Source organism: Heloderma suspectum, chromosome 1, assembly GCF_057233095.1.
Source record: "Heloderma suspectum isolate Gila_16-S chromosome 1, 16-S_ref, whole genome shotgun sequence".
Lineage (NCBI taxonomy): Eukaryota > Metazoa > Chordata > Lepidosauria > Squamata > Helodermatidae > Heloderma > Heloderma suspectum.
The window spans coordinates 287,963,043-288,083,633 of NC_139458.1; the positions used below are offsets into that span (position 1 = coordinate 287,963,043).

The following is a 120,591-nucleotide window of genomic DNA, read 5'->3' on the forward strand; positions in this document are numbered from 1 at the left end:
AGTATTGTGCTACTATAATAGACAAGGAACAAAATATTTATACAAAGTAGTTTTTTCTTTTAACAGTGTAAGTGGTAGCTTTTAGTTATGAAATTACAACATATTTTATACCTAAGTATTTTAAAATATGCATACAATGAAGGTTTGATGATATGCCAATTTAATTAACTTAAATTAGCATATCATCGAAACCTCTTTATAGGATTGTGTTGTTAGTTGAGTAACCACTTGCTTTTTAATTAAAAAGGCAAGTGGTTAATCAACTAACAATACAATTCTATTCATGTTTACTCAGAAGTAAGTCCTATTGAGTTCAGTGGGGCTTATTCTGAAGTAAATGGGTACAGTCCTAGTAAATACCCAATAGGTGTAATGTATCTTTAAATGAAAAATAAAGTTTTCAGTGTAAGAAACACCATTTTTCAGTTGCAATTATCTTAGCAGGATGGTTTACCCCAAGCTGAATTGTGGATGATTCAATATGATCAAGCTCAGCACATCTGGAAAAATCCTACAAGGTTTTAAGATAAAGATCCTGAATCAAGATGGGGTACATGTTCAATTATTCACAACTAAGTACTTGACATCCATAAATCAAGTGGAACTATCAACTCATCAAAGGATAAAGAATTGTTGCTTCATGGGTTTGATTTCTAGACTTCTTTAACTGAGGGCCAACTGATCACTGTGGCTTAAACAAGTGGCTTGTTTAAGCTCTGGCTCATGCTGGGTGCCATTTGCCTAATCACCTGCCCAAGCGCAGCTTGTCATGTTGTCCGAACCCAGGCAGCATGGCTTGTTGGAGGGCAAGACAACCCTCAAATAACCCAACAACAGCCCATGGGTGATTCGAGGGTTGTTTCCCCCTCAAACAAGCCATGCCACCCAGGTTCGGAAAACACGACAAGCTGCACGGGCAGGTGATTAGGCAAATGGTGCCTGGCACACACCAAGTTTAAGCCATGCTGATTGTGTGAACTGTCTCTTTATGTGATAATGGATATGCATGAATGCATCTCCATCCTCTCGAATAGAAGCTGGGTGGGGGGATCCAGATTGGGGCCATAGCACGTGGGGAAGGATTTTTTAATGCTCACCCCTCCCATGACATTTTCACCATGAAGCTCCCCAACTTGCTAATTGCCCTGATCAGAAAAACATCTCTCTCTCTCTCTCTCTCTCTCTCTCTCACACACACACACACACACACACAGCTACTGTTTGTAAATGTTTAGAGGTGTCAATGTGTGTATTCATGTATCTCCATTATCATGCCTAATATGGCCCCTAAAGACTTGGTTGAAGTACTAATGCTTAATATTATACTCATAGAAGTATTCAGAAAGTCAGGGTTGACTCTGAGACCAAAAGCAATTCTAAGTATCATGGGGGTGGTCAGCAGGGCTTTACTGTTCCTTAGTGTTTTTGAAAGTCTGTCCAGAATGGCAACTGAACCTTGTACCAGAGTGTTTGCTTAGGATTTAATTCAGCCACTCCACTTCAATGTCCTTTCCATGGGAGGGATTTTATGATTCTTCATGGAACTGGTTTTTATTATCCCTTGTATCAAGAAATGCTGATGAAGAAAAGGAATGGCCTTTGCTCAGGCAAGCCAATTAGTGCTAGTGCAACTAGGTAGCTTTGAGAGTGTTAATGAATCCTTATTTGATGAGCTGATACTTGGTGCTAAGGAACCTTCACACATGCTGATGTTTTGCAATCTGTTCTTCTTCCTAGTAGTCCTGTACCTGCTTTCAGGATCCATGGATATTGAATGCATGTCGGGAGGATGGACAAGCATCAGCCCTGACCTACACATGTTCATTTGAACATTTGTATAGGGCAAGGGTTGGGGGCTGACCTTGCTCCCACTGTAGATTCAATACTCATGAATACTGAACGCTGGAAAAGGGCTAGTGTATTTGGGCAGAGGTAGGGAATGTTTGGCCTTCCAGATGTTGTTGGACTGCAACTCCCATCACCCTTAGCCATCATAGCCAATGGTGATGAATGATGGGAGTTGTAGTCCAGCAACATCTGGAGGGCCACATGTTCTCCATCCATCTTAGGGCCAAACTAGACATGATACAGGAAATCCACAAGCAGGATACTCCTTGTTTCTGTTTTTTAGATAAATGCAGCCAGAGGTCTTGAAGGCCCCTTCCATCCATATGATTCTATGATATATGGGAGGGGTTGGATCAAGAACCTGGCACTGGGAGAGGGGGTATTTAACATTCCCCATCCCCTGCACACATCCCCAAATGTTTACTTAATATTTTTCACATAGAGAAATAGGTAGCAGTATGCCGTGTACAATTCTAGCTGTAGGCCGGTCACTCTTTTGCTCTTCACATCCCAAGCAGCAAAACAAAACAAAGGCACAGACATCCAAATCTGCACCACAGCTGTCATATGAGACTCTGCTAGTTAAGGAATGGCAGTGTACCATTCCATTCTCCAAAACTCTGCACCTTATAGCCATTCTCCCATGCTCAATGATGAGGGAAAAATACTCTTGACATGCTCAAATATGTTTTAATCATATGGGCATAATCTGATTTTATTGGCACAAACTGAATCTAAATATTTTAACTATGTATTTTTATTCTTTTTTCTTTCTTTTACTGTCTACCACTTGGGAATCTTTGTAGATATAGAGCAGTATATAAACCAGCCTTCCCCCTCATCCACTTCAGGCAGCCTCCTATTGCTGCTGACACCTCAAAATGGAGGACTGAGGATTCTAAAAGGCAGAATGGGAGGCAGAACAAAAGGAAAGATTGCATGCCAGAAATAAACATTGGCTAAGTGGCAATGCTGAAGCACATTAGTGGCACGGCCAAGAGATCTGTACCATCAGACTCCAGCCGTCTTTTTTCAAACAGGCAAATTGCAAAGGAACACTCATTAGAACACTCATTAGTGATTGTCTCTTGCTCACCCAATTCTGTATCCTCTTATATATCACCTGCAGTGGCTTTTTTAAAAAGAGAAAGAAATAAGCATACTTGTTACTTTGTAAACTCAAGTGCCGCAGCACATTTTCCTCTCCCTTGGCTTTTTTTTTCAGCTGAGGAGAAAGCAATACAGTACATACAATGACTTGCACATCACCACCACCACAAACGAAACGCCTCAGGTCAGATTATCATAGTTGTTCGTGTCAAAATCATGGTAAATAATTACTATCCCTCATGTACGCTCCTTTCTATCTAGATATCCGTCCCTTTTCTGCCACTGGGCTCCAGCTCTGGCTTTAGCTGTCTTCCTCCTTTCTCTCTGTCTCTGCTTCTCCACATTCTCTTTTCATCACTTCCTCTCACTACAGCCTGAACACTTCATTTTCTCCCACACCAGCTTTGGTTTCCACCTCCATTCTCAGTTCTCCTCTGCTCCTTCCCCTATCACCTCTTTCTGGTTCTTTCTTTCCTCTTTTCATTCTCTCACTCCACTGCTTCCTACTTCTCTCCACTCAGCCTCGGCACACTTGCCCCCATGGTTCCCCTGTGCCACCGCAGCCATGGCCCCATCTTTACCAGCCTGCTCTTTCCAGGTGTCTTACCAGCTTCTGGGTCATCCTATAGTCAATCATCTTCTGCTAATGTTGTCAAATGTGGGTGGCAGTGACCACAGTCATCATTCCACATGAGCTCCACTTTGTCCAAGAGGAGGGAGAGATGCACCACAAATCCAACACCTTGCTACACCCTCGAATGTCTGGAAGATCCAAAATCTCCTGGTTCTTGTGTGTAGCTCCTCAAACACTGCTGCTGTGGCTGTGGTTGTTGCTGTCAACAGCTATCACCACCTCGAGAACAAAGAAACGTTTGCGTGATCACTGCCCAGAAATGTCAAACAGCTTGTGTGCATGTCGACCTGAGTTTATAAACCAAGTAATCTATTCATTTTTAAATGAAATGGCAGAGGAATACCCATTACAGAAAAGATAAGACAGAAAGGGACTACATTCAAGAGCACCTAATGGCAGAGAACTGGGCAGAGAATAGAGAAAAGTGCTGTTACAGACTGCAATCAAATGGCAGCAATCAAATAATAAGCCACATTTTCAAAGCAGGCAAGAAAATAGTCCTACTTCACTTGGCACCTGAAAAGCTTATGCTACAAACCAGCAACTGAGGGGGGAAACAGGGATGCAATGGTTTGAGAGAAACGTCTTTTAAATTCTCAGGAACACATGAATGAGTGAACAATGTCAGTGCTAGAGGAAAATATACCCATGGAAACATCATTCCATAATTGGCCCCCCAATTATGGAATGATAGCCGTGACAAGGCCCACCTGGCACCAACATTGTTATCTTTTCAGCGCCAGGTTAAAACCGCCCTCTTCGCTCGGGCATTTGGCAGCATATAATGAGTTTTTAAGGTCCTGGTCTTTGGCTGATGGTTTAAAATGTTTTTAGATATATATTGTGTGTGCTATCTGTCTCTATGCCTTTCAGTAAATGGTTTTCGTAGTTTGTATAATGTATTTTAATGGTTTTAGATTTTTGTGAACCACCTAGAGAGCTTCGGCTATGGAGTGGTGTAGAAATACAATAAATGAAATGAATCTTGTTTCTCTCGGGTTGTAGAAGTAAACATTTCCCACAAAATAGAGCAGAATTTTGAAGACCATTAAGTGGAATGTTCAAGAAATGAGTCAGTGGACAAGCTATTAAATTTAACCATGCTAAAAAAATATTCTTTCATGAAGACAAGATTGGAATCCAGGCCGATGTTAAGAAAAATGTACGTAATTGTAAATGCTAACGTTTGGCCAATGTAGTGGAATCTTTTAGGGCACAATCCTATGGGGACAGTCAGCAGTCTGTGAACTCAGAGGTGACCCACTATCCAATGCGGGCCGACAGAGCGCAGAGGGGATCTTCTCCTCCACGCTCCAGCTGCCCTGCATTTGTGGCTAGACAGCTGATTTCAGCCATCTAGCCAGGATACCTCAGAGCCGGGACAGGGGGAGGCCGGATGGCACATAGGAAGCATTGTAACGGCACTTCTGCCATCCCCTCCCTGCCCTCAGGAATGCCCCTTTTTTGGCCACTCCATGCTGCTCTTATGAGTGCAGAGCTGAGGACAAACCACGCCACCTATGAGGCGGTGGGGGAGGGGAGTCGTGTTTCTGGGAACCAGCCTCAGAGCACTGGCTCTGAGCTTGGTTCCAGAAAATGAAAAATCCTATGGCCGTCTAGACGCTGCCTATCGGCCATAGGATTGCACCCTTAATTCTACTTTATAATGATAAAGTGTAGTGCAGAAAGCACTGAATTTCCAAGAAAACCAATTTTAAAAATAATTTTCTACATAAAACAACACCTAGCTACACTGCTGAATCTTTGTGTAAAGAACACAATATATACCAGTTGGTGATACAATTTTTATAGGAAAACATACTTTTTAGGAAAAAAATTTTTTAGAGAAAAGTTATTGCCTGCCACAATGCCAGAAAAGACCAACATTAAACAGAAAATACATACAAGGAAAGAAATATCCAGCAGCCCTGTCTTATGGTATCCTAGAAACAGTTCATGAGGTCTGGTGTAATGGGAGTAGCAATTTGGTTTTTTGATTCACTTCCAGCACAGACAAAAGAAGTTATCATACCAGTACTTCAGCTCCACTTAATCCTACAAAAGGCTTGGCTCTGACATTCCCTTTCACAAACAATAGTCCACTAGAAGAGGGCTGTCTCCCTATTGACAGATGTATCATTTTGCTTCTAAGTTACAGTAGCCAGCTGTTTACCCTGACAATGTTAACCTGAAAATGGGGCAATATTGTACCACCCTGGGCATTTCTGCACCAGCCTAAAATCTTGCATTTAAAACAAGGATTTCTGCTTCTGTTTTAAATGCAGGATCACAACTGGCTCCCTTTACATGCGCTTCCTCCCCCTCCCCCCCACTTCTCATATCTGAGTCCTCCATTCTCTTTCACTGATCTCACTCCTCTTCTTGCAGCTTTAACTCTTTTCATGGAGGAAACTCAAGCGGAACACAATGGGGTAATCTGATAGCTCATTATCTGTGATCTATTTAAAAATGGAACAAAGGGCATTTACTGCAAGAGACGCCTTGGAGGATCACAGTGTCATGTAAAGAGCCCGCAAACTTCCGTGAAGGAGCAATCTCAATCGCAGGATAAAAGCTCCATGTGAAGGAGCCCTCTGCCTTAGAAGCCTAATCTGAAAAGCTGCAGCTGGTATGATGGCCCAGGTCTTCTCCTGTCACCGCTGCCATAAAAGCATCAGCAAAGAATTGGGTTTACAATGGGCAACAATTTACTATGCATTTTAAAATCTCATTGTTTTCAAAGGGAGAGTTTTAAACATATTGTTACTTTGCCCTGTTGAATCAGCAAGATTCCTAGGGTGGCCACTTACACATCACCCAAAAAAGAGGACAAAAGATGGCACAAATTTGCATAACATTTGCATGTGCTAATTTATATGTATAGATACAAAATTAGAAGTAATTGCTATAATTTTAAAAAAAGAAATATAATAAAATACATATACAATAAATAAACATTAGGATGCTGCTCTGCTTTATTGTTTCTTTCTTTCTGTTTGTTTGTTTGTTTGTTTGTTCATTGTAAATTGTAATTGTTTATCGTTACATTGGCTGGGCTCACACAACATGCTAACCCATGTTATTCGGTGTTTGAATGTGGGTTGTTGTTGAACCATAGGATGTTTGTTGAATCGTGGGTTGTTTGTTGAACCATGGGTTAGCATCTTGTCCGAAATGAGGACATTTTCCACAGGGTGGGTTCTTAACCATGCAGTGTGGCTTGCTAACCAGCCTGAACAACCCCCAAACAAACCATGGAGAAAAATAAGCCACACTGCATGGTTAACTAGCCACCCTGTAGAAAATGTCCTGGGTTCGGACAACACACTAACACACGGTTAACAACCCACACTCAACCACAGAGTGTGGGTTAGAATGTTGTGTGAACAGTGGAGGCTGGTGGCTCCAGCTTCGGAGGGTCAGTGATTCCATTCTGGGTTTTAGTTAGATCCAGCTAGAGCTCTACAGGTGCTATCCGAGGTGCTGAAACCTACCCCCAAATGGGTCCAGCTCCTTGGATTCCACCTTTAGAGCTCTGGCTGGTTCTAACTAAAACCCAGAATTAAATTACCATCCCTCAGAAACTGGAGCACCCAGCCTCCACTGGAGTGAATCTAGCCATTATATTATATATGCATTTTAACATAGGGTGAGGTGTTTGGGGTATTTTTAATGTAAACCACTTAGAGACTTCATTCTATTAAATTGTTTATAAATATTATGCATAAATTAAAAAGCTCACCATAGTGGTGAAGACTGGGACCGGGGCAGCTGCCTGCCTGCTTAGTCTGCTGTCCACGTTGATGGGCAACTTCAAGGCCCCTGGACTTCCCTTCTTACGGTTCTTTATCTTTAAACCAGGCTTGGACTGGACAGCCCATCAAAAGCAGGACACCTTCAAATAGAGGTCTGTCTCTAATAGAGCACTGTCCTCTGTAAACTAGGATACCTGGCCTCCCTAATAGATTCCCTTGTCTCAATTTGGAAAGTGCTCTCCTAAAATGAACTAACTGGGACTTGGTTTGGGCCAGATCTAGATCTTAAAAGCCCCCCTGCCCTACCATGCTACAGTACCAATCCAAACTGGGCCCCCTGTTTCTACTCTAAAGTAAAAATGAACAAAAGTCAAAGCTGCTAGACACAGATTTACAGTGATATCAGGTTTGGCCCTCAGCTCTGCTCTTTTTCCTCATCAGCCTATGTGTGCTAGGAGGGAAGAGTGCCAAGATGCTTCCCAGATCCATAGGGATCTGCTTGCCTCTGTGCCTGGGTTGCTAGAGTCAGAACATGAAAGGGCTCCTGTTTATGTAAGAGCTGCATCACCGGAGGCACAATCTCTTCAGGTATGGCTTTTATCATTATAGTGATACAACCTATATGAATAGTCCTGTTCATGCAACACCCAGTGGTCTAGGCCTATCATAGAATAGAATAGTAGGGTTGGAAGGGGCCTACAAGGCTATCAAGTCCAACCCCCTGCTCAGTGCAGGAATCCAAGTCAGAGCATCCCTGACAGATGGCTGTCCAGCCTTGTCTTGAATGCCTCCAGTGTGGGAGAGCCCACCACCTCCCTAGGTAATTGGTTCCATTGTCGTATTGCTCTAAAAGTCAGGAGGTTTTTCCTGATGTTCAGCTGGAATCTGGCTTCCTGTAACTTGAGCCCATTATTCCGTGTCCTGCACTCTGGGATGATCAAGAAGAGATCCTGGCCTTCTTCTCTGTGACAACATTTCTAGTACAAGAGATCCTGGCAATGCTACCTGTGCTGCTGCTGGCAACTCTCAGAGAGCGTGAAGCAGTAACTGGTACCTTGAAAGGAGCTGCCACCTATTAACTTTTGGCTGGACCACACTATTCTGTTTTACACTGCTGGGCTCTTTGGGCAGTACCCAAGGGCATGCTTATGCCCCCACTGATTCCTTTGTGCCCTGCTGAATCCATCTTCATGTGGCACCCACTGTTTGCATAACGAAGATTTAGCACTTCCAAGGGCAACCCAAAATGAGCAGAAACTGGAACAGTTTCTGGAACAGGGCAGGTCAGCTGAGCTTGCCCAAGGGGGTTCTGCCAACCTGTCCTGATCCAGAAACGAGTATTTCCACTCATTCTGGGGCTTCCTCTAGGAAGTGCTAAATCTCCGTTATGTAAGCGGTAGGTCACGCTTCTGCAACGGAATTGGCGGGACCCATCACTTCCTTTATTGGCTGGTAAAGGGTTGATAATCTTTCCCTTCCATACCTGTATGTCTTGCTCTACAGGTGTCAGGGGGCCCTAGCCGGCCTCTTTCAGTCTACTCCAGTAGCCAACTCCAGACACAGACAAAGGATTCTTTTCAAGGTTTTATTCCTTTTATAACTTAATAACTCTATCACCAGCGACTAAGCTATGAACAGCAGATTAACCTATGCCCCAGGTTGGAAACAGTTGGTCCCCGTTTGAACGAGAATCACTTGCAGACCCTGAACTTATGGGCTAGGGAGAGTCCCTCCCCTTTTCCCTTGGGTCCTCTGGACACGACCATTGCTTGCATGCCAAACGGGTGCTACACCTCCTTTCCGTGCCCTCCATAGCTCGTCGCTCTTTGCGTCTGCGTCGAGCATCCAGCCAGCCCTCCTCCCACGCTCTTTCACTCCCAGGACCACTATCTATGTCTGGAATGCCGGCAGGAGGAATCTCTGCCAGCTGCAGGGCCTGGGAGGGATGAGCGCGCTCCTCTCCCACAGACGGCTGTTCCTCCTCAGAATCAGAACTGCTCTGAGGTTCTATGGGCTCAGTGTCTCCCTGACAACAGGGCAAATAGCAGCTGGAAAAAAGCAGCTAGGTGGGATTTGGACCAGGAAACGGTTTAAAAATCTTCCCACATTAAGAACATTGGAGCACCTCTTCTGGACCAGACCAAAGGCCTATCTAGTCCAGCATTCTCTTCTCTCAGTGACCGACCAGATGCCACTGGCAGGACATACAAACAATTCCAACAAGAAGAAAAAGTGGAAGACAACAGAGGAAGCCAAGGTGGCTTCACAAAAAGCTTAGAGATGAACTGAAAACACAAAAAGACACATATAGGAAGTGGAAAGAAGGCCAAGCAACAAAGGAAGAGTACAGGCAGGTAGCACAGAATTGCAGGGATGGCGTCAGGAAGGCTAAAGCTGAGAACAAGCTGAGGTTAGCGAGGGTTGCGAAAAACAACAAGAAGGCTTTCTTCAGCTTCATGCATAGTAAAAGGCAGTGGAAAGAAATGGTGGTTCAGCTATTAAATAAGGATGGCAAAACAATAACAGATGACAAAGAAAAGGCAGAGGTGCTCAATTCCTACTTTGGCTCAGTCTTCTCCCAAAAGAGGGTCTATGACCCCCCCGGCAAAGGCGAAGTACAGGCTGAAGGAAGGGGCAGGATTGCAGCTTGAGATCGATAGGCATATAGTCAAGGAACACCTAATTAATTTGAATGAGTTCAAATCTCCAGGGCCAGATGAACTGCATTTAGAGTAATAAAGGAACTGGCAGAAGAACTCTCAGAACCGCTGTCTATTCCCTTTGAGAAATTATGAAGGACGGGGGAAGTGCCAGATGACTGGAGGAGGGCTAATGTTGTCCCTATCTTCAAAAAGGGTAAAAAGGAGGAACCTGGGAACTACAGACCAGTCAGTCTGACATCAATCCCTGGGAAAATTCTGGAGCAGATGATAAAGCAATCCATCTGTAAGCACCTTGAAAACAATGCAGTGATTACTCGATGCCAACATGGATTTGTCAAGAACAAGTCCTGCCAGACGAATTTGATCTCATTTTTTGATCAAGTCACCTCCCTTGTGGACCATGGGAATGCTGTAGACATAATATACCTTGACTTCAGCAAAGCTTTCGACAAAGTGCCCCATGATATCCTGATGAGCAAACTAGCTCAAAGTGAGCTAGATGAAACAATGATCCGGTGGATCCACAGTTGGCTACAGAATCAGATTCAAAGAGTGCTTATCAATGGGACCTTCTCAAACTGGGGAGAGGTAACGAGTGGGGTACCGCAGGGCTCAGTCCTGGGCCCAGTGCTCTTCAACATTTTTATTAATGACTTGGAGGAGGAGGTGCAGGGAATGCTGATCACATTTGCAGATGACACAACATTGGGTGGGATAGCTAATACTTTGGAAGACAGAAACAAAATTCAAAGTGATCTGGATAGACTGGAGCGCTGGGCAGAAAACAACAGAATGAAATTTAATAGGGATAAATGCCAAGTTCTGCACCTAGGAAAAAGAAACCAAATGCACAGTTACAAGAAGGGGGATACTTGGCTCAACAACACTACAAGCGAGAAGAATCTTGGAATTGCTGTCGATCACAAGCTGAATATGAGCCAACAATGTGATGTAGCTGCAAAAAAAAGGCAAATGCTATTTTGGGCTGCATTAATAGAAGTATAGCTTCCAAATCCTGGGAAGTACTGGTTCCCCTCTACTCAGCACTGGTTAGGCCTCATCTGGAGTACTGTGTCCAGTTCTGGGCACCACACTTTAAGAAGGATGCAGACAAACTGGAGAGGGTTCAGAGGAGGGCAACAGAGATGATCAGGAGACTGGAAACAAAGCCCTATGAGGAGAGAGTGAAAGAACTGGGCATGTTTAGCCTTGAGAAGAGAAGACTGAGGGGAGATATGATAGCGCTCTTCAGGTACTTGAAAGGTTGTCCCAGAGAAGAAGGCCAGGATCTCTTCTCGATCATTCCAGAGTGCAGGACACGGAATAATGGGCTCAAGTGACAGGAAGCCAGATTCCGGCTGAACATCAGGAAACACTTCCTGACTGTTAGAGCAATACAACAATGGAACCATTTACCTAGGGAGGTAGTGGGCTCTTCCACACTAGTGGCGTTCAAGATGAGGTTGGACAGCCATCTGTCAGGGATGTTGTGACTTGGATTCCTGCATTGAGCAGGGGGTTGGACTCGATGGCCTTGTAGGCCCCTTCCAACCCTACTATTCTATGATTTGTTCAAGAGCACCACTCATGTTCCCCACCAAACGTATATAGAGGCATACTGCCTCTGATACTGGAGGTAATATATAACCATCATGACTAATAGACATTGATAGCCATGGCCCCGATCTGAACTGCCATGGTAGTGCTTGTGGTGGCTGCATTTGCCCATTAAAAAAGAAGCAAGAAATCTGATCACAGATTTCCTGCCATCTTGCCTAGTTTCATCATTACTGTTGCTGTCACTACTGCTTGAGAATTTTCATTTAGGTATTGCAAGAGCAGAAATTCCAGGTCTCAGTGAAGAAAGCTGGGCTGATTGATTGAATCACTGAATCAGGAAGAGACAGAACATTTAATTGCCTATCAAGAATACGTTTGTGTTGTGAGGTGGAAAATCCACCTCCGTTATCGCGTTCCTTGCTGAACTGCAGGTTTATGAATTCAGAAAATGCTAATTTGATGGCATTTAGCTAGAGACATTCTGCAAGGACATTCTTCCTTGAACCCGGAAGTCACTGGCTTGAATCTAGCATCTGTCATGACTCATCAGAGGGCCTTAGAAAACTGCTCTTTCTTTTTCTCATCCTTAGTCCTCCCCACCCCTCTGCATTATGGAATACAATAATACTGATTTGACTTGCAAGGTTGTTGTCAGGATTACAATTAGATAATGCACGTGAAGCACTTTGAACACCAGAGCGCTAAGCAAATATGAAGTGTTCTTTGCAGTGGAGAATCTCAGGGAAGGTGCTTAAATACCCGCGCCACTTGCTGATTTTGCCCCGGCTGCTTTCAGCCCATCTCTTTCCATTGACAGAGCAATCTCATGGCCCCCAGACAACATCTTGGGGGGCTATGGGATGAAGTGGCTCTCCTCCTCCAAGGTTGGAGACAGAGCTCTGATCTTGAATCATGGATTGGATTGAGGGGGAACTCACCCCGCCTTCCCCAGCCTCTCCAAGCCACTGAGGAAGCTCCAAGACAGCTCCTCTCCCAAGGTCCTGGGAAGAGGATGGAGAGGGAGGGAAGGGGGCATAGCCAGTGGGTGGGATGGGGAGGGGAGGGGAGGATCCAAGTCCTCTCAGGCCCTGCCCCTGCCCTGGCAGCATGACCTAGCTAATGGGCTCAAAGATCCATCTAGTAAAGAAAGGCTTTTTGAAGGGCAAAGAGGCAAAAATCACTTCCAACAGTCCCTCCACTTTGCCAGATCAGCCCAGCAGGGCAGAGGGTTCTCAGAAGCCTCTGATCTTGGAGCCTTCCATTTCTGGTCATCTGGGCAATGGGCTGTGAGTGACCTTAACCTCCCAAAGCAGAAATAACGCCAGCTGAAGGAACAACAGCCTGGGGAAGAGCATTTTGCTCCTCAGGAGGATCAGTAAGCACAGAAAGGATGAACACTCTTTCTCCCTCTCATGGATTTTTGCCCCAGCCCTGTATTTACATTACCTCATCAAATGCATGTGTGGGAGTACATTTATAGCTCTTCCCTAAAGTATACATTGATATGACATCAGTAGGGTGGCCACTCACTAAGAAAGAGGAAATGCATCACCAAAAAAAGACAAAATTTGCATATGCAGATGCAAATTTGCATATGTATAGATGTAAATATGGAAAGAATTACTATAGTTTATATAGAAATGCAAGTCATCTCACCACAGTAGTGAAGATTGTGACCTGTGTGCCTTGTGCAAGTGGCTTTCTAGGTGCTAAGTGTTGATGGGCAACTTCAAGGCTCCTGCACTCCCTATCCTTGGAAAGCCCATCAAACAGAGAGATATACTCTAAAAAGTAGACACATGGCCATCCTAGGTCTAAATATGACTCTGTAAGAAAAATACATTATGATCTCTACAAAAACAAAAGCAACGTCAAACCCAAATTGCTTTAAAAAAAGAAAGAAGCAAAATATAGCTTGCAGTGGGCAGAAATCTGAAAGATACCTGTAAATTTCACAAACAAATGGATGGATTTTCTGCATCATAGAACTTTATCCCAAAGTTTTACTGCCTTTGCTCTTGCATCATTTCCATTCCTTTGAACTGCTTTCCACTTCATACAGAAGTATCCAGGATGTTCCATGACATTTTCTAACCTATTGAATCAAGAAAGTAAATCTCAATTCCGTTCACTTACATCATGTTAGGAATTTTATTCATAACTCTGCCATGAGTCAGACTGAAGAGCTCAGCATGAGAAATAAAGGTGACAGCGGTTAAACAGCATGTAAATCTGCCACCAGTCATAAACCTCCGGTACAGCTCTGCACAATGGAGGGGGAGGCTGCTACTGCTCAAGCTGATTGATTCTTCAAACCCTTTGGGAAAGACCTTTCTAGGACATTCAGCTTCCAGTGGCCCGATCTCCAAGCCCAGTTCACAGGACTGCTACAAAATGGCCAACGTCCTTTTCCCTCCTCCCTCAGATACGCCATGCTAATGGAGAACTAGTTGTCTAAAGCAGGGGTACAGAACCTCTTTCATCCAGAGGGCCTAATTCCATTTCAGAGAAGCTCTCTGGGGCTGGATTCCAGTGGTGGGTGGAGCTGCCAGTAACTAAGCTGTAGGAGAGGCATTTCAGCCCTTTAGAATGGGGAAAGAACTGCACAAAAGCTGGCAAATCACCCGATGATCAAGGGTGGTGGGGAAAGCAGGAACCACCTAGTAATGTGAGGAGAGGGCATGGCCTTCTGTGGAACCCCAGAGGGCCAGACTGGGATCTCAGGAAGGCCATATTTGACCCCTGGCCCTGAGGTTCAACATCCCTGCTGTAAGGTATGCCACCCCATGGCATTAGGGTTTCATTCAACTGAAGTATGCTTGATTCTGAATGTGTAATGGCCTCAATTCAGCTAACCTTTCTCATGGTTAAGGTTGCAATCCTACACACATTTATCTGGGAGTAAGCCCCATTGAACAAAGCGGGACTTAATTCTGAATTCACATACATAGGAACATGCATGTTACATTCTACAGGACTTGAGTGAGTCTTGACTAATTTGATCCATTGATTTCAATGGGACTCAGTCACTCCTAGCTGCAGCTGGATTACGGCCATTCTGCTTAAGAGATTCTTCAGGAAACATGGCAGCAATTACTCCTTAATGAATTCCTGTGAAAACTGTAAAGATTGTATTTCATAACATAAAGAGAGAAAGAGATCTCTCTTTGTTGTGCCAAAAATGCTTGTTAGTATAAAAAACAAAGTAGAGTTCCTGTTGACAGACAAGGCCTCCTAGACAAGACAAGGGACTGGCACATCCCTTTATGGAAACAATTGAAATCAGTGCCTCATATTACAGTGTTTGAGTGAATTATACCATTTTATATTGGGAGTTTTGCTGGCAAATTAGTTCATTAAGGTAGTATTTATAGCATCTAATTAATAGAAAGAAACTGAGAGTTATTGGAGTTCAATATAGTGAATAATTCAGCTTCATAGTAATTCATACTGGCTTTACTGCTGCCAGAGAATATCAATACACTGGATGAGTTCACTGATGTACATCGCATGCAGTGCAATCCTATGCATATTTACTCTGAACTAAAACCACTGCATCCAATGAGCATTACTCCCAAGTGTGAGGATCACAGCCATATACACTTACCTGGGAGTAAGAACCACTGAATTCAATTGGACTTACTCCTGAGTAGACATACATACATAGGATTGCACTTAGTTACAACAGGGGTGGGCAGAAGTTAGATGTTTGGACTTCAGCTCCCAGAAGACCCTGCCATCATGGCCCATGGTCCAGAATGCTGGGAGTTGAAACCTCAGACATCTGGAGACCTACTTTCTGCCCAGCTCTGAGCAGATGGCTGATGGATGGCAGTATGTACTGACTACATTAAAAAGCACTGAGTGTGCAGTGATAGAACTTCTGTATCTCAGTCGTTGTTTGAGCTGCTGCCCTCCCTTCCTGTCTCAGCTGGAGTGTACACCATTTGTCAGTGCTGTCAGTGTCAGTGGCCCTCTCCATGTGTGAGGCATGAGGCAACTGCCCCTATTCCCCACTCCAAAAAAGGCCTATCCCAAGAATAAGATTATACGAGGAATCATCCCAGTCCTCTCAATCCCTACTTCAGTTTTGTAGATGAAAAGGGGGAAGCTTGGTCATCCCTGCAGTTGAGATATTCCAGAAGAAGGTAGTTCCACAACTGACATATGGGGCAGTGGTATGGGGATACATGAATGCCTCTATTTTTGAGGTGGGTCAGAATTCTTTCATGAGATCTCCCTTAACTGTCCCCCGGGATACACCCGTGGCATTTCTAAGGGCAGAAGTAGGATTGATTTCAGTTAAAACATCTATTCATGTTGCTCTTGCTTTATATTGGTTCACGCTGACTTATATGACTGACTCCCACCTTCCAAAAATGCTTTCAAGAGCAACTTCAGACCTCATCCTAAAAGTCCTGGGCAAATCTAACCAGACCTATACTACATGCTTATGGGACTGATGCTGAGTCCTGTCCTTCTTTCACTTCTGATAGAGTCAAGCAGATGCTCAAATTAAAAAAAATAAATAAATCTATCTTTATTCTAAGTGGATGGATTTGGTTACAATCTCACAGATGCCTTATTCCTGCTGGTATCCATGATATAAGATGGCATTTGGTCTGGAGTGGAGAGTTATTTTATAACTCTGACCATGCCCCACCTAGGAAAATAATTTACAGCATTGCGTCTACAATGTATGCCTTCTGCCTTTCTGGAGGGAAGATTTGAAAACACCCCAGTCCATCAGAGACTTTGTATCTGAGGGTCTGAGGAGGCTGAGGATGATTCATTACTTATGAAGATGTCCCCTCTATGACCATCCTAGGCCTAAATTTCTTGCCATCATTCTCCAGTGCCTATAATCAAACAGACCCCCCCCCCCTTAGAACAGTTATGTGTTCTTTCTGGCATGGATGTTTTTACCATTGCCCAGGTAGCAACATTTGCCTTGGCCGCAAGGAAAATATGTGCCAAGGCCCAAACAGCCTAGTCGGGACAATTTTGGTGGATTTCTGAATTTATGTATATACAAATATGTGATTGTACTCTACTGGTTTTCTTTCTTTTTTGATGTATATTGTGATGGCCTATGGCTTTATGCAATAAAGATCTGTCTATCTATCTATCTATCTATCTATCTATCTATCTATATCTATCATCTATCTATCTATCTACTTATACAAGAACTTGCTCCTGCACTGCATAATCAGAAGTTTAAAAGGAAACATGTATGAAAGGAATTGTTCGTTTACACTTATGAAAGGAAAGAAGAGCTTAAAATGAGGAAACAACCCCCCTGATTCCTTGCATCTATTCAATGTTTTCCCCAATTTCTTCTTTCTCACATAAAAACGCAACAACAGATCACTGTTTTCAACTGTTCTTGATAAGTGTCCATTGTGAATTATATATCAGTATGGAACAGTGTGTATGATCCCTACTGCTTGGCTAGTGGAGAGTGCTAAACACCACAGTAAAAGCATGTGGGGACTGGGGAGCAATTCTAAGGACATGTTGCTTTCCAAAGCGTACAGAAACAAACTTCACAAAACAGTTTTATTCTATGCATTTTCTTTCTGTTCTGTCTGCATAATGCGGTACCTTCCTTCTCTCCTGGAAACTGCTCCAGGGGATCATCTAAATTGAGCACAAATGATTGCAGCCTAATTGTAAGGAACCAAACTCAGCTTGTGCAATTAGTACAGGCATTGAAAGCACCCAGGCCTCAGACCTCAGCTCCGAACAATTCAAGAGAATCATCAAGCGCTGCAGATAAATAAAGGCTGAAATCCTGTGCACACATACTCCACTGAACACAGTTGGACTTCCTTCTGAGTAAACAAATATAGAATTGTGCTGTAAAAGCAAAACTTAGCTTGCATCTGCCTTTGAGATGTGTTCAACAGATGTAAGCTTGCCATTGATAAATATGCATTCTAACTGTGTTGACCCTTTTGTGGGTTAAAGCTGGAGGGAGGAGTTCATATGCCACTTAGCACAGTGGTAGGCAGAAGTGGAATTTAAAACCACTGGAGTTTTTAAAAATACCCAAATGTGATCTAAGTTAGGGATGAGCAGAAAATAGATCCCCAGATGTTTTGGATTTTAACTCCTAGCATTCCTGACCATTGACCATGCTGGCAGGGGCTTTGGGGAGTTGAAGTTGCAAACATCTGGAGATACACTTTCTGCCCACCCTGACTTAGATCACAGTTGGCTATTTAAAACAACAACACACCTCCAGCAGTGTATTTATATGAGCTAGGTGCTTCACAGACTGCAGTCCGAGTATGTCCCATTTCTGCCAGACTGGTCATGTGCCTTACCAGAAGTACTCCTGGGGTGTCAAGGGTAAGGAAGCTCAGGTTAGCAGAGGATGGAGTCCAGTATGGAGCACAGCACAAGAGATAATGACCTGGCTCAGACAACGTGTCAAACCCACGATGAGCCACAGTGCCCGGGGGCACTATGTTGCATATACAACTCCCGCTCAGAGGCATGACATGCGGACCTTGTGAGCGAGGGTTAAATAACCTTTGCTTAATCAAAATGGCAGCCGCAAGCACCACAGCCTCACTATGGGTTAAATATCCCATGGTGGGCTGTCATGTCATGCCAACAGCCCTATTGTTTCAGCAATGGCTAGGCTCCCCCTGGACAGCTTTATAGGTGACACTGCTGGCCCACCCATCCTGGCTTGTCATTAGGGCCTGGATCCAGAGCAGGCTTCCTCCTTATAAGTAGGGCTCAGGGATATTTGATGTGCTGCCAGATGGCACTGCGCCTTCTGCTCTGAGCCTCCATCCAGACATGCTGCCACCTCTGTTTCTGGGGCTGATCCTTGTAACTCTGGAGCAAGGGGGCAGGGACCAGTCAGGGCACTTCACTTCTTCCCGTATCACAGCATCCCCCCTAGGTAGTGGCCTTGGGAAGGTGATGGGCCAGCACATGTTTTGATCTGAAATGTCCATCTCAGAGTTTCCGTGATTGTGAAATTTGCCTCTGAGAGGTTCTGGCTCACACCTAGGCATTTCCCATAAAGATAAGAAGAGCCCAGCTGGATCACACCAAATCTTGTCCAACATCCTGCTTCCCATTGGGACCAATCAAATGCCTCTAAAAAGCCCACAAGCAGGACCTGAAGGGAATAGTCCTCTCCTGTTGTAGTTGCTTAGCAACAGGTTCTCAGTAGCACACTACTGCCTTCATTCATTCATTCATTCATTCATTCTATAACCCACCTGCTTACAAAATACTCTTGGTGGCATACAGACTTAAAAACAATTTTACAAAAAACCCCAGCCTGCCCTAGAATAAAATCAATATAGCCTAGAAAAAATATATAACAATCAGCAAAAGAATAATAAAAAGGGAAGGCCTGCCAGAATAATAGAGTCTTTAATTCCTGCTTAAAAACATTCAAAGCAGGCCACATTTCAACTGGCAAGTCATTCCACAGCTGAGGGGTGGCAAAGAAAAAGGTCCTCTCGCATGTGGCTGTCAACCTCACATTAGGCAGCCGCAGCAGATAACCTTCAGAGGACCTTACATGGTGGATTGGGACATAAGGGAGGAGGTGCTCCCTGAGGTATCTTGGACTTAGACCATGTATGGCCTTAAAGGTAAGAACCAACACTTTATATTTTGCTCAGAAACAAATTGGCAGTCAGTGTAATATTTTAAAACTGGTGGAATATTGTCTCCACAGGATGCCCCCCGAGACCAACCTGGCTGACATATTTTGTACCAGTCAGAGTTTCTGAACTAGATATACAGGCAGCCCCAAGTACAGCGCATTACAGAAATCAAGCCTAGAGGTTACTAGTGCATGCCCCACTGTTACTAGGTCCACATGTTCCAGGAATGGGCATAGCTGGCGCATCATCCGAAGCTGATAACAGGCGCTTCTCACCGTCGCCTCCACCTCGGGTGACAGGAGTAGGTTCGGGTCAAGAAGCACCCCAAGCTATGAACTTGCACCTTCCTTTGAGCATGGAGGCTGCTGTCATGTCACCACCCTACTGCCAGGACTACCCTGGAACCTGAGGAGACCTTGGAAGAAGAGGAACTTATTGCTGGTCCTAGTGGTTCTGAGAGTCAGGGAAATCAAAGGATGCCAATAGCTTTTCCGAGACAACCACCAGAAGCCATGCCCACTTGAGGAGGCTGTGGCACTGAAGGAACCTAGGCACCTGGGCTGGTCCCATTCCCCTGCTTCAGGCTCACCAGGTCACCCCCAGGACCCCAGGAACAAAGGCAGCAGCGGGTCCGTACAAAACCTCAGAGCTGGGGACGCGTTGTTCATCTGTCAGCATATCAGCTATCTTTGAGGAGGAGGAAGCATGGTTTGGATTGGGGCTCTCCTAACAAGCCCAGAAGAGGTGGGGCATCAGCATTCCCTATAAAGCTGCTCAGTTGGCGCCTACTCCTTGCTGAAGCAACACCTTCCCCACTCTCCTCTCTGCTAGACAGCCCCCCTGCTAGACTGATTTTTTTGGTCCTTGAATTTACAGAGCTGTTCTTGGTAAGGTTGGAAGCTGACATTCCTAGCAGGGATGGCAGGAACAGGATAGCTGCATCATGATTAGTAGCCACTGATAGAATTCTCTTCCATGACTTTGTCTAATCCCTTTTTAAAACCATCTAAGTTACTAAGTTATCAGATGTCTTGACCGCTCTAGTAAGTTTTAAATGTATATATAAATGGGTTCTCAGAATTTTGAATTCAGTCGATAATGGGAAAGCAGCAATGGTATTTTGGAACAACTTATTTATTTAGAGGAATTCTAATCTAGATACATGCAAGTAAACTCAGAAAGTACGAGGCTAATTCCTACCAATTTAAGAAATATCAGCTAAATATAATTTTATTAACTTTTGGTAACAGGGATGCTCTGTGAATTGTATCTTATATAAACAACTTCACATCAAAATCCAATTTTCAGTAGCAAGTATAGTAATATTGGATGACACATAGTCAGGAAATGTTTTGGAACAAATGTGATGATTTCAGTTTTGCACTGACAGTCAAATGATCCTAAACAAACAAGCAATTGTACCACTTGCTGAGTTGCTGTTTGAAATTAATCCTGCTGCTGATAGTAAACCTCTAGCTAGGTGAGGAAATATTGTGACAGAGAACTAGAGGGGAAAAACAGAAAAAACTGCTTCTACAAGAATAAGAATAAAAACTGCAAAAATAACAAAAAACTATGACAAGAAATAATAACCCACAAATGCATGCAAGAATAAATATGAAGCACTAACAGAGAAATAGTTTGAGGTAGGTATGAATTATCTTCTCATACACTGACTATATGTAATGAAATTAAAATATGCGTTTCTCTGAGCCTCTGTACTCTCTCAGATCTAATCTATGGCATTATACTGTGCTGAGCCAGTGTGGGCATGTGGGAAGAATGTCTCATTCCCTTCTGCCATGTGCTCTCTGGCATTACAGTAGATTGTACCCTGCAGTAGGATATCCTCAAGGTTTTCCCACTAGTATTATTTTTATTCCATCAGTTGGATTGCCTTTAATGTCTTTGAGTGGATGTTTACATCTTGGCATCATTTCATTTATGCTGAAGATATATCTAGGTGTCCTTCATTATTTTGGTAGTACCACTTAATTATGATTTTGTTACTAGTGATGCCACCGAAACTCAAAATTAGGCAGTTTGTTGGCACTATAATGCCTGTATGTGTACCAAGCCTTAGTGGCTATCTAATTAATTTTCATATTTTCTTTCTTCATTAAATTTTTATAATGCCCAACAGGAAAATGCCCTCAAGTAATTTACAATCATACCCCCCCAAACAACAACAACAACAGTAGAATAAATGAAAAATGCAACTATAAGAATTTCCAAAAAATACAATATTAAACATGAAAACATTAAACATTACAACATATTAAAAATTAAATGCCTGCTGGAAGAGGGAAGTCTTAACCTGGCATCTAAATGTATACAGTGAAGGTGCCAAGCAGGTCTTCCTGGGGAAGGGCATTCCGCAGACGGCGGGTTCAAACTGAGCTGCATTACAAGTTGATAGCTGTGTTCTGTGCCTGAACAATCTGGAAGCTGAAGTATCTAAACTAGTGCTGTGCTGAGAATTTCTCCCACATTTTTTTTGACCATTCTCATTTGATTTGATAGAAAAGAAATTGCTTTCAAAAAGAAATTCAAAGGAGGAGACATTTTGGAGACATTTTCATGGGTTAGGTTTGGGTTTCTTGTGATTACCTTACTTATGAGGTGGCTGAGGGGTGTGCATGAGTGTCCTGTCTGTCATCGTACAATAATCTCTGTGGCAGCCTGTAGCCTCCTTGGCTTTCTGCACTTCAGTTAAAGCTATCATGAGGAAGACACCATGAAGCAATTCCTCCCAGGGGGCTTTTCCAGTTCAGGAAATACAAGGTGGCCTGGGAGCCTGCAGAGCAATGGAAAGATATGTGACAGAGAGAGAAAACACACACAACACTCTTGGCCACCTCGCAACAATTAGGTAAGCTCAAAAATACCACCCAAAGAAATTAAAAATTCTGTCTCAAAAAAGTGGAAGCCTCAAAACAGTTGATGCTGTTGCCACCTACAGAAGCAGTGCAATAAACCAAAAACCCTGAGGAAAAAAATAACCTGTGCTACAACCCCTGCCAATAGTGAGCCCTATCTGTGGGAAACTGTTGGAGAATTTCCCCTCCTATAGGAGAAATTCTGTGAAATCCCCTCCCCCCCATTTCTCTGCCCATGAATAGGCTGGAGAATTTTGAGAGCCCGTTTGTGCGCAGTTCTAATCTAAATTCCCTCATTTCTGTGCTGGTCCTGATGTTGGTTGGTTTAATCCTTTACTTTCTGAAGGAAATGTAACTATCTCATTTGCAGTGTTCTTGCTCATGGAATGATGTCCCTTGAACCCTTTACAGAGCAATCCTATGATCTCACCCTGATGGCGTCAGGAAGGTTAAAGCTTAGAACAAGCTGAGGTTAGTGAGGGATGCTAAAAGCAACAAAAAGGCTTTCTTCAGATATGTGCATGGTAAAAGACAGAGGAACGAAATGGTGGTTCAGCTATTAAATAAGGATGGCAAAATGATAACAGATGACAAGGGAAAGGCAGAAGTGCTCAATTCCTACTTTGGCTCAGTCTTCTCTGAAAAGAGGGTCTATGAGTCCCCTGGCAAAGGCAAAGTACAGCCTGAAGGGGCAGGATTGCAGCTTGAGATCGACAGGCATATGGTCAAGGAACACCTAATTACTTTGAATGAGTTCAAATCTCCAAGGCCAGGTGAACTGCATCCTAAAGTAATAAAGAAACTGGCAGAAGAATTCTCAGAACCGCTCTCTATCATCTTTGAAAACTCATGGAGGACGGGTGAAGTGCCAGATGAGTGGAGGAGGGCTAATGTTATCCCTATCTTCAAAAAGGGTAAAAAGGAGGAACCTGGGAACTACAGACCAGTCAGTCTGACATCAATCCCTGGGAAAATTCTGGAGCAGATGATAAAGCAATCCATCTGTAAGCACCTTGAAAACAATGCAGTGATTATTCAAAGCCAACATGGATTTGTTCGACAAAGTGCCCCATGATATTCTGATAAGCAAATTAGCTCAAAGTGGGCTAAATGAAACAGCTATCAGATGGATCCACAGTTGGCTACAGAATCGGACTCAAAGAGTGCTTATCAATGGGATTGTCTCAAACTGGGGAGAGGTAACGAGTGGGGCACCACAGGGCTCAGTGCTCTTCAGCATTTTTATTAATGTGTTGGATGAGGAGGAGCAGGGAATGCTGATCAAATTTGCAGATGACACAAAATTGGGCAGGATAGCTAAGACCCTGGAAGACAGAAACAGAATTCAAAGTGATCTTGATAGGCTTGAGTGCTGGGCAGAAAGCAACAGAAGGAAATTTCATAGGGATAAATGCCAAGTTCTGCACCTAGGAAAAAGAAACCCAATGCACAGTTACAAGATGGGGGATACATGGCTCAACAACACTATGAGCGAGAAGGATCTTGGAATTGTTGCCGATCACAAGCTGAATATGAGCCAACAATGTGAAGTGGCTGCAAAAAAGGCAAATGCTATTTTGGGCTGCATTAATAGAAGCATTCTCTGGAAAAGACCCTGATGCTGGGAAAGACTGAAGGCAAAAGGAGAAGGGGATGGCAGAGGATGAGATGGCTTGATAGCATCACTGATGCAATGAATATGGACTTGAGCACGCTCTGGGAGAGAGCGCAGGACAGGAAGGCCTGGCGTGCTATGGTCCATGGGGTCATTAAGAGTCGGACATGACTGAACGACTGAACAACAACAACAGTAGAAGCATAGCTTCCAAATCCCGGGACATACTAGTTCCCCTCTACTCAGCACTGGCTAGGCCTCATCTGGAATACTGTGTCCAGTTCTGGGAGCCAGCCACACTTTAAGAAGGATGCAGATAAACTGGAGAGGGTTCAGAGAAGGGCAACAAAGATGATCAGGGGTCTGGAAACAAAGCCCTATGAGGAGAGAGTGAAAGAACTGGGCATGTTTAGCCTTGAGAAGAGAAGACTGAGGGGAGATACGACAGCGCTCTTCAAGTACGTGAAAGGTTGTCACAGAGAGGAAGGCCAGGTTCTCTTCTCGATCATCCCAGAGTGCAGGACACGGAATAGTGGGCTCAAGTTACAGGAAGCCAGATTCCGGCTGAACATCAGGAAAAACTTTCTGACTATTAGAGCAAAACAACAATGGAAACCATTACCTAGGGAGGTAGTGGGGTCTCCCACACTGGAGGCATTCAAGATGAGGCTGGACAGCCATCTGTCAGGGATTCTCTGACTTGGATTCCTGCATTGAGCAGGGGGTTGGACTCGATGTTCTTATAGGCCCCTTCCAAGCCTAGTATTCTATGATTCCTCCTCCATGGCTGTAGTCAGAGCTACGACCACTCCAGAGTGATCTAATCATGGATCTTCCCTCTTCCTCCCAGCTGCCATGGAAAGATTCTCTGATTAGGTGAGTGGGGATGATGGGAGTTGTGGTAGTATCCCAGCATATCTGGATGGCACCAGGTTGGGGAAGGCTGTCTTAGTGAGATAGTTCCATCAGTGGTTGTCTCCTGAGATGTTTCATTGCTAGCCTACATACTTGGGGAGTTTTCTTCTGTTCATGTCTGGTCTTTCAAGTATAAGAATCTGTAAGAGCAAAAAAAATAATAAAAGCCCTACTCAGACAGTAATCAAGTGTACACTAAATACTTGGGCTGGGTGGGGTAGAGTGTGCTCGCTCTACCCAGCCCTTGCCTGCCACGTTTTCAGCCAAAGGCCTGAACAGAGCCTACGTGTGTACACATGTCTATGTGTGGGCTGAGCCCCACATCATGTACTGCTGCAGAAAGGCTTTTCTGATTCTGTTTTAGTGGGGCAATCCTGCACGACTGATTCCCACCGATTTCAAGGTAACTGGCAGTGGAATGTCACTCGTGCAGTCTGATATTGCACTTGGCAGTGGCGCATTGGATTTGATTCAAGGCACCCGGCTTGTCTCCCAATTGCGCCTCTATCACTGCTGTCTTAGGAGCTGCTGGGGCATTTGGGGGCATGCCCATCATGCCTCTGTGTGGCTCAAGCGTGCCTTACCAAGCACTTTTCCATGAAGCTGAAGTCAAAATAAGGGGTTAGACAGCACTGGTATAATCTCTTGCATGGGAACCAAAGAGACTTGAGTGGGGTCCTGGGTCTGGACACAGCACCGCTCTCATAAGAGGAGCATTTGTAAGCCTTTGTAGTAGCAAATGAGTAGGGTTCCTCGCTTCCTGCTGAAATGTGCTACTTAGCTCTCAGGAGCGGGGGGGGGGTGTGTGTGTGTGTGCAGAATGAATTGTATGAATCTCAAAATTATACTCATGTAGTCGCTCCAGTTTCTTGTTCTGTATTTCCTTGCAAAAGTCTGTGTGAAGTGAGGCAGTGTCAAATTGCTTTGACACAGAGCACCTGTCAGGAAGTGTCTCATAATCAGTCAATGATCTCCTAAGCAAGCAGTCTCCTTGCTCTTTTCATTAGATTGTGCATTTCTCACTCCACAAATCCCGACTCCTGCCGTGTTCAGTTGCAGCCACAATTGGAGGCAACTATAGATGTCAGATTTGATCTTGTTACCCTTCACTAGTGGATAAATGTAGCACAGAGACAGCTTTTGGTTTTGAGTGCTGCATATGCGAACCACTGATTGACAGAACATCACTTGATTATGCCGTTTGTGAGTGATAGATTCTTGACATGTGCAGAAGCTTGAATAAATGAAATGTTTCCTTTCTTGGTGAAGTGCTTCTTTTCTACATTCATCAAGCAACTCCCAACCATCTCCAGAATGTCATTGGTATCCATCTTGTCAGTCTTTTAGCTAAGCTCCTTTTGATGTTTGAAATGTAGTTTTCATAGCCTGATAGGCATCTGAACTGCTTTCTGCAGGCAGCTTTCATCAGATTTATCCCACTAGTACAAGGGTTAAGCAATTTCTACTGCTTAAACAAGCCTAATTGCAGGGCCAACTACACATAACCATATTTACACTTTTTTTAAAAAAGGCTGAAAATTATGACAGCTATGATCAGGAGTAATTGTGTGCTGAATGCTGTGTGTACACTAAAGGTACTCCACTAAATCTGGTACAGCGAATAGACAATGATCGTCAGATTGCTGCTTCTACTGATTCTGCACATGTTCGATGCAGTGGGTTGGATCTAAGCTTAGTCATACTTGGATTAGACCCATTGAAATCAATAGGACTTAAGTTAGGCATGGTTAAGCCTGGATCCAATCCAGGAATGTATGGATAAATGGAGGAAAAAGGAGATATTTCCATGAACATCAAGAAAACCTAGGAGTCCTTAAAAAATGTTGCCATTAATCAGCGGATTTCCTTGAAGAGACATCAAGTCAGAGTATTGGGAATTATACTGAAGAACATAAAAATGCAAAGTGCAGAAAAGGGCAACTAAAATGATCAAGGGGCTGGAGCATCTCCCCTATGAGAGAAGATTACAGTAGCTGGGATTGTTTACCTTGGGGGGGAAAAGGAGGATAAGGGGAGATATGATAGAGGTGTACAAAATTGTGCATGGTGTGGAGAATGTAGATGAGACATTTTTCTCCCCCTCTCCCAAGACTAGATCCCAGGGTCATCCCATGAAGCTGATTTGTAGAAGATTCAGGACAGATAAAAGGGAGTACTTCTTCACACAGCACATAGTTAAACTATGGAATTTGCTACCACAAGATTTATATCCCGCCTATTTTCCTCCTTAAGGAACCCAAGGCGGTACACATAATTCTCCTCCTCTCCATTTTATCCTCACAACAACAACCCTGTGAGGTAGGTTGGGCTGAGAATCTGTGACTGGTCCAAAATCATCCAGTGAGTTTCATGGCTGAGTGGGGACTAGAACCCGGGTCTCCTGACTCCCAATCCAACACTCTAGCCACTACATCACACTGGCTCTCATCTTGATGGCTGTGTGCTACCTCTGGTACACTGCCAGTACCAGAGGCAGTGAGCCTATGTACACCAGTTGCTGGGGAACATGGGTGAGAGGGAGCTGCTGTTGCACTCATGTCCTGCTTGTGGGTTTCCCCATGGGCAGCTGGTTGGCCACTGTGTGAACAGAGTGCTGGACTACATGGACCCTTGGTCTGATCCAGTAGGGCTCTTCTCACGTTCTTAATGTATATCTACATCTTGTATTCTGGTGAGCCCACTATGTATAGGTTGGCCCCAATAGATTCCACTACTCCGTAGAATCCCCTTCAGCTAATTTTATAACTGTGCTTGCAGTTTTTAGAAGGAAACATATGTCACTACTTCACTGACTTGACTTTGAATTTGGAGGCAATGGATTAAATCCAACGTTGTGCTAGTGGAAGTCTGCTAGCACAGTGGGAGATTTCCACCCCCTTCTGCAGCCCTCTGTGCCACCTGAAAATCTGCTCCAGTGCGTTTCCTATCCTTCCAGAGCAGATTTTGAGGGCACCTGGGAGTCTGCATGGGGGAAGGGGAATCACCCCCTCCCTGTTTCATCATCAGAATGACACTGGCTGGGTTCACACAACATGCTAACCCACACTCAGTGGTTGAGTATGTGTTGTTGTTGAATTGTGGGCTGTTGTTATACTGTAGGTTATCGTGTTGCCTGAACGCAGCGTGTTTTCTGCAAGGTCGCTTGTTAACCATGCAATGTGTGTGTGTGGGGGGGGGGGTTGTCAAACAAGCCACCTTGAGAACCCATGGTTTATTGCTGGGTTGTTCAGGGTGGCTAACAAGCCACACTGTATGGTCAACAAGCCACCCTGTGGAAAATGCACTGCGTTCAGACAACACAATAATGCATGGTTCAGCAATAACCCATATTCAACCACTAAGTTACTGTGTTGTGTGAACCCAGCCACCATTTGATACAACCCAGTATTTCTTGTTGTGTTGTAGTTTCTTCTTCAACGGACTCAATGATGCTTCAGTGCTGCTTATACTGGAAACATCTTTAATTGCTCATCTTGTCATCGACAGTGATGCAAGGCTTTCAAGGATTAGTGCTGTTTTGTTTGTTTTTTAAAAAGAGTTCATAAAACAGCTGGTTTTCTGTGAGCTTTTATGTGTGAAAACTACTTCAAGTAAGGGGAAAACTCTGGGGAACTGATTTGAGAAGGCTACTGCAGCTGTGCATGTTCTTGCTGTGTTTGTGATGAATTGCATTTGATGTACTGGTCTTTAAGGGGCCAAGGCCATTACAAGCTTGGTTGTTTTTCTTAGCCCAAGGAGGCTAAGTAGGAGGCGTGAAAAGAATAAAGTTGTCAGGCACAGCATGTAGAAACAGAAAGCAAGCTAGCTTGTTGTCAAGCAGGAGAAATATGGGAGGTTGGAGCCCTGAATGTACCAGAGTCACCGCCATACCTCTCTTGTTAACTGACCTTCAAGTATAGTTATAATTTCTACACAGAGAAAAGATCTGTCCAGGTTATAGGAAGTTCTCTTTTTGTCACAGAACAAATCAGCCACAGACCTATTCCTACAGAGACATCTTTTACGGCATGATGACCAATCTCTTGTTAGCATTTATATTTTACAGACTCACACACACACACACACACACACACTCTTAGGTACTGTATTTGAACATCTTGTTTTTTGTGTATGTGGTACATACATATTTAAAACCCTGCACTTGTATTAGGCAAAAGCAGAAACCCAGGTAGGACTGGACCCTGCCTTCCAACTATTTCACCAAGAAAAACAATTTAAATGGGATTTACACAACTGCTTGAGCCAAGTGTATTTTGAAGGCCACAGTGGGTGAAGGTACATGATGCTGCCAAGTTGCTGAAGCTGATCAGATCTAGGTCTAGTCAGTGCCTGAATAGGTGATAGCTTGGGAAACACAGGGGAGCCTCCTTGAACTCCACGATGGAGCAAAGGCAGGATCTAAAAGTGGGAAATAAAACAATCTTATACCTGGCATCTGCACATGATTACAGATAGTAAGAAGTGGCCCCTTGAAAGCAGAAATCACAGGGATCCACATGAAGTGGTTTGTTCTCCAGCGGGCTGATCCTGGAAGAATGTTGTCTCCTTGGAACACAGTGACTAGAACTTCTGTGCCAATGGAACAACACAACATGACAGAGAGTGTCAACCTAAGGTGTCAAACAGTTACAATGCCAAATTGGTTGCAGATTGCACCAAATATATCAGACAGTTGGAAACCCAATATTGATGGAAAAACAAAAAGAATCCTAAGCTGCCCTGTGCATATCCTCATATGGGCTTCCTCATCAGCCACGCCAAATATGAGCGCTCCTTCTCCTGAGGCAAGACAAGGACAAAGGCAGTGGGCGTGGCGTGGCCCTTCCCAACTATATACCCTGGCTGTGCCAGTTGCTAGTGCTCCTCCCTCCCCTTTGGAATGGAAGCCAGAGATTACACTTTTCCATACAGGCCCAGCAGAAATCACACTGCTCCCTCCTACAGAGCTAAGCATTTTATGATCTTGAAGTCAGAGGCAGCCGGAGCCATTCATGTGAGATAAGCCAGAACCATCCTCCCTTCAAATGCCTACGTGACAGCTCTCCCTTCTGGGCCTCACATTCGCCTAGTCAGCTCCAAGACACTGCTACAAAAAAATGGAGACCTATTCAAGAAAATGGCGTCACCCTGGTTCTTTACAAGCGTAGCCAATGGAGAGGGATTATGAGAGTTCTACACTAAAATGCCTGGACAGCCACAAGTTGTTCACCCCTGCTTGAGGGAACTATTTCCAATATGGCCATTCTAAAGACCGCTACTGCTCTATTGTGATATACCATTGAACCTTTGCCATTCATAGAAACCTTTCATGTGCATTAACAAAATGCATCTATTACTTTTCATCTTCAAGCACATTTACACTTCATCTTCAAGCACATTTGTCATTCTAGTGACAACAATATGTAATTTGGCTAATAGTTTCCAGAGAAATGTGATGAAATATATTGGTAATAAACTTCCCTAACATGTACTAATGTCCCATTGTATATAAGTGGTGGAATTTTAAGCATGTCCCATGATGTTCAGTGAGACTCCTTAGTAAATGTGCTAAGGAATGCAGCCTTACAGGTGATGGCTGTTGATTTCTCACTGGGGTTATTGATATTATTAAACCCACTAACCCAGCAAAATCACAATTTCTTTCTTTGCTAAACAGAAGTTCATGGAGAGTGACCACTGGATTAGAAACAGTAATAAGACCTGTTATTTCTCTTTCTAAAATAGTCAAAATGTACTAATGTAAGGGGGAAAAAACATTTTGTGCATCTGTTATGGAATACTTCCCTCTCATGCTGAATGAGTTGAATTAATTCACAGACTGCACAATTCTGTTTTTTATGTAAACAGTAGGGAATGCGACTGATCTAAGAACAAACTGCACATTAATGATTCACTTCCATGAATGATTTCATGTATACAAAACCCAGTCAGATCCCTCTGCCAACACACTCCCACACAAAACAGTTTTGCTGTCTGCCACATTCATGTCAGCTATTTTTCCGTTGTTGTACTGTTTAAAGAACTCAGATACCATTAACCTCATACCATTCCCTCTGTCTGCTTTGAATTTGCCTACAGGTAATGAATATAAACATGCATCAACTGTGCACATCTTTGAAATGTACACATTCTTCTCCCATTGATTAAACCGTGTTTGTAGGCATTTGTCAAAAGTGCATTTTTTCATGGGCATTTTTTCAAATGTATGCATACTGTTGAATGCAATGGGGGTGGGGTGCAAATCACACTGCAAGCCTGAAAATGTGTGGACTTCAACTGCCGATTGTGTTCCAGTCTGTGTTTGGAACTGGGTAAATGTTGATCAAAATTTTTTTTTCTCATGCATCCCTATTGGTGTAGTGTCCTGCCAGCATCATTGACAGCAAATGGCATTGAGCATTTGATGAAGCCCAGAGACTGCTCCTAGGGTGAACCTCACTGCTAGTATGAACCTGTGGCCGGTGATCTCCCCTTCAACTAGCAGTAGGCGCCTTTGGTGTGTTCCACAGGCGTGGATTTTATTGATATAAGAGGCAAGACATGCTGCCCAATATGGAAGTTTCAGCCTTTGCCCTGGAAGCCCTTTTCCCTGCTCTTGGATGTTTCAAAACTGGCTGTATATACCAGAGTGTTTATTATAACTCCATACACTGCTTTTTTTTCTCTTTGTTTTTTATTTAAGTATTTATGTTATTGTATTACTCGTTTATTTGTTTACTTGTTTGTCTTTTGTTGTTGCTGTATAAAATTTTTTTGGGGGGGAATTAAAAAATGTTAATTAAAAAAAGGAGCTGGCTATAGATATTCCTTGGGAAGGGCATGCATTTTGTACCTTCTCAACGGTGCTGTTTTCTTTTTCACATAAAGCAGCCAAATGGGGACTAGGAGAGCACCTTGCCTGACACCTCTCAAAAAGGTGCTGCCAACACAGGCAGCCTGCCCCTCTCCCTGTTCATTCTCTCTCGCCACTGTTGTGTTAAATATTATGCATTGCCCTGCAAGCTTCTTACTGATTCTTGTCATTTTTATTATCTATGGAATGCCTTGCAGAGGTGAGGTAGGGTGTGATGTAAGTGGTAAGTCATTTTTCAATTTGAGATTTCATCCAGATGATGGAATATTTCCTACCCTGTCCATTCCATCCTGCTTAATTTCTTCAAATAAGCAATCCCTCCAGAAAGTAACTGTGTTCTTTACATTTGTAACACTCCTAAGCATGTTTACTTGGACATCTGTCTTACTGAGTGCAGGGGAACTTAGTACACACGCTTAGGAGGAGTGCTGTTGCATTCCACTCAGTGCTGTTGCTGTAGGCCAGCCTTCCTCAAAATGGCGCCCTCCAGATGTGAGGGACTACAACTTCCATCATCCCCAGTACAACACATCTGGAGGAGACCAGGTTGGGGACAGCTGCACAATCACTTGTAAGGCCAATAGCTTCCTTCTTTTACCTTACTAGTACACAGGACTCTTGAAAAATAAAATACAGTTTTAAAAAAATGATAAAGGGAGCCTCCTCCAACTTGGCCATGCTGGATGGGGATGATAGGAGTTGTAGTCCAACACATCTGGAGGGCACCCAGTTGGGGAAGGCTGTACTAAGGCATCTTGATGCCATATACCCCATATCATGGCAGTGTGATTTTATCATGGGCCCATGTTGTAAAGTGTGCTTGCTGGGTCACGTGGGTTTGGGTGTGTGTATAGTGCAATCTGTTGTAAGTCTGCAAGCCTAGAGGACCATTCAGTCAAATGATGGGAAATAAGTAAGTGCTGGAAGCGCTGTTCCCAGTTCTATGGCAAGTCTGGGGAATGACAGCTTTTTATATTGCAATTAATAGGAATGATGATGTACGTATGCTCTTTGCCTCCAGTTATTATCATTACTGTTACCAGACTTGCCACATAATGCATCCTAGTATAGTCCTAAACATCTACTGGCACTCCAGGTGGAAAGCAACCTAAGATACCCGATACCTACTGAGCAAGGAGCAGCAGGACTACCAAAAGAAAAAAGACAATTCATGATGGCACTTTTTATAGCTTCTCCCTTCACCAAACTGGCACTCGGGAAACTTCACGATAAAGAATCAAAGGTGATCAAACCACACCGCCAATTATATGGTACCATTAAGATGCCTTACAGTAGCCTTTCCCAACATGGTGCCTTCCAGATGTTTTGGACTTCAACTCCCATCAGCCCCAGCCAGCATGAGCAATGATCAGGAATGCTGGGAGGTGTAGTCCAAAAGATCTGGAGGGCACCAGGCTGGGGAAGGCTACCTTACAGTAAACTTCCTGCATATGTCTATTCAGAAGTAAGTACCTATTGAATTCAATGGGACTTGCTTCCAGGTAATGGAGGTTATCAGGATTGCAGCCTTAGTATATGATCCCCCCCTTTCTTGTCCATAAGAACCACACATTGATACAGCCCACATAAAAGCTGTTGACCTGCTGGTTAACCAGAGCTGGGTCAGATGGGGTGAATTTCAAAGAGCCTTACTTAAAAGGTAGGGTAAGAATAGGAGCATTCATAAGGGAAGAAGTGAGCCAATGCCCAAGCCTCACAAAGTCTCTTCACGTACGAAAAGCTGCATCAGGCATAAGCCCTGGTGCAAATGGTCATCTGTATCCTTCCTGCCTTTTCCTTTCAGGCATATGTTGAGACTCCTTGAATATGTTTCCCAGAAAGTACATGTGAAGTGAGCGGGACCTGCTTTTTCATTATTTGGCCTGACATCACCCAAGGCTGTATCCTACAAGGTAACAGGAAGTCTTGTCCTGGGTACCTGATAAGCCTGTGCCATCACCTTAGAATGCTTTAGCACTTTGGACATCACCAGAGCTGCTTCCATGCTAGGACGTTTTAATGCTGCTGAGAAGTTGCTCTTCTGCTGGTGGCAGAATTAAAAGAGGGCTCCACGTGGTGCTGAATAGAGCCCCAGGCTCCCCACTGAATGCACAATGCTGGCCACACAGCAAAAGCAGGGAAATGTTTGCTTTTAAGTAGTGGGAGACACTTCCTGAGAACTTTTTTTTTTAAAGAATTAATTCTTATTAGGGGTGCAATCTTTGACTCTGACACACCAACAACAAAATTTGAAAATATAATCTAGCAATGAATTGGGAAAAGTGACAGCAGGAACTGCTTCAGTCCCCTGGAACAGGCAGAGATGACAAGCTCCCTCTTTTCTTCTTCTGCTGCTGCTGATGCTGTGTGTGTGTGTGTGTGTGACAGAGAGAGAGAGAGAGAGAGAGAGAGAGAGAGAGAGAGAGAGATGTCCCTAAGTACTAGTTGGCGTTCTTTGTTCTCCTGTTCACTGTCTATGGCTTGCCTTCTTTCCCCTCCCCCACCCCTGCTCCTCAAAACCTTTCAAATTATTTATTATTTCTTTATTTTATTTATACTCCACTTTTCTACCAAAAACTGGCACTCAAGGTTGCTTACAAAAACAATTTAAAATGGATTAAAACAATAAGTCACATTAAAATTCAATAAAAAACATAACAATTACAGAATAAAAACTGCACCCAACCCACAACCTCCCTTACAGGCCAAAGGCCTTCTTGAATAAAGCAGTCTTTGCCTGCTGTCAGAAGGATAGCAGAGAGGGAGTGATTCTTGGGAGGGAGTGCCACAGCCTGCGAGCGGCCACCGAAAAGGCCCTCTCTTGCATCGCCACCAAACGTGAGGCTCGCTGAGGAGCATAACAAAGACCCAGAGCAAGACAAATATATTCCCCCATGCTTTCCTAGAATGGCTGTGTCCTATTTCACAGAGGACTGCCCAGTCCAAGCCTGGTTTAAAGTACCGCAAGAAGGGCATGCAGAAGAGGGGCCCTGAAGTTTGCCCACCAACAGTGAGCACCTGGACAACAGACTGAGCAGGTACACAGGAAGTCACCTGGTCACTACGCTGAGATGGACTGTGCCTCTATTTAAATTATAGTAATTATTTCTAAATTTGCATGAATACATGAAAATTAGCATATGCACATTTTATGTAAATCTGTGTACTCTTTATTGGTGATGCGTAAATGGGCAAGAGACTTTTCCTTTTCTGTTTTGCACAGCCACGTTCACTCACTCACTCACTCACTTCTGAATGATCATGCACAGCATCCTGCACAAACAGGAACACAAGCCTCTTAAACCACATTTAAATGACTGGATGGAATCAGCCACTGTTTTTAATGAGCAGAAACTCTGGAGCCAGGGGAAGGTGGCCTGCAGGCTTTTTCTGGGAAACAGGGTGGAAAGTAATTGCCAAAGGAGAATTTTAAAACACACACAGAGAAACAGACAGACAGACCCTTCTTCCATGACTTTTCCATGAGGTTTGGTCAGCTCAGAAGTGCTGCTGAGGGAAGGAGCAATTGAGAACCCTTTCAGCAGCTTTCTCTCTCTCTCTCTCTCTATGTGTGTGTCTGAGAAAGCTGAGAGAGAGAGAGAGAAGAAAGCTGATGAAAGGGTTCTCAGTTGCTCCTTCCCTCAGCAGCACTTCTGAGCTGACCAAACCTCATGGAAAAGTCATGGAAGAAGGGTCCTTGCAGCATGCAAACAAGAAATGGCCAGTCACACCATCACAATAGATGGTGTGACTCTTTTTGAAATGTGCAGAAAAGTTTCAGAAACCCATCATGTCATGGCAAAAAGAAAAGCGCTGTTACCAGTGCAAGGGTGGGTGAAGAAAAATGGTAATTAGCTCACATGAACATAGTTCATGTTGCTAGGCTCATTAAACATCTATCACACTGCTAACAATTACTGGCCAAGCTGGGGTAGGGGAGATTGTGGGGGATTCTTGACTCTGGCTGTGATGCAGTGCTGGCTGTGAAGATGATATATTTCCATGTGATTGTCTCTTCTGGGCCTTTTTTGTTTGTTTACAAATAGCAGCTACAGGGCACCCTGAACCAGATCAGGACTGTGGTGCATGGGATGGGAGGGCTGAACCTTAGCCATGTGCCATTTGCCCATGGAAAATATTGCCCCCTCCAGATGCTACTTGATCCTGCAGATGCCATTTGCTGCAATCATGGTGGAAGTTGAAAGGAAAAAAGTGTGTGTGGGGGGGGAGTCAGAACCCCCCTTCCTGTGCCCTACCATCTTGATCTATGTAGGGATGTCAGAGAATTCTACGACGGATCTTGGTAAGGCCGAATGCAAGTGCATTCGGCCCCCGAAATCCATCGTGGAACGAAGCCCCTGCCTCCCCTAACCCACGAAAGTCAGGCGGCACGAAGCCCCCACCCCATGAAAATAGCGCGAAACGGAGCACTTACCTGCTCCCATCGGCGCCGACTTGCGAATGGCAGCTGCCCTGCGGCCACCATTCGCTTCCTCTTTCATGCCGTGATAGGCTACGTAAATACATACGTAGCCTATCACGGCTAACGCAGGGATGCCTTTTGCATCCCTGCGGAGGCCGTGATAGGCTACGTAAGTATTTACGTAGCCTATCACACAGCAGGCTAAAAAAAAAAAAAAATGGGTACGCAAATGGCGGCGGCTATGGCCGCCGCCATTTGCGTTCCTTATTTTTGGCCATCTTAGTCTATGTAAATATTTACGTAGACTATTACGGCCAAAATAAATTGGAATGCAAATAGCGTAGTGGGCGCTATTTGCGTTCCCCTTTATTTTCGCTGTAATAGTCTACGTAAATATTTACGTAGACTAAGACAGCCAAAAATAAGGAACACGAATGGTGGCGGCTGTAGCTGCCGCCATTTGCATATGCAGTTTTTGTTTTTGTTTTTTTACCCAGAGCCCTCCGCGGCTGGAAATCCGGCTGCGGATGGCTCTGGCCTGGGCCTGGCCGGCTGCTCTGTGGAGCTGCCGCAGAGCACAGCCGGCCGGTCGAGGATTCCGGGGGGGAGGAACGGAGCGCCTCCCCGCCGTTGAGGATTCTGGGGGGAGGGATGGAGTGCCTCCCCCCCACCGCGAAGCAGATCCACAAAATGGTAAGTGACTTTCGTACATCCCTAGATCTACGTGGGTCCCATCCCAGGACTGCTATTTCATTATTTAAAGAAATTCTAGCCCAGGATAGATTATCATCTCAAAAATGTATAATCTATTCCAAGTCCAATTGTGTCTTCAAAGGATGGTGGGATTATTAAGTTTTGCTGGCCTGTACTCCATATTTATATGCTTTTTATGGCAAGGAGCACAATCCTTGCACCATGTTTCCTCTTCCAGTGGCAGCAATTAAACAATCATGTTTGGAAGAAAGTCTTGCCTTCCTAGGTTTACAAATCGGAAACGTCCAGAAGAGTGTCTTTTTATTTTGTCAGCACAACCTCATCTAATCCATTTAATTGGAGGCTGTCTGTTGTGCCTTATTGCTCACAGACAGCATCTTCTTGTTTCTGGCAATTAGTTGCAGCAGCTGGTAAAATATGTCCACGTTCTGGGGGCAAGGGAGATGGTTTCTTTCACAAAACGACTCTTCTTATAAGAAGACGGAAATAAGAAGGCTGTCATCTTTCCTGGTGGGCAGACTGATTACATCAGCCTTCCCCAACCTGATGCTCTCCAGATGTTTTGGACTTCAACTCCCATCAGCCTCAGCCATCATTGACAATGGTCAGGAATGCTGAGAGTTATAGTCCATAACATCTGGACTGTGTACCTACGCAGTTCTCCAGAGCTCAGCCAACAAGTGTACAGTGGCAATAGAGAAACTGCACACTCTGCCTTAATTCCGTCTTTAGTTCCATGTACTTGGGACTATTTCACAGGTTACATTTTTAATACATCAAAGATGTTTTAAAGTGGGGTGGGGAACCTTTTCAGCCTGAGGGCTGGATTGCGCCCTAGGAAACCTCCTGGGGACTTTGGAGGCTAGTGGTGCTCTTGGCCAGAGCCAACAGGAGTGTGGCCACCTGACTCTCTCACAAGCCCATCCATACACACAGAGAGAGTTCAGCTGGGGAGGGAGGTTTAAACCCCCCACCCAGTGTGCTACAATGGGGATAAAAATTGGCTCCCTCTGCTCTTCTGCTGACCAGCGTGGATCAGCTGAGGAGCAGAGGGATCCATGTCTTTATCACCATTACGGCACGTTGGGCAGGGAGATTTAAACTGCTAATCAAAGATAAGAGCTTTTCCTTGCCTGGGGAGAGCTGGAGGGTCCTAGGGAAGAAACTGGCAGGCCAGATAGGGAACCTCCTCAGGCCATATCCAGCATACAGGCCAGAGGTTCACCATAGAATCATAGAATAGTAGGGTTAGAAGGGGCCTACAAGGCCATCGAGTCCAACCCCCTGCTCAATGCAGGAATCCAAGTCAGAGCATCCCTGACAAATGGCTGTCCAGCCTCGTCTTGAAGGCATCCAGTGTGGGAGAGCCCACCACCTCCCCAGGTAATTGGTTCCATTGTCGTATTGTCGACACTGTCGTATTGTCAACATACGACATTCCATTGTCGTATTGCTCTTACAGTCAGGAAGTTTTTCCTGATGTTCAGCCGGAATCTGGCTTCCTGTAACTTGAGCCCATTATTCTGTGTCCTGCACTCTGGGATGATCAAGAAGAGATCCTGGCCTTCTTCTCTGTGACAACCTTTCAAGTACTTGAAGAGTGCTATCATATCTCCCCTCAGTCTTCTCTTCTCAAGGCTAAACAGGCCCAGTTCTTTCAGTCTCTCTTCATAGGGCTTTGTTTCCAGTCCCCTGATCATCTTTGTTGCCCTCCTCTGAACCCTCTCCAGTTTGTCTGCATCCTTCTTAAAGTGTGGTGCCCAGAACTGGACACAGTACTCCAGATGAGGCCTAACCAGTGCTGAGTAGAGGGGAACTAGTACTTCCCGGGATTTGGAAGCTATGCTTCTGTGAATGCAGCCCAAAATAGCATTTGCCTTTTTTGCAGCCACATCACATTGTTGGCTCATATTCAGCTTGTGATCAACAACAATTCCAAGATCCTTCTCGCTTGTAGTGTGGTTGAGCCACATATCCCCCATCTTGTAACTGTGCATTTGGGTTTTTTTTCCTAGGTGCAGAACTTAATACTATGCTTGTATTAAGTGTTCACTTCAACATGACCTGTGTTAATGCAAATCCCATTCACTTGCAAACACTTGTATTCTACAGGTGCACTATCAAGGAGCTATAATTGGCTGCAGTTCTCTAGACTGACATCTGTGAAACGAAGGGACTGAATGAGTGTTGCAGCATGGGTGCTTTCAAATGTGAGTGATGCATTTTAAAGCATCACTGGCCCACCACCAAGGGTGGTTAGACTCATGAGTTGAGAAGAGAAGACCTTCTCAGTGGTGGCCCCGCATCTTGGGAATTAGCTTCTGCTGGGGCTTTGTCAGGGCCCTTCTGTCAGGGTAGAAACTGAGCCCATAGAGCCCCAGAGAAGTTCTGATTTTGAGGAACAACAGCAATCTGTGGGAGATAAGCTTGCTCATCTATCACAAGCACGGCAGCTGGCAGAGATTCCTCCTGCCAGCATTCCTGGGATAGATAGTGACCCTGGCAGTGAGAGAGCGCTGGAGGGGGGCTTGCTGGATGCTCGGCACAGACGCAGGGAGCGGCGACAGATGGAGGAAGCTGAAAGGAGGTGTTCCGCTCATTTGGCGCTCAAACAACGGTCGCGTCCAAAGGACCCAAGGGAAAGAGAGAGAATCTCTCCCTAGCCCATACGTTCAGGGTCTTCCCATGGTTCTCCTTCAAATGGGGACCAACTGCCTTACCTGGAGCTTAGGCTACTCTGCTATCTTTCCCCAGTGCTGTTCCTTGCTTAGTCGCTAGTGATTAGTATCTGAAAGAGTCATAAAGTAATAAAAGAATAAAGCCTTGGAAAGAATCCTCATCATCTGTGTCCTGAGTTGGCTATTGGAGGGGACTGCAAGAGGCAGCTAGGGCGCTCCTGATACCTTCTTTAAAAGTTTTCAGGAAAGTTCTAAAGAATCATCTGTTTTCACTGACTTTTCCCTAGGGTCTTGGGCTGCTGATTTTTATTGGCAATATCTATTTTACTGTTTTTCTTTAAAAAAATGGTGATCACTGTTCTGTTTTATTGACTACATACTTATTACATTTTTATTGTATCTGATCTGTATGTTTTTCATCTTGCACACTGCTTTGAGAGGTTCCACCCTTAAAGGCGGCCTAGAAATAATTTGAAATTAAAGAAATACTAAAAATGGAAATGGAAATAGCTCTCCTTCTTTCAGTGATTTCACTTTGGTATTTCAGATCATTTGTAATCCCTGATTGGCTAGGATTGCCTGTAAAACCTGGACAGGAAGCATTGCTCTAAATGGGTTTCATTTTTCTTTAGGGCGCAGTCTTATGGGTTGTGCCTTGGATACTCATAAGCCCTGAAACTCGGAAGCTTACAAATATCCTAGGCAGAGAGGGAGGCACCTCCCACCTCCTGTGCTGCATTTTAGCTATGCAGGCGATTTCTCCTGTCTAGCAGAGGCTTCGGGGAGAGGGAGGGAAGGAGGCGGGGACAGCAATAGGAAGTGGCATTGACCAGCTGCCTCTTCCTCTCCCTGGCCCCCCAGGAACTCCTCCTTTCCCCAGTCCCTGCACTCCATTTACCAAGTGTGGAGAGGCAGCCAGCGCAGTTCTCTCCATGCCAGCTACGAGGGGTAGGGGAAGGGTTTCCTGGAGCACCGTTTCCTGGCTCCAAGCCCTGTCTTCCAGGGCAGAGTCAGGAATCTGAAAAATCCTACGTCCCCCAGACTCTGACCGGGGGAGACAGGTTTGCTCCCTCCATTATATCAGCAAATAGCTAAACTTCAGAAGATACCATTGTGATGTCACCATCTATGATCCCTATTCACTAGGATCACTTGATAAGGAATGGAACAGAGAAGAAAAAACTGGCTGGCCCAATCGGCATCAACTGGCCAAATCGGCATGAGGTGGAGGAAGGGGCTCTGCAATGACAAGAAAGGGCACTGTGCAAAGATTGGGGGGAGGGGTCCGAAAAGTAACTCTGGAGAACCTTCAGCTCATTGCCAGTTACCAGACTATGACATGAGCAGCCTTCACAATATTGTTCGCAGCATTCAGGCAGCTTAAGGAAAAAATATTCCAATGGCACAACAAAGTAATGCATCATAAGTACACTGCGATTATAGCAAGCTAATTTGCCCTTAGAAGGCTGTGTGCTGACAGACAGTACTGTCAATTTTATGTTGATTCTGCACAAACTCACTTGGGTTATATACAACCCCTTTCACTATCTCGGTCATGCTGCTCTGTTCCTTTCCATAAAAAGAAAAAAAAATGCCTCTAGCTAGCAGGATAAGGTTAAATGCCTCTTGTATCATCACCAGCTGCAGAAGCTTGAAAGTACAAACAAATAATTCCCTCAATATAAAATGTGTTTACATATGCAAACAACACAGATTAATGTTGGAACAAACAGAATGGGAAGAAGAATTTGGGGAAAACAAGGGAAGATTTGATCAAATCAATGCCCCTGAAAGGGCTGTTTCTGTGCCTTTCTTTACATTACACAGAAGGGTTTAACCGTTTCCCATACACCACCATTATGATGGAAGCCCTCCACCTCTGCTACTATCCGCCCTGAGAGGGAAGCAGCAATTGGCACTATTTCTTTATATCCTGAATGACTCCTGGGCCCTCGTTATGCTTTTCTGGAGCACACTTTAATTAAAGAGCCCCCTCCAGTTGCTCCTTGGAACCATTAACAGCCATCAAAGCTGTGATGTCTCCCAGAGGCATAGCCGCGTAGACTTTTCAATTTCTCTGGGCATGGGGAGGCATGAGGCTAAACCTGGGAAAGTGGGCTAGGCTTATTTGTTTACATTGATTTATATATTTCTATGTATATTTCTGGAAACCATCCTTCATCAGCAATGGATCCTAGAGTGTTTAAAGCAAAATATTAAAATAACCAGTACTCAACAAAAATATTACATTTTAATTATAAATGTTATGATAGTTTACACACTCCCCCACCATCCATAGTCCTATACAATATACCATCCAGGTTGACGCCCAAGATAAAAATCAACAAACTCTTTTTATGAAGTAAAACAAATTTATTATAGCTAACCAGAGGGAGCATTGAAGGGGAGATAACTAAACGAAGCACCAAGGAGAAGAAATGCATTCAGGATATGCACTGCAAAGATTCTGCCACACTGAATGTATTTCTTCTGATTGGTGTTGCCTGGATGAGCTCATTAGCCGTAATGTTAAGATCCATCTCCAAATGGATCTCTTTATGTCCATGTAGAACAACCACATGATTGAGCCTGGCTTACCCCATGCTTGACTGCAGAAAGGTCTTTCTTCTACAAAGGCATGAGAATTACCTTTCTGATGAACTTGATGAAATAGGTATTGTAAGGCTGATTTTTATCAGCTTTGTCAATTCTGGTACTAGGTGCCACAGATGTTTGCCTTGTGTCCCACTCAGAAGATCAACCACATCCTCAAGAGCTGAATCTTTAACTTTCCTCTCCCTTGAAATATTCAACATCATGTCAGGATGAAGTTGTAATCAAGAAGAATCCATGTCAGTTGTGTAAAAGCCTGCAATGGATGTGCGATGACAAACTTTTCAGTTTTGCTCATATGTTTGCACACATCTGAGGAAAAGTGATTGTGTAAACTCCTGCTGACATTATCAATCACATCATACAAGATTTTCCTGTAGAATTCCTCAAGAGACTCAAATTGCTGAGGCTCACACCCAGCATCAGTGTGTGGTGGAGGCTTTCTGCACCTAGGGAGCTTTCTAAATCTCAGTCTTTTGCTGTCATAGTGGTCTTTGTCCAGAACTATTCAAAGTTGTTCCTCAGTTGCTTTGTACTCTCTGCAGCAGACAGCAAAAGAGGTTCTGCTTGATGAAACTGTAGGTTACTTTTTCGAAGTGCTGCATTTAGTGTGTCCAAATGGCCAAACACAAGCGTCAAGAGCTGCAGCATAAAGAAAGAAGCAAACCTCTGCAAGCTTTGCACATATCCATCTACTTTTGCCCAGCATCTCCCCTTTCCTCAGATGCCACAGCCTCAAAGAAATCAATGAGCTCTCTATAATTAAGAGCAACTGACTGTAAGGAAGGAAGCTGCTCTAACAGTCCATCTTGTGGGGCAACATTGTTTCAGATGTATGTTCACATCTCCCCCTTGAAAGTTTTTAAACCAGGCAAGATGTTTGGGTAAACTTCTGACGAAAGTGATATGGTCAGCTACTTCAGTCAAAACATTTCTACACATGGCAACATTTCCTGATACATCCTGCACCACTAGGTTCACAGCATGGCCCCCACAGTGCGCTTGGAATGCTCTTGGTTCCTCTTCCTTCACAAGAGCCTGTAGTCCACGAATGCGTCCAGCTACATTTGATGCTCCATCATAGCACTGGACATGGCTAATGGCCTCCTCAATATCAAGGAGGAAGATTAAAGATTAAAGATTTGATGCTCCATCATAGCACTGGACACGGCTAATGGCCTCCTCAATATCAAGAGGAAGATTAAAGATTAAAGATTTGATGCTCCATCATAGCACTGGACACGGCTAATGGCCTCCTCAATATCAAGGAGGAAGATTAAAGATTAAAGATTTGATGCTCCATCATAGCACTGGACACAGCTAATGGCCTCCTCAATATCAAGAGGAAGATTAAAGTGGCAGAGTGCATCTTTCAAGCAAAAGCAAAAAGAGTTTTAGAAGTTACAGAATCAGTCTCATAAAAACCAAAAAATAATCCCTCCACAGATATTTCCTCTGAAAGGAAAATGGAACGTGCTCCTTTGTGGTGATATCTGTCATCTCATCCACAGTTATACTGCAGTAAACAGCTGCTTCAATCCCTCTCACTAATGTACATAGAACATTGTGAGCCATGACCTTAAGAAACACATTCACAATAGCTGGTGAAATCCATTTGTAATTTGTACGATCCAGCCATGATCTGATCATCAGCATGAAGCAGCAAGAGTTGATCCTTCCTCAATGTGGCCACGAACCGCAAGGCCTTGGTTGACAGGCAAGATATCCTACAGAGGATAAAATTTCCAGCAGTGCCTTTCTAGCTTCTTGCATTTGCTTCTGTTTTCCTTCTGAGCAAGTGACATGAACATTTACCTCACCTTCAGCAGCAGCCTTAACTTGAACAGCTGCATGGTGAAAATGTGAGTTTTTATGGCTAATTGGCTATGGAATCTTTCTGGAGCTTTCTTCCAGTCTGAGAAGCCTGTCTTAACAGAAGCTTCATATGCATCCCTGTCTCTTGAGCTTTGGGGGAGAGGAGCACTCACTTCACTTGCTGTGTGACAGATGTTGCAATATGCTTTGTCCATTTCATAACAGAGCCAATCAAAGGTTCTCTTCCAATGGTCCTTGTACTGGTGTCCTGCTGGATTTCTTTTCACATCAGGAACACTAATATCTGAGGGCATGTCTCAGAAGTTAATGCTTCCTCAACCTGGTCCTGGAACATACCTTCTGCTCTGAGTTCAGAGGAGCTGCCAGTGGGACTTTCACCAGTGATTGTCACAGTGCCAACCTCGGCACATTTTTTTTCTTCTTCACAAGAAATTTCTCCATAGTGGTGATTGTGATCTGTGGTTCAATCAAGGAAACAGGAATTTGCAGGAGGATAGAAAATATGTTATATATTCATTCACTGAGACAATTCAATCATCAAAAAACCTCCCAGTTTAAAAGACCAGATGATAACATTATCTCACGTTGGTCCAAATGCCACAAAGCCCAGTAACTGGAAGCTGAGGCTGATGCCTTATCTGACATGCCCCGTGATCAGTCATGATGTTGTGCGATGTCACAAATTGTGCTTGCTTACAACTTACCCTCCATACACCCACACTTTTCCTGGGTCTTTCAGTCCAAAATCCAAATTGGGAGGGTGGAGTGCCTGGGAGCAGCAACGATGCTCCACATTGTCTTGGTCCTGTATTGCCTTATGAAGCATCTGAGCCTTACTGCATTGCTACAGGAATCCTCTGTCCTGGTTGGTATGATTCTAAAGTTAGCATATCTCTCTCCATGTGCTGGTAAATAGCTAAATAGACAAATGGGAGAGTCCTCATGCTCTATGTAAATTGGTGGGTGGTGACACCAGATTAGTTGGGGAAATATTAGGAGACATCTGCACTCAGTGGACAGGCTGAGTGACTTACCAAATGACCTCCAGGGGCTAAAGCCCTCTAGGGAACCCCTAGAATGTCACAAAGGGGGAAAAGATGTTGGGAGAAGGGAAATTTGGGATGCACCTACCTTTAGAAGATTGCACTGCACGGCTGCATTGTGTGTATGTTTACTTGAGAGTAAGGCTAAGTAACTTTGGTTGGCTGACTCTATGCATGGGCAATGCATAGAGTCAAGGTTCAGGAAGTAAGGGAGAGGTGAGGAGGAGTGGTAATGGTATATCCTTTTCAGTGTGGATTCAAGAGAAAAGGCTGGGATTTTAGAAAAGCATTGAAACCTGTGCTTGTTGTATTTTTAAGTGCTTGATCATTTGCCACCATCTCCATATGATATGTGCTTATTTAAAACTGAAGCAGTTTGATAATGTAGCTAGGACGTCTGAGTCATGAAATTGGCTGCTCCAATTGTATTGTGACCTCTGAGCTCAGCTAGATTAAACTGAACCATAGTGCTCTTTAACTGGTGCTTAAGCAGGGTCAAAATACGGATGAATCTGATCAAGCTGCCCAGAAACCAAATGGACAAGGAGCTGAGTAATCTGCGTGGGTCTCTGGGTGTTTTTCATCTGTGGTAAATGAAAATGCTTGTGACCAAAATACAAAATAAAAGATTTCAAAATTATTAATGAAATCTCAGTCTTAAAATTTATTCTAGGAGGGGAGAAATGGGGGCAATTGGGGCTTAGGCTGCAATCCTATACATACTCACCTGTAAGTAAGTCCTATCGAGCTTAATGTGGCTTATGTCTAAGAAGGTATGTGTAAGATTGCATTGTTAGGCTGCAATCATATGCCTATTTACCTAGTGTAAGTCCCATTGAATTTAATGGGATTTACTTTTGAGTAGACATATATAGATTTGCAATGTTAGAATCTCTATGAACAGTCAAAGGCTACTAGTCATAATGGAGATGTCAATAGATAGATAGATAGATAGATAGATAGATAGCGACAGAGACAGAGACAGAGACAGAGACAGAGATATATCTCCACTTGCTGGGAAAGTAGAGTGCCATTGCATTAGTGTCCTGCTATGGTCTTCCCCCCCTTCATGGATCACTGCCTTGTTGTGGCGAAGGGGCTTGCGTAACTCAATGAATCCATAAGCTATGCCGTGAAGGGCCACCCAAGACGGACAGGTCATGGCAGAGAGTTCTGACAAAATGTGGTCCACTGGAGAAGGAAATGGCAACCCACTCCAGGATTCTTGCCAAGAAAACCCCATGGAATGTATCACAAGTCTAAACGAGATGATGCCGGAAGATGAGCCCCTCAGGTCGGAAGGTGTCCAATATGCCACTGGGGAAGAGCAGAGGGTATTTCCAAGTAGCGCCAGAAAGAGTGAAGCGGCTGGGCCAAAGCCGAAAGGACACTCAGCTGTGGATGTGTCTGGTGGTGAAAAGAAAATCCGATGCTGTAAAGAACAATATTGTTTAGGAACCTGGAATGTCAGATCAATGAATCAAGGTAAGCTGGAGGTGGTCAAACATGAGATGGCAAGATTGAACATCGACATCTTGGGAATCAGCGAACTAAAATGGACAGGCATGGGCGAATTTAATTCAGGTGACTATCATATCTACGATTGTGGGCAAGAATCCCTTAGAAGAAATGGAGTAGCACTCATAGTCAACAAAAGGGTGGGAAAAGCAGTACTGGGGTACAATCTTAAAAAATGATAGAATGATCTCAGTACGAATCCAAGGCAAACCATTCAACATCACAGTAATTCAAGTCTATGCCCCAACCACTGAGGCCGAAGAAGCTGAGGTTGATCGGTTCTATGAAGACCTACAACACCTTCTAGAACTAACACCAAAAATTATGTCCTTTGCAGCCAAAGATGGAGAAGCTCCATACAGTCAGTAAAAACAAGACCTGGAGCTGACTGTGGCTCAGATCATGAGCTGCTTCTTGCAAAATTTCGGCTTAAATTGAAGAACGTCGGGAAAACCACTAAACCGTTCAGGTATGACCTAAATCATATCCCTGATGAATATACAGTGGAGGTGAGGAATAGATTTCAGGGATTCGACCTGATAGACAGAGTGCCTGAGGAACTATGGACGGAGGTCCGTAACATTGTTCAGGAGGCAGCAACGAAATCCATCCCAAAGAAAAAGAAATGCAAGAAAGCCAAGTGGCTGTCTGATGAGGCTTTACAAGTAGCTGAGGAAAGAAGGGAAGCGAAAAGCAAGGGAGAAAGGGGAAGATATACCCAACTGAATGCAGAGTTCCAGAGAATAGCAAGGAGAGACAAGAAGGCCTTCTTAAATGAACAATGCAAAGAAATCGAGGAAAACAACAGAATGGGAAAGACTAGAGATCTCTTCAAGAAAATTGGAGATCTCAAGGGAATGTTTTGTGCAAAGACGGGCATGATCAAGGACAAAGAAGGCAGGGACCTAACAGAAGCAGATGAGATTAGGAAGAGGTGGAAAGAATACACAGAAGAACTATACAGGAAAGATCTGAATGTCCCTGATAGCCATGATAGTGCGGTCACTGAACTTGAGCCGGACATCCTAGAGAGTGAAGTCAAGTGGGCCTTAGGAAGCATTAGTAACAACAAAGCTAGCGGAGGTGACAGTATTCCAGCTGAGCTATTTAAAATCCTAAAAGATGATGCTGTTAAAGTGCTGCATTCAATATGCCAACAAATCTGGAACACTCAACAGTGGCCACAAGACTGGAAAAGGTCAGTTTACATTCCAGTTCCAAAGAAGGGCAACGCCAAAGAGTGTTCAAACTACCGCACAATTGCGCTCATTTCACATGCCAGCAAGGTGATGCTCAAAATCCTACAAGCTAGGCTTCAGCAGTATGCGAACCGAGAACTACCGGAAGTACAAGCTGGGTTTAGAAGAGGCAGAGGAACTAGAGATCAAATCGCCAACATTTGCTGCATCATGGAGAAAGCAAGAGAATTCCAGAAAAACGTCTATTTCTGCTTCATTGACTACGCTCAAGCCTTTGATTGTGTGGATCACCACAAACTGTGGCAAATTCTTAAAGTGATGGGAGTACCAGACCACCTTACCTGTCTCCTGAGAAACCTGTACGAGGGTCAAGAAGCAACAGTAAGAACCAGACATGGAACAACCGATTGGTTCAAAATTGGGAAAGGAGTACGACAAGGCTGCATATTGTCACCCTGCTTATTTAACTTATATGCAGAGTACATCATGAGAAATGCCGGGTTGGATGAATCAGAGGTCGGAATTAAGATTGCTGGGAGAATTATCAACAACCTCCGATATGCAGACGATACCACCCTAATGGCAGAAAGCGAAGAGGATCTAAGGAGCCTCTTGTTGAGGGTGAAAGAGGAGAGTGCAAAAGCTGGTTTGAAACTCAACATTAAAAAAACGAAGATCATGGCATCTGGCCCCATCACTTCCTGGCATATAGAAGGGGAAGAAATGGAAGCAGTGACAGATTTTACTTTCTTGGGTTCCAAGATCACCGCAGACGGTGACTGTAGCCATGAAATTAAAAGACGCTTGCTCCTTGGGAGGAAAGCTATGGCCAACCTAGACAGCATAGTAAGAAGCAGAGACATCACTTTGCCGACAAAGGTCCGTCTAATCAAAGCTATGGTTTTCCCAGTAGTAATGTATGGCTGTGAGAGCTGGACTATAAGGAAGGCTGAGCGCCGAAGAATTGATGCTTTCGAACTGTGGTGCTGGAGAAGACTCTTACGAGTGCCCTGGACTGCAAGAGGTCAAATCAGTCCATCCTGAAGGAAATCAACCCTGAGTGCTCATTGGAAGGACAGATAATGAAGCTGAAGCTCCAATATTTTGGCCACCTAATGCGAAGAGAAAACTCCCTGGAAAAGACCCTGATGCTGGGAAAGACTGAAGGCAAAAGGAGAAGGGGACGGCAGAGGATGAGATGGCTAGATAGCATCACGGATGCAATGAATATGAACTTGAGCACGCTCCGGGAGAGAGCGCAGGACAGGAAGGCCTGGCGTGCTATGGTCCATGGGGTCACGAAGAGTCGGACACGACTGAACGACTGAACGAATGGTCTTCCCATAGGTGGTTGGTCGGCCACTGTGAAAACAAAATACTGAACTAGACAGGCCTTTGGTCTGATCTATCACATGACTTCTTATGTTCTTATGTCATATTAATATCCTGTCACAGATGCAGAAGTATACATTGAAAAGTTAATTGGAATTATGCTCCTACAACCTGCATAGAGTAATTCTGTGTGGCTTTGTGTATTAGCAGAAATTAAATTAAAATCAATGGAGGTGGCTAATTTTAATATGTATCTGTGGCTTATGAAAATACTGAAGCTTGTATTAGACATGGATAAATCTTTTTAGAGGGAAGACAAGGGCCCACATTCACACTTTAAATTGCACCATTATTGATGAGACACAGAAATAAATACTCCTTAGACACAGACTGTTCTATAATTATCTCTCTCCTACAGCAGATGCATTTGGAATTAGCCATTCTCTGAGAGATCAGCCAAAACTGAAGTTTTCTATTTTAGTAAGGCAACATCTCTGTTGAAAGAGGGTTGGTTCATATATTGCCTTTTTCTGCAGATGTGCAGGCTATTTCGTGGTTTTCATCTGCAGAAACATACAAAAATGGAACATGTGAATCAACCCTATAGCAACAGAGGTACTTGCTTTACTAAAATACATTCTTGAATATAATGTGATGGGTGAAACAGTGATAGATACATAGACAGGTCTGTGACAGCTGAGGTTTTGTGCGTTTTATGGATCTGTCCATGACTGACATCAGTCTTCTGCCTCATCACATATTACATTTTACTGATAAAGACAAAGAGTGTCACCTTATATCATTCATTGCTGCATGAATGTTTATAGTTAAGAGCCTGCTTTGTTGGAGATAGCATGTCTGTAGGAACTTGTCGATGCAAATTCATATTTCAACAGAGTAGATTAATTTCTAAGGAGTCACAGATTCTGTGGGGGTTTGTTTTTTTCTGCTTTAGACTAATGCCGTTACTCCTCTGGAATACTTGCTGTGGCCAGCCATAGTTGTCTATTCTCCCTGTGGCCACTCTTGCAGACGCAATGAGGCAGCAACACCAGCAAGACGGCTTGGGAGAGGATTATAGACATCACCATCCCTCCAGCACCTCCAACAGCCCCCATGTCAAGTTCTGAGAGATGAGAGCTGTCCATAACAACTAACTAAAACTGCAGCAGAGAACTGATGAGAGGGAACTGAAGAACATCTGTCCCCCATTCCCTGTCTTTCCAGAAGCCACTATTAAAGAGGATCAAAGCCAGAAGCAGTATGCCATCCCAAGTTCATCTGACACTGTCAAGAGCGCTTGGCCTTCCAAAGAGAGATCACTGAAAGAAGAAGCTCTTCATCTTCTCTTTCAGCAGGGGTTCTGTCTGGCTGAGAGGTTAACAGTATTCAGAAAGAATCTTCTCCCATGCTTGGATACACTTTGCAGGCTCTGTCACTGGAGGGGCAGTTTCAGCCACCTGCAAATCAGACGGTTATTATTGTGAACCACTCTGAGAACCATTCTAGTTGAAAAGTGGCATGCAGTTTAGGGCTGTGCAATGGATTCAACGAAATCCAGAACTTAATCAGGCTGATTTGGACAGATTCGAGAGATGCCCCGATCAAGGCGGGGCTCCTCTGAAGTGGACCAAACCTGAATCTGAACACTCTTGAAGATTAAGGATTCAGAGGAACACAGAGACACAGGCTGTGTGTCTCCAAAAATTAATACATTTTGCCTCAATTTCTCCACATAAGGAAAACACTAGGGTGGGTGGGGGGAGGGGAGAGGAGGAGATATAGATTTGTCACTGGCAGCTCCAGCTTCTAATCACAGTGAATGGTTTCACAAGGGTTCTCCCAGTGCTTTGGGGAAGGGATGTTAAAATAATATATTGCAGGACTGATCCAGTGTTCGGTGTGCTTTGCTATTTCTCTTTCCCAAGGGCAGGAATGTTAAAAGAAAATTGATGGAATCTGTGGGACCTGCAAGGGTGCTTTCATAGAAAATACTAGATATTCAGCCTTGTCTTCCCCAGCCACGGTATGCTCCTCTTCCTTCATCCGCACCTGTCCTATTGCATGTTCTGTGACTTTGGTGCCAATTGATCAGAAAACAAACAAAAAGGTCTCAAACTGTTTTTCATGTATCGTAACTCCTTAGCCCCTGCTATCCTTATGAAATTTTGTTGGTTTCTTGCCCAGGGACACCTCTATGACATATGCCATTTTCATACAAATTACCAAAACAACAACAACAACCCACCCATGGTGGGAGGTAAGGTGAAGCAAGTCACTTATCTCCCCCCACACACACAAATTTGAACACTTCTCGTCCACAAAAAAATTAAGCACTTCTCCTTCTGAGAGGACGCAGGTTTCTTAATTAGGGCCACCTTTGTACAGTACATCATTTTCATAACCATTTGTCAGGCTTCCTGATCCCCTCAGCACACACGCAAGCAATCTGACACCAGACACCCAAATCAGTGAGATTTATTTATTGCAGGGAATCCCACAGCAAAAGCTTAATGGTTACACTCTTCAGAAATCATATAGCTGATGGTCAGTAGCTATAGGCTGTATATAATTCCAGAACAGTTCAAAGCTAAACACTACTACTGTGACTGAAATCCTCTACATGGTTTCTCCATCGCCATCTCCACAGTTCTGAACTAGGGGTGTACGAAACACTTACCTGGTTCCACTGGGGCCATCCACGTTGGGGGGGGAGGTGCTCCGTCCCCCCCCCCCCCAGAATCCTCCCTGGCTGGCTCCGCTCCGCAGCGACTCTGTGGCCACCGTTTGCGTCCCTGCGGTAGCCGTGATACGCTACGTATATATTTACATAGCCTATCATGGCAAAAGGCAGGGACACAAATGGCGGCCACTACGCCATTTGCATCCCTGCCTTTCGCCGTGATGGGCTACAAAAATATATACATAGCCTATCACGGCTACTGCAGGGATGCAAATGGTGGCCGGCGTAGCGGCCGCCATTTGTGGCTGCAGCCCGGCAGTGGCCAGAAGACCACCCGGAGCTGCCACCGGAGCCGCCGCCGGAGCCACCAGGTAGGCTCCATTCTGGGGTGATTCTGCAGGGTGGCAGGGGGGATTGCCCCGTCCCGCCACAGACTCCGGGGGGGCGGATTCTAAAGAATCCAGCCTCACTGGAGTCTGTGGCGGAATTCTCCAACATCCCTATTCTAAACACAAGGGAAGGGACTCCAGATTCCTGACCCAGGCAATCCTTACATGGGGTTCCAACCCCGGACATGGAAAGGGAATGATTCCTGGAATGAATCCATAAGGGATAACTTCTTGAAAAGGCCAAACAAAACCACACCCATAGAAAGTCAGACCAACTTGAAATCTATGATTGATAACACCAGGCTGCATGGTCGAGGCCCATCAGGATCAAGGGAAGGGCATACCTATACATGCAAGGAGTTCTGAGCCACTGCTGTCGCATTGGCAACTCCATGCTGCACAAGTTCTGGTGGAGGGAAGTCCAAAAGTTGTAGATCAAACCCAGCCTGCCGTACACTGAGCTGACTATAAACACAGACACACAATCCACAACAAACTAGAGTTCAAGTCTATGAAAAGCATCACAGTACTTTTCATGGTAAGTCCTTAGCAATCCAAAGTTCCAGTCCATGTGCAGAGTGTCTCCAAAACCCAGACAATAATGGATCCAAACCGAGAAGGCTTCAGGCAATGAAGGCAAGATGTTCCTAGCAAAGGGTCTTTGCCTTTGCATCAGCTTAAAAGGGAAGGTGTGTCTGTAAGACACCCTCTCAGGATCCCTTGACAGACAAGGGCCCCTGTCTAAACAGGGCGTCACTGCTTAGCCCTCCAACAGTGATGCTTCAACCTGGATAATATCTCTCATATTACAGTAGAACAATAACTAGATTGTTCTAGTTCATTTCTTTAGGATTTACTGGAATACTGGGAGAGCATCTCTCAGGTCTCTGAAATGGTAATGTCATGTTCTTGTGCTGGCTCATCATGGGAATTTTTACTCTGGAATTCTCAATTTAAATGTTTAGTGCATTTGTATATTGGAACAAAATTTCCAGATTCTTCATTTCTTTTGCTAAGTGACACAGGACAGAAAGGGGTGGGGGGATCTGTGTTTCCATGGGACCTCAACAGCCACAGGGTGCATATTCTGACTTTTTCTGGGACCTCACCAGCCACAGGGTGCATATTCTGATTTTAGAACAACCCCAAAAGGAAGGTGTGATTTGTTCATACAGTTCAAAGTATCTCTACACTAGTAAAGGCCATGGATAGTATAACTGCCTGAATGGAAAGGAGGCATCAAGAGAAGGAAGGGTACAATTTTACCCCTTGTGCACTCGCTCACTGGAAACCTTCCAAGGTCTTGCTGGGTACTCAAAGAGCAGAGGTGTGTGTCACACCTCAGTTCTGCTGACTTTTCACTCAAGAGTACCCAGCTGGCATGAACAATGTAACATATGCATTGGGAGCTCAAGAAGTGCAGCCGTAGCAACCTCCCTGTGGGACCATTGTGGGAGGCATTAGGAAACTGTGGGGGTGAAGTGTAAAAGGAGAAGGATGTGGTAGGGGCTAATAAAATAAATGCAAAAGCACATATAATTAGTTCTCTTGTTTTACATCTGTTATTGTATTTTAAATCTCTGCTTTGCTGCTAGGTTTTATTCTGGTTTTCACTTATACTGTAGATTTAAACTTTTAATCTATACATTATTGTTATAATGTATCTTATGCTGTATTTTGTGGTTTTAATTGTTGTGAACTTCCCAGAGAGCTTTGGCTATTGGTATAACAATGAAATAAATAAATAAATAAATAAATGCTAAGCGTCCACACCAATTTTTAGATGTAAAACAAAAATTCAGTGCAATGCAAATATGCAGAATGTGCCATATACTCCTTTGTCTTTCACACAATCACATGCCCTTTCCCTCCACCCCACCCCTCTGTATGAATCCTCATTTCATGTTCTCTAGAGACTCTACTAACACAGTACTTGTTCATTCTGCCTGCCATTCTAAGAATGTGACTTATACACACATACCGTGGCTGAATTAATAAACTGTAGTGCATTCGGTGCCTGCTCCTGTGTCACTGCAGCCGCTGAGTGTTTCTTCTCTCTCCTGGAACTGCATATCTCTTGCCACCGGGAAATCTTTGATGTTAACGCTAGTGGAAGAAGTTGCAGTTGACACTGAACTGTTTCCCTGCCTTTCCCCAGCCTCTTTCTCCTCTCTGCACACCCTTTTGTATTCCAGAGTATAACTCTAGATGGATGAGCTTGAGCTGAAAGCCTGAACTACTGAGAGGCTGAATTCAAACCTGGAGCATAACAAATTATGCCTGCAACCCAAGTGGAGGACTGCTCCCCATCTTGTAGAAACTGGTCATCTAATACAGAGCTGAATGGAACTCAAGAGCCTCTAGGGAACCCCTCTGCAGACTATGATGATGAGGAATTTCTGCAATACCTTTGGAGAGAATATTTGCATCCCAAAGAATATGAATGGGTCCTGATTGCTGGATATATTATTGTGTTTCTTGTGGCTCTCATAGGGAACATTCTGGGTGAGTACTATTTAGTAAACTTGATTCCTTATATGTGCTTTGATACCATTGAAATCAACACAGGTTTTCTATTGATAAAAAGTGAAACACCAGCAGTACAACATGGGGTTTTAGAAGGATTATTTCTCCTTTATGAATGTAGAAGAGGGTTAGATTATAGCAAAACGTCAAGATGAATGTGATCCCACTTCTGTCTGTTTATTCTGAGGGTTCTGACTTGTGAAGTATTTGCCTGTTCTTTCCTGTTGGAAATATCAGTCCATTATATTAAAGGCACCCAATGCTGTTGAAAAAGACAATTCCAAGAAATTAATTTTGCATTCATAACCACATTTATTTGCAGGATTTTGGTGTGAATTTTGAGTTGAGGCTGCAATCCTAGAGCTACTTGCCTGAGACTAAGCTCCACTGAACTTAACGGGACTTACTTTTGAGTCAACATGTCTGAGGTTGTGTTGTAGGTGTCCATTGGCATGGAGCATTAGAAAGCCTGTTCAGACATCCAGACCTTGTAGTGAATCAAGATCAGGTGAGAGACACTCTGATCTTAAGCCCGTTGCCTTCAATGACTGTCTTCAGGTCATATATTTAGCTATTTTATTCATTTATCAAAGAGAAGTATTGTCTCCTCTGATTTGACATTACTGTCCATTAAGCAGGGGTGCTGAAATAGTCAAGCTTCATTAATAACATTAGAAGAAGGCTGATTGGCAGCTGACTCTTGTAGCTTCATTCATATCCAGAGAATTGTGAATGACTATTTCTACTTGCAGCCTCATTCATGATTGTCACCAGAATTCTGAATGAAATTCTGAATGGCAATTTACCCTTCTAGAACTAACAGCTGTTCTTCACTGTTCTCAGTATCAGTGCCCCTTGTATCCCCTGATATAAATGTAGTTATTTTAGATCCTCTCTGCCAAGTTGGCAGAGCTGAAATGTAACATTTAAATGGAATGAGATACACCATCAGGTGTGTCAATGAAGTCACTCACAGCAATATAAAATAAATCAGCTGTGGCTCCAGTACCTCCAATATGTCATATGTTGCACACACATAGTTATTGGGTTGTATGATAATTGGGGAAAGTAAGTTATCCCTATGCCTTGCACAGCATACAATGCCAAGTAAGAAGGGGGCACTACAATTTAATCACTAAAATTACACAAAGAGAGACACACACCAGCTCATGTCTCTTTAGAATGAGCATACTTTAGGCTTGCAGGATCTACATCATCATCATCATCATCATCAATAATAATAATAATAATAATAATAATAGAACCCTGAGATCCACCAACCAGAGCCTTTGCATTACAGAATTCTGAGCCCATGGATATGTTTTGAGTACCAGAACTGAGTGGAGCTCAGTCTTTCTACACAAAAATACACTCCTAATTACTTCAAGCTTTCTTCATTTTACAGTCAAGCGTGTGGAAGAGGAAAGTCTTTTCTTTTTCTTTTTTGCTGCTACTGTTAAAGAATTGGGAGTCAGCAGTCCTTGCAATAGCATACCAGCCAATGATCTGCCAGTAGATCCAGATCTATCTTCTGCCCACCCCTGAAACAGGGGTTATCTGGAAGAAACGTAAAACACCATTGCAAGTGCTTCTCAGATAGGGGTGCACGAAACCCACTTACCTGGTCTCGCAGCTTTTCGTGGTGGGGGGAGGCGCTTCGCTGCTCTCCCCCCGAAGTTCAGGCCGGGGGGGGAGGCTTCCCGCCTCGCCTGGCCGAAATTCAGGCCGGGGAGGAGGCGCCTCGCCTCGCCCGGCCGCGAAATTAAAAGTAAAAAAAAAAACAAAACGCCCCCATGATAGGCTACGTGACGATTAACGTAGCCTATCATGGCTAGATGCAAAGTCAGCCATGATAGGCTATGTAAATCGTCACGTAGCCTATCACGGGTGACTTAAAAAAAAAAAAAGCGCGTACGCAAATGGCGGCCCCCATAGGGAGCCGCCATTCACGGTCCTTATTTGGTTGCTTTAGTCTACGTACATGTTTACGTAGACTACGGCGAAAATAAGGGCAACGCAAATAGCGTTGCCCTTATTTTCGCCGTAGTCTACGTAATCTTTACGTAGACTACAGCGACCAAATAAGGAACGGGAATGGCGGCTCCCTATGGGGGCCGCCATTATCCGTACGCGCTTTTTTTTTTTTTTTTTAAAGTCACCCGTGATAGGCTACGTGACGATTTACGTAGCCTATCATGGCTGACTTTGCAAATCTAGCCGTGATAGGCTACGTTAATCGTCACGTAGCCTATCACGGGGGCGTTTTTTTTTTGTTTAGTTTTATTGGAATGGTGGCGGCGGCAGCCGGTCGAAAGATCGGCTGCCGCCCTCGCCCCTGACGAAGACCCGACGAACTGCCGCTGGGACCCGCTGCCGGGAGGGACATTCGGGAAAGATATGTCCCGTCCCGGGGGGGGGGCGGGGGGCGGAGAATTTCTCCCCGAAACTTGTTCAGGGGGCCGAACACCTTGGCGCTTGGCCCCCCGAAGTTTCGGGGAGAAATCCTCCGCCAAACCTATTCTCAGATCCTCCTCAGAACTCAGAAATGAAAGGTGGGAGATCTAAGGGCTTCGTCACACAGAGCTTTTATCCTGCTATTGAAATTGGTTAATCATGGAAGTTTGCAGGTCCTTTAAATGACATTGTCAACCTCCAGGGCGTCTCCCACACTAAATGACCTTTATTCAAAAGATCAGAAATAATGAGCTATCAAATTACAGTGCTGGAGTACTGCTTGAGTTCCCCAGTGAAAAGAGGAAACTGCACAGAGGAGCTAGACCACAGCGCCATCTAGTAGCTGTAGAATGAAACATAAGGAAGACTCAGATAAGGGGGGAAAGGAGGGGGGAAGGGGGGAAGGAAGTGTGTGTCAAGGGAGTCCATGTGATCCTGCATTTAAAATGGAAGCCAAAAATCCTGTTTTAAATGCAGGATTTTAGGCTGGTGTAGAGATGCTCTAAGAGAGGTGCTGTGGGTGGGTTAAGAAGATATAGAAATAGACATAGGGATTGGTGGGAGCAGTGGGTAAGAGAAGCAATACAAATCAACAGATAACTATGAATCATTGATTTGGACATTATGGAAAACTAAGGAGAGTTATGCTGCAAACAAAAGGGAGATGTGGACATGAGTAAAAGCTGAGAACATAATCCTTGATTTATAGCTTAGGAAAGAGAAAATGCTTTCAGAGGAAGGAATATTAGGAAAATTATATGAGATGATTTGGCAGAATAATTGATCTACACATGAAGCTTTGTGTGTGGTAGTTAGGGAAGTGTATCTGAGGAGCTGTGTGAAACAGAGGATGAAGTTTTGGAATGAACTGGTGAATTAGGGATGCTGTGAGCATTCCAAAAGAGGTGCTCAAAAATGCAAGCACCCATTTGTATTTGTGAGGCAAGCAGGGGCCAGTTCGTAGTCTGCTGTGAACCATCAAAAATGCAAATCCAAAACACTCACCACTGCGCCTGCCCCTCCCTTCTCCTGCCCCACAAACCGTATTTGGGCAGGGGCAGGTGGTCGGATGGCACTCCAGGGCCCCAGCAGACTGTCCCTTTCTGCCGAGGTAAAGACTGGGACTACACATCCCAGCATCCCTGGTGGGAAAAAATGCACTATTTGCACCCATTTCTGCTGGGAAAAGGCCCTCCAGCAGACAGTGTTCCCAGGGCTAAATCCCCCCATTTAGTATCATAAGAACATATGACCCCCATGGGATCAGATCAAGGGTCCATCTAGTCCAGCATGCCTGCCTCCAACAATGGTTCAAGGACGTTTACAAAGAAGACATGAAGGCAACACCCCTGCTGTGTTGCTCCCCATTCCTAAAGCTGCTGGTATTAAAAGGTGAACTGTTTCACAACATGGAGGTTCTACTTTTAACTTATTTTTTTTTAAAAATCTGCATGACATTTTATTTTATTTTTAAATTAAGTTAAAATATAAAGGCAACAAAAAGAGCAAATGCAATAATATAACAAGATCATTAAAGAAATAAAGAAATCCATTAATTATAATTCCTAGCCTATCACTGATATGCTTATGGAACAGCTAATTTGTTCAGTCGTTAAGTCGTGTCCAACTCTTCGTGACCCCATGGACCATAGCACGCCAGGCCTTCCTGTCCTCCGCTCTCTCCCGGAGTGTGCTCAAGTTCGTATTCATTGCATCGGTGATGCTATCTAGCCATCTCATCCTCTGCCGTCTCCTTTTGCCTTCAATCTTTTCCAGCATCAGTGACTTTTCCAGTGACTTTTCTCTTCGCATTCGGTGGCCAAAATATTGGAGCTTCATCTTCAGTATCTGTCCTTCCAATGAGCAGTCAGGGCTGATTTCCTTTAGGATGGACTGATTTGACCTCCGTGTAGTCCAGGGGACTCGTAAGAGTCTTCTCCAGCACCACAGTTCGAAAGCATCAATTCTTCAGTGCTCAGCCTTCCTTATAGTCCAGCTCTCACAGCCATACGTTACTACTGGGAAAACCATAGCTTTGATTATACAGACCTTTGTTGGCAAGGTGATGTCTCTGCTTCTTACTATGCTGCCTAGGTTTGCCATACCTTTCCTCCCAAGGTGCAAGCGTCTTTTAATTTCATGGCTACAGTCACTGTCTGCGGTGATCTTGGAGCCCAAGAAAATAAAATCTGTCACTGCTTCCATTTCTTCCCCTTCTATATGCCGGGAAGTGATGGGGCCAGATGCCATGATCTTAGTTTTTTTAATGTTGAGTTTCAAACCAGCTTTTTCACTCTCCACTTTCACCCTCAACAAAAGGCTCTTTAGATCCTCTTTGCTTTCTGCCATTAGGGTGGTATCGTCTGCGTATCTGAGGTTGTTGATAATTCTCCTGGCAATCTTAATTCCAACCTGTGATTCATCCAACCCAGCGTTTCTCATGATGTACTCCGCATATAAGTTAAATAAGCAGGGCGACAATATGCAGCCTTGTCGTACTCCTTTCCCAATTTTGAACCAATCGGTTGTTCCATGTCTGGTTCTTACTGTTGCTTCTTGACCCTCGTACAGGTTTCTCAGGAGACAGGTAAGGTGGTCTGGTACTCCCATCTCTTTAAGAATTTGCCAGTTTGTTGTGATCCACACAATCAAAGGCTTTAGCATAGAACCAGAAATAGACGTTTTTCTGGAATTCTCTTGCTTTCTCCATGATGCAGCGAATGTTGATGATTTGATCTCTAGTTCCTCTGCCTCTTCGGAACCCAGCTTGTACTTCCGGTAGTTCTCGGTTCACATACTGCTGAAACCTAGCTTGTGGGATTTTGAGCATAACCTTTCTGGCATGTGAAATGAGCACAATTGTACGGTAGTTTGAACACTCTTTGGCATTGCCCTTCTTTGGAACTGGAATGTAAACTGACCTTTTCCAGTCTTGTGGCCACTGTTGAGTGTTCCAAATTTGTTGGCATATTGAGTGCAGCACTTCAACAGCATCATCTTTTAGGATTTTAAATAGCTCAGCTGGAATACTGTCATCTCCGCTAGCTTTGTTGTTAGTAATGCTTCCTAAGGCCCACTTGACTTCACTCTCTAGGATGTCCGGCTCAAGTTCAGTGACTGCACTATCATGGCTATCAGGAACATTCAGATCTTTCCTGTATAGTTCTTCTGTGTATTCTTTCCACCTCTTCTTAATCTCATCTGCTTCTGTTAGGTCCCTGCCTTCTTTGTCCTTTATCATGCCCATCTTTGCACAAAAAGTTCCCTTGAGATCCAATTTTCTTGAAAAGATCTCTAGTCTTTCCCATTCTATTGTTTTCCTCGATTTCTTTGCATTGTTCATTTAAGAAGGCCTTCTTGTCTCTCCTTGCTATTCTCTGGAACTCTGCATTCAGTTGGATATATCTTCCCCTTTCTCCCTTGCTTTTCGCTTCCCTTCTTTCCTCAGCTATTTGTAAAGCCTCATCAGACAGCCACTTGGCTTTCTTGCATTTCTTTTTCTTTGGGATGGATTTAGTTGCTGCCTCCTGAACAATGTTACAGACCTCCGTCCATAGTTCCTCAGGCTAATAAATAGCTCAGTATCTAAATGAAAGTATCTAATAAAACAGCTCAGTATCTAAAAAAGAATGAAAATGCAAGTTATACAGCACATATAATGACTGTAAATTGTTCTGTGTGTGTGTGTGTGTGTGTATATATATATATGTATTAGAAAAAATATAGGTAACTGTACTTGGAATTTGATCAAAGGTTTGAAGGGCTTCAACATAAGAAATAAATGGAAATCAAGGTGCCAAAATATTCTTGTTAGAATTAGACTCCCTTATTTGCTGCACTTGCTGAGTAAGTTTATCCATAGTCACAGTCTCCCAAATTTTAAGACAGAGCAACCTCTTTAGTTGGTTGCTCTGGAGACTTACACTTACATGCTGTACATGGCTATGCCGCTGTATACAATTGCTTAAGAAGGTCTTTAGGCAGGAATTGAGGATCATTAGGTTCAAATAGATGAAGCCGCATAGCTTTAGGAGCTAGCAGTGGTCTAAGGGGGGGAAATTCTTGACAGTCATCAGCACCCATGTTCCAAAGCTCCTGCACTGTTGCATCTTTGGAAGGAATGTTGAAGTATGAACGAATGTGACCTCATCCATTCCAATAATATGGGCTATAGTTCAGATACCATACCATAGTTCAGACCTTATCACAGTGTGCAGGAGGAACTTAATCCTTTCCCTCCACTATGGACCTGATCTGGCTTGGGCCCCCTGCACCTACCCTAGGGGAAAAGTGTGTGTGTGTGTGTGTGTGCGCATGTGCAGGGGGGGTGGAGACATAGCTACTATATATGGATTTAAAGTAGTGTTGTGCTGAATCCTGCGTCCTGCCCCCTATTTTGGGGTGAGTGTGTTTTCTCCCTGAGAAAGAGGCTTTCTGCATTGGATTCCTGCATTGAGCAGGGGGCTGGACTTGATGGCCTTGTAGGCCCCTTCCAACCCTACTATTCTGTGATTCTATGATTCTAGGGAGGGGGAGAATTTCAAATAATTTTCTCTATGAGGAGGGGGGCAGGGTTTCCATATACCTCTTTAAGTTTGGGAGGTGGCTGAAGGATCTTCTTCTTTTCTTTTCTTAGCTTTTCTAGCCTGGCAGCACTTCTTGAACTTCCATGAGACCGGGTGACCATGCCCTCTCCTATAGGCATTCAGGAAGAACTCCCAGATTGCAGAAGCTTCTTTGCAAAGAGTCTCAGGCTGCTGCAAACAAGAACAAATGGGATTTTTGGAACTTTAGAAAAACTTTTATCTTGCTTGCTCTGCATTGCTGCAAGGAAGAAGAGGATTTTTCGAAAGCTTTAAAGCCCCGTTGGTTCTTGCTTTGTAGAGCTTCTACAGGCCAGGAGTTCATGTGGTCTCATGGGAGTTCAGAAAGAGCTGTCGAGCTCTCAAGAATCCTGGGCTGCTTAAAGCGCAGGATGTGTTTTTGAAGTTAAAAAAGAAAAAGAAAAATAGAAAGAAGACTCCTCAGCCACCGTCTACCCTTAAAAAGGTAAGCAGAAATCTTGTCTTCCTCCCCAAAGATAAAATTATTTGAAATTCTCACTTCCCCAGCTTCTTTCACCAGAATTTTCATTTCACTCCCCCCACACACACACACATAATGCCAAAATGGGAAGAATCAAAATATTTGGCGTAGCACTAATTTAAAGTAATGTCTGTTTTGACCTTCAGTCTATCAGTTCCATTGCTCCATGTCCACTCTTCCTCTCTTTCCTGATGTCCCCTGTATAGCATGTGTGACCTGTCTTTTTAAAAGACGTATGGGTTGTAATAGCAGCTCCCCTTCCTCTTTGAGTGGGTGTGGTTTTCTTCATGATCCAGTTAGAACAGGATAGTGCAGGGGCCCTCAACGTGCCAGTGCACCTGTGGGGACCTCCAAGGTGCCCATAAACCTTTCTACTCCATGACCCCTAGACAAAAATATTTTTAATTTAAAAAAATCTTGGGAAGTGTTAGGGCACCAGGTTCTCTTTCCTGCTTCTGAACCTGCCAGTGATCAATGGTTTGGCAGGCAGGAAGAGAAGGAAAGAGTTGCTTCCTGGCCCTGCCCAAACTTCTTCCACCTACACTGACCTTTACCCATTGTTCTCTCTCTCCACTACCAGCCTCTCACCTTACAGTTTCTCTCCCCTCTACCCCTTTGCCTTGCTTTTTCTCCTTCATGCCCAGTCTCTAGTCGCTGTTTCTGTCTCTCTCTCTCTCCACCTCTTTGCCATACTGTTTCTCCCTGTTCTAGCTTTGCTCTTTCTCTCACTAGTTCCCCTGCCCTCCCAGCCCCTAGGCTTGCTCTTTTTCTCTCCTTTCCTAGCCCCCCCCACACACACACAAACACACAGCACCTCCCCTGGTGGGGGCTCTGATGGTAGAAGAGGAAGTAGGAGATTCAGGTCTGGAATTGTGTGGTGAGCCTGGGGTCAAGGTAGGGAAAATGTTTTCTTTCTATTGGGGGCTGGGGGCATTTTCCTTTCCTTTGGAGTGTGTGTGTGTGGATAGGATGAGAAGAGCAATCTTGTGTAGGTCTGCTCAGAAGTAATTCTCATTGAGTTCCATGCAAGCATGTGTAGGATTGCAACCTTAAATGGGTATTTTGTTGTGCTTCTATGGGGTCAAATATGTGAATTGGCTTTGGAGTTCCTCTGCTTGTACTCAGTTACATGGGTGAAATACTTGTCCTTTGGCTAGTCAGGCCCCCATGGCAGCCATTATGTGTCAAGCCACATGCTCTGTGGGAGCCATTTTGTGGTGGTGCCCACAGCAGTTTCTCAAACTCCCAAATGTGCTCATGGGTCTACAAAGTTGGGGGACCCCTGCTTTAGGTACTTGAAAAGTGCTATCATATCCCCCCCTCAGTCTTCTCTTCACAAGGCGAAACATACCCAGTTCCTTCAATCTTTCCTCACAGAACTTAATTTCTAGTCCCCTGATCATCCTTGTTGCCCTTCTCTGAACTTGTTCCAGTTCATCTGAATCCTTCTTAAAGTGTGGTGTCCAGAATTGGACACAGCATTTGAGGTGCAGTCTACCTAAAGCAGCTCCTGGGATACTGCTTGAGCCAACACGTCTGGCCAGCACACATCCCCTTCTAGTCCTCACACCAGGGAGTCACCAACCCCAACCACCTTTCTCTTCCTCTTGATGAAGGGAGCAGTTCCATCCCCTCTGTTCTGTCGGGCTCCAGCATCTTCCTTTGTGTCCTGCAAAGTCTGCTGTAGATCTTCTCCTGAAGGCGCAGAGCCACTTTCTTCCTCAAGAGCCTCAAAGAAGTTTCTTACTCCCAGTGGTACAGGGAGCCTCCTGAATGTCTTCTGCCACAGTGTTGCTGTTGTGCATGCAGGTTGCTCCTCCTCTCGCCCATCCTGCTCCTCTTTCTGAGGGGCCTCCTGAAGTTGCTCTTTTAGTGCCTCTTGTGTTCTGTCCAAGGCCTCTTCATCCACTCTTATATCTTGGAGTTGGCCATTCACTGTTCCAGACCTCTGACCTTTTCTTCTAGTAATGCAACCAGCTTCCACTTGCTGCAAATGTACACCATGTCATCTTCAGGCAGGAAAATAAACATATCACATACTTTGCAGGTCACCACTATTGAACGGTATCTGTCCATTTTCTCTTCCTTACAGGTCCTCCCTCCTCACTATGAGTGCAGCGGCTGTTCTCCTCTTCCTTCCTTAGCAGCTCAGCTGAGGGGCCCTTCTAAGCACACACTGCCCATTTAACATATACGGAGTTCCGTGACAGACCTCCTTCTTCACCGAACTCCACTGCCAAATTCCTGTTAGCTCTCCACATCCACTCACTCCGTGAGCTCACTCCCTGGGAACTGGCCGGCTAAGATATCTTTTGGATGTAGCTAGGGAAGTTGGAGAAATCCAAAATGGATTCAAATGAGTTCAGGTTTCTATGAATCCAACCCGTGGATTCCTCAGCGGGCCATCTTTTTCCAAGTTGCACGGATTCTGCAGAACTTGTGGACCAGGTTGGTGTTTTGTTTTGTTTTTACTGTGGGGGGGATTTGTGCAAATGTGCATTAGCACTAATGAACCTTTGCAAAGAGGAATGAAATTATCATACATCAAATCTGATTCCATCAATGAGCGGATGACAGAATGAAAAATGTCTGATAATCCATGAAACACAGATGGAATGGATTTCACAAAACTGTACAGTCCGTACAATTGTACAACCATATGATTTGGCTCATCAGGAAGCAGCCCTCCAATCACATACAATGTGCAATTAGGCAGCTATTTCAGAACACCCTCTCCCCCTGTGCAGCCAAAGAGGACACCCCCCTTTTCAACCCACACAGCTTTTTCAACATGGCTAATCAGAGCACATGGCTTCTTTGGTTTGCTCTGCCCCTTGTGTCTAGGGATGTACGAAACTCACTTACCTTTTCATGGAATTTTTTGCAGTGGGGGGGGAGGCGCTCCGTCCCTTCCCCCCGGAATCCTCGACGGGGGGGAGGCAATCCGGTCCTTCCCCCCTGGAATCCTGCCCAACTGGCTCCGCTCCGCAGCAGCTCTGCGGAGCAGCTGGCCAGGATCGTCCACAACCGGATTTCCGGTCGCAGACAGGCTGCTGCGGACACAAATGGCGGCCGCTGTAGCGGCCGCCATTTGCGTCCAGCCAGGCTGCCATGATAGGCTACATAAGTATTTACATAGCCTATCACAGCAACCCCCAAAAAACCAAAAACCAGCGTACGCAAATGGCGGCAGCTATGGCGGCCACCATTTGCGTTCCCTATTTTTCGCCGTTCTAGCCTACGTAAATATTTACGTAGGCTATTACAGCGAAAAAAAAGGGGAACGCAAATAGTGTTGTGGGAACGTAGTGGGAACAAAAAAAAAGGAACGCAAATAGCGCCCACTACGCGTTCCTCGCTTTTTCGCTGCAACAGCCTACGTAAATATTTAAGTAGGCTAGAACGGCAAAAAATAGGGAACGCAAATGGCAGCTGCCGTAGCTGCCGCCATTTGCGTATGTTGGGTTTTTTTGGGGGGGTTAGCCGTGATATGCTACGTAAATACTTATGTAGCCTATCACAGCTGCAAGGACGCCAATGGCGGCCACAGCAGCCTGGCTGTGGCCGGCCAGGAGACCAGCCGCCGTCGCTGGAACCACCGCATCCGCCCCAGGTAAGTTCTGTCCTGGGGGGTTCCGTGGGGGGGGGCAGGAGGCCGTTCTGCCACGGATTCCGGGGGGCCGGATTCTAAAGAATCTGACCTCACTGGAATCCATGGCGGAATCCTCTGCCATCCCTACTTGTGTCTACACTTGGAAAACTCCTTGTCTTCACAAGAACGAGCTTCTTGTAGAACTCCCTGTCACTCTCCACTGGCAAACTCCTGTTAGCTTTTCCTGTTCACTTGCTCAGTGAGGTCTCTTCAGGTTGTTTCCTTTGTTGTACTTCCTCTAATTGAAAGTTTAATATCTCCAGTTTAATATCCTCTGCAAATGGAACTTGCAGCTTCTAAACCTTTCTCCCAATTAGTCGGGAGTGATGTTGATTCATAAAGCTTTTTCACAGGCATTTAAAAATGAAAATCCTATCAAGTGACCTTGTGCCATTGCTGGCATTTCTAGAAATCTCTTCAGTTCTCCCAGTACCTTTCAATGACTATATCAAGGACAGAAGAAAGCTATTTGTGATGTCTGGAACATCTACTCTGAATCACATCAAAATATCCACAGTAAAAGTAAATACTAGTAAGAAACCCTCTACGGCATGGGCTGGGAACCGCTGGCCCTCCAGATGTTGTTGGACTACAACTCCCATCTTCACAGCCCATTGACCATGCTGGCTGGGGCTGATGGGGACTGGGATCCAACCACATCTGGAGGCCACAGGTTCCCCACTTCTGCTCTAGGGCATTAGTGGAAATCTAGGCTTAGGAAATCTAGTTTCTGTAGTTCAGGACATTTATATCCTGTTCTTCTTCCAATGTATCATACATGGTTTCTCCCACCCCACCCCACCCCAACTCTGCCACCATTTTATCCTCTAAGGCAGCCTCCCCCAATCCAATGGATGTGTTAGCCTCAAGTTCCCATCATCCCCACCTACCAGTCATGCTGGCTGGGGATTGTGCACATTGCAGTCCAACCCATCTGGAGGACACTGGGTTGGGGAAGCATGCTCTAGGATATTCAACATTAGTTCATTCAAAATACATACCACATTCTGTACCCAAACGGGCACCTGAAGAGTCTGTCCAAGAGTCTGCAAAGTCTGTCCAAGCAGTGAGCAAGTTCTCATTGGTTCCCATTGAGGAAGCAATTGGGGAGCTGCACTGGCCATTTTCCGCTTAAGAAGCTGCCTCCCCAATGAAAAGCAGGCCACTTTCTGCCTGGTGGTGCAGAGAAGGAAGGGAGCGGGCGGAGAAGGAGAAAGTGGTGGTGAGAGGACTGTGCACCACCTCATTATGAAGCCCGAATAGCCAGGCAAAGCGGGCTGATTTGAAGGAGCCTCCTCATGATACGAAGAGGATCAGAGCGGCACCGAGGCACACTGAGGCGAAGTGCCTCCTCCACGAAGCACCTCCTCTGCCTCGTATATTTGGAGCTCTTGTTATGCCTGAGCAGTCCAGGCATGCTGTCTCCAAAATGTATCAACTTCTGAAAGCTCATGTGGAGGGCCAGGAGGAGGAAGGAGGAGGAAGGTGAGCAGACGCAGGAGGCAGAGGGAAGCAGAAGGCGAGTGGAGGAGGAGGAGGAGGGAGTGTGGTTTGGTGAATGGGAACTCTCCAGCTGTAGCTATGCCAGCAGGCTCCAATCAGAGAGAGTGGTGGAGGAGGAGCTGTTTCTTTGGGAGAGGGCTGGTGTATGGTTAGATCTGGTGTGTGTGCATGCAGTCATTGCAGTTCCTTCTTAGAATCGTTCATTCTCCATTGCTGTCAGGCTTTCCTAGATTTTTAAAAGCAAAAACCTAGCTTGTCATGGGATCATTCCTTCACTCCTCGAACGAGCAGTCCCTTTGGGACTGTTTGTTTTTTTGGCTACCCGTTGCAACTTTCTTCCTCTGAGTGGTTTGTTCTGTGTATTCGTTTCACTCTGTCTCTTCAAGATTTTTTCAAACAAATATAGCTTTTCTTCGCTCATTGCTATGCTCCCTCCCCCTCCACACACACACCTTTCCATTGTTCATTGGTCATAGAGTTGGTCACTTGGACAGTCCAGAAAAGACTGTGTTTGATTTTTAAGTTCAACCCTCACTGCTGCTTGCTCCTCGCCATTTTTTCGTTCAACTCCATCTTTTCTAGATGTTTAAAAACCCACTCTTAGTTTGATTTTTAAAAATAAACATTGACTTCTGGGCATGTTCCTCCATCCCCCTCCTTTTAATTAATATTCAACCATTTAGCTGTTTCTTTCTTTCTAAACTCTTCAATAAAGGCACATTATAGCAGCCTACGCAGTTAGTGTTTGGCTCCCCCCCATTCTGAAATGAACCATCTGTTTCTTTTCTGTCTTGATCCTCCCAAAACAGAAATTAAAGAAGGGGTTTTTTTCTGTTCTTTGCTTGCTCTTGGCTCTTATCACCTCTGCCATCCTCCTGTATTTCTTGAACTTTACCTGCCTTCCCTAAAAGAAAATGAAATATAAAACAATATTTTTTTTAAAAAAAAAACTTTATTTGCTTAGGTAGTTCTGCTTTTCTTTTGCTCTTCTGTGTGTGTGTGTGCGTGCGCACGTGCGTGTGCATGCTGCCCGCTTGACGGGCCTGACTTGGTTTGTATCTGCCTTTCTGGCCATAGGCCCCTCTTCCCTAGAGAGTATAATGCCCTGGTATTGTCTGGTTTGCAGCCCCAGGCCGCTCTTCCCTACACAATATGCCCTAGTGGGCAAGGCATTGCACTTTGGTCCATTCATTCCTCTTCCTTCCTTCCTTCCTTTCTTTCTTTCTTTCTTTCTTTCTTTCTTTCTTTCTTTCTTTCATAGATCCTTCATTTAGAAAACCAATGTAACTATTCCCAAAGTCCATGGCTGCTCTCCAGGCAGCTCTTTCCTCTAGAAGCGCTCATTGGCATGTAGTAGCTGTAGAGCTACCACAGGTCCTGCCTGGCGGAGTTGCTGTGTCTTCCTGCCTCTGTCAGAAAACCACTGAGAGCCTGAGGTCACCAACTGCATAAACGGGATAATTATGTGCACTTGCTACACTCTCAGTTCCTTCAGTTCCCTAGAATCAGGTTTTTAATTAAAACCTGTTTGAAATTTGGCGGGAGTGGTGTGGCCAACCCCGCCGCCCCAACATTAAAATATAACACACATACAAAATACTTATTTAGCGTGTGCTAGAAATAAACAAAAGCAGCTTAAAAAAAACCTCTTCCAGCCTGCCTGCCAGGTAATGTGTGTATTCAGCCATAGAGAGACTGAACGGGTGATTCATCTGAATAAGGGTTGTTTTGCATTTCAAAGAAACCTGCAGCAGAGATTAGATATAGTGACCTCCACTTCAGCACACTATCCCTTCTGAATTTGGTCTGAGTTTCTGGGAACATCAGATTTCACCTGCACCTAGCACAAAAGCCAGTGGGCCAAACTGCCTGGACTTTGGTGGGTGTGATGCCCTTGAGGGGGCTGGGTGGGGCCAAGGTTTCACGCATGTCTGTGGAAACAGGGAGAAGTTATAGCTCTTTGCTTTGGGAGTTTTTGTGGGAAAAGTCAAATTTCACCTAGCACAAAAGTCAGTGGGTGAACTGCCTGAGATTTGGCAGAGAGGTTCCCAAATTTCATGTCTGTATCATGAAAACTGAAAAAGTTATGACCGTTTGTGTTTTCCATGCAAATCAATGGCAAAACGCCAAAAATGTGTGATCTGGATATCCAAATCTCGCTTTGGTTTCGGATCCAAGTCAAAGCAGAGGGGGTCCGAATAGGTCCAAGGCGGATAGGGGTTACTACGGAGGATTCGAAGCGTCATCCAAAGCGGAGTGGGGGGTCCATGCACACCCCTAGTGGTGAGGTTGGAAGCAGCACAGGGACCACCAGTTGACTACATCAGTCTATTGTTTCACAATATTCTAATACTGTGGATCCCCCCTACCGTGCATTCCTCCACAGTTAATTTTGGTAAATACCATAAAGGTATCCCTCCCCGTTTGCCTCTCTCATTTTATTTCTCACATCTGTATCCTACCCTTTCTCCATGGAGTTCAGGGCACTATGCATGGTCTTACACGTTATTCTCACAACAACCCTATGACAAAGGTTAGACTGAACAAGCTTGACTGGTGTGAGACCACCCAATGGGCTTTATGGTGAAGAGGGATTTGAACTCCACTCCAAGTCCCAAACTGCTAATGTGTGTGTGTGTGTGTGTGTGTGTGTGTGTGTGTGAGAGAGAGAGAGACGGTTTACATATACATATATATATATATATATATATATATATATATATATATAATAAATTAATACACTTTTAGACTTCCTGACATTTCTGTGTGAAATTTGTATGTGCCATCTTAAGTAGAAGAAATTTGTATGTGCCATCTTAAATAGAAGGTCACAATAAATTATCCAGCGGCCTTTTAAATCTGTGAATTCATTTCAGTGGTGAACTCTTTGGAGCTCTTTGCACTAACTTGAAACCAGTAACAAGTTATTTAAGAACGTACTTTCCATAGAGTTAAGAAATAGAATGCCAACTCCTCAGCCAAAGGTGACTCCTGTGCTTTTAATGGCATCCATTGAGTCTGAATTGTCCACATGTTATATCATATGACTTGCATCTTGCAGCAATATTAGCTGGTGTCCTAATTTTTGTGTGTGATTCAACTCAACCATGCTTTTAATTCTATCCTGTTCCATTCTTTACTATTCAGCCTTCTTATACAGATGGTGCAAACCTCATGCAACACTGATGAAGCAAAAGACATAGTCCAGTGAAACCTACAGCAGCTTTCCTCGATTCAGATGTTTTGGACTTCAACTCCCATCAGCCCAAGCCACCATGGCCAAGGGCTAGGAATGCTGGGAGTTGTAGGCCAAAACGTTTGGAGGGGACCTGGTTGAGGAAGGCTGATTTATACCTCACTGCTTCCCTATAGTAGCACACTGCAAGTGTGCTACTATGGTCTTTGGTTTGGTTAGAGTGGGCCCAGAAGAAGTCAACATTTTGGGAAGCAAGTTGTCACTCTTCCCTTGGAGGTAAACCTGTTATGTTTGGGCTCTCAATTAACTTCTAGTAGCTGTACTTGGAATATTTCACTCTTTTCAATCAGCAAATTGAATAATGGTTCACGCCCTGTCTCACTAGGAAATAGTTTCTTTCTCTGGCAACAGAGATGTTTTGTTTGAGTGCACAGGTCTTTATAACTCGGCAGGCTCTTAGCAGGATGTTCTCTGTGAATGGCCTTTGCTGCTTCAGTAGTCAAATGCTCAAAGCTTTGGGTTATATTATATTACAGTTTGCAGGGAGAGATACGGTAATCATGCCTGTGCTTTTCATTTCAACTAGGTAATGAAATGCATGCTGGTGTCTCCGAATTTGATCATCAGTGATTGCATAGCGATATTGCCAAGTGGAACTGACCATTCAGTCATGGGTTCTGCCAACCCAGCTGGGCATGTTGGCATCCATCCCACGTGGGGTGGCTATGTGTCCCCTTTTACATAGGACAATCCTCTATTTGAAGAGCTGCCAGAGGACTGTCCAGACTTTTGAAGGTGTCCTCTATTTGAAGGGCTGTCCAGTCCAAGTCTGGTTTTAAAGTCAAAGAACCATAAGGAGGGAATGAAGGGAGCTTGAAGATGCCCATCCAGAGCACCTGGATAGCAGACTGAGCAAGGCACACAGGTCCCCTGGTCACAGCCTTCCACACTACAGTGAGATGGACTGTAGTTCTGTTTCAATTATAATAATTATTTCTACATTTTCATCTATACATACATCACCATATGCAATTTTTCTGCAAATAGGTCTCCTCCTTTTTGGTGATGCATGTCGTCTTTTTTGGCAATTCACAAGTGGCCACCCTAATCCCAGGGCATGGTCTGAAGGCACGTGATGGAGTCAGGCAGTTGCACTCCTGGTCACTGCTCAGATGGGAGACCACCTGGGAGGTAGGAACACTGTGTAGGTGACCTCGAGCTCCATGATGAAAGAAAGGCAAGATAGAAAAGTAGCAAATGAATACAAATACCTACTTTCATCCCAAAAATGGGATGTAATGTCTTCATCAGGGGTGTTGAACCTCTCACAGCCCAAGGTCCAAATTCAATTTTGGAGAAGCTCTTGGGGGCCACATTCCAGTGGGGGGTGATGCCAAAGGCAAAGTGGGCAGGGCCAAAAATACTGGCTTATTTTGGCTTAAAGCTCTTACTGGCAGTAACTAAGCCTTAGGAGAAGCATTTCTACCTTGTAGAATGGGGATAACAAAATGGGTAAACCACTGAATGATCAGCAGTCAGGAGAAAGAGGTGGACCTAGGGAAAGGGGCTTGGCCATCTGGGGAACCATGGAGTGCTGGATTGGGACCCCAGGTGGGACAGTCCACCTGAAGAGAAACAAAAAACAGAAAATAGTGCATGCAGGTCATTAAACTCCTGTTTGTACCCGTTTCCTCCTTATGTGAATATTTTTCTTTTTGAGAGTAGATGTTGTATCAAATGTAGGGTACTGTTAAGCCAGGGGTGGGTGAACATGTGACCATCCAGATGTTGTTAGACTGCAACTTCCATCATCCCTAGCCATCAGAGCAAATGGTGGGGATTATGGGAGTTGTAGTCCAATAACCTCGGGAGGGCCACACATTCCCCAACCCTGTGTTATACTGGAGTCACTTTCTATGTGAATGTGCCCATAGTACTTCCATTCACAGGCTCTGAAGGAGAGAAACCAGTATGGATTGGGTTATCACTGAATGGGCCAAGGATGCAGACATTAATTTCCCTTCATTGCTATCACTGCTTTGTAGAGTTGCTGTTATTATTGTTAAAGCACAGCCATCGGCAAGGCAATTCAGCCCTCATATTGCTCTTTTAATTTATATCAACAAATGTTGGAAGCGAAAACTACTGACAGTAAAAGATTGGAAACATGTGCCATTTTTATAAAATCTACAGTTCACACATGGCCAAACCAATCCAGAAAATGCATATGTTGCAGAGTGAAATACGTCTGGAGCCATCTGCAGTGCTGAAGGAACAGTTAAGGAGTCCAAGGGCTTTTCTACGTGAGGCGTTTATTGTGCACTTGTCCTTTCCTACTCACAGTTGTTTATGGGCTCTTTAGACAACGTTGTGACCCTCCAGTTCTGTTTCTGTCTAACCAGCACTTTCGGCAAATCTTTTTAGAGAACGGAAAATGTGGCATTTAATTGTGAAAGGAAGTGCTATTTCCTCTTGTGTGTTTGTGCTAGTCCACTATACCACTGGGCCACCTAGAAGTTATGTAGCAGAAAAGCAGGAAAGGAAACACTCCTCGTGTAGTGCATGGATCTCAATTCTGTGATGAAACCAAAAGTTGATACAGCAGATTAACAACCTTTCATAGAAAAGCTCTAAAGCAGGCAAGTGGTCTCAGCAAAAGCTGAGCTGACTAGGGTGAAAAGGAGACCAAGGCCCCCTCTCCTGGGCATGCTTTGGTATGACTAAAGCATAAACCAGAATGGCAGCCATGGTTTGCATCAGCTGGAATCGTTCCATACTCTTCCCAGGCGGCTATTCAGGAAATAACAAAACACTGGAATCCTTAATGGAATTTATTTGTTTTTACATCTATATGTGTTTATGGGATTTGTATTCATTTTATCCCATAGGTTTAAAAATTGCACAGTGATGTCACACATGCAGCATGCTGCTACAGCTCTCTTCTGGCAGGAGTTTCAGGCATTTGCTTCAGACTTCATCATACATTTCTTATGCCCAGTGATTGCTGGCATTTTATTGCCCTTCGGTAACTTAACAACAAATGGATGCTTGAGGCAGCGATAAAAGTGGAGACGCGCTCCCTTTGAGAGCTTTGCTCTGGCTCAGCTATTGACGGTGGCAAAGGTGTTCCCCTGCCCAGTGTGCCAGTCAGCTGCTCACTCCCTGACACCATCCCCCCTCTCTCCCCATTGCAACAGGAGAACAACAACTTACCAGCCTGCCCCCCGCAGCTCCCCGACCCATAATTTACAGATAATTTACTGTGTAATGCTGGTGGCACTCTGCATCCACACATGCCACAAACTTGGGACACCCCTTTCTGTCAAACATGTCGGCACCAGTGCTTAAAGTTCCACCTTCGAATTTGTCTCAGGGTGCCTGTATTTGCAGCAACAAACGGGAGTAAAAAGATATATATTAGTCTTTCTTGCCCATCATTCATATGATGCTTCTCTGTGAAAACCAATCATGGACCTGCTCCTGGAAGATAGATTTCCCTACTGGAAAAGTTTACCAGAGATGAAACCTTATCATCCTTCTGTCTTGGGGATGAAAACAGGCAGCATGGGGGGATTTATTTCTGTTTCCAAGCATTCGCTGACACATTGTGGCAAAATGAACGAACTGCAGCCACGCCAAACATTCTGCAAGTAGAAAGGTGATGATGACACGACTTCATGATGGCTTTGTTTCTTTTCTTCTGCTTCCAGTTGTCCAACACAGAAGAGATGGGATTTATTTATTTATTTATTTTATTAATCGCCCATCTGGCTGGTCACCCAGCCACTCTGGGCGATGTACAAGCATATAATAAAACAGTTTAAAACAATACAATTCTACAATAAAAACATTTTCTAAAATATCCTAACCCACCCCAAATGCCTGCCTGAACAACCACTTTTTTTAATGCATGGTGGAAACTCATTAAAGAGGGGGCATGGCGGAGTTCCCTAGGGAGGAAGTTCCACAGAGTGGGGGCCACCACAGAAAAGGCCCTCTCCCTCGTCCCCACCAGTCTAGCTGTCCTGGCTGATGGGACAGAGAGAAGGCCATCTGAGGCTGATCTTGTTAAGCAGCCTGTCTGGTGTTGCTGGAGGAGCTCCTTAAGATAGGCTGGGCTGGAACCATATAGGGTTTTAAAGGTCAAAACCAACACCTTGAATTTGGCCTGGAAAACAACAGGTAACCAGTGCAACTCTTTCACCACTGGAGTGATGTGATCTCGCCGGCGGCTGCCTTTAATCAGGTGAGCCGCCGCGTTCTGTACCAGCTGCAGCTTCCGAACTGTCTTCAAGGGTAACCCCACATAGAGCGCATTACAGTAGTATAAACAAGAGGGGACCAGGGCATGTACTACCGATGGGAGCAGATGGTCGGGAAGGAAGGGGTGCAGCCGCTGTATCAGATGGAATTGATACAGCACTGTCCGGCTCACAGCTCACACCTGAGCCTCCATGGACAGCTGGAAGTCCAACATGACCCCCAGGCTGCAGACCTGGTCTTTCAAGGGTAGCCGTACCCCATTCAACACCAGGTCAACATCCCCCAGCCTCCTCTTGTCTCCCACCAAAAGTACCTCGGTCTTGTCAGGGTTCAGTTTCAGCTTATTCCTCCCCATCCAGCCACTCACCGTCTCCAGACATTTGGACAGGGATTCTACGGCCAACAGCCAACGGGATGGCAGGGGATCTGTGGGAAATTCTGTTCCAGTTGCCTCTGTTAGCCAAATGTTAATGGAGATTAGAAAAACTGATGTAGTAAAATGCTCTGAGATATTTTGAAGGGATGTGGTTTCTCATACAAGAAACTAGGTGGTGGTGGTGAAACACAACAATTGATCGTAGCTGAGCACAATGCAAATAAGGAACACACTGGAGCAGCGTGCCTCAGAACAGTGGAAGCCGGCGGCTCTGATGTCAGTGAGGCGGTGAGTCCACTCTGGGTTTCATTCAGAACCAGCTAGAACTCTAAAGGAGCCACCCAAGGTGCTGAACCATAGGTTCAGCATCTTGGGCAGCTCCCTTAGAGTTCTGACAGGTTCCGACTGAAACCCAGAGTGGATTCACCGCCCCACTGACAGAGCCGCTGGCCTCCACCGCGCTGGGATGCCAGGCGCTGGTGGGGTGCTGCCTTGGAGCCCTGCTTGTGAGCGTCCCAGAAGCATTTAGCTGGGTGCCTTGGGGTTCCCGCTGGCATCTGGTTGGCGGCTGTGGGAAACAGGATGCTGCACGAAACCGACCTTTGGCCTGACTGAGCAGGGCTCCTCTTTTGTTCTCATGAGCACATGTTGAGCAGCATAGCAGTGGCACGTGAACAGTGCAGTCCTGTACACATCTACCCAGAAGTACAACCCATTGAGTTCAATGGAACTCACTCTCAGGTAAGTGCGCATAGCATTACAGCCTAAATGGCTAAGAGATGTCCAAGAAGTCTTTTTCTCGCGTTCATTTTGAAGCCCCTGACAGCAGTGATTATGCCTGAGGCAGCCAAGGGAGATGAGAAGGCTCTTGGTTTTATCCCCTGGAATGCTGGGGATTCCATGGGTTGTATCCAATGTTAGTCCTACTTAAAGTAGACCCATTGAAATGAATGGGACTTAAATTAGACCACAGCTGGATACAACTCCACCAGTCTTCCAAGCTGTAAATCTGCCTTTATTTATTTTTCACATTTATATACCACCATTCTTCTGAGGAGCCCAAGGTGGTATACATGATCTTCCTCCTCTCCATTGTATCCTCCCAACAACCCTGTGAGGTAGCTTATGCCTTTGTGTGTCTCCTCCAAAAATGTGGGTGATTTCTTTCTCTCTCAGACATTCATGTAGCTTTGACCCCTCAGATAGTTACCTCCTTTGATTCCATAATTGGTCTATCAGTGGCTACTAGTCCTGATGGCTATATGCTACCTCCATTATCAAAGGCAGTGAGCCTATGTACACCAGTGGCTGGGGAACACTAGGAGGAAGATGCTATTGCACTCATGCTGTGCTTATGGGCTTCTTTCAGGCAGCCGGTTGGCCACTGTGTGAACAGAATGGTGGACTAGGTGGACCCTTGGTCTGATCCACCATGGCTCTTCTGATGTTCTCATATTCTTACAACTGGTCCAGAGTACCACAGAAAGCATAGAAAATTGCCAGGCATACTCAGCAAAGTGAATGTGTTGGGGGAAGGCAGGAAAAATTGGTAATTGTTAGAAGGGGCAATCTTAGAGAAGTATTGTTATATGAGGATGGTGACAACCCTTGCTCAAAATGCATTCTATTGCATTCTCCAGTCACTTCTCTGGCATCCATCTAGTCCACCATTCTGTTCACACAGTGGCCAACTGGCTGCCTGAAAGAAGCCCATAAGCACAGCATGAGTGCAATAGCATCTTCCTCCTAGTGTTCCCCAGATTATCGCTTTTATCTGATTGGCTATTCCCAGATGTCTTTTTCACTGTACTGACCTTTCTTCGCACATTCAGTTTGTGTTGCAGTATGGAAAAATCACCACATGCGAACAGTTACCAATTACTTCATCGTCAACCTCTCGCTGGCAGATGTCTTTGTCACCATCACATGTCTTCCAGCAACTTTAGTGGTGGATATCACAGAGACATGGTTCCTTGGTGACAGCCTCTGCAAGGTGATCCCTTATTTGCAGGTATTGTTTGCCAGGTTTGGGGTGTACATTTAAAACATAAAGTAAAGAGGGTAACGCAATGGAATCTATAACAGATAGGTTCTTTCATGATTAAATTATTGTATCATGTAAGAAGAAGGGACATTTAAAAAAATCAGACTAGTATAATATTTTTTAAAAAACTTGTTATGTCATGTCCAAAATCAAACCAAATATATTTGTAAACATTCATCATGAAATGTAAAGTACAAATCACATCCTTCTCCTCATTTTAATTTGCATGCCGCTTTCCCACAAAATCTGCCCCAGGTGGCCCACGACACAACAGCAATACAAAAACAAAGGCGCATCCCAAAACATCGACAGCAATAGGACATTATTACAATAATAAACAGCACAAACCATTCAATTCACTAACATTACAACATTTTAAATTCATTACAAAATAGGCAATATCAACCATTACCGCATATCAATACACCAGGCCTTTCCAGTGCAGCATAGAAGTACATAAAATAAACAAACCAAACAGCAATAAAATTCAGTCCAAATCATCCTAGTCGAGATAACTGAAAGGAAGCTAAACGTACTAAGGATTCAAATAGATGCCACAATAATGACATTTCAGCTGGGAGGGAGGACTGATACACATCTGGATTCTAGGTACCAAGGGTAGGATGAGAAGGACAAGGTAGAAGTGTCTGGGACTCCATTATCCATCCGAGAGCCCTCTTCAGATAATGTGCTCCTGAATTCAGTAAGCACATGAGTGGAGAGTGGGGCCACACCAGCTAACCACACACCCCAATGTTGGTGTGCCCCTCTGGACATGTCCCTGATGTCTGTGAGTCCAACTTGTTGAGTGAACAGGTTCCCTGGGTGTGTATTGCTATATTAGGTCCTCCACACCATCAGGAACCTTGCATGACTGGGGTTCCCCAGACGTATAGAAGCCTCTATGCATACATGGCTGTATTTATTTTATTTTATTTACAATATTTATATACAGCTTCATATCAAAGATTTTGGAGTGGTGAACAACAAGATAAAAGAATAAAACCCCATAGTTAAACAATTGAAACATTTTTGATGACTTAACAATGCTAGCAACATTTGAAGGGTGGTATATAGGCGTAATTTCCAACTGGACTTACATGTGGATATCTGGTCTGCTTTTACTGAAGTTTATGTGTAACCTATTTTTTCCCCCTTTTTTTTCCCTAGAATATTGTAATATTTGAAACTGAGGATTTTAGAATAGGTTGTTATTTTTATTTTTTATTTTGGGGGTTTGTTATGTTTTCTGCTTGGTTTGGTTTGTTAAAATTCACAATAAAAATGATTTTAAAAAACATTTTTAAAAAACAGATTTTGAATTTAATAAACCACAGCTGGTCACTCAGGGAACAATGTCTTCAGGAGGCATGGAAAGCAACACAACGTTGGCGCCTGCCTGACCTCCAAAGGCAGGGAGTTCCACAGGAAGGGGCCACCACGCTGAAGGCTGCACACACATAGAGGCCGCTTTTGTTTGTTTAACGGAACATACAGACATGGGGGCGGGGGGTCAGAGGAGCGTGCTGATATTGGAGGCATGGCTGCCTGACACAGCCCCACTCACACATGCACTGAATGTGTGAGCGCTTTGCCTAAAGAAGCCTTAATGCTCCATTATTTTTATAAAATAATGGATGAGTCTGATTTGTAATGTAAACCACCAACAAGCTCTCATTAGTAATACTTTGTGGTGCAAGTTCCCGTATTGATTTAATCCATACCAAAAAAAATGTCACAACGTCAATGGGCCACAACAATCTGGGAAAGTGAATCTTATCTAAGGCCTAGTTCTCCCAAAGAGTAGGCGAGAAAACAAACCTGTTTATGTGCCATAGCACTTCGAACTGTAAGCAGAAGCGCCTGTGATGGCCTGCTGCTCATCTGCTGTTGCTTCCTATGACAAAAAAAATACCCTTCACATAGAAAACTAGGAATCAGGGAGGAGGGTCCTAGCCTTCTCCATGACATGCCAGTTTTCTGTATGCAGGGATTTATGTTTCGTCCTGAGAAACACTAACCCGTCTTGGGATGTCCTACCTCAGGGATAAGGAACCTCAGGTTCAGGGGCCAAATCCAACCTTTCTGGGACCCCATTCTGGCCTGTCAGAGGGTCAGAGGCCCTTTCCCTGGCCCCATCCCCTTTTCCCCAACCTTGAGCTCTTGATTTTGGAGCAGTTTCCCCCCATCCCAAAAGGTGCACATGTCTCTCCTAAGCCTTAGTTACTGGCAATAAGAGCTTAAGATACAACATGCTGGTATTTTGGCGGGGGGGGGGGCTTGTTTTATGGTAGTTTCAGCCCCACCCCTTTTGCCTTTGGCCACACCTCTTTTGCCTTTGGCCCCGCTCACCCCTGGCAAGCAGCCCCCAAGTGCTTCTCTGAAATAGAATTTGGCCCTTGGGCTGAAAGCGGTTCCCCACCCCTGCCCCACCTGCGGCCTGAAGTCATTTGAGCCAGACACAGCGTTATCATTCCACTGGCTCTTGGTGAGATCTAGGCCTCTGCCCCCTTCCCTTGCTTTCCATAGGACTGAACTGCAGCTAATGGTTGCTGCATCCTGCCTGTGGTGTGAGAGATCCATTTGATCCTGAAAGAATCCTTGGAAGTTCCCAGCCAAAGGCTTTGTTCCCTAATTCTGATTGTTCTTTAACGCCACACTTTTATTATCAACAGTTCTACATTGCTGCCTTGTGTTCTTTCCCCTTCCTAGACTGTGTCGGTCTCTGTTTCTGTGCTAACCCTCAGCTGCATCGCGCTGGATCGATGGTATGCCATTTGTCACCCTTTGATGTTTAAAAGCACAGCCAAGCGGGCAAGGAACAGCATTATCATTATCTGGATTGTGTCCTGCATTATAATGATCCCGCAGGCGATTGTCATGGAATGCAGCAGTGTGTTCCCTGGATTAGCCAACAAAACCATCTTATTCACTGTTTGTGATGAGCATTGGGGAGGTGAGTGTTGTTCACCCTTTGCCTAGAAGGTATCGCTGCCATGATGGAAGGGAAAATGTATGTTTAACAAGCCTGCTGTTGATCCTTCTCCTAATTATAAGGTATTGGTGGAAAAACCATTACTGTGCATAATCTTCTCTTACGCTGATTCCCTTTCTGTCTTTAATCGCTAATGTGTAAACTAAGTTGGCCATGTGACTAGTTTTCTTACGAGTGTCTTCATATTGCTCATTTAAGATGAACGCTGTTTACAGCCCAGCATTAAACTCTTTGTTTATATGGCTTAAATACCTCAAAGGCTGCCTTCTTCCACATGAGCTTGCCATCCCCCAGGCATTAAGATCAGCCTCAGACGCTCTTCTCTGGGCCCTACAGCCATCAGAATTGAGGTGGGTGGTGACTGAAGATAGGGCCCTTTCAGTGGTATCACCCTGGCTTTGGAATCCCCCCACCCCCCCGAGATGTATTTGGAGCCAAACCTGATCTGTTTCAGTTCCAGCATTTTCATTTGCCAAGACCGTTTAGATCTGTTGTTTTTCATTCTGGTTTTTGCTGGTGATGTTGCTTGCTATGCTTTTAATTTGGTGTTTGTTTTCTTGCTCATGTTGTGATTTTAATTTACATCTGGCTGTCTGTGGGGGATTGAACATTTAAATCAGGGGTGGGCAACTTTGTGGCCCTCCAGATGGTTTGGCCTGCAACTCCCATCAGCCATAGTCATCATACCAGTGGTGAGGGATGATGGGAGTTGTAGGCCAAACCCACCTCGAGAGGGTTTTATCCTTAAAAGAAGCCTAAACATAATTTAATTAAATAAATAAAAATAAAACCATCTGGAGGGCCAGATGTTGCCCACCCCTGGTTAAATGCTCCTGCTGCACATATATAAAAGCACCTTAAGTATAAATAAATAGTGTCTGAGGCAGGTGGGTAGTCCAAATCCTTGCCCCATTTACTTGGAAGTCAGTCCCATTGACTCTACAGCTGTGTCGGCATCACCATTTTCCCTTGCTTGCTCCACATTTTCAGGTCAATACATGTGAGGGAGGACCCTTCGGCATACCTGCCAAGTCAAACATAACTTTTCTCTCCCTGGCAGAGTATTGCACAGAACTTGCTTTACACACTGATAAGATCTATCATGTTTTAAAGCTTCTTTATGTTTCCAGGCTTCCAAAAAGGAATGCTAGGAGGGGTAAGTTCTGTGAGGAAGCTGAACATTCTCCACTAGAGGTCTTAAGCCATTCCTAGCACCACCATTTCCAGATTCCTGGGGAAGAAGCTGTCATGACAAAACGAGTTTAAGTCTTTATGGTTAGACCAATTTTAGAGGCCTGGCAACCCCCACACAATTGCCTGCAGGAATAAATCTGGGACCAGCCACAGGATCGCTGCCAGCAGGGATCACATTAATACACTCGGGGGGCCGCTTCTGAATTGTGAAAAGGGGGAAATGCATCCCCCCCAAAATGGACAGCAATTTGCATAGAATGTACATATGCTAATTTATTTATTTATTAATTATTTTATTTATTTCATTTCTATACCGCCCAATAGCCGAAGCTCTCTGGGCGGTTCACAAAAACTAATTTATATGTATAGATGCACGGTCACATTAGGCAGAGTGATGCTGCAGGGTGAGGAGCAGAGGTGAGACAAGGAAGGACAGAGTTGTGTATGGAGCACAGCCTGCCCTGCACCCCCTAAGTTAGCCTGCTGCCTTGCGGTGCAGTGGAGGATGCTGTTCTGTTGGATACTTCCACTGAAGTAAGATTCAACAGCCAGTTTAGTCAGCTTTTGTATACAGAATGGAGAGGAGGTTGGCACCATCTTGTCCCTTGTCCCAGGCAGCAAAACATCTTGGGTCCAGCCAGGATGAGGTGGTGCTTCCGCCGGGGGCCTAGACGTGTGGCTGCCATAATTTGCGCACAGCCAGCATCTCAAAAACGAGAACCGCTACAGTCATGCAGATCACAGGATCAGCACCTCCATGTGAGGCTTACTTCACCAGCAGCCTCTCACACTGGCCACAGGCAATCCTGTAAGGATCAGGGGCTTAATCAAGGCATTTAAGAGTCACCCCATGCTCTGAGGTTTTAACTCAGCACCCCATATCTACGGATGTGTTGTCCTTGGTCAGGAGACCTCCAGGTCTCCCTCACTCTTTCCCATCCTGTCAGTCAGATCTAATTATTACTACGTCGGTGGAGTCTTTAGCTTTACTTAGAGAGCAAAGATCCTTAAGCAGCTGTTATGCAAAGTATGCGCTCTGGGTTTTCTTTGAAGTTCCAGCTCCGAATGCTTCCCCACCCCCTTTGAGGCCACTTCAAAGGAAAACGCTGTTCTTTGTCCACCCTGCTCTATCATCAACTTCTGCATAGGCTTGGCGGCTTCTACATTTTTTTCTTCCTTTTTTTAAAAAAGGCTTCCAGTCTTAAATTAGAAGCCACAAACCCCTGAAGGCTGTTGAAGTAAATACTGCAATTATACTTGCACTATGCCACCAGAAGGTCACCATGCAGACAGGTTGTGTCTCTTTATGACATTTCTTAGTTCTGCCACTGGCCAGCCAAGAGCTCCAATCCTTCATGTAAATGGTACTTTCCCATGCAGTAAAGTTTCAATTACAGTTCTGGCTCCCAAACACAGCAATGTTATGAAGCTTCGGTCCTTTTCTGACTTAGACAGTTACAGGATCCCCTAACGTATCGGGTATATTGTGTTGTTGTTGTTGTTCAAGCGTTCAGTCGTGTCCGACTCTTCGTGACCCCATGGACCATAGCACACCAGGCCTTCCTGTCCTGCGCTCTCTCCCGGAGTGTGCTCAAGTACTATGAGTCAAATCGCTCTTTCTTGTCTGGTTCATAAGGAGGATACAGATCAGCCCAGACAAAGTCCACAGTTGCAGATGCTGCAATCTGGCAATTAATGCATACTGACAGAAAGCTTGGGAAGCCCTGTTGGACTGCCAAGTAGCCAGTATTTCCTTAGTTTGACCATTCACAACAGATAATATGGGGTTTGTGGGCAGGGGGTTTGGTGTTTTTAGCTCAGATTATTATTATTGGGTTGGATCCAGATTTACCCTAGATCAACTGCAGTGTCAGAAGTGGACTTCCCTGCCCCCTCTTTCCAGTAGAGGCTGGTGGCTCCAGTGTCAGTGGGGTTGTAAATCCACTCTGAGGTTCAGTCAGAACTCTAAAGGAGTGATCCAAGGTGCTGAACTCATTTGGGGGATAGGATTCAGAACCTTGGGTAGCTCCTTTGAGTTCTGACTGGTTCTGACTGAAACCCAGAGTGGATTCACAGCCCCACTGACATCGGAGCCACCGGCCTCCACTGGCTCTTCCCCATGGCAGCCTCTCTGGCCCCCTGAAAATGCTACACAGAGAATCAAGAGGCCCTGCTGAATGGGTGAGCTGTGGTGTGGGTGGGAAGGGAGAGCCCCCCAACTGGCTCAAGGGACTTTCTGTGAGCAAAGCCCTTCTTCCTGTGGAAGGCAGATCCTGGATCCAACCCATTGTGTTTCAATTGTTATAATGTGGAAGTGGTTTATTGGTATTATTTTATTAATATTGTAAGCTGCTCTGTGCAGTGGAAGGGTGGCATGTATGAATTTTAAGTAGCTTCCAGTGCCAGCCCCAGGTGCTGCAGGGCCCTTGGCGAGCTGTTGCTAGTCAGTGCCGATGATACTTGAGCTAAATCAGCTTTCCCCAGCCTGGTGCCCTTCAGAAATTTTGGGCCATATCTTCCAGCATTTCTGACCATTGCCCATGTTGGCTGGGGCAGACGAGAGCTGAAGTTCAAAACATCTGGAGTGCACCAGGTTGGGAAGGCTGATCTAGGTGGACCAGTGGTCTAAGGCAGCTTCCCTGGTTCTTAACAAAAACTTTCAAACCATTCCACCTGTCACTGTGCTTCTCTATTAATGTAGTATTACAAGGCAACTGAACTGGGAAACTATAATAAACAGCTCTGGAACAAGCCAAGATATTAAATCACAGTTTGAAGATGGTTTAATATCCTGGCTTGTTATGAAGCTGCTAACCATAGTTTCCTGATTCAGACGAAACAGGAAACTATAGTTAATTGAAGGCTTCCTGTTTTGTTTGTTCACACCATGAAGCGAAGAGCAAAAGGGGGCTGCATGCACATGCAAATGTTTAGTTCATATCTCAGCATATTAAGCCAAAATACAATTTACTGAACTGGCTCAATAAGTTTGTACTGTGCATTAACAAAATGTAACAACTAGCAACTTTGAATGAGCAAGTGGGTGAGTGGAGGGATGAATACAGATATTATTCATGTGCCTTTTGATTTTCTTTGCAGCTGAAGTCTACCCCAAAATGTATCACACATGTTTTTTTTTTATAACATATATGGCCCCCCTGTGTCTTATGGTGTTGGCCTATTTACAGATATTTCAAAAGCTATGGTGTCGACAGGTAAGTTCCTTTGCTATGAGTTCCTTTTTTGCAACCCATGTCACGTAACCTCTTAAATGCCACAATGTTTGTGTATTTCAGTGAGAGATTTAAAAAAGATATTTTTCAGTCAAATAATAATGAATAATTCCCAGAGAATCAGAGATGAAATATTTCATTCAAAGTGAATACCATTCAGTTCAGGAGCATCAAACATGTAAATTCATACAGCAGAGATAAGTAAGTGCGCACAACTAATCCACACACCTGTCTTTTACATATCTGATGCTTAGTCTAAAGAGCTGAAATGTAATACTTCCTGCTAAGGTGGGATAGTTTTCTTCAGGATTTCGTAAATTATCTCTGAGCAAAGGGATGATAAAGGAAACTAGAATACAAAAGGAAAAGTGTTGTGAACGTTCCAGAAACATTTGCATTGCACTTAATTTTATGTCATTTGCTTGTTTCCTCTTTTTACTGAAAGAGTAAGATAAATACATTAGCGGGAGGTGCTACTACTTCCACTCATGGGAAATAACACAGCTCTGTTTTTCCAAGTATAGTTGCCAAAGTGAAAAAGGCATTGCGCTAAGAGGAATTAGCCCAGCAAACTCACTTAACACATATTATCTACTGGAATTTGACTCTTTTATCATGTCAGTGACATTGAGTTGAGCAGACATACCCTAGTTGGTTGCTAGAGTCACTGAAAATTTATTTATTTTATTTTATTTACAATATTTATATACCGCTCCTCATCAGAAGATTTCGGAGCAGTGAACAACATGATAAAAGAATAAAGCAATGGTTAAAAGAGCTTAAAAAAAATTAAAAAAAGACAAATCCCAACAAAGTGGAGAATCATAGTGCAGCATTGTTTTCTAGTGCTGTTAGAGCTCATTAAGGAAGACAGTTGTTCATTGGTTAACCCTTACAGTTATCTGTATATTTTTGTGTGCATAAAAATATATAAGGGTTTCCATGTCTTGGAGAGATAATCTCCCAGAACAGATTTGTGAAGCTTTGACTGTTTCAAAGCTAGCTTCTTTCAGAGATCATAGGCCTCCAATTATTGCATCATTTTGTTTGTCTTATGGTGTCCCCCCACCCCTCAATATGGTAAGTCCAATATTTCAGAGATGTGATGCAACACTGTGGCACATTGCAACTTCATAGCAAGTGGCATTGGTCTGATGTGGCCACCCGACCTGGATGGTGCAGCAGCATGAGTTGAGGCTACCATGGCAGTAACAGTGGCTGTTATCAGATGCAATGTCACACAAGGCATCAAAGTGGGTGTATGTTGTATCTCAGTTTTCATGATCCTCAACAACTTTCTATCGTCAGAGCTCTCTTGATTCTAAAATTGAGAGCTTGAAGTTCAAAATGGAGATGAAAATGAATTTGTATGGACATGTTTCATTTTACCCATGGAAAAGGGACTGCATTGAAATCAATGGGCTGGATCCACATTTTGTCATACCTAGAGTAGACCCATGGAGATCAATAGGACTTGAGTTAGTTATGATTAACTTGTCTCATTGATTTCAGTTGGTCTAGTGTGTATGACTAAATGTGGATCCAACTGCATGTGAGTTTTAAATGTATCTCTCTTTTAACTGCAGCTAGTCAATCAGTGCAGCAAGCTTTCAGTCTGGGCCAATGACAATAATTAAAATTCCAATTACTATGCTCTGTTAGATTCCAGGAACTTTGTCTGTGGTTCAGAGAAAGTGGAAGCCTCTGCAATCTACAGCACAGACCCGAGGGCTGAGGCCAGCAGCAAATTTGAGGATTAGCGCTGTGGCAGCTGAAATCAAACAGATCCAAACCAGGAGGAAAACAGCACGTATGCTCATGGTGGTTCTCCTGGTTTTTGCCCTCTGTTATCTCCCAGTTAGCATCCTCAACGTGTTAAAAAGGTAGCCTTCCTCCATAAAGAGTAATAACCAGTTTGTGGGGTTTTCTTGTCTACAAGTGATGGGCTGCTGTGTTTTTAGGGATGATTTTGCAACAGATGGCATCTTAAAGGACCAGGAAACTAAAATTCCACTTACAGCTGTAAATCAGTGAAATAACCCTATAATGATGGTAGTTGCAGTAGTATAATAATGGTTCAGAAGGTTCTGCTGGTGCAGAATATGGCCTCTTGGTTATGTGTGGAGGCCGGGTGGAGGCAGGGCAGTTGGCTCATGTGACTCCACTGCGGCACCAGCTGCACTGGTTACCAGTGCATTTCCGACCCCAGTTTAAAGTGCTGGTTTTAACCTTTAAAGCCTTAAATGGTTTGGGCCCAAGCTACTTGAAGGACTGCCTTCTCCCGTACCATGCTGCCTGCACTCTGACAACAGCGGCCCTTCTCATCTGCTCGCCACCAAGGGTGGTTAGGCTAGTGAGTACAGGGGAGAGGGCCTTCTCAGTGGTGGCCTCTCAGCTCTGGAATCAACTTCATCTGGGGTTGTTAGGCCTCTACTTTGCAGATGTTCAGGAAAGCACGGAAGACTCATCTGTTTTCACTGGCCTTCCCTTAAGTCTGGGCCATTGGTTTTTACAGGCAAGTTTTGTTTTTATTGATTTGAATTGGCAATCTCATTTTTTATGGATTTTATTATAACATGTTCTTATGGATTTTTAAAAATTGTAAGCATTTTGCATAGTTTTTTATTGTACACAGCTTTGAGAGGGTTGCATCATTAAAGGCAGCCTAGAAACAAAGTTAACCGATAGATAGATAGATAGATAGATAGATAGATAGATAGATAGAGATAGATAATAGTACCAAAAGTACTGACGATATATGAAGGTAGCTGTCTTGTACTGAGACAGACGATTTGTCTACCAAGCCCAGTGCTGTCTGTTCTGACAGGCAGTGTCTCTCCAAGGTCTCAGGACGAAATCCATTCCATTTCTGTCCCCTGAGATCCTTTTAAGTAGAGATGCTAGAGACTGAACCTTGGATGGTCCACAAATAAGAAATGAGCATGACCCTGAGTTCTAGCCCATTCTGGATATGGTGTGATTAGTATCTGATTTTTATCTTTGTGAAGAGCTGGGCACACCCAGGGCTCATGTCCACTCTGCACTATGGCCAGATCAACCAGATGTAAACATGGCCGGGCCAGAAGTGGTGGGCCGCAGCTCATGGCCCAGTGTATCTGGGGCCTCTCAGCTTCTCCTTAAGCCACAGAAGAGGCAAAAGCGGAGGAGGAGGAGGAGAGTTCAGGAAGCAGGCAGGATGGGAGAGCCTGCCTGAAAGGCAAAACTGTTCTGGGAATAGCAAGCCCAGTGGCGAGTCAGGGGACAGCCTGTCCTTACCGTCTGAGCTTCAAGCTACATGTGACTCCCAATGCATCTCTTGGAAGGACATCAGGGATTTTAAAGAAATAAATAATGGGTGCAGCAGGGCTGATTTTGGTTGGGAGCACCACATGCAGGGAGGGGAGGCTTAACCCTTCTCTCCTCGGCCATGATCCCAATGAAAATACACACACACACACACACACACACACACACAGAGAGAGAGAGAGAGAGAGAGAGAGACTGTTGTTAGCATTAGGGTGAAAAGCTCCCATTGGTGCTAGTGGGAGCTTTTTTTCTAACACTAACTTCAGTATGGATGGGGGATTCCCATGGTGATGACCCCCTCCCTGCCATGTATGTTGTGGTCCCAATAAAAATTCCCCACATATGTATTAATACATTTTTTTAAAAATCCCTGACATGCTTCCAAGAGACAGATTAGCATCATGTCTAGTTTGACCCTGAGAGAGGCAGCACGGGGCCAAGGAAGGACCAGGTGAAGGGAAGGAGCAACCAATGGACTTCAAGATATACTTAAGGATACTAGAGGGCACTCCAGTCCAAGGACTAAGGTGATGGGGTCTGGGTGAGTTGAACATGGCGCTGTAAATAGGAAATTGGAGCCCCAAGCAACTATTCATGTGGTTTCAATGATGAGCCAAGTTCTCAAATGAATATGGGAGGGAACACAGTTGCAACCCTAACCCATTCCCTAACACAAGTGGAGTGCAGGCTTGTGTTCTGAGGTCAACAAAAGCAGAGCATTAACAAACATCAAGAAAGTATCCATCTAACTCTTGTTTCAAGTTTGTCTCCTTGAAGACAGCTGCTCTCCATCTCAACCTCTTAGAATGGGAGTAAAAAAAACTGCACAAAAGCCAGGAAACTCCCAAACGATTAGTGTTGGGGTAAAGGGGCTGAGGCCAGAAGAAGTGGGGAAGGCCATCTGGGGAACCTCAGCAAGCCAGATTGGAACCCCAGGCTGGAGCTTATTCACCCCTGTTAAGAGAGGCATCATTGTTGACTACCATATCTTGACTAGCATATCTTGATCTTCTGAAGGCGTAATCCTATGCATGTTTAGACAGAAAATGTCCTACAACTCCCAGCATTCCCCAGCCAGCATATTTCATAGGACTGCACCCTAAAATGGGGTTGCAACAGTCTTACCAGATGGTGTCACTGAAAAGTGTTTCTTGGCCTCTGCCTCCGCTTGCAAAACAACTGCAGCTGCAATCTTGCAGAAAGGTGCATTATTACAATGCCCACTGATTTCAAAGGGATTCATGTCTAATTCTAGGCAGGTTTACGTGTGATTCCTCCATGTGGAAGACTGCAGCCCAAATATTTATTCCTTTTTGAAATGAAAACATTTTTATACCACCCCCCTTTGTATCAGATTTTGGCATGACATAGAGTCAAGGCAGATAGAAATAAGAAAACAGCAGATAAAACTTGAAGAACACAGACTAAAATGTGTTCAAATAAATCAGGAAAACCCTCTTTCAAAGCCTGGGTAAATAAAGAGGTATTTGCTTGGTGCCCAAATGATAACAGTGTTGGTGGCAGGGGAAGCTCTGTGCAGATGGCATTCTGTAATTGGGACACTGCTGCCTAGAAAAGCTTTCCCCTTGTACAGGGGAAGCTGCTGGCTCTCATTTTGGTGGGGCTGTGAATGCATTCTGGGTTTCAGTCAGAAACACCCAGAATTCTAAAGGAGCTACCAAAGGTGATGAACCCTATCCCCAAAATAGATTCAGCACCTCAGATAGCTCCTTTAGAGTTCTGGCTGGTTCTGACTGAAACCCAGAATAGATTTGCAGCCCCACCAAAATAGGAGCCACCAGCCTCCACTGCCTTTGCAGGTAAGCACCATACCTCTGATGGAAGAGGGACATGGAGTGGAGAATTTCAAACAGCAGATCAGTGGTGTCTGTTTGGCAGAGGTGCAGAACCCCAGGCCTGGGGGTCAAATCCAGCCTTCCAATTTGGCCCTACGGGGTTCCCCAGGGGGCCATGCACCCTTCTTCTGGCCCCAGCCACCAATCATTTGGTGGTGTCCCAGCTTTGGGCAGCTTTTCCCCCAATCTAAAATGCTGAAATGCCTCTCCTGAGGCTTAGTTACCGGCGGTAATAAGAGCTTCAACCTAAATATATATTTTTGTGCTTTCTGGCCTCGTCCCTTTTGCCTTCAGTGCAGCCCACTACTGGAGTGTGGCCTCTGAGAGCGTCTCCAAAATGGAATTGGGCTCTTAGGCTGAAAGAGGTTCTGCACCCCTGGTGTGCTGTGCTAGGCATGGGAATTGTGCGCACAATGCCTCATCCAGGTAAGGATATGCCTGCTTCTGTGTACACGTGGTCCCTAGTTGAATCGAGGCACATGGGATCAATGTTGACAGCTGTATATAAGATTTGCACTCTCTCAGAGAACCTTCATAGAGCTTGGTGTTTCTATATTTAGCGATGAGACTGTGCGGTCCTTCTGCATTTTGATTCACGTGTAGAAATCTTTACAGAGTATCAAAATCAAAACTAATTTGAGATGTTTTCTATCGTTCCCTCTCCTCTTTTTGTAAGGGTATTTGGGATGTTCAACAATGCTGATGACAGAGCAACTGTGTACGCCTGGTTTACATTCTCCCACTGGCTTGTATATGCAAATAGCGCAGCAAACCCCATTATTTATAACTTTCTCAGTGGTAAGTTGACCAAGTTATGTCTCCAGTTACCAGTGCAGAATGCAATAGAGTTAACAGAGTCATAAAGAGCTACTACACCAGTTTAATGTTCAATATATTCCTTTTTGATATTTCACAAGGGAAGGTCACTATCATTCCCATTATACAGATGATAGAGTAGAGGCTTAGAGAAAATGAGTTGCCCAAACTATCCAGTAAGCTGATCCAAGGTCTAAATATACATTTCCCATGTGTTCTGGGGTGCTTTTTTTAAAAAAAAGTTAACATGTTTCATTTTATCCTAGTTTTTAGTCAGTTTTTATTTTCAGCCACAAGTGCAAACAGTATCAGAAAATATTTCTGTACACCTCATCTATATCTCATTAGCTGCAGTCATAGTCAAAGCTAATCATGGATTAATTTCAAAACCAAGGAATTAGTAGGGAAGATTTGCATGACAAGAGTTTGGTTCTCATCTGAATATCTTCAGTCTTTAAAGCCAGCCTGAAAAACACACAAGAATATTATTTTTACAAGAGAATCTAGGCAATTTATGATCATGGTAACTGAGTGTACTATCCAGTGTTAGTCCTACTTAGAGTACACCCATTCAAATGAATGGGACTTAAGTTATTCATGACTAACTTAACTCCCATTCATTTGAATGGGTGTACTCTTAAGTAGGACTAACATTGGATACTCAAGCTGCCTTGAGTGCTATTTTTTGTAGAAAGGCGGGGTACAAATCAAATAAATAATAATAAACAAATAGTACTACCCTGAAACAAAATTTTGGCATTCATGCTAGCTCTCATCCCTCATACCCCATTTGTCACCCTCCACATGTTGAGGGAGGACAGCTGCAGTGGGGAACCTTTTGTATCTGTGCAGGTTCTCTGCATGATGGAGAACCCTGGAAAATTCTACATTGCATGGAAGCCTACACAGATACAAAAGGATCCCCACAGTAGACATCTACCCTTAACGTGTGGAGGGTGACAAGGAAAGGGATGGAGGAGGATGGAGCTAGCATGCTCATCCTCGATCTTTTTGTTAGTTTGTTACACTCAGAATAGAAGACCTGAATAGGGCTACTGAACCATAACCCCTGAGTCACATTTGAACTTCAGTATGTAATTCCCGGGGGGGGGGGGGAATCTCTTTCTTGTCTGATCTGGAATTGGGCAGACATTATATGAAATGGAAGGGTGAAGATGGATGTAATGGTGCATCTGCTGTACAGATATAATGTGGCTATGGGTCCTTCACCCTCCAGTTTGAGCCTTGCTTCACAATTTTAATAACAAATGTATGTAACAGTGAATCAAATGCTTAGTTCAGCCAAGATGCTGCAGACTCTATAAAGCTATAGTGACGCTTTTGGTTCCCGATTTAATATGACCCAAGAGGAGGTTTTCTCATTCTTCATAGTGCCCCTGCCTATAACAGATGACTAAGTTCAATTCAGAAGCAGGAACGTTGCTATAGCATCACTGCGGTTGTGATCTCTTGTTCCTGCAGACAGAAAAATGGGGCTGCAAGGCCAAGGGAAAGCATGGGCACATGAAGGCTAAGCAAGCATCAAAGCCAGTGGTGGCTGTGTGCTAGCAGCAAGCTTCGCTGCTGTCTGATTTTCACCATGCGACCCCCACCTACCGCAGCTCTTATCCCACATTGGCCAGATGGGTCCACCAACCCACAGGAGCAGTTTTGGAGGGGCTGTAATGGGTATGGGGGATCAAAGAAAATCCGGTGTCCCATCTTGCTTTCTGCTAGCGCATGGGATGCAAAATATGTGGCTTGTGAGCTACGGGCAGCTCTCCAAGCCCTGTCTGGCAGCCCCCAAAACTCCAGTTTTGCTGCCACTGCTGAAAAACTGGAGGGGGGGGGAATGAAAAACTGGGCAAGAAGTAGGCTGTATGGTTCAGGAACCTCATTCCTCAAGTGTCCCAGGAAGCAGTGGTTAAAAGTTCATGCCTGCTTCCTGAGATGCTGCTATGAGCCTGTTCCTAGAGCATTTTTCCTCTTTCTTTGGTGATCATGTTGGGGTTGATGAATGGGGAGAGGGCTTCAGAACCTTGATGCTGTTGCTGCAAGAACAAGAGCTGCTGCTGCTAGGGTAGAAGGGGTGTGAGAGAGAGTTGCATGTGGGTGCGCATGAGCATATGTGCATCCATGTGCATATGTGTGGCCTTTGCCACTGCCTCAGACACTCAATGCAGCTCTCAGGTCCAAAAAGGCTGTGCACCCCTGTGCTAGTATGATGCCATTGGATTCAACCCAATGTTTACTACTTACATGCTATGGAAGTTAAACCCTGAGGCCTTAACTTGAAATTTCCTGACTTTTTGATGCATGTGTGAATTTGTAAGTGGAGTAACTTAAATGGAAGATTTTAAAATATTAGAATCCTCCTCTTGCCTTTGGCCCATGAAGCTTTTGCAGAGGCTTCTGCCGGGCTGAAGGGGGAAAGGTTTAAAGTGGGGGAATGGCCTTAGAAAACATGGATCCAGAGATACTCATCCTCCAAGCCCAGCTCATCCTCCCAGGATACTTTATGCTGTAACAGGCACTTTCAAGGATCCAGCAGGGCAGCGCGGTGGACTTCCCTGCCTTCAGTTGCCTCTCCTGCTTTGGGCACACGTAACGTCCTGTGGCTGAGGCCTGAACTTGCCTGCTGCTGCCAACATTCACTGACAGCATTAGGACAATGCCAGTGTCCAAGTCACAGTCCCCACTGATGTTACAATTTGTGTGTGTGAGAGAGAGAAGTGAGTGGGGAGGTAGGAAATAGGTCTTTTAAAATAATGAACACTGAGCGTGCTCAGTGCCATTTCACCATGTCCTTTAGGGGATCCTGCATGGGACACCCATTTAACCAAGGGGGTGGCATTAAAATAAATAAGTAAATAATCTAAAATAATCTGCATAAGAGATGCCATCATGTTGTCTCTTCTGGATTTATCCAAATTGTATTAATGGCATTTTTAAAAACAACAACAACAACAAAGTTAGGATTCATTTTTGCACATGTCTTGTTTGCTGAAACACATTTCATAGTATGTTTTCTCGTGCTGCTGGTACTCTTTTATTTGACAGGAAAATTCCGAGAAGAATTTAAAGCAGCGTTCTCTTGCTGCTGCTTTGGCAATAGTCCCCACTGTGATGAACAACTCAGAGGACGGACAAGCACAGAAAGTCGGAAATCCTTGACCACTCAGCTCAGCAATTGCGATCATGTTACTAAGCTGTCAGAGCATGTTGCATTGACCAACATAAGTACAGTGCCAACAAACGGCGCTGGATCCATCCACAGCTGGTAGCATGCTAGCTTATGTGTCATTTAACACCTTTGTAAATTAAATGTCTGCATCTGATAATTGAAGCTGATAACCAGAACAATGCAGACAGAAATGGAATGTCAGACTCTGAATTAACACAAAGTCCGGTTAATGTACAAAATGTGTTTTTGTAAAAGAAACCACAGCTTTGTTTAGAAGCTAATGCGATTTTCATAGCATTTGCTTTTCAACTGTAAGAAAGCATTGGGAAAGATATTAAATTATTATTTTTTATACCTTCATTGGTCTGATCTTCGCTAGATTTGGTTCCTCAATAAATTGGGTACATCTTGTGTTTCACTGTAAGTTTCAAAATATTGACAGTAAGTTAGGCGGAAGTATAACAATGGAAATATACACTATAACCAATGTGGGTTTGCCCCATGTCAAGTTCTTTTCCTCTCATTTTATACCAAGAAGCAAAATTTAATGATGTTCTGACATTCTGTATACTAATAGTGAACTCATTCTCTGAGTGTGAATACTTAGGTAGACAAAATGCCACCATGCACACATAAGAGGGAGGTACCAGCAGGTTTTGGGGAACCCACAGGTTTGCAAATGTAACACAAAGAAAGTTCACCAAATCCCTAAAACAAAGTGGGGGGGGGGACTCAAAATAGCTCAATGAAAACCAGTGGAAGCTGCTGGTTCTGATGTCAGTGCAGCTGTGAATCCACTCCAGGTTTCAATCAGAACCAGTCAGAACTTTAAAGGAGCTATCCAGCACCTTGGTTAGCTCCTTAGAGTTCTGACTGAAACCCAGAGTGGATTTACTACCCCACTGACATCAGAGCCACCAGCCTCCACTGATGAAAACTGAGCATGCTGACTGTAGGGGCGGGAAAATGGGATGGAATAACCTGGAAAAGAGTACGACTGCCTGGACAGGAGCTCTCCACACTGCAACATTTTGTTGCAGGTGCCACTTGTTATGACAACATACTGCACCCTTCCTCCAAGCTGGTGCCCTCCAGATGTGCTGGACGACAACTCCCATCACCTGAGCCAGCAAGACCATCATCATCAACCATGCTGGCTGAGGCTGAGGTGGAATCTAGCACATATGGAGGGCACCAACTTTGGGAAGGTTGATTTCTTTAGCCACATTCCCATACTGCTGGCTGCCACTGGTAAGGGAGAAGGAAGTTCATGACATCAGGACATAGCTTCCATTTTACTAATATGACAAGACAAGAGAATAAAGGAATGTTTCTCAAACTGGGAGAGGGTGTGAAATCCTAGGAGAGGCATCAGCACGTGGACATATTTTATTGAGAAGAGGCTTATAAACAGTCACAGTTCAGGTTTCCCAAATTAGGCTGTGACCACATTGAGAGGGAAGAGTTAGTTTGTGAATCCCTGAGTGCTGAACGCCAAGTCACTTCAGACAGAGATCAAGTGATACAGGGAGACAGTCATCATCATCAAGTCTATTTAATGTAAATACTGCAAAGTGCCTTGTAACACTTCAGTGGCAACTCATTTATTGCGGCACAGATCTGTTCATTGTTACGGTGCCACAGGCGCCTTTGTTGTTTACACTACAACAGATTAACAAAATGGCTGTCCCTCTGGAATTTATTCAGCATGTTGATCAGTCCTCATCCAGCAACTTAACAAGCCAAATGCTTACAGAAATCCTGTACACAAAGAGAGAGGCAACCACGTGGCTACTTCCGGATGGTCAATGCACAGGCACCTGCCTTTAGATCAGGGTGGGCAGCTTCTTCCAGCCCAAAGGCTGAATTCAGTTTGGGAGAAGCTCTCAGGGGTTGCATTCCAGTGGTGGGTGGGGCCAAAGGCAGAGGGGCAGGGCAAAATGTCAGCCTATTTTAGCTCAAAGTGCTTACTACCAGTAACTAGGCTTTAGGAGAGACATTTCAGTCTTTAAGAATGCAAGTAAAACTGCACAAAAGCCGGGAAACCACCGAACAATTGGTGTTTGGGGGAAGGGGTGTGGCCATCTGGGGAAGCCTGGAGGTCTAGATTGGCACCACAGGCCCATGGGTTCAACATCCCTCCTCCAGCCTGACTGAAAGCTTGAGCCCAGAAAGCAGGCTTGACATTCCTCTCTGGTGTGGGATCTCTTTGCACTCAACTGTTGCACTCGTGTCCTGCTTTTGGGTTTCCCATCGACAGCTGGTTGGCCACTGTGTGAACAGAATGCTGGACTAGATGGAACCTTGGTCTGATCCAGCACAGCTCTTCTTAGGTTCCAATCTTTCATAAAAGAATTCCTCCTTAAATATCCCTAATCCAGGCCTGACCCCTGAGTCCCGCTGCCCCCGCCAAAGCATACCTACATGATGCTTCTACAGGTCATCCAATTTTATGGCTGGGCCATGTTAAGCTCCTGTAGGTCAGCTGACTATCTCATTGAGTCACATGATGCCCCTAGAGATCAGCTGCCCACATGGCTGCATCCAGCTTCCCCCACTTTCTTTGCTTCCAGCTTCCTCTCATTCCATGTCTTTGAGAAGAACTAACACAGGTTCTCCATATTTCTCAAGCCACATCTTGTTTCCATTTATGCTTTCTCCCTCATCATCTTCTCCCTCCCTTTTCCCCACTGGTTGGCTCAGGAATGTTCATACCTTTCCTATCACACCTACACTATCACAATCACTGCAAGCCAGGGTTGGGGAACCTGTGCTCTTCCTGGAGTATAACTCATGTACTATCCCTGATCATTGGCCATGTTGGCCTGTTGGGAGTTGGAGTCCAACAACGACTGTCAGGCTGCAGTTTCCCCAACCCTGGTGTAAGCCCAATTTTCTGGTGTAGTGCTTAGAAGTGAGTATTCTGTGCTCCAGGTTTAGTTCTCCCCACACAACTACAGACTGTGCACTCTTCTCAAATCACCAGGATTTTCTAAGTGTACCAGCACAGCTGGTTCTAGAAGGTGTCCTTTTTGACGTAACAACCAAGTGATTGCCTGTTTTCACCCTAAAGAACGTTAGATTCTCCTGGTTCACACAACACACTGGGTTTATTGGGGGTGGGGGTAATTAACCCTTGATGAGCTGAGGCACGTGCTGGGTGACGTTTTCCATATGCAACCTCCCGTCCAGGGGTAGCCGAGTCATGTGAACCCAGCCACCAAGGATTATTTGAGGGTTAAACAACCCTTGCTTAACCCTCGGTTTTGTTCTAGGCGAACCAGCCCATTGAAAAAGTAGGAACACAGACCCCCTATTGTCTTCTGCAATTATTTCTTCAGGAGGATGAAAAATGGGCTTATCATCATGAAACTTGCATATCAGGGCTGAACGTTTCCTTATCAGCCTTTTACTAAGTGGGCTATACAAAAACAAGAGAGTCTTGGGGCACCTTAAAGAGTAACACGTTTATTCTAGGCTAAGCTTCCGTGGACATGGTCCACTTTATCAGATGCATTAGAATCGGACAGTCAGTGTCCACGAAAGCTTATGCCAGAATAAATGTGTTAGTCTTCAAGGTGCCACTAGACTCTTTGTTGTGTTTGCTGCGGCAGGCTCACGTGGCTCCCCCTCTGGGAATAAACAGACTGTATGATTCATCTGGACTGACCGGCAGCAGCACGTGTGATCAGCAGCAACTTCCAGAGCTGCTCTTACTATACTCCGGAAAGGCGCAACAGGTGTGAAACGGAGGGTTGGCGTTACTGTCTCTGGGATGCCGAGGGAGAGGGGGAGTCCCACCCGAGCCGGCTCGCTCTTTCCACGCCAAGCTGGACCAATCGCAGGGATCTCCGGCAAGCAGAGCGCTGTCCGGCGCGGCTGGGTGCTGAAAGTACTCACAGAGAGCGCTTGAAGAGAGATTTCACTTCAGAGCGCATCAGTGTCCACCTGCAGCTTCCTGTGTCCCGCGTCACCGGCCTCTCACGATGACCTCCATTCTGTTCATCATAGGTAAGCGCTCAATAGCTTTGCCTTGTGAAGCCAGATCCTATCCACTAAGTCCTACTGTGACTACTGGGGCTGATTACCAATTACATGTGCATAGGATTGCAGCCTTAGTTGCCTGTGGGTCAATATGGTATTTGGCAGCATCAGAATGTTTTGGATACGTAGCTCTACCATTCCATTTGTATTCACTCTAAAGGATAGACTTTGTATTCATTTGCTAAGCTTTCTCAGTTAAGCTTTCTCCTTCTCCGTCTCCTTCTTCTTCTTCTCCTCCCCCTCCTTCTCCTCCTGCTCCTGTCCTACCCCATTCAAGCATTATACAGTTGATGAACCGGCAGCTGTCTTGTTTGTTTTTTCAAACTACTCTCTCTCTCTCTTTTTAGCTTTTGTGACTCTCAGAGAAAAAATAATTTACAGTGCAGTTTACATGCCTACTCAGAAGTAATCCTCATTGAGTTCAATGCAACTGCAGCCTTAAAATATAAGCGTTCTGCTAATTTTGAGGCCAGAGCAGTTAGAACTGTACTTCTAGGTCTAAGATGTTCATAGGTGGCCACATCTCTGTGCACTTTAGAATATAGCCCATATTCTATGTCCCAGTTTCCCAACCTGAAATAGGTGACAACAATATTGCTGACATCTGTAGGTGTGCATCTCTTAAAAGCTAGTCTCATGGGCCTTCTACACTGATGCACTGATTTTATTTGTAACCACAGATTTTCCTGCACTGAACACAGGGATAAATAACAAACATTGTTCTTAGCATTCTTGCTTGTATACATAACAGGAACACATAGTACTTCTATGGTACCTTTCCTAAGGACCCAGAGTGTGTCACATACATTATCTTAGCAATCCCTGCAACAAACCTCTAAAGCAGGGATGGAGAACCTGTGGCCCTGTGGACTCCAATTCCCATCTGCCCCAGCCAGCATGGCCAATAGTCAGGGATGATGGGAGTTATAATTCAACAACATCTGGAGGGCCCAAGTTCCCTGCCCCTGCTGTAAAGCAAGCCAGTGTTTAATATCTTCATATTATACATTGGATCCAGACATAGTCATACTAAGTAGACCCAATGAAATCAATGGGACTTAAGTTAGTCATGACTAAGTTCTCCCATTGATTTCAATGGATCCACTCTGAGCATGACTAAGTCTGGATCCAACCCAAAACATGCAGGAGGACAACACTTAATTCATAGCTGAATTAAGATTTGAACCAGGGACTCTCCGCTGATGCATGCAATCACTACATCACAGCAACTATTATATGCATGCTGTCAGTATGTTTGAATCTCACCTGTGAACTTACCCATGTCCCCTGGCTGTCTTCTCAAAGCATCACGTGTGGAATGCACAAAACGTGCTCCAGCCATAGATAAGCACTTCTAAATCCCATTGATTTTAAAGAGGGAGATTTAAGCAGGTGCTTAACTCCTGCCGAAAACAACTGAAGTTAAAAGTGCCTGACTTTGGCTGGATCATGTTCAGACTTAATAAGAAACACTGCTTGAGGGCAGAACAAGGAGGAGTAACAATTGATTCTATATGTACATAAAAAAACAACAACCCTGATCTGATGCAATCACTAGGAAAGAAAGTTCGTGAGGGAAGCTGTTCTTTCTTTCTGTTCTGTTTATGAACAATTTGGCTGGGTAGATTCAGATAGCTAGACTTTGCCCCCAGTTAAAATGACATTTGCACAGTTACTCAAAGGTGAAAAAGTAGTGGTAGAGGTGGGCTGTCTGAAGGGAATCCAGTGACTCCATAACCACCACGTGACTGCCACGCTTCCATGCCCGATTGGAGGTTGGATCTCCATCCAGGCAACTACTTCCATTTCAACTGCAAACGTAAACTAGTGTTGGGAAACAAAACTGGCTTTCTGACTCAATCTGTTCTGCTCTGTTTCTTTAGCAGTCTCTCTCTCTCTCTCTCTCTCTTTTCTTCTTTCTTCTTTTTTTTTTGTGCCCAAGGTTACTGGTGCTCTGTAGAGCATGGCTAATCGTTTAAATGCTTGTGACTGTTGTTGCTTCATGAGTCATGTGGCTTTCTTGTTCCTAAGGGCAATGTGTGATTGGAACATTGTTCATGTATTCCTGGTATGGTTGAAAACAACAAGGTGTTGAAGAGCAGGTGCTGGCTTCACACTCAAATGCTATCTCTAGGACAGTGTTTTTGTTTCCTTGGGGTTTTTGCCGGAGATGACATTCACATCTCGACCCACTCCAATCTGTAAATAAAAACCTCCCTGCCAAATCAGCCTTACACCAATATTGATATGAGAAGTAACTATCAGGTAGACATGAAAATGGGAAGCCTTATTTAAACAAATGGCTCCTTGTTTGCTGAGTAAAAAGCCTAAGTGCATGTAAGGCCACAAGAAGAGTTATTGTTACTATTATTGACATGTTACTATTATTGGCATTGCCTGGAATGGAAAAAAAAGGAGAACAGTTAAACAGGTATACAAGAAGCTGTGGGGCAAGAATAAGATGCGGTTCTATTCCTGTACAATCCACAATTTTTCTTTATTTTGCTTTTCATTCCTTATTTCTTCTGCTATATAGAATAAAGTATTTGTTAGCTTGCTGCAGAAATGCAAATGAGCCAATATGTGTCATAAAGAATACATTGTCTGTTTTGCAGTGCTGGTGCTACACTCCATGAATGCATCTACTTTCCATTCCCAGATCTCAAAGTGTCGACAGTTGAGAGAGAGATGTGTGATTGAAAAAAATGGATGTGAAAGTGTCTGGAATTTACTTGAAGATGTTTGTTACATTTCAGGTACCAATGAGAAAGCCATATATTGCTCTATGTAAGCAGAAACATGGTCTTCAATGCCCAATTGGCTTCAGTAAAAATTTACATTGAAATGAATTTCACCTGGAAATGTTTCATTCACTGACTTCCTACGCAAGTGGTCTTCCCCATTCATTTCAATGGAGGGGGACACTCCATGTGCTCCCATTTGTGTTATCCAGCAACTGGTATAAAAGGCATACTGCCTCTGATACTGGAGGTAGCAAATAGTCACCATGACTAGTAGGCATGGATAGCCTTCTCCTCCATGAATTTGTCTAGTCTGCTTTTAAAGCCATCCAAATTGTTGGCCATCATTACATCTTGTGGTAGCTAATTCCACAGTTGTAACTATGTGCTGTGTGAAGAAGCACTTCCTCTTATCTGTCCTGAATCTCATACTAATCAACTTTGTGGGATGATCCTGGGTTCTAGTATTATGGGAGAAGGAGAAATATGTCTCCCTATCCACTTTCAACACACCATGCATAATTTTGTGCACCTCTTTTACATTTCCTGTACTGGGCTCATAATTCTGATAATTGAACACCTGCAGTAACCCATGGACACTTAAGACGCAATGGCTCTGGTAAGTGGAGTAGACAGGGTAGAGAGAAAGGAAGGGGTAAGACAGAAATTCACTCAAGGATTGGCAAAGGAACTTGCCTTGTACTAGTCCAGAGTATTTCTCCATCTAACCCAGGACTCATGCAGAGGCCTTTCCCATTAACTAGAACCTGATCCTTCCTTCCTTCCTTCCTTCCTTCCTTCCTTCCTTCCTTCCTTCGTTCCTTCCCTTTTTGCCATGGGTTGAGCCTAGAACCTTCTGCATACAAAAAGCATGTGCTCTTCTGTTGACCTACAGTCCCTCCTCATGCTGGATATACTGGGCTTGGTGTGCTGACCATAGCCTGTAAGCGTTCAGGGGCAGAACAGTATTTTGGACTTAATGTTCAAAATGAAAATGTGCACTACTGGCTTCTAAATATACTTACTTCTCAGTCCCCATGAAATCTAAAGTGCTGTTCGTGTTGTCATCCACTCTAAAGGAAAGTATTTTTAAAATCTGCTGTCAATCACATCTGGTGGTAGGGATGTACAGATTGTGTAAAATCCGCTCTGTCTGTGTTCTGAAGATTGTCAGGAGCCTTTTGCTCTGAAGCATTTTTTGTCATGCAGAAAAATATGCAAATAATTCTGTAAGACAGTTTGCAACAATTGACATAATTTACCTTGGTACATAACATTTAGCATATTATCCTCCATTTCATTCAACTTTTCCTCAGCAGAAATGTACGTCTTTTCCTACAAATAGATATGAGTAATTTCAGGAAATTAGAAAAAAAAGAACTGGAAGTCCATCGATTCCATGGGGCCTGAGGGGGTCGCTCCACTGCAGATTCCGCAGGTCAGATCCTTAGAAATACAGGCTCATTTTAGTCCATCTTGAATTTCTCCAGCATCCCTATCTGGTGACTCTGCATGTATAATTAAAATTCTGATCATTGTCAGAGATGTGGTAGCCCTAAAACAAATTTTCTACATACTTTGATGGGAGCCAAGTCAAGATCAAATCAGTTTAGGCACTAGTTTCTGAGAAATACTGAAGAAATGACCAGTAAAAAACATTCAATACATTATATCTTCTGCTCAGATATTTGGAGGCTATTGTGGAATCAATTGATTTGGAAATAGTTATGAATTTGTTGATAGAGCAAAAATTAATATATCTTTCTATGGAGGGGTACATATATACACAAACACACCCACCTTCAAGAATTGTTTTACTGAGCATTACAGAGAATTATGATTAATGGATGAAGATGGCTGCTCAACCTAAGATTGTTTTGTAGAGCCTTGGTCTTTGTTTGCAATGTTCTGGAATGAAAAGCAGCATGGTAACATGCGACTATACATATTAATTTTAGGCAGTATCCCATTCTGCCTATCCACTAGTGGAACTGATCCACTAGGCGCTTATGGAACTACCTATCCACTAGTACAACAAATTTTAGGCAGTATACCTATCTACTAGTGCAACAGAAGGCACTATGTTGTTGTTGTTCAGTCGTTAAGTCGTGTCCAACTCTTCATGACCCCATGGACCATAGTACGCCAGGCCTTCCTGTCCTGCGCTCTCTCCCGGAGTGTGCTCAAGTCCATATTCATTGCATCGGTGATGCTATCTAGCCATCTCATCCTCTGCCGTCCCCTTCTCCTTTTGCCTTCAAGCTTTCCCAGCATCAGGGTCTTTTCCAGGGAGTTTTCTCTTTGCGTTAGATGGCCAAAATATTTGAGCTTCAGCTTCAGTATCTGTCCTTCCAATGAGCACTCAGGGTTGATTTCCTTTAGGATGGACTGATTTGACCTCCTTGCAGTCCAGGGGACTCGTAAGAGTCTTCTGCAGCACCACAGTTCAAAAGCATCAATTCTTTGGCGCTCAGCCTTCCTTATAGTCCAGCTCTCACAGCCATACGTTGCTACTGGGAAAACCATAGCTTTGATTATACGAACCTTTGTCAGCAAGGTGGTGTCTCTGCTTCTTACTATGCTGTCTAGGTTTGCCATAGCTTTCCTCCCAAGGAGCAAGCGTCTTTTAATTTCACTGCTACAGTCACTGTCTGCGGTGATCTTGGAGCCCAAGAAAGTAAAATCTGTCACTGCTTCCATTTCTTCCCCTTCTGTATGCCAGGAAGTGATGGGGCCAGATGCCATGATCTTTGTTTTTTTAATGCTGAGTTTCAAACCAGCTTTTGCACTCTCCACTTTCACCCTCAACACCCTCAAGAAGGTGGTATACCTATATAGTAGTGCAACAGAACTAGTGGAGATGCAGCAGCAGTAAAGGATACTACTGCCTTATGTTATAAGGGGGTGGGGAGAGAAAGAAAAATATTTGATTGCTCTAAGTATTAGGGCCTGTGGCTCTGATTCAATGGGTTGTTTCTTATCACAGCAGGGCTTCTCAGACCCCACCTTTTTAAAACCCAGAAAGAGAGCTTTATGTCCTTCATGATGCATTACCAACGTTTGCCTTTCCCCGTTGAATGAAGGGGTATTTCATTCTATATGAAAACTATATGTTTGAATGATACTGCTGTTGTAACAATTACAAAAAACTCTCTTGGGTCAGATTATATAACCCATGGTATGTCAGACATTTGCTCTTAATCAAAGGTACATAGTCAGTTTAAAGTTGATACAAGTCAATACTAGGTCCCTAAGCATTTAATATATACTGATCTTAAATCAGAGGGAAAGTCTGAGTGAGTCTATTTGCCAACAGTTCCTCTACTCAACGATCAAGGGAACAATGATAAAAAGTCTGACTTTGGCATAAATGAATTTCTAGCATTTTAACTGAGCAGCTGAATCAACATGATGAATAAACCTCCTGATACTCATAAAAGAAATGTACACCATGTAGCGCTTGTCCTAACCATGCACAGAGCGTATTATAGTCTTTTTACTCTGTTAATTGAATTCTGAGTACCTTCAGTTCTTTCTCCTAGCTGCCACCTCCCCACCTCAGAGTAACCTGCAAATGTTACACAATACTCAAACTGCGAAGGCTTTTGCCACTCTTGTTTTCAACAAGTGCCTCAGCCTTTCAAAAATAAAGGTCGGTTTATTGTCACAAGCAAGTACATTTTGTATCCTTCCCAGCTGCAGCCAATATCCCACTAGTTTTCAGGTGACGCAATGAGATACATTGTGGCATCTGTCACAGTGGTGGAAACACCATTCTGTGCATTCCCCGTCAACATTCACAAATGTTGGAACTGTCCTATACTGTGGACAGTTCCAACGTCAGAACCTCCAGTGAATGCAAAGCCCTACCAGCCTGAGCTCAGCAGGACAAAAGAGGATGGGGCAGCATTTGTCACTTCCCTGGGCCATTTTTATATGTTATCTATTCTCTCCCATTGAAATCAATGGGAGGAAATTGATCTCTGCCAGCTGATGTAGATGAGCAGCTGGTTTGGGGGCATGCCTATGGCCAGAAGAGTGGTAGATCTGCTCACAGCTTGCCCCCTGGCCCACCCCGATGTACCTCCTTTTCCCCCTTTCCAGCATCAAAGTTCCAACACTGGAACAGAACTACTGCAGTAGCTACGAGGGGGCATCTGAAGTGAGGGCTGCCCTTCTGAAGGAAGACCTAAAAGAGTCTTGAGGAACATAGGAATAACACTGTACTTTACATGGCAGCAACTTTGTAAAAATGTCTAATTCCTCTTGAGAACAAATCAGTAGGGATCATAGTCACATTCGTTCGTGATGGGAACTGATGAGCAAGCATGCTTGATTGAACAACTAGAAAAAAGTGCAGTGTATATGGCTCACCTCTCAACCAGCACGTGGGAAGCCCTTTCTAAAAAGCTAAATCCAAGGAATGGAGTACGTGATCGGATCAGTGGGATTTAGGCTTTGTAAAAAGGGCTCTGTATATAGTCCCATGCACATTCTATTAGACTGGTGTGTAACTATTTTGTGGTGGTATAAGCTGTCATGCACTAGAGCTTGCTAATCAGGTGCCTCTGATGACATGGCCTGCAATCCCTGAAAGCCTATGCCCCAATAAAACGGCATATTTTTGAGGTGTCACAGGATTCTTTTTATAAAAATGTGGCGGTTGCATTGTTTCTTTTTTCTGGTTATGGAAGTCTTAACAACATCCATTGTGTTTTTGAAACTCCAGGTGACAGCTGCACAGTGAAAGAGTCAACTAACTGTAATAAAATCATCCAATTCTTAGTAGACCAATTCCCAGAATTTAAAAACTGCATCTGTACGAAAGATAACTGCAGCATCAAAATGTTGTTTGGCAGGCAATGTTTCAGCAATAAAGGTAATGGATGGCTTTCATCTATGGTACAAAATAATGGAATTGTGGCTATATAAAGTCTAGCTTTCAGAAGCTCATGAATTCAAATGTTCACAAAATTATATTGATTAAAAACTAATTTGAGATTCCATGGCATTTCTTAGCAATTACGGTAGATCTAAAACACCCAAAGCAATTTAAAAGAAATTATTAAAAGATAAAAAATATAAAAGAGCTAAAAACAATGTCCATTAAAATACAAAAACATAATAAAATAATTAAAATATCAGTACAGGCCATAACCAAAACCACTGGTGCATTAAAAAAAACCCCACCATCATATGTCTTCAAATGCCTGGGAGTAGAGGAAGGTCTTAACCTGGCATCAAAAAGATGACAATGTTGATGCCAGGCAGACCTCACCGGGGACAGCTTTCCGCAGTCAAGAAGTCACCACTAAAAAGTCACCCTTCATTGCCATCCTCCAAACCTTCCTAAAAGGAAGCACTCTCAGGAGGCCTTCAGATATTGATCATAGTGTAGGTTCATACCAGAAAAGGCAGTCCATCAGGTATTGTGGTCCCGAACTATGTAAAGTTTTATAAGTCAAAACCATAAATTCAGATAATGAGCTTTGTAAGATCATCATCATCTCTAAATCAGTATCCATAATTTTAGCCAAATTGAAGTCTGCTGGATGCAGTAAAACCAGAGGTTAGAGCATCCTTCCCCAACCTGGTGCCCCCCAGCTGTTTTGGACTACAAATCCCAGCATTCCTGATCATTGGTCATTCTGCCTGGGTCTGATTGGAATTTAAGTACAAAACAACTGGAGGGCACCAGGCTGGGGAAGGCTGAGTTAGAAACATCAAATAAGTACACCAATCCAGGATCAGGCTCTACTATTAGTAGAGTTCTACTAATGGAAAGTAGATACTACTAATAGACAGAATTAGTAGATACTACTAATAGACAGAAGTCTTTGCATGCCATTTTAAAGGAAACAGTCATCTCTGTTTCAGGCTCTGTAGCCCATAGTTAGAAACTTTTCTGTTGTTCTTTAATGAGTAGTTTTGATTATTCTTTTGAACATTTATTCCACTAGAGCAGAGGGGAGTGACTTCACCTTTATTCTCATATAGCATTAGCTTCAGTAGTTTGACACCTTTGCTAACACAATGAAGGGAGTGGAGATGGCAGGGGGCTTTATGCCCCATTTTCTCATTGTGACAGATCTTGCATTGCCACACAATTCAAAGGACTGGTGATTGACAAGCCTAGACCTGGAAACAGCTTCTATCAGTCATTTTCAGAAAGTGTGTGTGTATGTGGGGGGGGAGAAACATAGATAATATATTCTCAGATTGCTAAGCACTGCTGAGACAGAGTGGAAGGGGAGGCGGAAAAGTACAAGACCAATCAAGTACAATAAAAAAATATGAAAGAAGAGTGGCTTGAATAGATAAGTGAATGGAAGGAAATTTACAGAAGGAAAGTTTTGTGTGTGTCCCCGACCCCCATTCCCTTCCCTGCAACTACCTATGTCCCCTCTGAATGGAAGGAAACGTTAATGGAAGGGAAGTTTCCCCTCCCCCTCCTCCTTCTGCAGGTGACTATGCTTCCCCAGCTTCTCTCAATGGTCCAGAGCCCTCCTGAATCCTATGAGATGGGGCATGGAGAGCTGCTGGAGAATTGCCCAAGATCAGACTTGAACCCTAAGATAAATTAATGTACAGTCAGTGCAATCCTAAATATGCCTGTTCAGAAGTAAGCCTCATGGAAGTCAATATGACCTAGCCCCAGGATGTGTGCTTAGGGTTGCAATGTTAAATAAGTTCACAGAAAATGGGCTGGCCCTACCATTAGGGAGAGTGAAGCAGTCACCTCAGGCAGCAGAGTTTGGGTGGTGGCAGTAAGATGTTGGAGGAGAGACCTCTCTGCCATTCAGCCTCCGCAAGTTACCTGCTGCCTTCAGATGCAGTGGAGGATGCTGTCCCATCATTAATGTTGAAGACAGATTCATCTGCCAGTCCAGTTGGCTTTTGTACATGGAATGGGAGGGGCGCCATCTTGACCTTTGCAGCAGGCAGCAAAATTCCTTGGGCTGGCTCTTCCCAGGAGCAAGGCCTTCCATCTCCTCTGCCCCCACAGCAGACCTCCACACACCAACCCACGTGGTTCAGGGGACCTCCGACCCTTTGGAGAGGCTTTTGGAGACACACAGCGAGATGCAGCAGGGAGGACAAGGGGAAGGGAAATTGCCCTTCCATTAACTTCCTTCCATGCACTTTTCTTAGGATCAGTGGTATACGGGTAAATTTTGAAGCACGTCATGTCAGTCCCCATAGCCACGCCCCACCAAGGAGAGCCCAAAAATTGCAGACAGCTCTATTGATCTCTCTTTCTGTGTATTATATGTGTGTTTTGCAAAGCTAATGGGTCTTAATTATCCATTCAAGATCAAGCCACCCCCAAATACTTTGCCATGCAACAGGGATAGCTGTTGCTGGGAAATACATTGTTGCTGGGAAAATCCATCTCATTCCATTTATTAGATGCCTCATAAAATATGTTTCTCTAGGCATTTTATAATACAGATAATGCAGTTGATATAATACAAAGGAGTACAATAGCAATATAATACAAATACTGCTCTTTGCCCCTGATAATTAGAAAGTCCCAGCACACTGTCCCGGTGAACCCTGCCTCTGCTATACCACTGCTTAGGATCCAAACCACTGAATCCAGTTGTCAATCAATTAAGATCAACAATAAAAACAGCAAAAACACACCATGAAGGCATCCAGTCTCAAACATGAGAAAAAGCAAAGCAGAAATGAATAGCATTTGAATGGCAGAAAGAAGAGAGGGAGGAAACCAAGCCCACCCACCCCATAAATATTTTTATTATTATTTCAGGTCAAACTGCTCATTTCAAGGAGGGAAATTGAATGCATATAAATTGCACGTGATCTATCCATCTTATTTTGTGATCAAAATCTCTTTTCATAGGGAAACCAGCACCTTCTTCCAGCAAGGATATTCAGTTAAAATTCTCACAGCAGACAAAACTTCAAGAGATGGTGCGGACAGGTATACCGGGAAACGACTGCTCGCTTGCAAAGGAAGCCTGTCGAGGAGATGACACCTGTTTCATGCGGTATAAGAAATTCCAGAGAGTATGCCAAGCCGAGGTAGCCAAATGTAGCCTCCAAATGGCAGTTCAACAATGCTTCACCGCATGGAAAGAGCTCACGGAAACCAGTCTGGGGAATTGCACCTGCCCAGACCCAGTGCAGAAAAGATGTACAAAAATATGGAAAAATATCTTTAACAACACATGCTTACAGTACATGCGGGAATATCATACTTCTGCCATTAGTAAGGAAACCTATGCAGGGGAGGGAACTCAAGGCCACAATGCAGGTACATCCATGCGATGCAACCCTCCCCGCCAGCCACTCCTTTCCCAAGCAACCTGGGGGGCGGGGAGTGCTGGGGAGTAGCTACAATAATGTGTGTGTGGTGGTGGTGGGGAGTTGTGGGCTTTGTCCCTAAGGCCTGGATGCTCCTGCCCAACTCAATGGATCAGGAGTTATTGTAAAGTGGAGGCTGGTGGCTCTGATTTTGGTGGGGCTGTGCATCCATTCTGGGTTTCAGTCAGAACCAGCCAGAACTCAGAAGGAGTTATCTGAGGTGCTGAACCCTACCCCTAAAATAGGTTCAGCACCTCGGATAGCTCCTTTAGAGTTCTGGGTGGTTCTGACTGAAACCCAGAATGGAATTGCAGCCCCACCGAAATCGGAGCCACTCACCTCCACTGGTTCCCATCTATCCCAGTGGCAATGGACCAGACTTTAAAGATAAAGCATACAAGGTCTTGCTCCTTTAGCCTTGTATGCATGTCTGAACTGAGATGGTGGCAGGTACTTGTGTTCAGCAGCCTGTTGTCTGCAATCCATGGTTGGCCCCGGTCCATCCACGGGTTCTGTCAGCTGCTTGACTCTGCTGACACCAGGATTTGTCACCAGGCACGGTTTCTCCTACTCTGTGGGTCTCAGGCTCTCAACTAAGAATGTCTAATCCAGAAATTCAAACAGCGTGTTTGCTTCCAAATATGAAACGTTCCTCAATATCGTTAGAATACTTCAGATATGCAATCCCACCAGCATTGGGGATGTACGGAATCTGTTAAATCTGTTCTTTCTGTGTTTCAAGGTTTGTCAGCTTTCTTTCGTTCTAGCATCCGCTGATTAAGGGAATTGGAATTTTTGTTGCGGATGTACAACAATTTCGTTCCACTTGCGCAAATGCGCACTGGCAACTACGCCATTTCACTTCCAAACCGACAATAAACTTGCAGTATGTAACCCATTAATTCTGTATATATTTTGTTGCAGATCCTTTGAAAACAAAATCACAGTGGAAGTTATCAGCTCTTTCAAACTACGGTAAATATCAGTCCTGCATGGATTTTTTTAGTTTGGGACCCACATAGGCTGTGAATATTTCAGCCTGACCCTATCTAGGGTTAAGCACAACAAGCCAACTTAAATAGTGGACAAGTATTTTGTTAGTATTTAAAGAGCACGATCCCAGACTTGTGGTCCATTTCCAAGCAAAATTCAAACTGCTGGAACACATGGTGCTTTAGAATCCTACATGGCTTGATCTTCTCCTACATCAATCTTCTAGGGCACCAGATTAAATAAATTGATGGGCTCAAGCATGGTTCACTCTGCACAGGAACATCGGAACATAGGAAGCTGCCTTATACCGAGTCAGATCAGGGGTCAATCTAGACCAGCATTGTCGACACTGACTGGCAATGGCTCTCTAGGGTTTCAGGAAGAAGCCCTGCCTGGAGATGCCAGGAATCGAAACTAGGACCTTCTGCATGCAAAGCATGTGCTCTACCACTGACTACAGCCCCTCCCACAGGACTCCAGCTACAATACTATATACAATAGTATGCTACAATACTTTACATTTGCATAGATGGACATCCATGCAATGACATACTGAGTGGTTTTCATCAATCCCATTGCTAGTACCTGCACTCAGGAAGTGGGCCATGTTGGAGCTATGTTGTAAGCAATTGCAATATATTAAGCAAACCAGGATGCACAGATCATGTAGGCTTTGTATGGTGATCACAGCATCTATAGGCTGCATCAGTCAATCTAAGCAGTCCATGCCTCTTTCATACCCTCTTTCCACCATTCACTGGTCAGTCTGACACCAGTCTATAAAGGCAGACCACAAGATCAGTGTATCACGGCAGATTACTGGTGCAGGCACAACATTTTTTATAGTTCTATTAGTTTGAATTTCTATTCACAGAACAATTCTGAATAATAACAAATGCAAAGAATAGAACAAAATTAAAATAACACATTTGTATTTTAAATTACTTTGAAATATGCTCCATCTTCTTTGCACAATCTCTTTATTTTAGATTTTAAAATGAGGGTTCAAAAAATGAGAGTTCTTAATAAATAAAAGCAGAGGAAGAAAACATTTCATACAACATTGCGTGAGACTGCCTCTTGGGCAATGGGACTTCCCCTTCCTCTCCTCCCCCCTGAACTCCCCTGTGTTCCCCAGATCTTCTGCAAAGGGTCCCCCAACCCTCTGGAGCAGATTTGGGGGCACGCAGGAGGCTACAGCAGAGAGGGGAAATCCATTCTGTCGAATGGTGTCCATTTGTTTGTTGGAAGGACACCGCTGGATTTAATCCAATTTTGGGTCCTGTTAATGCATATTGACATGAAATATTAATACTGAAGATAATGCAGTTTAGGTCTACTTAGGTGGATACCAAATTTTGAGAATGGGTCCCAGATGTTATGGGCTGAAGGGACATGATGCAGCAACATTGCTGAAGCTAAGTAGTTCTGGATCTAGTCAATGCCTGGATGGGAAACCAGATGGGAACACTATGTACAATGCCTTCACAATGAAAGAAAGGTGGGATATACAGTGAAATGTCATAATTCAAATTTGGACATTTATATTGGGAGACAAAGCAGAGTGGCAGATCCCTAGAGTCCTTATCTACTCCCCAGACAGTTAATCAACACTGCCCAGCTGCCTTTGCCCCACTGGACTTGGAAGACTGAAAGTATACTTTTATGAATGCCATGTAAGCAGAATGAACAGAGGAGAATTCACAAGATACATCTCTCCTCCCTGCCACTAGCAGCCATCCGTTCAGCTCAGCCCAAATTCCACCCACATCCTGTCCTCAATAAATTATATTTTCATCCCAATAACCAAATACTGAGAACTGCATTCCTCTGCTTATCGTCTATGCATAGACCTATGACAGAACAGATGTTGTTATATTGGGGTAAATGTAAATAGCATTTGGAGAGCAGACATGTCATAATTTCCCATGGGAGTTCATGAATCTTGCTGCTCCCAAGATCATTCTTCATATTCATATTCCGGTCATCTCCTAACCAATTTGCTGTTTCCCCAGAATACAAGCATCAGCAATCCTGCTTCCAAGTAAATGTGGAATGCATTGATGACCAAGTCTGCAACAGACAATTGTCTTTGTATCTTCAAGTTTGCCGAGGGAATGGAACACAGTGCAATGTGGACCGCTGCCAAGCAGCACTACGGTTCTTCTATGAAAACATGCCTTTTAATGTTGCCCAGATGTTGACATTTTGTGACTGCATGGAGTCAGATGAAAGTTGCCACAAAGCCAAAAGAGTCCTTAATGGCAAGCCATGTGCAGTCAACATGATTCCTCCACCTTCATGTCTCAGTGTAATCCACGCATGCCAAGCAAGTGATCTCTGCTGGTAAGTGACAGCGCACAGTTTTGCTTGATTGCTCATGTGTGTTTAATCTGAAAAGGCTCTGGGAGCCCAGGATGATGCCTTAGCTACATGCTACTTCATAACGTTTCTCCCGTTTGCCAAAACAATAGCTTTCCATGCTACCACATAAACAAAAGCTATAGATGTGTTCCCCACCCCAGCGCCTGTGGCTTAGGCCTTCATCCTAACCATCTCTGGCCATTCAGGAAATGTATGGTGATTTTTTGCAGGGCATGTCAGATGTGTAACTCTTAATTGTACTTGAATGTGCATCATATAAATCAGAGGCCTAAATGCTAAGCGAATGGGCTTACTATTTAAGAATGAACAACAGAAAGGAGAGCTATGTTATCCATAAAGCTGAGCATGGGACTGGGTGTTCGCTATTAGTATTTTGATTCCAGGCATGGGGCTTGGAGGAATCAGGGATTTAGAGTCCTAGTGGAGGCTTTCTCCTGCTGCTGCCACCAACGTTGCCTCTTCTGCCTCCCTGATGCCATGTTTCTAATGCTAATGTGCATGAGTGTATGTGCACAGATTTCAAAATAATTACTATGTATAGCTTAACATGGAGGCACATGCACGTTAACACTGAAAATATGGCAGGGAACAAGGCCATAGGTGAGGATGGTTCTGGGCAGCCAGCAGCAGAGAGGCCTCTTAGAGGGCTGAAAGTTCTAAGATCATTCTCCTTTTCCGATGACAAGACAACCCAGGGTGACTGAATGTATGGAGTCAAGGTTAGTGGGTATGCATGTATATGTGTTGGGATCATGATTTTTCGAGATATCAGATCATGCGGTTTGAGCCTATCCCACTTTGTAAGGTTTTTTTAAAAAACACACACACACACAACAACAACAACATGGATACCACTTTGCCAAAACTAGTCAACAGGCCATCTTTGCAGAGACTATCCAACAGGTACACTCATCTATTGCATTTCAGAAATGTTTGTACAGCATAGTTGAAATGGGAAAAGGGTTATAAAGTGGCATCTCTCTGAAGACTGAAACAACTTCATTTTGCTAACGCTTGACAAAAGTGGCGGGATAATCATGCAATGCTCAGCTCTTTCCACCCCCACCCCCCACGTCACCAATGTAGCCCTGAGCGGTAGATGAGTCTGCTCTTTACTCGTGTCATTGATCCTTTAAATAAGAGGTGTTGCTTTCTCTTGATTATTCACTTGATGCAGATTATTCACTTGATCATTCACTCAAACAGCTATTAGCTGTTTGTTGTAATACTTAATGCAGAGGCTGACACATCTGCTTAAAAATTAGGGGCACAATCCAGCCCAAATGAAGCACATTTAAGTCTCATTGCTTTGAAAGGGGAAGTTGAGTGCATCAATGCTCCCATTCAGTCCATTGAACTACACATAAAATACTGAATGTTGGCTGAATCATGCCCCACCTATGTATTCCTTGTTTTCTCATGAGGTATTCCTGTTTTTCTTTTCTTTCATTGGTTACTCATCTACCCTTCAGCTTTTCCTACATTTCACAATTCCTTTTCGCAATGAAAAGGAATAGCAGGTGGGGTAAAAAAAACACACACACATATCCTCTTCTGTTTCTACAGGGGCAAATATGAGGCGTTTACATCAAAGTGTTTAATCGGAGCCAGCCAACTGTGCCTTGGAGATAACGGCTGTCTAGCATCTTTGGATACAAATGATCTTATTTGCTCTGACAGTGCTGAATGCAGAGCTGCTTATATAGGTCTGTGGGGATCCCTCCTTCAGGTCGAGTGTACCTGTGACACCACATCACTGGCTCAACAGTCTGTGTGCAGGCGGATCCACCACATACTCCACAGCAATTCCTGCTTCAGTAAGTTGAGCAGATCGGGACTTACCTGTTCATTTATTGATATACTGCCCAACTTGCAGATGCCCTCAAGGTGGTTTATAATCATAAAAAAACTAGAAACAAAACAACAATACAATAACAAAACAACAAATACAATAATAAACATATTAAAAATATTAAAGAGACACTAGTAAAGTTAATAATCACAGTAGCAGGCTTATTTATTTATTTCAGAAGATTTCTATACCACTTTCCATTTAAAAAAAACCAAAGTGGTTTGCAAGATTCAAGATTAAATGCCTGCTGTAAGAGGAAGGTCTTGGCCTGTCATCTAAATGTATACAGTGAAGACACTGGGTGGATCTCCCTTGGGAAAGCATTCCACAGAGAATGCTTTACAGAGAAGGCTTTTTCCCTGGTAGTCAACTCTTGTACCATTGCGGTATCTAGAGTGGAGCCTGTGAAGTTGGTCTTACCAATTGGGCAAGAACGTATCAGGTGGGACTTGACATGTCTTCATCATCTTCATCATTCTATCATAAGTTGTTCCAGCCAGCTGAAATTTTATGCTCCAGTTTTTAGGAATAGGGGTGGAGGGGAGGTGGCTTGAGCAGAACGGTGCGCAAAGGGCGTCTTGAAATTTTCAAGCCTATTTGTGGGCAAAGAAATTGGGAGAAATTCTTCAACAATTTCTCACAGGCAGGGCTCACCATTGGCAAGGGCTGTAGAACAGCTGCTTTCCTGTTTTTCCCATCAACTGTGTTGGCAGCCCCGCCCCATTTTGCATCCTTTACAATATCCCATATATAGGATCAATCCAGGGGATTATGTGCGGGGGGGGGGGGGTGTGATGCAGCCACCACAAAAAGTAATGGTGAAGGAGATTAGGGGGTAAGAAAAGAAAAATATCAGGGCCTTTCTGAGAAAAAATGTCTTCTGAGAAATTTTGGCTCAGCTCTAATTTGTCATTTTTCAGGGTTCAGCACTTTCCCCAGGATCTGTTAAATTTCTGAACAATGACTGTGGATACATCTTGTCTCTAATGCAGGTGCTGATAATACTGATCCTTCCCTGCAAGCCCTGTAGTGGGTGTGAGGGGGAGGGCAGTGTTGCATCCAGCTCGAGGGAAGAGGTGGAGCTAGTGCTGTGCCAAAACCTGACCTCCAATTTCCTGAAAGTTTTCTTCCCCCATGAAAGAGGCTTCCATTTTTCTGCCTCATTCTACCAAACTGAATGAGAATGGTTAAAAAAAATGTGGGAGAAATTTTCAGCACAGCACTAGGCTGGAGGTGGGTGACATGGAGGGGAAACTTGGCCTTCCACCAAAATAAAGTCCATTTGTAAATTTCGTTTGTAATTCCTCCCATTCATCTTAATGCATAAGACATACAAGGATTCTCACTGCCTGCCTGCCTGCTTGATCAATGCATTACAAAGATGACACTTCAACCATTAGGGTGAAGAGGATTTATTTTTCTACTGAGGTTAACTCCATGTAGGAAGAGTGTACTGTGTGAAGAGCCAGTCTCATCACAGATAGGGGCACTGAGGCCCAGAGGAGTGTATTTGAGGTAGGATCCTCACTAACCTTTTGCTGGAAGTCAGAACTGTATTATGAAAAGATGGCTTAGACAGGTGGGCAAGATTCCAGGAGGAAGTGACCAAAATCTCTAAGAAGGAAGTACTTAAGAATGGTAATATTGACAAATATAAAAGTATAGCCTTGATTATGAGGGCCACAATAATAATAATCAAATAATGTCTCATTAGCATTTGTTGCTTCCTTCATCCGTGCATAAACCTGCATAAACAATTTCCTGCTTGGAAATTTAGTTAACTCAATTGATATAGGCCAAGAATTAGCGCTGCTCCTTTTTGACCTTGTTGTTGTTACTTATTAATAAGATTCTTCTCCAATAAAATCAAATGACTGGTATCTTATCATGGATTTTACATAATATTGATATAATTTTGTGATGAGTTTTATTGATTTCTGTTATATTTTAATTGTAAGCCACTTTTAGGACCTTCAGTTGAGAGAGGTATTAATAAATCGAAAAATAAATTATTCGTAGCCTAAGTGATGAATTTAGGGATCCAACTTTATCAATCATGTAACGAATATAAAAGAAGAGGCTCATTTCATAATCTTATGATAAAGATGGGCATTCCAAACACTGAGTTTTGTGTACACTATAGCTAGAATTCTCAGTTCACTTGACCTAACATCCATCTTATATACTATTAAGAAATCCATTCTCAAAGTTCCTATCCTTATGTAGCCAAAACAGCACAATCCACACACAAGGAGGAGGTATTAAGAGGCTTGGTGGAGAACACTAAGGTTTGCAGAAGTACAAAGAATAAAAATAAAAACTTTAGAAAAAAATACCCTAAAGGGGAGAGCAGAAACCTAAGGGGAAGGGGACAGGAAATGATGGGGGGGGGAATGGAATGGAGTGTCCTGGAAAAGGCCATGGCTGCTGTTTCATTAGCATAAGTCACTGGCAGGATTTAGAAAGGCCTTTATTCAGTTATAAGCGAGCACAACCCATTCCTGTAGGCCCACTGCAGTGAGTGAGAGCTCCTCCCACCAACCTCCTGTCCCAGCACTTCCTGTTCCTTTACTAAATCCTGAGTCTCTCCACTTAGTTCCATTGCTCATGATACAGCTGCTGGCTGGAATCCTGAACAGGAGCCCTCCACGCTGCAACATTTTCTTGCAGGTTCCACTTGTTTTCATACGGTTGGTCTCTTTTTATATCCTCTCCTATTTAAAGGTCAGATAGCTGGAAAGGCTGATCCTTACTCATCACATATAGATCTACCTGGAAACAGACTTCCTGCAACTGGAGAACAGTCTTTGATTTATGGTAAGCTTGACTTTGAATATATATATATATATATACACACACACACACACGCACACATATACATACACACACACATGCATATGTATGTACCATCGAGGACATTTGACAATCACAATGATATGAGTGGCATGGGCCTAACAGGACAAAAAGCACAGAACAGCAAAAAGCAAAGGAGTAAGAAGTGAGCACTAGAACTAGTCCTGAAGAACTGTGTTATACAATCCCCCGAAAATTTAAAAAAACCCAAGAGGTGGTATCCAATGAAGGCCACTCACCAATGGTACAATTTCCATTAGCAGAATGGGGAGGGGTGATTCCTTTCAATGGGTCTACTAGATTTATTATTATTTATTATTTAATAGATTTCTCTACCCCTTATGATATTTAAAAAGATCTCTAAGCAGTTTAAAAGAAAATTAAGATACATTAAAATGCATCATGATTTACATTGGACTACAATTAAAATACATACTAATTGCTAAAACATTTATATAAAGCATTAATAAAAACATTAAAACCAATGCAACAGCATAATAACAAACAAACAAACAGGGCAGCGCACTCACTCAGGGAAGGCCTGGGTAAAGAGATGGGTCTTTAATTGGTGCCTAAAGCACCGCACTTGACACTTCCTGAATACCACGGGGGAGCAGGCCATTCCACAAGGTGGGTGCCACCATGGAGAAGGCCCACCTCCAGGTTGCTGCAAGATGGTAATCTGCAGGTCATGGTACAACTGGCAAAGCCTCCTCTGATGTTCTTAATGATTGCATAGGTTTGTATTGGGGAAGGCGATCCAGGTAACCTGGTCCTAAGCTGTTCAGCATTATATGCCAACAGCAAGATCTTGTATGTGGCTTGGTAGTTAATAGGTAGCTTCTGCAGGTGGGAAAGTAGGAAAGTCACATTGAACTCAATGGGAGTTCCTTCTGAGTAGACAGGCATAGGATTGTGCTGTTAGTGGGTTTTGGTTTTAAAATTTGGATTGTATGATTTATGACTTTTATATGCCAGAAGATGTTGTATGTCACCTCAAGTGCCATTGTGATTCCCATGTTTGTAAAACAAAAATACTAAACAACCCCCCACACACACACGTCCAGATTCCCTTGAATTCTTATGGAAACGATGGCTCCTAGGAGTGCGTGGAAGTCCTTCCCTGCCCATCCCCAATTCAGGAATGCGCAGCCTCGTGCTCATTCCTTTGCATTGTTCCCCTTGTCCTCTCTATTGGAATGACTGGGGAAGCCCAATGCACAGATGAGTTCCCTTTGCCCATCGGAAAGAATGCACACAGACCTCTGGAATAGGGTAAAAGATGATCCCCTCCACACGCCATCTACCCTGCACTGGATAGTTGGTCTCCTCCAAGTTTAGAGGCAGCCGACTATCCCCATAGGACTGCGGCTTTAATCATGAATTAAGTCCCAGTGGTTTCAGTAGGGGTACTCTAAGCATGACTATATCTGGATCTAACCCCTAGTCACTGAAATTTCAACATATATTTCTGAGATGTATGTAATAGCAAATAGGATGATAGAACCTATGAGCAGCTCCCTGCTTGAGTAATACATGAAGTACTGTGCCAGTGTCAAACGTTCTTATGCTTCTTTACTGGCAGATCCTAATGGAATATCTTCCATCTCCCTTCCTCCATCCCTGCCTCCTCCCAATTAAAGAACCGATTCTCTGGACCTACCCTTCAAAATTGTATGCTGATGCAAGAACTGGACCCCCCAACCTGCTCAGCACTAAGCAGCAGTGCTGGTTCCAGGTTTTTGCGAGCCCTTGGGCAAGACACCCACAATGCGTCCTGCTCCTTCAGTGAGTCTGCCTTCTCATCACCATTGTCACCAGCTGCTGTTGCTCCTCATCCTCTTTCTCATCATTGCTGCCACTTGCTTGCTTGGCAGGCAGAGAGCCAGTGAGCAGGTAGGCCGTGGCGTCTATTTCCCCTCCTTCTCACCACCACTGTTGTCTGGGCCAGAGCTAAAGATGGCCGAACAAGAAGGCTGCAGTGGTGAAGAGTAGCAGCAATGCCAGGGGGCTCTTGTCAATGGGCCCCTGCTTCATGCGGGCCCTTGGCAAGTGCCCAACCATGCCTACGCTTAACATGGGCCCTGCTAAGCACTACTTCTGGACTTTAAGGCATGTATTGATAGTGCCCCTTCCAATGCAACACAGAGCATGATCTACCCAAAATGAAGCAATATAAAGTCTCATTAACTTCAGAGGGAACAATTTAAGCACAGGCTTATCTCCCGTTGTGAAATCCACAGACAATAAAAGTGTGTCGTTTCAGCTGGTTTGTGCTGTTCAATTTTGTACTCTAAATATTGACACTGGATCAAATACTCTTTGAGTAAGGTTTTTAATGGTTTTCACAATTTAATTCTAGATGACATGATCACCATCGCTATATACATCACTTGCATAATCCTTATCCTGGGAATAATCCTGTTGGCTTTGTTAAAGACCAGGTAATTGCTACAGTATTCATTGCTTGTGTGTGGACTCCAGGACTGGTCAGAAAGTGTGCACATCCATTTCCAGGGTGTGTGGCTTACCTCTAGCCAACGTACTTGTGCTTTCCAGGAAAATGGAGAGTTCCATGATTTCCAGCAATGAAGTCCAGCTTCATATACATTCCATAAGAAATGTATGTGAAGCTGAATAAGAAACAAAATAAATAAATACGATGGTGTGAACTGGCCCAAAGAGATTGAATGTGCCGAGTCAACTTGTGCTGTTAAATTCAGGAAAAAGTGTATTATTGTTGTTATTGACCATAACAAAGAAGGCACATTTACAGCTTAACAGGAACACTTACAACACCAGCTTCCCAGAAACAGAAGGCATAATTTAGCTAGTGATAAGTACTTTCTAATTCCATTTCTTTCCATGAGTGAGTGTATGCTCCATTTTCTTCTAGGAATCAATGGGACCTGGAAGTACTTAATGGTGACTGGATTGTACCCAAAGTTTACACAGTAAATGATAATGGCTATTGATTTCAGCCAAGTAGATTAAGTAGCGTATGTTTCATGGATATTGAGAAGGATGTTAATGCAACACGTGTTTGCTTTCAGAGCTTGTACAAATGCTTATCAGGCCAAGACTGCTTCACCAGCCCATTTATCTGAGAAGCTCATGGTGCCTCAACAGCCATGGATCATCAACTTCGCCGATTGTGCTCTTTCAAGTTCTTCTCATTAGCCAGCCTGTCGCACATATGCCAGGAGAGATCTCTTGAGGAAAAAATGATCCATAACACCACTCTGCCACTTCAGCAAATACTGGGCACTTTACTATGCAAGAGGCCACCTTCTGTTTTTCATGTGTACTGTTTGCCTCAATATTGTGTTAGTGTGTTTATGATTGAGATATATAATATCATGGAGCTACCTAAGGGCAGAACTGCAAGTTATCTTGGAAAATACCTGTCCCCGACATGTGTTTGCCAAGATAACATGAATCTGAGGACAAGGGGTACTTTCAGGGGAGAAGCAGTAGGCATGAGGGGTGCTTAGCCTCCCCCATGCCATCAATTTTTCCTTACTAATACCCTCCTTGCCCCCCCCCCATCTCATTTCCCAGTCAGGTTTACTTTGGGCTTCAGAGACCAGCCATGGGTAATGGTGAAAAACAGCCTGGGAAGCATTTGCAGAGGAGTCAGTGCGTGGGAAGGGTTAAGCACCCTGTTTCACCTACCAAACCTCCTCTGAAAATCCCCCCCCCATTTTTCTTCGAAGGAAAAAGAATCAGGGTTTGGAAACCCATGACTGTGATGGGTAGTTCCATCCTCTTTCAATATCCAAGGTATA

The 120,591-nt window shown here is 44.1% G+C and overlaps 2 protein-coding genes across 2 annotated transcripts; both read left to right on the forward strand.

The window, feature by feature from the left end:
• Window positions 1-54,197: 54,197 nt before the first annotated feature.
• On the forward strand, window positions 54,198-93,704 carry HCRTR2 (hypocretin receptor 2). The gene is made up of 7 exons (XM_084830982.1): window positions 54,198-54,426; window positions 76,809-76,987; window positions 79,733-79,982; window positions 84,315-84,424; window positions 86,105-86,325; window positions 90,281-90,402; window positions 93,481-93,704. Exons 1-7 carry the CDS (start codon window positions 54,198-54,200, stop codon window positions 93,702-93,704), a joined length of 1,335 nt encoding a protein of 444 aa, XP_084687108.1.
• A 6,525-nt stretch (window positions 93,705-100,229) lies between these two features.
• Window positions 100,230-120,297, forward strand: GFRAL (GDNF family receptor alpha like). The gene is given in 10 exon segments (XM_084812215.1): window positions 100,230-100,404; window positions 105,119-105,268; window positions 108,257-108,670; window positions 109,645-109,695; window positions 111,729-112,059; window positions 113,665-113,915; window positions 116,675-116,767; window positions 119,166-119,247; window positions 119,857-119,927; window positions 119,930-120,297. Coding segments are annotated over 10 exon segments (1,986 nt in total).
• Window positions 120,298-120,591: the final 294 nt, after the last annotated feature.

Bases quoted from the DNA above. Each gene is read 5' to 3' on its own strand.
- HCRTR2 (XM_084830982.1), top strand. From the start codon at position 54,198: ATGCCTGCAACCCAAGTGGAGGACTGCTCCCCATCTTGTAGAAACTGG. The intron at 79,983-84,314 runs GTTGTTCACCCT...TTGCAGCTGAAG, and splicing joins TGAGCATTGGGGAGGTGAGT to TCTACCCCAAAATGTATCAC. The intron at 86,326-90,280 runs GTAGCCTTCCTC...TCTTTTTGTAAG, and splicing joins ATCCTCAACGTGTTAAAAAG to GGTATTTGGGATGTTCAACA.